We start from the raw sequence: 123,255 nt of genomic DNA, 5'->3' as shown, positions 1-123,255 counted from the left end.
TCGGTGGTGTCTGCAGCAAAAAGAACTGCTTTGGCAGCTCAGAGCCTGCGGGGTTCCTGCCTTACTTGTGTCCTGGTCCTCCCTCCTGTCTGGTGGCCCCCAGCTGCTCTGACACAATATCTGCTCCTTGGAGCCTTCAGTGGAGGTACTTGAGGGGTCAGCAGAGTCTGACAGCTCCTATCTCTTGCGACCAAGTGTGCATCTGTTACGAATCCCAGTGCAGGAGTTCTCCTGGGAAGTCATCTGAAAGGGGAGAGGATGCCTGTGTGTTGGTCACAGGAGAGGGGAGGGAGGTGTACGTTTTAGAAGCTTGTGTTGGTCTTTTGCTAGCCAGTTCTTAGGTTTCGAAGAAAACCAAGACTTTGAATGACACCTAGAATTCTGTGAGGTGAGAGTCCAGGCAGGATCCAACGTGCTTGCGGTGGCTTCTGTTGTGGAGAAGGTACATGACAACATTTATTATTGGGTGGGAGTTTCAAGGGTGGTTTTGTGTCTGCAACTACCACGTTGCTGTAGATGAACAAAGCAGTGGAAGGGGCCGTTACTGCTTATAGAGAAACTATTGTGAAAGCTTGATACTGGTGAGCAGTTGCACTCCCACAGTATAGAGCTGACCGATTGCTGATGTCTTCAGAGACGGTTAAATCCTGGCTATAAACTTGTTGATGCATCAGCTCTGCTACTGATTTAATGACGTGTGACTTTGGACTGTTCAGTGGTAGGGACAGGAGGATTCATGTGCCATCTGCATGTGACTGCCATGCACGTCCCACTCACCTGCTTTCATCCACTACTGTCTGCAAGAAAAAGGTGCTTCTTCTAGGTCAGGCTTAAGTATTGGTGAAGGCTCGGATTCTAAATTTGAAGTTTGACATCAAAACTAGGTTTAATTTTAGCTCCTAATCAGAGTTGAAAGCCTAAATGACTTTCCCTGGTGCTGTGTTTGCTAAATTAAGTATGTCCCGAGTGGCTGCAGGTAAATACTAGGAGTTAATGAAAGGACAGGAGGTCCCAGACCCCACCGGGATCAGCAGCTCGGCTCCCCTACCCGTCCCCCTGGTGCAGCGCGGCCTGCAGAGCCGAGCGAAGCAGCGCAGCCGAAGCGGGGGCTGAGCGGCCAGCGCCAGGGCCGAGTTTCCCTCTCGGGGGCGTTTTCCCCGCCAGCCGGGAGAGGCAGCCGGTGCGGGCGCTCCTCGCTCGGACGGGCGCGTCCGGCCGCGCGCGCCGCCACCGGCCCGGCTCCTCGCGCGGCGACAGTGTCCCTCGCGCGGCGTGGCCCGCCCCCGCCCCGCGCACGTGCCGCCCTCCGGAGGCCGAGGCTCCGGCCGCGGGCCCTCCCCCGGGGCGGGGGTGTAGCCCCGCCCCACCCCACCCCGCCCCGCGCCGCGCCGCCGCGGGCGAGCCCGAGCCGCGCGCCCCCATTGGCCGCGCTGGGCGCGGGGCGGCGGCGCGGATTGGCTGCGGCGCGCGGAGCCGGGCGGACGGCGGCGGCGGGGCCGCGCAGGCAGCGGGCAGCGCGCGCGGGGGCCTGCGGCGGCGCCTGCCCAGCGCAGCGCAGGGAGCGCGGCGGCCGGAGGAGACGTAGCCCCGCACCTCCCGTGAGGTGAGCGGCGGAACCGCGCGGGGCCCGCGGCCGCGGCGCTGGTCCCTCGGGGAGGGGGGGGCCTGCGTGAGCCCCCCCCCGGCGCTCCCCTCTCGGGCATCTGCTCCTGCCCGGCGAGCGGGGCTCCTCGTGGGCCCGGCAGGGCTAGGAGCCCGCAGGCTGCCGGGCCGCGCCAGCCCGGCGGCGCTCCTCTCTCGCTGCCCCCATCCCCGCGGGCGGCGGTGGCCCTCCCCGCCGGGGGAGCCCCACGCCGCCCCGCCGCTCGGCGTGCGGTGGGGTAGGAAGTGCAGGCTGCCCTCGCCCTCGCCCCCCCCCCCCCCCCCCCCCCCCGGTGCCCTTCCCGCGGCAGGTTCTCCCTCCGTCGCTGCCCCCACCCCCGAGGGCACCCCTGCAGTGAGGGGTGACGCTGGGGCTTCCTGGGGGATCCGGCCGTGGCTTCTCTCCCCTCAGCTCCCGCTGGCCTGGCGCGTACGTGTGGGCTGAGCGGCAGAGGTGCCGGGTGCCGAGGGGGGGGGGCTCGTTGCGTTCCTGTCGGCTTTCGGGGTGTCGACATCCTCGGGGAGTCCTTTTTTTGGTCAGACCCGAGCGTGGTTCTGGCCCCCACAAGTGCCAGGGAGGGCGCAGCCGGCAGCCGTTCCCGATGGATTCGGGGAACCATCCTGAACAGGGGGCTTGGTTGTTACCTGTGAGTTTCGCCGCATAAGGAGGCGGCGGCGGTAGTGCTCTGGGCCCCCTGCAGCCGCTCGGTCTCTGTAGGGCTCATGCCCGACGAGCAGGTGGATCCTGGCACAGACCTGCGGAAAGGAAAGGGGAAAAGGAGGGAACGCGAGGCCGCAAAACCCACGAGAAAATGTTTGCATACGGTGGGGAAAACATGGTTGGCTTTGCCTGTATCTCTCCTTGTCTAATTATGTTGCAGCCAGCTGAGGGGAAATCTCTAGTAGTGATGGTTACGGAGGCCTACTGCTGCACTTCCAGCTGAGATTCACCAGTTCTTATCAGTTTCCTGTTCTCCAGCTAATGCTTGTGATGCAAAACCCCAGCCTCTACTTCAGGCTTTGCCTTGAGGTCTCCCTGGCTTGCTTCCCTTCCCTTCCATTTGCACATTAATGTGTGGCTGTTTAGCCAAAGCTTTGCCTAGCTTTGCTTTTGCCTCTGTGGTTCCTCTTCTCTGTTTATAAAATACAGTGAAGGGAATGACATGCAAATAAACTGAACTATTTGGGGAGATTTCCAAGTAATTTTCTAATCAGTAATGAATGTTCAGGCTTACAAAAATTGGATTTTGCCCTGCAGTTCAAAGGCATGGCTTGTGGGTGTGGGCTCTTGAAAGAGTCTTTGCTCCTGTAATTTGAGGCAAGGAATTCAGTAAAGGATGAAAGCCAACGGGTATAAAAGGAGGGTACTAGTAGGGTTACCTTCTGGAAGCTCTACAATAAGGAAATTACCTATTGAATCCTATTACAGTGTGATTATTGTATTATAAATTGAATTGAGGACATTTTTGCAGTTCTTGTTGCACTGTGGTGTTCTTTTTTTTTACTGTAATTGGTCTTTTTGTAGTCGCTGAGTACTGTGAGTGTTGGGCAAATTGTGTTTGGGGTCAATTTGTCTTCTCTGACTGGAGTTACATATGAGACGTGGAGGTCAGTGATTCAAATGCTGGATCACAGCTCACAACACTAAAGCACAGCATATGCAAGGAAGGATAATATCTGGATGTCATAGTGTTTTTCATCCTTAGTGTTTAAAACACTTTACAAATAAGATAAACATTACTGGACTGACTGTACAGGTGGGGAAACTGAAACAGATACAGGGGAAGAAAGCTGTTACTGCAAGTAACCTGCTGGGTAGTCTTTTGGACTCAGCAACAGTGTCCAGGTCTTCTGTGTCTGCGGTCAGCCAGTGCTCTGCCATTACTGGGTTGTGCTTCTTGGACACTCTGGAGTGCAACATGCGGTGACACAGACATCCCCAGGTAACGGAGACTGAGTCTGTAAGTAAAAGCTGTTACTAGACAAGCTGACCACTTGTAAAATGCATGGAGAAATAAATGCAATAGAACTGCTTTCTGCAAAGCCCAGCCCTTTAGTCTTCTGAGGAATAACAGGCTTAGAGGCATACTGTACAGTAAGGTGTCTTGTGCACTCAGATACAAAGTAAACTGAAATCAGTTGATAAAATGGATATTTATGCCCAGGAGGCAGTCAGGAAGCACAGCATGCAAATAAACACCAAGCAAATCAGTAGGTATCCTGCTGGCAGCTGTGCTGTCACTGGAAAAGGAAAATGTCCTGATCTGGATTGTTTCAGAAGCAGAGAGGAATTAAGATGCTCACAGGCCATGCATATATGCATCCAAACCAGTTCTTGCTGCACTTACCAGCAGCATGGAGGTCTCCAGGTGGTTCCTCTTGCCCTCCCTGGTTTGTATGATGCTTGACAGTGAACCTTCAGAACCGTTTGTACAGTGCCTTGTGTACCCCACAGCTGTATTTGTCAGCAGTCAGGCCATAGCTGCCTGTGTGTGCAGGAACAACCGCACAGATCGGAGCCCTGCTGGGTGTGCTGACAAGGCTGACTCCTGCCCCTGGAGTTGTAACTTTGACTGCAGAGTGTTCCTCCTTGTTCCTCCTGGTTTGTCCTCTGACCGTGGGGCCTGAATTAAAGCAGCTCAGGTTGTCTCATGACATACATCTCTACTACTGCTTAACTTCGTACTTTCAGTGATTATAACGTCAGGGTTCACAGAATTAGGAAGATGTCACAGCTGGTCAAAGACAAATTGGATCTGGTTCTTGTCCTTCCCAGCTCTGTTTTACGACTTCTGGGATTGAGAGTCCATTCCAGCAACACTTTTAAAAACTTACATTTTTTTCAAGTACAAATTAGGATTCTCTTCCTGTCTTACCCAAATGTCTGGGAAAAAAGGGCTGTTTAGCGGCAGTCCATGTATGTACTGTATGAACAGTATAGCATTCATTGCTGTATCCCTGTTGTTAAGATACAGCCCTGTTGTAACTTAAAATCTTACTGTGTTGGCTGTATACCAGGAACTTTTACTCAAATGGGGACTCTTTCAACTTGGATGACTTTCATTTGCTCTTGGCTTTGCCTTTGCAAGAGAGAGCAGAGAGAAGAAAGGAATACATCTTGATGGGGTAGTTCTGAGATTTCATGTAAGACATTTCTCCTCTTTATTGTTTTCAAAGACCATTTGATTCCTTCTTGTATGTTGCAAATTGTCAATCTGTGTGCACCATTTTTGTTCAAGCAGGCTTTTCCAGTAGAACCTACTCTTTTACAGTTCTTTGTAAGCTCTTAAGAGATTTTCAGGTTTAATGACACATCTGAATCAAATAGGGAGGTGTCTTGTCCCGTTTGAAAGAGTGAGTAATAGAAAAGAGCTGGGTTCCATCAGAAGGAGAGCAGCTAGTACTGACGTGTAGGAAGCTGTGGAAGTATAGGTAAGTGATGCAAAAATGACATATCAGGAGCACTGCAGCTTAAAGACCATGAATGCACTACACAGGTAATTATCAACGTGGGCCTGTCACTTATGGAAGGATGGATATACTTTAAAACTTAGGTAACAGATTTATCTTCCAGGAGGCTGAAAACACCCTGTTCTTGTTCCAGACTGACCTGTTTTCAGATTCCTTTTCTTTATGAACAGAAGAGGTTGCCTTAGGGGTCAGGGCTGCTACCAACTTAAAGTAGAGAATTGTACCAGCCACTGCTCTGTGGCTCGAAACCCATACATCTCTGTCCCCTCTTTGTTTCTGCATTTTGTGATGTTTTATCAGATCACAGTCCTGTTTCCTGAGATGACGGCTATGGGCCAGGAAAACAGAGACAGTGATGTTTTCTTAGCCATATGGTGTTTGTGCAAAAATAACAGTATTCTGGGGGTTTTCCAAAGCATGCAAAGTGTATAAAACAGAGAATATTGTCCTAAACTCTTTCTGTAGCTTTCTGACTCTCTTCTGAACTGTGGGAATAGAGGTTCTGTACCGCACCCTTGCGTTAGATTGTTTGTCTTTCCTTTTGCAAAATATTTTACTGTTCATTTCCCATCTCTTAATTAGCCAGATACTAGAAATTCAGCAGAAGGATCAGGTAGGAACCTTGGTTATGTGTTGCAGTTTGTGTTTATATGGAAGAAGGTGGTGGTTCCTCTTGCTGTCCAGTGAAGGTATGTCTATTTGCAGCAGAAAGAACATTTTCAGAGAGTGTGTTTTTTTTTCTTTTGAAAAGAAATCCCACCTTTTGCAGCTTGAAGTTTATATTCTTCCATCCTTGTTTGTGGATTTGGAGTATTTTTGTGTTCTGTGCGTGGCGGCAGCTTCTACAGTTGTAAATTCTGTTGAGGAAACGAATGCATGTTGTAGCTCAGGCTGGGTAGTCATTTAATCATTTTACTGCACCAGCCAGCAGCTGATCTCCCTAGCTGCCTTTGTGAAGGTATATTGCGGGCGCTTCTGAAGCTGTACTTCTGAAAGCTTGGCACCTGCAGTGTCAAGGACACAGGTCTGCCCTAGTGATGAACTTACTTTTTAAAAAATTACAAAGCTGCACTGTGCTGGTGGATGTGAGAAAGCGCTAAAACCACTCAACTAAAAGTAGGGCCTTTAGTAAGCAACTGCTGCCAGTATGAAGAAAAGGGCCAGGAACCTGAACTTAGTTATTCAGACTTAAGTGATTCCTCTTTATATTGTCTACTGCAATTATTTTAGTGAATGTCTCTCAGTTTTAGTGCAGGAAAAAAGCATTTGTGTAGACAAGTGCTTATATTGTACTGTATTAAACTCTTATTTTGGCCTTTGGCTGAAAGACAGTGCACTATATAACTCTTTCCGTGGCAAGGTGTAAGGCACTTTAAAAGCAATAAAGCTTCAGACTTGGTGAGCTTCCCGTTTAGATTTTTATGATTTCACTGACATACTTGGCGTTGGCAGGGAGTGGAGCTCTCTAAGATGTGTTTATCTTCTTGTGACTCTTGTGAAACTCAGTAGTTTAAAAATTAAAATCTAGTTCTGATGGTGTTTCTGGGAGCAGTTTAGAGTAATGCAGCGTGCTAAAGAGTTCATGTAAAAAGTCAGTATGTCTAAAGTACACTCTGGGTGACAGGATGAAGTGCCAAACTACTGGTTTAGCTGTACATCTGCAATTCTGAGAGTCAGACAACTTCTAAATGTGTCTCCACCTTTCCTTACCTTGAACACTTAAAGATATTCATTATACCAGATGGAATTTTCCTTGCCATCCCTAAGCAAAGTTTAGTTTTAATTTTACGAGTGCAAATGCATCGCTTTGAAACTGTTGTACCCATATATAATTCTATTTTATGTAGGAATTTTTTAGCAATGTCTTCAAAATGCCTGGAGTTTGAAACTTGGCATAGTTCAAGTCTTTTTTTTTTTTTTTTTTTTTGGAATACATTCCTAGCTACCTATGGGGCAGAAAATTGGATGGATAACAGCAAAGAGACAGAGTAATCACTCTGAGCAATTCTTACGTGGCACCTGCTAAAATACACCAGTAGAATCCAATTTAGCCTTGGCCTGTTTGGAATATGACAACATGCCCTTTCCCAGCCCCTGGCAGGCGTGGGCAGCTGCTGGGAGCCTGTGCACAAGGGCGGTGGTACTGGGAGTGCATCACTGAGATGTGACCTCCCCTAAGCCACAGGAGGAGACTGCTGTGGTGGGAGAAACCTGCACATGCTTGCTTTGGTTTATGGTGCGTTCATATTTTGTGCTGACTCCCCTCTGATACTTCTTGCTGAGTCAGCGAAGAGGTTTGGGTTCAGGTTCCCGTCTCAGAGCCTGCTCTCCGTTCTCTCTGTTCCCCACTGACCGTGCCGCTTTCCCAGTGTTTGTGAGCGTGGATCCTGGCGGCAGGATCGGCGCCTCTTTCTCACGTTTCCTTTCACCTCTTCTGCCATCTGCATGTCGCAAGCACCAGATTTTCTTTCCTGAAGCCTTTTAACCTGCCTGTAGTGTCAGCATGACATACTCTATTTCTACTGCTCTTCCCATATAGCTTTCCAGCCCTTGTGTTTACTGTGTCTCAGATCTGTTTCAAGGACTCTTAGTCCTACCTGCCAGCTCTAAAAACAAATGCTTTTGACTAGAAGACCGTTATAGCTCTGCAGGAGGTATAGCAGAACATACGCTAGCCTGTTGGATGAAAGACCTGCTCGTGCAGAAAGGGAAGCTGGAAGGTGGGCAGGGTAAACTGAAAGAAAAAGTGAGGAGAGGTGCTGTCCAGCCAGTGATGTTAGTGGGCAGCTCATCCTGGGGTACACAGGTTACTTGTGGGTCAGTTGGATGGCCAGAAAGCACTGCAATATATTTGTGGGTGTGGAAGAGTGTTACCAAAGAGCGTGGATTTCCAGCACAAGGTTTTCTTTCTAGTTGTTTGCTGGCATTGGATTTTTTTTGAGGGCTTTTGTTTTTTTCCTCCCCTTATAACTTTGGTTTCGTCACCGATTTCTCACAGAACAAAACAGTGGATGTTGGGAGAAGACATAAATTGGTGATGGTGTTTTCATGATGTCCTGTTTTTGATGTTTGGCTCAATCTTAAAGTGTCCAGCTTCCATCTGTAAGCCTTGTACCAAGCAAAGTGCAAGGCAGCAACCTCTTCATGAAAATCTGTACCCTAGTCATAGAATAGTTTGGGCTGGAAGGGACCTTAAAGGCCATCTAATCCAACCCCCCTGCAGTGAGCAGAGAAATCCTTAGCTGGATCAGGTTGCTCAGAGGCCTATCCAACCTGATCTTGAATGTTCCCAGGGATGGGGCTTCTACCATCTCTCTGGGCAACCTGTGCCAGTGTTTCACCTCCCTCATTGTAAAAAATTTCTTCTTTGTGTCTAGTCTAAATCTACCCTGTTTTAGTTTGAAACCATTACTCCTTGTCCTATTGCAACAGGCCCTGCTAAAAAGATTGTTCCCGTCGTCGTCTTTTAGTGCTTGATGACTTCATGCTAGCTTTCCTGCCTGTAATCTTGGTATTAAATCACCCCTTCCTCTTCCTTCTTCCTACCCAGCAAATGAACAACCCTACAGATTTTTTCCACAAGAGATGTCACCTCTTGCCCTTCCAGCACTTTTCCTTTCTGAATGAAGTAGTGCAAGAATATAGGCTTCCAGAAGCCACTGAGGAAAACAGGGAAAAAAAGTAGTTTGTAGGGAAAGAAAATAATAATAGCCCTCATTTGTATTTGTGTAGCATCAGGCTCAGTCTTGATTAAGGACTTTGAACATCACAACAGCATGCCAATTTTGGCTTCCTCTTTTAGCGAAAGATAGAGTGCGTGGAGGTTCTTGGCAGCATCCAATGACAGTAAACACAACTGAGATGAACTTGTATGTTTCAAATTGGTCTGGCAATAATACAAAAATGTGAATAAGTAACGTAAATAACATAAAAAATAAGTATTTTGAATAAGCTTGTTGTAACTTATTAGCAGTCATATTTTTTGTTTGTGTTATGTTTCCTCCAAATTTGTCTTCCAGGCTTTATTCGTGTTAGATGCCAAATAATGGGAACCAGCCATCTTGTTCTTCTCTGTCACCTCTCTTTCCGCATCTGGCATGAATGACACATTTTTTGCCAGGTGCTTGCTTGATACTTGTGTTGCGATGCACACACAAAAAAAATTAGGACACTGGGAGTAGGATGGAGGGAGTAAGTTTGTATTGAAGCATTTTGAACAGCTCGCTGTTTAAATCTGATGATACAAATTATTGCCTCAGTGGAAATTAGAGAATCTGGCAGGTTAAAAAAGCTGTTTAGAAACCAAACCACTGCTCTGGCATGAAGGGCAGGTTTCAGGCATAAGGTGCTTCCTGGCGACAGACCAGAGCGTGACCCTACCGCACAGTGCTGTGACAGGCCAGAGGCCCTGACTCCTGAATTCTTACCGATGTCATCATTTCGGGTGAGGCACGCTGCTGAGCGTGCTGGCAGCGATGGCCCGCAGGCGGGAGGCAGGAGGGATGTGTCTTACCTCGGTGGACCACACTGCCCATCGACCTCAATGTTCCCTCGTCCCAGCTCCAGTATAAAGCAAACCTTGTTTTTTGCTCACAGCTATTGCTGCAATGCAGCTTCCCAGAGAGGCAAATAGGATTACACAATCAGAATGTACTGGTGGAGGTAGGAAAGCAGAGGATGAGCTTGGCTCAGATGAACTCCACGCTCCTTGTTTGCATGGCAGTTTTACCAGGTAATGGAGTTACGGGGGTGAAAATCTTGAGGTTGTTCCATGGTTTGGGCAGCAAGTACTGTAAGAGGCTGGTGTAACTGCTGTAACGTGATGCTTCTGCCTTGCCTGTTGTAAAAAGCAGCTGAAGAAAAACGTAAAAAGGGCTAGCTTGTGTATTGAGAGAGAGGGAGTAGAGGCAAAGGGAGGTAATGACAAAGCAGTGCTAGGAGCTGGATTCATGATGCTATGGGGCCTTGGACTGGGAAGAACTTCCGTGATCCAAGCAACTATCTGTGCGTTGCCGTAACTACGGCTAACAAACCATGTGCTTTTTTTCTTCCAAATATGAAATCCAAAATGCCAGTTCTTTTAGAAGTGCCTTTTAGCAGTAGCAGGAGATCAGAGACTACTTGCTTAAATTCTTAGAAGTAATCTTTACTTTTCCTTGGCCAAGAAGGTGATTGGAAAATACCTCTTCTAATGCAAAGTGGAAGATTCCTGGTGTTAATTCATAAAAATTGGATTGTGAATGAGTTCAGAGTTTGTTCATTTGCTTCTCTGTAGACTTTGGTGTGGTGGGACTTTGATCAATGTAGTGGGACTGATGATGAACACGGGTGATGTTTCAACAGAGTCAGGCTTCTCTGGTTGGACCTCTTCTTCCTCACACTGCTCACTTGTTTCCTTTCACTGTTGTTCCTCTCTGAGCTGAACTTGTGACTAGACTGGACATTGGGAAGGATTTGGTGATGTCCCTTCTCCAAACTGGGAGTCACTCTGGTGTGGATGGGAGACTGAGCCATACAGGTGACAGGAGACCTAGATGAAAGTGGAGCTCTTCAGAAAAGAGGCTAAGAAGATGCTACTATGTTTGCAACCCAAGGTTGGTTGGGTGACATCATGCATCATTTCTGGATGCAGCACTTGGATAAAGTGTATTTTTTTGCAGAAAATATGTGGGGAAATCATGTTCCAGAGCGATCTGATAAACAATGGGAAACAGCTCACTGGTCCAGTTTTATTGTTCTGAATGGCAAAGGAGGACAAAAAGGGACTATTACATTTGGTCAAAATCCATATGCAGCCTTGCATAACTGATCCTCTTCTCTTCTGGCAGGTAAGCAAGCTTTGCAGGCTTGCAGCCACATTCCTCTCATTTCTTGTGAAACTTCAACTTCTGTTTATCTCTTTGAGCTACTGTCAGTAGTTAGCAGCAAAAAGGGAAAAGGGGCAGCTTGAGATAATACTGACACAGTGCTTCTAAAGGCTAACAAAGCGTGTGATTTAGTAACTTCTATGAAGAATTATCTGATTACTGATAAATCCTGCAGTTACTGATAAATCCATTTGGTGAAACCCTGGTTTTATGAAGGAGAAGAAAAATTTGCCTTTTTTTTTTTTCTGAGCTGCTATTGCAGTGCTCTCTTGGGGTCTCTTGAGAGGGAGAGGTTAAGTACCACTGAAGGAGGATGGAGGACAGCACTCTGAAGGGAAGTGTTCCGCTGTCCCATTGGGCTAGCGCTGCTTACTTTTGTGGGCTATCCTTAGAAAGATAAATATTTCCCTTAACAAATTTTTGTTAAATAAATAAACAAGCTGTTACCCTAACTACTAGCTCCTTGTTCCATACTGACTGTGTTAATCCTGGAGTAACTTAGGGAACTTTAAGCTTCTTAAAATTGCACTGGCAATATACTTACCTTGATGTCTTTTTGGTACGGCAGTCGTTTCTAGCATTTATTAGTACCTTTGTGGCAATATTGTAGTTACTGCCACAAAGAGGCAGGCTTGTCTGTCTGCAAAAAGGGAAGCCAGCTGCTGCCCCATGGCACTGGGCAGCTTACATTACGATGCCTTTCTCTGCCCTTGTTGCAGCATTTTTGTGGTATTTGATAGAAAGTGCAATCTCCTACCTGTCCCATCACACTAAGAATAGTGGTACTGCCAGCTGATTTGTTACTTAATGTTCATTGTTACAGCCTGTATTTGCAAAGTATTTCCTTGGAGCACCTATGGATGTTCTCCATGGGATACTTGTGGAGCTGCAGGACATCCAGTGGCTCTCTTAGTTGCTGGAAATGACTAGAGCTAGCCCAGAGCTGCTCTGAAATGCTTGGGGCAGGAGGTGAAGTGTACGGCACTGACACCGGCTGGTGGTGACATGGATGCTGGCTTTGGGTACTTCTTACAAGGTTTCAAAACATGCTTGGAGTGTGGGTGCAAGTAGAAATTCCAGAAAAGGTTCTCTCCAAAATCCTTAAAACATCAGTTGTTTTCCATTCCTGCCTTTAGCTTGTCTGTAATTCCAGTCCAATGGGCCTTCTCCTTTACAAAATGGAAACAGTGGGTATCTTCTGTGATTCCAGAAGCAGCTTGTTGGGGATAGTGTGACTGAGGAAGATGAAATTGGCCTTGACAGCATCCCAGTATACCTATGAGAAGGTGAAAGAAGTGGATGAAGAAGGTTGTAAACAGGTTTGAGGAGGTGATAAGAGACTGAGCAAGAAGAGACTAAACAAGTGAATACCACAGAGCAGAAATTTGGCAAGAGAACAGTAGATGAAGTGGGAAATACAGTAGGAGCTCCAGCCAATCAGTATGTGAATAGAAGTGAATGGACAGAGCTATTGAGCGAATCATTTTAGCAGCCTTAGTGCATGAACCGGTGGACAGAGAAGAAAGGTTATAAAAGGGAATGCTTTTTCTGCTGCGCCAGCTCGGCCATCTTGGCTTTTGTAACTTAATAAAGGCTGCCTTCTTACATATATTTTTGTCATTGTCGGTCCCTACCGCGACAGCAGCTGTCATAATGTGTCCCCACTTCCAATTTGTGCAGCCCCTCTGAGCATCACAGTTACATGAGAATTCCTTCAACAGTTTCTTGATTCCGGGTCCCTCTTCTCTGACCCCAGCAACTAAGCTGGACTTGCTCAACTCGTAGTAGAAACTTTTATGAAGATTTGCCCAGTACTAGCAGCCTTCCCAAATCTGTCCAACACTTTTTTTGTGATTACCTAAATGTGATATACAGAATCTTCACATTCATGTGATTCATAGCTTGCATGTACCAGACTGAAAAAAAGACTCCCCTTCAGTGAGTCTTCCAGTGACCAGTTTTTCTACCTTGCTTTTAATTCTACAGAGCACTGTGGCTCAGTCACAGCTACAGTGTCGTGAATGGGCCCAGTGAAGTAAAAGGGACCACTTGAGAAATACGTGTCTTGCCGAATCAGATTGGCACTGGTTTCTTTGTCCGTCTGGAGCCCCAAAATAATTTTCAAAACATACTAGGGAATTGAGCCACAGAGTCTATCGATCAGCACTGTGTACGTATCTATGTTCCCTAAACTGTTTAGAAAACTGCCCATCTGCTGTGCTTTTTAACCTGTTGCCTGAGTAAACAGGCAATAATAGGACTTTTGAATAGTAGAAATTCATAGTAATTGTGCTTACTTGTATATGGCTTTCTTTCTCCTACTTCTGAATGTGACGTTTCCATGTTTAATGGGAATTGAAGCGGTTGGCATCTGAAGAACAGAGGGGAGTGATCCCAGTCTCCCTGTGTCAGTGTAAGTTATACCAGGTACTGATTTGTAAGTAGTACAGGTGCAGTTCAGGTGTGCCCTTGCTCACACGCAACCTCTGGCATTTTTAAGCTGAGCATCTGCCCACCAAAGAAGTCCCTGGATGTTAGCGATATTGATTGCGGTGTATTCCACTGTTCATGGGGCTTTTTACTTCTTTCAAAGAAGAAAAACTACCTCTGTATGCTTAGTCCGGTGACTTCTGAGTAGCCACAGGTTGGAAAAGCTGCAGTGTGGTGGGTTTTCTGCAAAGTTAAGCAATCCCAGTCTTTTATTTTCTGTTTTGCCCTTCATGATAATCCTCTTTGTCCAAATAAGATTCTTGACCTTCCGTCTGCAAATCATTTGCTCAGATTTTTATAATTAACTTGGGGCCAACATTTATATAGTCTTATGTTTCTTCCAACTACATTGAAAGATACTTTTTTTTAATGTATTTTAAAGTGAACCTCGTAATTATTGTTACTGTTCACAGTACCTAAAAGTTGATTTGGCACTCCAGTTAGTGCTTTATTCCTTCTCCAAACATGGCATGCCCTTAAGAGGGGTGTGGCTTTTCCTCTTCATACAAGCTTGGGGTCCCGAGACCCTGCTTCTTAGTTTTAGGGCAACTCTGCTTTTTGGAGGAGGACTAGGACTTGGTGCTGAGTATCCTAGTGTGCCTTGCCCTCTGCTTTGTGATACTAATGAGTTTTGTCCCTGTTTCTTGCAGGCGTATATGACGTTTAGCATTTTGACATCTTGTCTCTACCCTAGACCTGCTATTTCTGGATACTGAGTTTTTCTCAAGTACTGTAGCTCTGTGTTGCTTGAAATGCTTTGTTTTTCCTAACAAATTGTAGCAGATGCCTTCTAAAGTGTGCGACAGGGGTTAAGGAGGGCCATAGAGTTGCTTCTGGAGGAATTTGCCCTCATTTGCAGTGAAATCCAGCAGCTGATAACATAGTTAAACCTTCCAATATTTTCCATAAAAACAAAACATCTTTTATACTAACCTTGTGCTTTTACGCGGTCTTGTGGACCAGCCTGGCCAGAATCTGATCCCCATTTTGCCTTGTATCATCATAATACATTTCCAAAGTATGTATGTGGTATTGATACATGGAAATAGATATCTAATGGTGGAAAGAGGTGCTTTTGATTCTGCTAAAGAAGGAGATTATTTCCTAACAGGGAAAGATTGTTCCTTGGAAAACTGCGTATCGGTGCGGATTGTGTACTTACTGTGGGTGGTTGGTGATGTGCTTTCCAATGACAGGCTATTCAGCTAGACCTCGTTACCAGTGTTCCCTTGACTAAATAGAAATCAGAGGGCTCTGAACAAGAAGCCGTGGCTTGCTTGTTGCGATCCACAGTTCTGTGAATTGCACACTTTTAACATGTCTCAAGTAAGCATTTAGCAGTTATAGTTGCTTCAAATCACTGGCATAAGAATGACTGGGACTTCTGCATTCTTTGCCCTGCAACAGGACTTTCATGAGTCATTGTCATCCTCTTCGTGCATCCAGTCTGCCAGGCAAGTTAATTATGGAGCCATATCCACATGGGGCTGCGCTGCGAGCGAAGGGGCCGAAAGCAGCCATACCTAACAGCAGGAACTTATGTCCTGCCTAGGAAGTGACAATTGAGTGTCGAGCCATTTGATGCAAGGGTTAAAACAAAAAAAATCCACTACAAATAAAAGTTACTACTGAATTTCTCTCTGGAGGATGAATTTCCAAGCAGCTGGATACAGCATGGCTTAGCGTGACGGGGCACAATGCTGACTGGAGTCTCTCGATGATGTTGTCATATAATTTGTTAGCACCACTGTAGTGTTTCACAATAAGAACTTTTCATCCAAGGTAATTTTGTTTAATGAGTTTAGCCTCACATCATGTAAGGTAGCACTTAGTAGAGGCACAAGAATTTATTGTACCTTGATCTCCTCAGAGTGTACCCTTAGGAGCTGTAATCCTGTTTATTCACTGAATAAGTGTAGTAATAAATCTCTGATACAAAGCATTACCTTTGAATCCAGTGGTTTATATGTGGTGAGTGTAAATACCTACAACTTTTCTGAGCCCTTCCCCCCTACTTTGAGATGTGTCCCTGCACTAACCATCTATGGTCTGTCTGAATAGGAGGATTGCACTTTCTGCAGTAGATGAGCTAGCTAACAAGTTCAGTTTTAGAGTCAGCAGTTTGTTTTACTGTCCGGCAACCAGTACAGGCCACTCTAAATATGTAATTTACAGTCTGTGTAGGTAATTAATAACAGATTTTAAATTACGAAGAAGGTGAGGTATCAGCTTCAGTCTTTAATTTGGATCAATTCAGCAGCTTGTTACTTAGAAGAAGTGTGGTATCTGTCTCATCAACGACTGCAGTCTGGGCTCCTTTCTTGACCGCTGCCAGTACTCACATGGGATCCCAGGACACGGTCTTACAGCGAAGGAGAAGGGAACCAAAACAGGGTTAGCCACATCTGATCCCCTTCCTTACTGATGTTAATGATGTTTTCATTAGTGATTTGTCTGGATGGTGATCAGTTGTCCATTTCGAGTAGAAAAGCTCTGGAGAACAACATGGTGACTTCAAACCTGCAATGGATATAAATCGGGTGTGTCGATGCTGGCATCACATCTGTTGATATGTCGATTATCTGTGTAAGGTTACTGGTACAGCGGAGAGAGCCTGCAAAGTGCGTTTGGGCAGTCATCGTCACAGCTCCACCCCAGCTGAATAAACACCGCTGCTGCTGCTGCTGCGCCGAGAAGGTGGAAGAAGAAAGCGCTGTGCTGTCACAGCAGCACGAACTGGAGTCACCCCATCGCCGGGGACCTCACCCGCCTCTCGTCTCTCCTGGTCGCTCGCTTCCCGTGCCCGCCCTTCCCTGCGCCCCGGGCCCTCCCTGCCGCGGCAGCTCGGTGCTGGTGCGGGGTCCGGGCAGCCCCGGGGCTCGCCCTGCTGCCCCAGGCCCGGGCGGCGCCCGCCTTTCCCGCCGGGCCGCCCATGGGTGCCGGCGCCTCGGCCACAGCCCCTCGGACAGGCCTCGCTCCCGCCGTGCTCCAGGCAGGGCTTGCCGGGGGTCGCGTCCCGCGGCCGGAGGCGGCGGGGGACGGAGCGTGAAGCGGGTCCTGCAGCGCTGCCTCCTGCGGCGCCTCCCCCCCCCCCCCCGCTCCGCTGCTGTTAGTGCCCTGAGTGCCGAAGCGGGTAAGTCACCATCTCGCTTGTAATAATTACAGATTTCCTCTCTGATTTCCACCCCCCCTCTCCCCGTCGGTTGCCACAGCAACTGTGCTGTGGCTCGGCTGAAGCTCTGTCACAGGGATTTAAATCTGAAGCGGCTCAGCCTTTTCCTGCGCTCTGGCGCATCTCGCCTCTTGCCCCCGGCGCCATGGTAACCTGGCGGTGGCACCCCTGCCTCGGCGGCGGCACCCTGTGCTGCCGCTGCGCCCCGCGCCTCTCCCGCCCCCGGCCGGGTGGGTGCGGGTGCCCCGCTGGCTGCACCGCCCGGGGGAACCGGACCCGGCCGAGGTTGTTTCGTGACCGTTTGTGCGCCTGGGTGTCACCCTCGGGGCGTTTGCCAACCGGAGCCAAACGAAGGGGTTGAAGGACAAAACCTGTTCTTCAGCTTCCACAATTCTTGAAAACTAAGGGGTCATTTCAAACGTTAGTACAGGCTGGCTCAGCATCTCGGGGATTTGTTTTCAGAAACCCGCCGAGAAGGCGTTCAGGTGAACTCGGACTCGCAGGGGCCTGAGCTGATGGCGCTGCACCCACATGCCAGAGGTACTGGAGTAGCACGGGCAGAGCCAGGAATCCCTGTCGGAGGCGAGTCGAGTATTACTGTCCGCCGGGTTGGGCCGAGCAGGGGGTACAGCCTGCAGGAGCTGGTGCATTAACCTTCGTTAACCGGGGCATTCCCCCCAGCTCAGCCGCAGGGTCGCAGCTCAGGGTTCCCTCCGGGCGATGCCTGCCCTCGCTGCCGGCAGCCGTGACCGGCTGCGGGAGGGAGCTCCAGCGGTGGCACTTCTCACCCGCGCAGCCGGCAGCAGCCGGCTCCCAAGGGCAGGAGAGCGGCGTTTCCACCCGCAGGCTGGCTGCCGGGAGCTTTCCTCCGGGTCCTGGGAGTGCCTTTGCCTTGTGCCTGCGGGCGGTGGGGATTAGCACAGGCGCCAGCCGAGCTGCAAGGGCTGCGCTCCCGTGGTTTCTGTGCAGAGCCGAGTGCGGGTCTGTGTATGTGCAGGCATGGGTGATGGTCAGGTCTCCCTCTCATGGGTGTGCATGGTTACCTGTTCCCTGGTTTGTTTGCTGGACCCCTTGTAAAAGAACGCTCCCGCATGTGTCTGCTTTTCTGTGTCCTCAGCTGAGATGGGGGTCACCTTGAGAAAACAGAGCACTCGCTCCTATTTAAGATGTTTCCCTTGGTTTGGTGCAGGCTGCCTCCAAGTGAGCTATTTTACTTTAGTTTATTTTACTTCAGGAAGCAGCAGAAGAAATTGTGCTTTTACAGTACATTTTATTTGATGCTATTTGTCTATCTATTTTCATGACCTCTGAGGAGGCAGTGTAGGATGCTGAGGAATAAAATCTTACAAGGAATATAACTGAGTTTCTTTGAACAATGCTTCACTTGAGGGTATTTTGCAATATTTTGATTTTTCCAAAAATACAGAGTGCTTCTGGAACAACTAATCTGAAGAGCATGACTGTGTCAGCCTGTTGAGAACTGGACTGTTTTGGTGTGGGAAACGTGTGGAAATTAACAGGCATGGTTTGGATATGTTGTTGTCATCTGCATTTAAATAATGGATTCAAAATATGCAGGCTTGAAGAGAGGTTCTTAGGCATAGCTCACTAGTAAAGTTCACTGAAATATCAAAGTGCAGGTTTTTTCAGTGGGAACTGTTAAGGAATGACAAACTGAAAAAAAAAAAAAAAAATTCCAGCTACCATTAGTTTAGCTATGCTTGTTTCTTTCCAACATTTATGTACAGTTAGGCCATCTATGTGGGTATTTGTAGCTGTTGATCTGGAACCCGATTTCTAGCAGATGCTTTTTCGATCCCATTTTTTCTTTTCCCGAGACAATGTATTTCTTTCATAGGGAAGATGTAGGCACAACTCATCTCAGCTTCCAATAGTTCCTGAATCAAAAGTGAACTGCTCAAAAGTTTAGTGGGTCACCTGAATCCTACTGTGCCATAAGCGCAACATTCCCACCTGTTCGTATTCAGTGGATTATGGACCAGAAGTCTCTTCTTGGTCCAATATTTGTTGGAGAGAGAGAAAGCAGAGACAAGGGTAGAAAAACTTAAATAATAATAATAATAATTTATTAAAAAAGTCAAAAAGATGTATTCATATCCAACCACCGAACCCTGCTTAGAGGACATCTAAGGAGGAGAACATGGACACATGAGTGTAACAATACTTCTGACTGTAGTTGAGTTGTAAAACTTGGTGGAAGGACTGAAGATTTGTGTTCTAGCTTCGCTGCTGGTTCAGCTCTGACCAGATTGTTGGTCTCATTAGGCAAGTAGGTGTTGCTATGGCATGATGGATACTGTACAGGACTTCCAAGCTGTAGACATGAGGTTTTTGTCTCGGGCGTTGCATCTTGCTTTGGGCTTTTGCTTCAGTTTTCAGAACAGACTGACTTGATTGGCAGCTGACTGTGGAGTGAGATAAGGTAGCTGTGCAAAAAGCCGGTTTGTTAGGGAAGACTTAGACTGTCATGTGTAATATTTACTGTTTTGGTAAGACTTGAAGGACAAAACCAGATTCCCCATTTCTGTCCTTCTGAACAGTAGTGGGAGTGTTTGATCCTGTTGGTGTCAATAAATAAATAAGCAACCATGAATAACAGACACTTGAGCTTTACTTGTAACTATGACAACTGTGTCCTTGACAACTTGGAGTTTCCAATTACATCCTGTTCTACACGAAGCTGTTAAGGTTATTAGAGGCATAAACAGCAGAAACAACTGTCAGCTTGTGAAGTGGTTTTTTTTAATCCGTTTTGGTGGTAGATACAGGTTTCCGTTTGCAGATGGCTGAAGCTTGTTTTGTTGTCAGTGTTGCTTGGTGGGATATGCCTTGGTGAGCTGTGCTGTCCAAGGAGAAACTCACCATTTATTGGTGAGAGTCACTCTTTGCGCTGACTTTTTTGGCTGCTGCCTGTGAGTTGCTCCACTTAAGTGTTGAGCTTCGAAGTGCTCAGGGGTCTCTTTGTGATGTGTGGGTTGTCCCGTAGACCCAGCAGACCTCTTCTGCAGAGGTCTCAGTCACTGTGGTGATCCTGGATATTGTGGGGTGCTTGTGACCACCTTTGCTTTTGAAGTATGAGGATGTGGCCTTTGGTTGACCAAGCTGAGTGAGAAGCAGCTTGTTTCTCTTGTGCCGTCTCACAAGGATGGTGCTAGGTACTGTTATTCCTCAAGTTGAGGGTTTCCGCTCTATTTTGTGCTGGGTTTGTATAGATGCTGGGTGGAAAATCTAATGCTGGCCTTGTATGAACACTAGATATAAATTTTTCTTGCACCTGCCTCTTGGCAGGGCTTTCCTGTTCCTGTGATGGTTTGAGATAGCCTTAGTCTAGCTATCACTAGAAATTCTTGGTGTTACTCTAACAAACTTCTCTTGCAAATGCTGTCATAAGCTAATTCAAATTTTTTTCAGAACTATATCTTTGAAAAAAACCTGTTGAAGTATAAGGACCTATTGTATTTCATTGTGTGCACTCAGGCTTTAATAACTACATAGTCTATATTGAACTCTTAACTCTGCTTCTGGGGCCAAGTGAATTGCAGTTAAATACATCAACATGCTGGCAGGCTTCTTTATTCGCTTTGTTGTTTACTACATTTAAGTGGCTAAAGCAGTAAGTCAGGATTTCTAATGTCACCCTGCCTCTGTCAATAACAACTCGTTAAATCGTTCAGCTTTTTCTTGCTTTCATCTATTGGATGCGGATGTTCCCTGTCTCCCCAAAGGAGGGTGGGTCGGTACTTGATGCCTGCAGTGCATTTTTGAACAGCGAGTGCTGTATACATTGAATCTTTTCATGTAGATACAATGATGACATTGAGTTGCCCCGTTATTCCTCAAATGTAGACTAAGGTAGGACATGGTTATGTTTAATGGATGACAGACTTGACTGTCTTCCACCTCACCCATATTTACATTTCTTTGTGAAATTGTGGGGATATTGCAAACTCTGGGATCTCCTTGAGCTGTTTTTAGAAGTAAAATACTTGAGCTGTATCACCTAAGTCATGAAAGATGCTTGTGATGAACACTGCAAACCAGGAGACTTGCCCTGTTTAACAAACAGCCTTGGATTTTTATTTTTTTTTTTTAAGATAGGGCCATTCAACTCTGTGTTTTGTGGACCCCGGGCACAGAATGCTATGTGCCAGAAGCTGATGAAAGTCAAAAATGATTAAAAAGGTATTTTCAGGAGTTTATGGGGTACAGAATGTAGGACTGATTAAGATTTTTCTTTTTAACTTGTCACACTGTTGCAGAGTAAGAGATGGTAAGGCTTGGGCAGCGTGAATAAGGCTGGAAAGCTTGTCTCTGTTCAGCTCAGAAGCTGCAGTCCCATCCAGCTCTGGTTTTGGCAGGCTTTTTGTCTTTCCTCTCTTTCAGAACTGCTTACGTCATCTCTGACTTACCATACGGCAGTCACTGCTTATGTGACGGGGTCTGTGACTCCCTCTTCTTAGTGCCCATGTCTTGGCCCCGTTATTCGAAGTCTTTCCAGTTTGCCTCTGATATATTACAGTCTGATTCTCTTCCAGAAAAGCTGTTTGAAGAGCCCTGAGGTGCAGGTATGGGAGCGTTGTGGAGGTTAGAAAAGGAGAAACGAGAGCTGCTGGAAGATAAGCACCACAACAACCTGGACCATTAATGCTTTATCACATTGTGGATCTTTGTAACTATAGTTGGACTCATTATCCTGTGAAGCCAAGGAAATAAATTGAATTCCAAAAGAAAATCAGCTTTACAGTGTGTTCCTACTTCCAGCACGGCTACCTGAGTACTGCCAGGCTTTTCAACATTGTTCTTTTGTTTTAGTCACAGGAACCATAGCTGACTTGGTGTCTGAATTTGCAGTTTCTTCCACTGTTAAAGAACAGATGCAGAAAATGCAGTGGCAAAGCATGCTGAGCTGTGGAGAGCCTTCTTACCGCTTGGAGAAACATCCACCTTGCAAACCATCTATACCAGCTCACCTCCAGGATGCCAGGGCAGGCTGGGGTGTGGAAAGGGTGGTTTTGCTTTCAGGCATAACGGCGGGTGCTGCCTGTGGACTGCCACTGAGGGGGGAAGAATCTGCCACCGTCTGTGGGATGGCAGAGCTTCAGGACCTTGGGCTGCGGCCCCTGCACCTGCCAGCAGACCCTGCACAGCAGCTTGCAAAGCAAATCCAGCCTTGTGCTGTTTTCACATCAAGACAGATCCAAGCAAACAGGAGTAAAAGATAGTTTGAGAGATTTTAAATTTCATAACCATTAACACGTAGCAGGACGCTGCTGTGTATCGTGGAAAAGTCAAGCGAAGGAAAACAGCAAAAAAGGAATGAATTTGCAATTACCTCCTGCTCCCCGAGTACATGTTGTGAAGACTTGTGGAGTAATTGCCATGTGCAGCTTGTGCTGCTGTTTCTAAACCACTTAATTGTTCCTGGTTAAATGGATTTGGAGCAGCTGAGGGACAGATGAATGTGCCCCCATGAATTTAAAACAGGCTTCTGTGTCTTTGGTGTAAGTTGCAAAACAGTGATGCAAATCTGCAGTGCTGAATTCTCTTCTGTGTCTTGCAGTGTCTGTGTTTCGCCTCTTACCTTTGCATCTATCCCGAGGAAGCTTTCGGAGGCAGGTTTTTGCAAGCTGCAAGCTGAAGCACGGCCGTCATGCTGCATTAGCTTCTCTGCTACGAATGAGAATGTTAAACAAACCGGGAGTTTGTAAATTTTCACTCTTATCTGGATCAAGCCTCCCTGAAAGTTGAGATCTCTCTAGGTTTTTTTATTTTTCCAGGAGTTTCCCCTAAGAAACATAATCTTGTTAGCTCACAGAAACAATGCATCCTTCTGTGTTCACAGTAGGCTACTGCTGCTGAATGACTGTTGTCGTTCTTAGTAACTAATTTTGCTTGTCAGAAATAATCACTCAGTACAGAATTTTAAGAGCTGCTGTTTTATAAAAAAATACATCCAGGTTCACAGTGTGCATTTAAAACATACACATAACTTTGTTTCATGTGCTCCATAAACTGCACTGAGCTTCCTCTTTGAAAATAATTTTTCTTGCTAAAAGAATGTGACATTGCCAATGCACATGTTTACGAAATGCAAAATTACTACAAAAATATATGCAAATGTGTTTGCAAATATATCTGCAAAATTAATGTATTGAATTAATGTATTCAGTTCAGAATAGCAGTTTTGTACAGTCATCTGTAACGATGGCCTTCTCCGGCTCAGACAGTTGCTGTTAGAGGGAAGATATTTAGGGACGACTTTTATGAATCTGTCTTTTGGGAAAAGTCTCACTTCTTTGAGGTCTAAGGTAGCTGGCATTTACTGACAAATTTAATGCAAACATTGCCCTTCACATCGCCTTTACAGTCTGAGAGCTGAAATCGGCGGATGTATTTTGCCTAGATTTTGAAGAACATGGAACTGAATGCTGTCGCTCCAGAGCAGCAGTGGTAATGGAGTGTGGCTTTGCTGTGGTTTTGACACGTGTACAAGAGCTAATTTCTGCTGCCTTGCAAACTGCGCTGCTGCTGCTGCTTGCAGTGCTAGAACAAGCTAGGCTGGTGGGAATTGATCAAGAGGTAAAGTATGGAGGCAAAATTCAATTGGTTATGATGATAACAAAATAACATGTGCTTAGACACGTATACCAATCACATCATCTAGTCTCCTGTGAGAATTTGTGTGTGTAATGGAGTTGGAAAAGAAGTTGATTTTAGTTTTACTCACATGTGAGATTACATTATTTGTTCTGACTCTGGACTAGAAAATGGTAAAACATTTTATGTAACAACTGTCAAGGAAAATTAGGGCTAAGCTACTTTATTTTTAAACCTCTTGCAGTAATTTTTTTCCACAAGCATTTCAGAAAGCCAGTACCATTTCCATATATCCTTTTGAGCCTTTTATGAATACTGTATTTTAACCATTAAAGGACTTAAGAGAAACAGTACATGTAGGTAAAAGATAAAATAACATTCTGTGAGCAAAACCATAGGAGTGGTTCACCTAGGGAAGGAAGCGTAGGTACCGCTGAAGGGAAACCTGGACACTGGTGGGTACAGCCATGTAGCGTGACTGAAAGGTGTGTTTGATTTGTAAGTGAAGAGGCGGGGAAGGGGAAGGCAGGTTAGTCAATTTGTAGCAAAACACCCATGGGAGATGACTTGAAGGGGTTGAGAAGAACGCAGCGAGCCTTGGTGGGTCGTTTTAGCCTTCTGACATAGGTACGTTTGCACTGCTCCATTTGTTAGTTCCTGCAACGTTATGTTCATGTAGCCCCTTAACAGGCTCCTGGAGACTTTTAAAAAGCAATACTTTGCAGAGCAAACTTAAGGAGGGAATTGTAGATTGCAGAAGGACAAACCAGATAAATGGCTCTGAGCAGAGGACACCAATCAAGGTGGTTAATCATTGTGAGAGTTGCTGGGCTGTTTCACCCTTTAACAGCTTTTTTTCCACAGTGGTAGTCTCCCTGACTTAGACTTGGATTTGTTTTTTGCTAGAGGATGGTCATGAGATAAGAAATTTATGGTATTGGGATATTTCTTTGTGCGTTGATTATGCAAATTTAGAACTAAACTAAAGAAAGAAGCCGAGAGTGAAAAAATAATGAATTAATTAAATTCATCTTATCTTAAAAGTGAAGTTACTCTATTCTGAAAAAAATTAACTAGTTCCCTCTACACTTCTGAGCCAAAACATTACAAAGCTGATCTAGCTTTTTCCATCGTGCGCACAAATGTTGTGCAAGTGTTTGCTCACCTTGGCAGATTTCAAAATGCCTTGAATTTTAAATTGAACTCAGCTCAAACAAAGTGAAACCAAGTGCTGTGTCAATGATGTGGGAAGGCACAGGGAGTTTTCTTTGTACCTGAGTAATAGGTCCGTGAATTAATAGATCTCTGTAGGCAAGGAGTTTTTTGTTTTATTTTGCTAGTTTTGAAAAAGCTCAAGCATGAAGAAAAGCAAATGATACCTTGCCTAAAGACTATAGAGATTAAACTTCTGATACATTAGTGTTGGGTAAGAGATACTTCTTATCATGGTACAAATAGATCAACTGCTTCCGTGCATCTAGTCATCGGCATCTGTTTGCATATTTTATGGTTGGCATAGAAATGATGCAAGCAGTAAGCTGTGATCTCTTTCTGCTGGAAGATCAGCTCCGTTCTTAGACCTTATTTGTTAAATAGAGTTCTTTCGAGGTTGAGGTTGGAAGGGACCTCTGGAGGTCGTCTGGTCCAACCCTCCGCTCAAGCAGCATCTCCTAAAGCAGGCTGTTCAGGCCCATGTCCAGTTGGGTTTTGAATATCTCCAAGCATGGTGACTCCACACCTTCTCTGGGCGGCCTGTCCAGGGGTTTTCTGTGTTTAGATGGAACTTACTGTAATTTGTTTGTGCCCATTGCCTCTTACCCAGTCACTGGATGCCACTGAGAAGACCCTAGCTCGCTCTTTATTCCCTCCCATTAGGTGTTTATTACACATTGATGAGATGCAACCTGAGCCTTCTTCAGGCTGCGCAATCCCAGCTCTCACAGTCTCTCTTCAGAGAGATGTGATTAATTGGTAGAAACTGTTTTTTCAGATGACTGATTTTCTTTTATTTCCTAATGCTTGTCCTGCTGTCTTTTTGTATTGGGTGAGGCTTAGCTCATAAACTTAGGTTGAATCGAAATAACAGGCTTGAGAGACTGGAAACATTTTTTTAAAACGTTCAACGTAGTCCACATACGTAGAAGAAGCAGAGAAGAAGAGCAAGGGAAAATAGGTATTGATCTTTACCCCCTGGCCCCAGTAAAGCTGGGAGATACAGATTTAGCCTAGAAGTCATTTGCCTCAACAAGACCTAGCATCAGATTTGGGTCTCGGTCCTGAGACTGCTCTGAATGTCAGCATTAATCCATCAAAGCATGCTTTCAGTTTCTTTGGATTGAAATTAGTGAAAGGGGAAGCTGAAATGAATGGCACAGTAATAGAGGCTGCATCCATAGCGACATGAATAAGTGTTAGCTTTTCTTTTTTCCAGAACATCAGCCAGAAAGAAGTCTCTCGAGATTGAATCTTTTTGAGTAAAGAAAAGATAAAATGGCGTCAATGTTGCTTAGTCGACAGCTGACCTGTTGCCTGCAGCAAAACTCCAGACTGCTTCTATTTGGTAAGTGGGTTTTTGTATTTTTGTGGTTTGTATTTGGTCCACTCTAGTGGACAAAATTGCAGTTTGTCCAGTGGTGTTGAATCTTTCAAAACTTGAAGAATATGATGTTCTGTGTCGTAGATAATGATGCGGTTGTAGTGCAGAAGTGGCCCACAAAGGTGCTGTGGGTTTTTTTTATTCTGCAAACAAGAACTCATTTAGTTAATAATTTGCGCTGTAAACATGCTAACTGAAACAAAGCTCTTCAGCCTTTGGAACTCTGCTCTTACTTTCTGATACTACATGGTGCAGAGATGAAACACTCATCCATCGCAGTCGGCCGTTTCTTTGGGTTTGTGTATGTAGCATGGCCCTGCCCATCTTCCCTGGGAAGAGGCTTTGTGGGTCTGACATGAAGAGGTGGCTCTCACTGGGGATGTGTGTTTCTGCCTGGAGCTAGCTCTAGTGTGAAATAAAAACCTACCACGTGGCATCAAACTGCTTTCTCCTAAGTGTATGACAGCAAGTTCTTGCTTGGCCCTGGCTTGTAATTAGCATGTGTATGTGTGTATTAAACCTCCAGTCTCTGTGAAACAGATATAAAAACTAAATTTCCATTGGCTTTGTTGGACAAAGCAGTGTAGAGTCGAAGTTCTACACTGTTTTGTGTGCTGTTATGCTGAATACAGTATGGCCGAATGGCTTTTTTTGTGACTGGGTAAATATTAATGCTTTTGCTCTCCTCCAGCCCTTCTCCTGCGGTGCCACTGTGCTGCTTCTGCCACTGCCAGGCAAACACAGAACCCTTCCATTTGCTCAGAAACTTAAACTTGATTGATTTCCTTTTAAATAATACACTTTGGGGAGCAACTGACCTTTGGCTAAAGAACACAAAGTCTGGTCTTGTAACTATTGGAAAAGTATTAGGTCAGTGTTTCAGGATGCGCTGCTATTTATGGGAGTGACGCACTGATTATCTGTGCTGTGCAAGAGCAGTGATTGTTTGGTCGATAGTGGACAATGGAAAGTGCTTGCAGCAACCAGACCTTTGTTAGTTGTCAGGCCTTTGAGCTAATCTGTCGTCTTACTATTACTTGATACTCCCTGTCCTGTCCCTCCCAGCGTCTTGCACACTTCTATGCTGCTTCCCAACCACAAAGACAAATATATTGCGGTTGTGCAAGATACTTGGGGTCACTGGAGGGCAGATGCACTAACTCACTCTTCCTTTCTCACCATTGCAATGAGGGGGTGTAGATCTTCAATAAGAAAGGAAAGCAACTCCAAGCCTCGTTAATCCACCCTTGCTTTCAGGAAACTTGTAAGTGGAAAAGCCTGCTAAAATGCTGAAACAAAGAATAGAGGTTGTATAACAGACCTGTGGCCTTCAGGACTGAATGCTTTGTGTGTGTGTCCAGAGATTAGAAAAGATGGAGCAAGAGGAGAACCCCTCACCAGAAGGAACTGTATCCTGGCAGTTTTTTAGTCTGCAACATTCCTGGCTGACAGAAATAGGCAGGAGGCTCTGACGCTTGTACCAAAAATCAGAGCTTCAGGCCATTTTTCTGGTGAGCCCCAGCTAAGGCTGCAGTGCCGCTGGTCTGTGCTGCTTTTCGGGAAGTGCTGAGGGCGACATCCAGGAGCTCTCTGCTCCAGAGTGCTCTCTTCAAGGTATTTTTGAACACTCAAGTTCAAAGCTTTACAGGCTGGAAAAGAGGCTTGTACATTACTCCCACAAAAATCCTGCGGTGCCGTTTGGTCTGCTAATTTTTTTTTCTGTGGGCACTGAAATGACAGGGTTTGCAAAGGGGGAGTGGAGGTGGAGAGAAGAGAATAGATTGCCTCTTGGTAGAAGTCTCTATGTCTTTAGGCTGTCATGTTTCAGTTACAAGTGTGTATTAAATGCAATAATCCTCTTCAGCTTGAATCTATGATAAATTTACAGAAAGAGATTTTTTGATCTTTGATTATATTTGATTTTTAAAGCAAATGTGGGAGTTAGCATTGTGCTGCTCCTGAGCGTGAAATAAACTGGTTACTGACAAAAAAGGGGCCTGTGGAAAGGAAGGATGTTGGCAAGTTTGCATTCACTGCAGCAAAGAATTACATGCACATTCGCAGTTGTAAAACATGTGGGAGGAAAGGTAACTAAGCTCTGTGTTAATCAAAATATTTCTAGGAACCTTTCCTCTAGTTGTGCGTGGGGGATATTGTTCTAATTAAGGTGGATTTCAAGCCCTCAATCTTTTAAGGAATACGGGACAAGATGTAAGCATCTGGTTGGAGAATCTTTTTTACTTTACCATTGCTTGTAGTGTTCTCATTAGTAACGCAGTGCTAGCCTGTGGCAAGCTAACTAGAAAGGGAAAATGAAAATCATTTAAGTTGATCAAAATGCAAAAACTAGGTAAAACGTATGGAAGGAACATGAAACTTATATCGTCCCCAAAAACGTGAAGCCTGTCAGTATTTGGAGTCCTTGCACTTTCCTTAAAAATAAGACTAATTCAGGTGTGGTTTTATTTTCATTACGTATTCGATCTACTTGATAGTTTTGTCCTGAAGATAAAGTTCGCTAGAATTTGAAGAGTGGCAGAAGAGTGACAGTAGACTGAGTAGCTGGCCTAATCTTTTTCAACAGACCCCTGCGTAGTGCTGTCAGTATGGCAGCAGGCAGCCACCCCAGGAGAGGTGGCTGATGTTGGAGACATGACGACATACCTCAGCGTTACATCGTACCCGAACTGAGTCCTGCTGCTGCTGTCAGCCCAGTGTGCTGCAAGGTGGTCGTCACTGGTGGCGCTTTGCTTTGTGCCATCTCTGGTTTTATCGGCTGTGCCACTGCAGTAGGAACGCTGTTCCATTTCCATGCTTTGGAGGCAGATGAAGATGCAGTTGGTTGGTAGCTGGTAGGGTAGTACCTTGATTATGAGGACAGGCTGGGGCTCCAGGGGTCTAGGTTGTTCCCTACTGATTGCCCTAAGGGGTTGAATTCCTCTTTGAATCCTGAACTGGAAGGCATGCCAAGAGGTCAGTCTTCTGCCTTAAGGAAGCATCAATTTACATTAGTGCATCTCTGTGCCCTTCTAGGATGCTGACCTGTTCTTAAAGGGCCCCAGCAGTGCGGCTTCTGCAGCCTCCCCAGGCAGTCTGCTGTGTTGCTGAACTGACCTTATCTTTACAACTTTTTTCTAATATTTAACCTAAGTTTCAAAACAGGGAAAAAAAGTCAAATCCTTACTACTTGTCCTGCCCTCAAAAGACCTGGAAGCTGGAATGTTTATTTTTTCTTTGCAGCAGCCTTTTACATGTTTGAAACCTATTACCTCCTCCTCCCAGACCTCATACTTTTTTCTCAACTGGTCTAAATATGGCTTCAGTCTCTCCTCGTAAGTCCAGTTTTTCTCTTCCAGATTCTCTGCACTTTTATTGCAGTGCCCTAAACGGACTAACTCTGGTTGGGGCTGTACCTCACCTATCTCGGTCTGTCTCCTATCTCTCTGCAGAGGATAATCATGTTTTATGTCATGGGTGTGCTGCAGTAAAGTCTGAGAGATTTCATATTAATTATTGACTTGTCCCCATCACAGCTACCAGAAAGAGATTGGAAGGCCATAAGATGCAGTATGTCCTACTTTTGTATCCAGTATTAATCCTTGCTAAAACTCTTTACTTTTTTAATTCAGTTTGTACATTAGGAGCTTCCCTAGGAAATCAGAGAGAACAGCCTGGATATGTGTTAGGGATGTGTGGGCCAAGCAAGTATCAGTACCCTTTTCCGGATAGTAGAGAACATGGACATGAGGTCAGCTTCAGCTGATGCCCTGAGAACTGGCTGTTGATGACTCTGGAGTGCAGCCTCTCCCACTGGACTGAGGAACCTTTACTATTATGTCTGATCAAATGTTCCCACAAAAAGCTGAGATACATAAAAATGTTCATATAAAAACTTGTTGTTGGAAGGAGGCTCTACTACAAGGCGAAGTTTGGACTTCGGTCCTCGGTCGCTTGAGTGAATGTAAGGCCTTTGATGTTCCTATCTCATTTTCTTGTTCTTTCTGTGCCACAGAGGGCACAGAATGCTGGTGGTGTTGTCCCGCCTGGCCGTTCCTCGTGGCTGTTCATCTCTAGAGATGTCCTGATGAGCTCTCATAGCTGTTATTCTGGTCTGTTGTGCTTCAAATGAGGAGGGATGTTATGACTGATTCAGATCACAAGATCTACAAGGAAACCAGCAGTTGGTTGCTCCTGTGTCTCTGCTGAAGAGTTGATTTGAGATTGTACTGCAATGGGGAGGAGGAAACTGTTCTCACCCTTTCTTACGGGAGCTTCCACCTCTGTACAGCCTGTTTGGTTTCGGACTTTTTCTTTGTCTTTGGAGAATCCTGTTCCAATAAAATCCCCAGTGTGTATGTGAGAGTACTGAAATACAGACAATCTCATGTGGAAGAGCTTCTGATCTTACAGTGTAAGCACTCTGTAAATAGCAATCTCAGTTTTCACAATATTATGCAATAGCAATGTTCGTTTTCCAAACATCTCTAGCTAGCCTGGCCTTTTGCCATTCCATTTCAAGATCTGTTAGTAACAGATTCTACTTGCAACACCTAAAAGAGGACTTGAGGGAAATTGCAGTCCTCCTACTTTCGGCTGTCAGGGCCTCCATGCTCTAAAAATTCTGTCTGGAAGGTGGTTTGATAGACACTGTGGAGTGGAAGTTAAAAGCACGGAAGGGAGGTTGCCTTTCTGCGCTTGTACCGGGCAGCAGTGCTATGGCACATGTAATAGGCCTCCCTGGGGAGTGGGGAGCTTTCACTTCACTCTTTCACAGCAAAACACTTTCATTGGAGAGACCTGTGTGTCAGCATTTATTTTCACCTATCTTCTTTTCTTATTTTTAACTTGGGGCGGTTGCTTCCCTTAATTACACTGATGTAATTTCAGAGCCTTCACTGGAGATTCTCCCAGGTAACATCCAGTTATTGTACACTCAGGGACTGTGTTTCTATGGGTGTTATTTTTGGTCAAACGTATCAGAGGTTTAAGCACTCTCTCTCTAGCCCTGTGTTGAACCTAGCTTTTGTTAGCAGAGATCACTACTTAGCACAGAGACCTGCTAATAGTGGTGCCCTTTGTGGCTACCGACCTCACAAACTATTAGAAGGGTGTACTCGTGTTATGTTGCTCTAGCAGTGTGATGCTTTGTCAGAGATTGCTGGGTAGAACACCTGGTGAGCGAAGAGGGTAGCCCAGAGAAGAGCAGTTGGAAAATGAGCTTTTCTGTCTGCTAGCAAATTAGGACATCCTCTTAGATGAAAAGGAAGGATGTGATAATTTGCTGATGTTACTCAAGTGTTTAGAAAGACGTTGTGTGTTGCATAGAGCTTTGAGAAGTCTGCAAGAAGCAAGAAAAGTAGAATTTAATTTACTGTACCCACCCTCTTTAAATGGGCTGGGTAGAAAATTCTCTGCAAATCATTCATCTAACATGCTCTCTGATAATTAGGTTCATTAATAGAACATACATTTGTTTTTTTACTTTTGCCATGATGTGAAGGGACAGCTTTGTTTGCCAGGGAAAAGAGTGTACTGTTCTTGGTCATATTAGCTAAATGTAATTTGAGAGCTTTCCTAATGCTTCTTCAGAGGTGGACACTCTGCAGTAGCCCATTACCTCTACGCGCTTTTAAGATGAGAGCTGGGGTCATGTCATTTGGTGCTGTTCTTAAGTTAAGCTAATATAACACTAGAAACGCTTTGTCTATTGCAGTTTGATCATAGACCTCCACAGAAAGTCAGTGGATTGACTTGGTTCATTGGCTCAAGAGCATAACTTTAAATGAACATGTACGTACTGATTTACATACAAGTCATAGTGTAATATGAGTTTAAGAGCATTAACATAATATTATATTGTTTTTTGAAAAAATTATCTGTAAGGCTGTTTAGGCTAATAGTATGTTTTTGTTGAGCTTCCATCTTTTCTTTTGAATAAATTTTAAAATAAAAAAGCCACACAGCCATCAGGCTGTCTGCATGGCAGAGTTAGGGCAGTACAGGTACACCAGTATCCACAGTGACGGGTTATCTTGTGCATATGTTGTCAGTCCGTCAGTGATGAAGTCACAATAAGCGTACGCACTGTGATTTGTGGGAGAGTTTCAGCTCCTCCATTTGGGGCAATATAGGTCTCATTTGACCTTTGTGGCATTTTCTATACTCTAGATCTTTTATTACAAAGGTAATGCTGTTAGTTTATTGAAGGTCCATCCACCAAGGATTCTTAATCTTTGAAAATATTTTGCTTGAACTGAATAAGAATCTCAGTTTTTGTCTGTCCCATCTTTACTGTGTTTTGGAGAGGCAAAGTGCAGTGTTCAAAACCAAGACCTGACATGCAAACATCTAAAATTGGAGTGGCCTGAGCTATGGGGTGACTTGGGGGGTTTCTCTTGCAGGGTACATTGATATTAAAAAGTCAGACAGGAATAATTTGGGCTAAATTGTGAAGTACATTGAGTACCTTCAGGACAGAAATGCCAGCTGAGCAGAGCACCCTGCAGTTTACTGGGGGATGAAACACTGCAGTGACTGAGCTGATTTACTTGCATTTACTCGCATCATTAGGAGAATGGGATGCTGATACTGGAGGTGGGGGAAAGCAAGAGAGACAGAGCATGGCCTCTGGGCTGAAATCCTCCTCGAGGCAAAACAGAGCAGATATTGATGTGGCCATCAGGCACACAGTGTCCAAGTGCTTGGAAAAGCCTTTGCAGGAGAGCGAGCCGCCTCCCAGAGCTGGGCTCGATGTGCAGGGCCTTGGGCGCCTGGAAGCAAGAGGCACCACTTGTGCCCTGCAGTCCTTCAGGGCCCGGAGGACAAAGCGTTGCAGCGTATCCAGAGCAAGGGATGCCAAAAAGCTGGCGAGTCTCCGTGCAGGGGGTGGCCCTTTCACCAGGGCTCTGACGTCCGTGCCTTTTGAGAGCTGCCTGAGCTCTGAGTTTTCCTGGGAGGCTGTAACGGAACGGGCTGTCGGAAGGGGAGCAGTGCCGTGGCAGCACCTCTCTGTTCAGTGAACTCTGCAGTGTTGAGCCAAGCGGGAGTCCTTAGCTAGTGAGAGCTGCTGGGCTTCCTTCCATTTCGTTTTGACCAGCATTTGGACAGGTCCCTGAGCACTGAGGTAGCGTGAGGCTTTAAATGTCTTCAGCCATGTGGCATCAAGGCAGTTTGTTTTCTTGCTGTTAGGATGCTCGTGGATGAGGAGAGCTCTTTACATGTGAGTGCCGGTGACTTGCACCACCTCTGTGTGCCAGTACAAGTCACAGAGACCAAGCTCTTAGCAGGAGCCAGCCATTTAGACTGTCATTAAAATTTCTGATCAGAGTCTCAATTTACTTGAATAAGAGTAGGGGAAGAAAAAAAATAGTTGAAAGGGGGGAAACATGTTTTTGTGTTCTTGAGGTTTGAGTCGGGTTGTTTATTTTTAACCAACCCTGTGAACAAGTATGCATATCTGATGAGTACTGGAGTGGCCTATTTGGAATAAGTCTGTTGGCCTTGCTAGAAATTGTGTGAGTTTGTGCCGATCATTTATGATATACTCTCAACAAGGTAAAGGCTTCACTAAAAAATAAAAAGTTTGAGGATTAACTGCACTTTGGTTTTAGCTTTTGCTATCAAATGCTATGTTAGTATGTTGAGGTTTTGTTTTTTTGAGGGATTTGTTCTAGCCTGTATTCTTCATCCTCCACTTAAGAGGAAGAAAAAAGCAAACACTTTTCAAAATCCTTTGATCTGATAACACAGGGCATTTAAATTTCATTTATGGCAAGCTGTTCCTTCAAATTCAAACCATAGCATTTGCCTCAGCTAGGAGGTGGAATGACTCTTTGACAAGTGTAAGGTTCAATAAATCAGTATAGCTGCCATTTATACTGGCGTTATTAATGAGAGATACTCTGTGGGCTTCTGAAAACAAGAATATAAAATTAAATTTGTATCAGTGAATCAGCCTAGAAATCACTTGCTTGTAGAGCCTGATGACGTGTAGCATGCTTTAGGAGATAACAAGCAAATGAAGGGAAAGCTGTCACTTGTTTTGCTCATTTTTTAGATGGCTCTGGTTCACAGACTTACTGAAAATGATTGTGATTTGGATAAGCTGCTCCTGAAGCTATTGTTTAAAAGAGCAATGTCTCACAAATTGACCAACGTTACTGCTTTGATAAAAATGATCTTTAAATCAACTCTTCTTCTGGGAAGACTTGACCAATCCTTGCTGTATACGAAAACCTGTCTGTTGATAGACACGATCTGTGCCAGTGTGGATTAGTGCAGCACTGCACAGCAAAGTACTGTTTGGTTTTAATCGCTTATATGCGCCCTTAGCAATATCTAGTTCCACATACCTATGCAAAAGAGACTGTGGCATAAACAGTAGCAAAAAGATGATGATCCACAAAGCAGGGTGACTAGTTTTGGTCTGTGTTACACAGCGTGACTGATGGAAGCAACCTCTTCTTGACTTGTGGTGTCAAACAAGTTAGGACAACAGTAGAATACTCTCCAAATGAATTCCCTGTTGTACAGCTCTGTAAATATGTGTGTTTTCATAGGGGAGACTGTGCGCTTTGCAATATCCACAGCATAACTTTCTTAGAGAAGTAATTAATTTTGTGTTTAGTTTAGAATCCTCATCTGTTAAAATATTTCACAGATTGTCCTTTAGGGGTGTGGAACAGGAAGATGTCATCCACATCTTACAGGTGATGGCCAGAAAATCTTTGACTATTGGTCTCAGTTTCAGAGCCTGGCGGTCAGACATCTTGCATGTTTGCAGGAGTGGTTGTTAACAGAAGAGAAAATCTTTAATCTCTGTCCAAATAAGCACATTTTTATGAGAACTCAGTTAAAAAGAATAAGGAAAGCAGTGTGTCTGCATAAGCTGCTGCTCCAGACGGGAGGGCCCTGGGAGATGGCTGGAGGGGACACGGTGGCACAGGGTCTCTGGCAGCAGTGCATGAGGCAGGGATGGGGAGGAGGATGAGGAGGGCCATGCATGCGGGTTATGGTTCACCTGTCTTAAATTTGCAGCTGTCAAATGATTCCAAGTACGCTGCTGGATTCCCATGTCTGTGCTCTACTGCTCTGCTGACGACCGAAACGTCCTCTATATCCTGCGTCTGTCTCGGTGCTTTCCCCTTCATCGTACCAAATAGCACCCAGAGCCTGAGGGGAGGGAGAGAAGAGGACACCAGAGAAGGAGAAATGTTTGCTGCTGGTTTGCAGTGATCTCCATCGGGGAAGGAGCAGGGTGCAAAATAGGGCTAGTTTAGTCTCTTTTCCTGTTTTGGACTTCATACTGTGCCTACTAAATCTGCAGCTTTATTGCCTATGAATTGTGTAGCTTTTGATCTTTTATATGCAGTAGCTTTTTTTTCTCCCGCGGAGCGGTTGTCATGTGGTCTCCAATTTACATGAATGCTAAACAGAATGACACAAAATGAAGTGGCGTTGCTGTAACGAAACCTATTAATAGCTTTGCGGAGAGGCACTGACGCATCTCAGATATAAGGACTTGGAATTAAAGCTGAGGAGAATAATCATCTTTGCAGACTAAGTTTTCCCAAAATGAGCAGTGAATGTAAGTGCTCAGTTAGAGATGGTTTCAAAGGGCTATGATTTTTCAGATAAAGTTTCTTAAAATCAGGCTTGCTTGAGGCATCTCAACTTGGGCTGACACAAACTGAGGCAAGCACCTCTAAATCACTGTTGGAAATTTTGGCCAAACGGCTGTATTCAAAACACTGCTGATCATATCATAGTATACCTTCCATAAATACTTGTTTTATTTGACAGCTGTTGTTTCCAAACAAAAAAACCTGGCTCTAGTACATTTCTGAAACAAAACTCTGGCAGTGAGAGGTGGTTATGGATGGAAGCACAGAGGGGCTGGCACTGCCTGGGCTTCCCAGCAGCACCCCAGTGCTTTTTGTGGGTGCTGGCCTGCCTCCCCACGCATCTCCCTTTCTGGTCTCCTGCCAGTTGGGATGCATTGTGGTGTGTTAGCATCTGGCAGCGCTGCCCTGGCGCAGTGCGATGCTGGTGAAGGGTAACTTCAAACTGGGCTGCTGCAGAGCTGCTCCGAATGCCCCTGGGCAAGAGCTGGTGTCCCCGGACTTCAGTGGTGAGCGAGGCACCCGAGCTGCAGCTTGGCTCTCCACTGATGAGGAGGAGAGCTGAGTATCTTCATTTTGGGCTGTCCAGATTGCATCAACTTTAAAATGCCTATCACAAACTAAAATAAGTTATGCCTTCATCTTTTGGGTGTTGATCTGGTCCAAGTGTTGATCTGGTCCAAGTGTAATACCCCTAAGTTAAGTGCATTAAGATTACTTTGTTGTTGATGTTGTGCTGGGTAGAGGCTTGCAGGTGTTCCATGACAAAAATGTAATTGCTAAGAACGTTAGTTCAGTTCAACACTTAACCGTGGTGCACAGAGCAAGGTCATAGTCTCTCGCTGGTTGCCTTAGTAGAGCTCTTGAGTCTGTACTTCCCTTGTTGCAAGTGTACAATTCCCGTATTATCCTGTAATCGCCTTAATGGAATATATATGTATTTGGAATAAATGCTTACCAGAACTGTCTCTGTCATATGAAGTATGCCTAAAGCCTGTATTTTGAAACAGTTACTTCAGAAATGGAAGCAGAGCCTGTCATTGATGAAGCACATGAGATTTTTGCCTTTTGGGTTCATTAGGATGTCAAGTTTGTTATGATTCCTCAATTACATACGTGGATAAAGAACAGCAAGGTCAGAGGCAGGATCGGAGGAAAAAATGTGACTGTTTTTGACCCAGATTTCAGAGCTGTGCTGCAAGATGCAAGATTTTGAATTTATTTTGAACACAGCCATTTCTTTTTGAGACAAATCTTTCCCAAACAGTGTTCTTTGAGCAATTGCAGAACATCACCATGTTTTTTACCTGTGGACTCCATCAGACGTTTCCTGTTACTGATAGGAAACAAAACAGTCTCTGCATAGGAGTAGGGAAATTATGGCAAAGACTTGCTCAAGGCATAATGGACAACAGAGATGGAAACAGATGTGCTTTTAGTCCTCTTGTTCTCTACAGTAGGGTTTACCTCTGGTTTTCTAGGATTGCCTTGTAATTTCGCTTGATTTTTCTGGGGTTTGTGTTTGTTTGTTTTTTAAAGCCACCTCACTGGTATTAGTTTTATTTTAACACTTGTCAAAGATGAGGTATTTAGTTCAGACAGTACAATGTAATTGGTCTCATCTGTCAAGTGTTCTCAGTCAGATAAGGTGTGGATATTTATTCTGAGAGGAACGCATAAAAATATGGTCTGTGCTCAGGTTTTCGTTATTTTTTACAGGACACAGATATATCAGTCAAGCTGCAGCTAAAATTGACTTGGATTTTGATTATGATGGACCTCTAATGAAGACAGAAGTTCCTGGACCACGATCTAGAGTAAGTTCCCAAAGTATAGTAGCTTGGGGTTGTTTTCCTCTTTAGCTGTGTTTAACTTGGTAGAAAACAAATTTCTTTCCAAACCTTTAATCTGATATGAATAAACATAATTTCACAACGGTCTATGCCCACTTTTATCAAGATGCTGAGAATGAAAAGCTTCTGAATGAAATGCCCCTCTGCAAGAGAGAGATCTGAATCTCAGCTGCCAACTTCACATATGGAGTAACTGAAAGCAAAAGAACATCAGTTTGATGAAGTATCTCACTGGACTTGGTTACTTGTGCTCCTGCTAAGAGAAAGAAACTTAATTGGCTTTTTATGATGTGAAATAGCTTTGGTTTTGAAATGAAGCAAGAGTTTCAATTTGCTGGGCACTGTTTTACTCTGGCAGAGTCAGTATTCATGTGTGTGGTGGTTAAAAAAAAAAAAGCTGTCTTCCTAGGATCAATGTGGCAGTATCCCTTCTGTGTGCCTCTGGCCTCTCTGATTTCTCTCTTGTTTTCTCAGTTCAGTTGATCAATATAGAAGAGGCAGTTTTCCCTGTTTGGAGATTTACAGTTAAACTGTGTTTGTAGCCCATGTAGCTCTGCATGCCACAGTTAGTACTTTTGACTAATATTTGCAAGATGCACTGTGAAAGTTGATGTGGCAAGTAGAGTTGCCTAGTAAGCACACAGGACTGCAAGTTTTGCCTATGATTTATGTGATCATAAAAAAAGTCCGTTCTTCTTCTGTATTCGGTAACTATATACCTGAGACTTTTTGGTGTTTGTTTTTCTACAGGAATTAATGAAGCAGCTGAATGGCATTCAGGTAATTTGTGAAGTTTTCTGAGTTTGGGGGGTGTTAATACTGTGATTTCATAACTTCCTTTAAAATGCTGGTTTGTGTGTTTAATTCTATATCAAAAAAAAGGTGAAACACTGACTCTGGGTTTCCACACTGAGTATATTCTGTATGGTATACACATGCATTTGAATAAAATGATTTTTTAGTGTATTTTGAAAACTGCAGAAATATTTTGCTAGGATTGGTGATTTTTCTTTAAGCACTGTGTGTTCCTTTTGAGTTGTTCTGAAGTGGCCGGTAAAAACACAGGTATGTTTGAGCTTCAGCGTAAAAGCGTGCCAACCTAAGTGCATGTTGCCTTCCCAAGAAGAGCAATTCCTTAAAGTCTGTGCTTTATTTCTGTAAAAAAAAAAAAAAAGTGCATACTTGCCCTTTTAACAGTCCCTCTTTGTAAAAATGGCTCTACAGTTAATTCCCATGCAATGGATATAATGTGTCTTTGTATCTTATCATTAGATGTGTTTATCAGATTTTGCTGTATAACCGTTTGTTGCACCTTCCTACACACTGGTACTTTCTAAATCATTAATAGTTTATTTTTTCCTTTAAGAATGCAGAAGCTGTACACTTTTTTTGCAATTACGAAGAGAGCCGAGGGAACTACCTAGTAGATGTAGATGGCAATCGCATGCTGGATCTCTACTCTCAGATTTCATCCATTCCAATAGGTAGGAGACAGTTATACAAAACTTTTTGCTTTGTCCTCAAGCTGTCGTTTTCTTAGCTCAGCCACTACCAGAAAAGTTGGTTGATTAACTAAAAAAAAAAGCAAAGCTGACATAACATATGCCTTGTTGCGATCAGGGTACACCTCACTGCTGTGTGTTGTGTAGTGGTGGTTTTGCATAGCTGAAGAAACTACAAATTCAGTACTTACAGCTCACTTGAGGTGCATAGTGGTGCCTGGAAGAAGCGCTAGTACTAATCTTAATTTGAACATGCAAGTTCCATAATTTAGGTTGTCTTTGCTTGGATTTGTGTACTTTGTGATTCTGTAACAGTATATTACTGTTTTAAACAGTAACAAATGTAGCTTAAACATTTTAACATTAAATCATAAGCTTTAGTTAACGTTTGTATCACTAAAGAATTGAAAAAAAGAGTTGGCCATGTGGCCGCAGAGATTCCAGTAGGCTGAAACCAGACAAAACACTGAATGGTGGTGCTGGGTGAAAGCAAAGGTGGCAGGTCACTTGGGCTGAGGGACCAAACAATGGACTTGTCAAGTGCTTGGGAAAGTCAGCTGATTTTTTTTTTGTCATGATGTGTTTCAAGAAGGAAAAGAAGGAAGGCAGAGATGTAGGCCCCAACTGCAAGGAATGTCCGTTTCAGTAGGTGTTCGGTTGGTTTGTTCCTCGGCCATGGTGCCTCTCAGTTGCTTAAAAACTACGTTTCTGCAGAAGCAAAAAGAGCAGAAGTGCTGGGGTAATTTAAAAGGTAGATGTTGTGCTATGTATAGAAACCATGACGACTCAAAATCATCCCTGCAGGCTTCCTTTATTGGGAAACAGATTTTAGTGATGTTCAGGTCATTCCCAAATTTTTGGCATCTAAGACCTTGTGACTGCACTGGGTTTTCAGTTATCCCAACCTTCTTTGCAGTTATTGGCTTTGCTCTTATGCAGCACCTCCATAAATATGTAATCATTGCAGAACTCTTGACTGTTTGTAACTTATTTTCATCAATACAAGTTCTGGATATTCTTTTTCTTTTAGAGCCTGCACCGAGATAACTTTGTTGCTGCTAATGTGGAAATAGGGGCGAGACAAAGGAACACAATGCTCGCGATACTTGTACACAGTGCTCATCTAACTTACATGGGATTGGATTTTAGGTTTCTAGGAAAGGAGGTGCATTTGATGTTCAAGACCTCCCATTCTTCACACAAGAAATGCTGATTTGCAGAAACTAGTGCATGGTCATGTAGTCAAAGGAAAGTCAGTGCATACCCCAAAAGAATGAAATTAAGGTTGTACAGACAGTGCACTGAAGCTTTCTGAGCTTCTAGTGCTTGCTGGTGCAAGCATACCCCTTTTAATACAGTTTTTGTGTATAAAATATTTAAGTATTGGGGGGAAGTATTTTATTAATGGGAAGAAATGGGCAAGGGGTTCTGCAGTTCTCTGGTTGATTGAAACTGGTGACATAGACTCCAGTACCTATAACCGATCCTCAGCGAAGCCATCTAGTTCCTCCCTCATGTGTGGCAGTGCCGCCTTGAGGATAAGCTGGATTTTTTCCTCCTAGAGGACATGTTTCTTAGGTCACAAAGGAACAGTGCTTCGTACTCCTTCTCAGATAATGGCTCTGTGATGTGTCGCAACAAGAAGTAAATGGAAATTTCATACTTATAGGCTGACCTAAATCTAACTGAATGCACAGCATTAATTTTTTAAGTTGTACTGGATGACAAGACTGACTATCTCAAGCTGCAGAGGTTGCTGATAATGTCCCTCTGGGTGACAGAGTTAGGTTCTAGACTGGGACACCAAAGCAAGATCACAAGGTGCTTGCTAGTCATCTCTGTGCTTATCTCTCTGCAAGTAAACCAAATAAAACCTTTTATGAATCTGTCAGGACTCCCCAAGATTTAATAATGATCTGCTACACTAGAATGTATTTATCAGTGGAGGCTGAGAGGTAGTAAGTGCCTGTGTGGAGAGATAAGAATTAAAGTATAAAAAACCTCTAGGCGAAGATGTTCTGGGCTGTTTCTTGCTGAAAAACAAAAATTAAAACAGGTTTTTTACCACATGCTTTTTGGGAGGTTATAGCACAACATACTCCTTTAAACCTGTATCTAATCTGTCTAATAGTGTTAGAAACCCCATGGAGCCAAATGCAAGAGGGGATTCTATTGACGTGTTTACTAGCAAACATCCTGGAACAGCAAATGAAACAATCTGGGTTTCAGTGCTGGGAAGGTCTGTTTTTGTTTGGGGAGATGTAGTTTGATATCATCGACAGCAGCCTGCTGCTCGTTTCAAATGGATTCTTTGGGCTTTCTCAGTCTCCCTATTTCAGCAGCCTCCAGTTTCCCTTTCGCAGACAGGCACATTTGTGAGCCTGGAGGACATGTACTTTCCTGTTGCGTTGATCCAGACACATAGCAAGAGTGATGAAGCAGGTGACCTTCTCTTAAGAGGAGCCAGCTCTGTCACTTCTTATAGGAATGTATTTGAGAGCGGATTCGTAAAGCTACAAAGCCTTCCCTTGGTCATGGCAGTGAAACAAGTGACTGTCTGTTTGCCACCTCTGCCTAGGGCTTTTTGACTTTGTCTGCCGTCATTATGTACTAGTTGTTTAACCATATAGTTCTTCCTGGTGGTGGTTTTATGACTGTGAACCCATGTCCCAGTACAGCGTCTTTTTACATGCAGACCTACTCTTACAGTTGGGCTTTAAGGATTCTCTTTTTTTACTGGGGCCTGTTTGAGGATGCACCAGCAGAATAGGGAGTGTTAGGAGGAAGACTGGGCCACTTGGCCTGAAGTGAAGAGAAAGGGAGAGACATCTTGGGGGGGTAGGAAAGGGTAAGTTATGGGTAATAGAAGCCTTGAATTTCTGTTACATAAGAGAAGATGCAAAGATCTCTGCATTCTTCATGCATCATAGCACCAGCAACAGAACTACATGTTTTCACAGGCAGTATCGGAGTTCATGGTTAAGCTTCCTAAGCAGTAGTAGCTATTTATAACAAACTTCTCTGAGGTTTAGTTTGGAGATGGTACTAGACACACGCTCAAAGGTGCTCTTAGTGGTAGCTACAGCTCCCAGTGACACAGCTTTCAACTGTGTCATTCCCTTTATCCTAACAACAATTCTGCCCTTGACAGCAGATGCAATGCAGATTTAGTTGTCTGTGTCCCAAATAACTGCTTGTATTGTCTTCATAATAATTTTCACAGATTCTTTGCAGCGTGACATGTAGTTAAAACAATCTGGATATTTCCTTGTTTTGAACTACAACACTGAAAAGGGAATGTGTAATTGATTTGTTAACGCAGTAACCTAGTGCTCCATTGCTCAGACAGGATAATCAGGGCTACTGTCATTCAACTAGAATGAGAAGTTCAGAGGCATGATAAGATTTTTATCCAACTTTCTACAAGGGGATATAAAAGATGATGTTAATCTGTGGCTTTGGCATCTCATGCATTAGAAATCAGGCTTAAAATGAAGTTTTCTGGGCTCCTTTGGTGAATTACTTTTTTCTTAGATCAGATAGATACATTGGTTTACCTGTAAGCAAGCAAGTTATCTCATAGAATGTCAATGGGTGTAAATTAAGCACCTTTGTTGTGTTAAACCCAAAGCATCCTTAGTATCTTGATGTTTCTGGGTTAAAAGGACAAACTGTTGCATCTTTCCCAAATACAAGCATGTCAAAGTAAGCTAAACAGGAAGGAAAAAAAAGCTGGCTGTGAGAGAAAGTGAAAAGTGCAGAATCTCTTTAATACAAGACAGCAGTTTATCTAACAGGTTTTGATGGTGGTGCACAGCTGAAGTAAGTCAATCTATGACTGAGGAGGAAAGATTTCCAGACAGGTGTCTTGGAATAACTAATGGGCTGTGGCGGGTTAGAGATTTGGGTGCTGATCAGTCCATGAGTTGTAAGTGTATGGCTCGCTATGTAGCCAGCCTCTTCCTTCTGGTGGGGTCGTTAGTGATCGTGCATGAACATCTGCAGTGTGCAGGGGTGAAATGTGCATCTTCATGCGTGCAAATAAACGTGTATGTATACGTGAAAGCCTAGAGATTGTGGAGGCCAGCACATGCACACCTCAAAACCAAGTTTGGCAGCACCTTGTGCAGAGAGCGCGTTTGGATAGCACGGTAGAGGGTAGTGGTGCTGAACGCCATCCAACTGCAACAGATGTCAAGAAGCGCTGTCAGGCCATTGGCAAAATTCTGCTGGCGTCCCAGGGCTTAGCCCTGCTGGGTCTGCCGTAACGTGCTTGTGGCACGGATCAGCAGCGAGAAACCATCTCCGAGGACAGCACTGCTGCGCTAGCAGGGTCACCTGCGCCCCCCGGCTCTGCCTGCTGAGAGACAAAAAGCCTTTGCTGGTCCGTTGTTAGTATGTTACAATGCACTGAAGTTGCAATTGCTAAATGGGCTTTCTTTGGGAAGTTGATAAATATGTGAATTTTTGCTGTTTCTTACACTCAGCTGCCAAAGGCTGGGGAACTGCATGGAAGAAAAGCATAAAGGCAGGGAATATCTGTTTCTAAGCTGATTTTACAGTGAGGAAAAATCCAATCAGCTGAAAAGCACAGCGAGGGCGGGTGGGGGGAGGAGAAATCTCTGTTATTGTGCTAGGAATAATCAGTCTGGTATTCCAGGAGGGTAAAAATTGCTACGAGACTGGAAGTGTACGCCAGCTACTGTAGAAGGACAGAGCTGCAGGGGGAGCTTCCCGCTGGTTCCGTTTCTGAGGGGCGTGTTGGGTGGTCGGTGCTCAGTGAGAGCCACGGAAGACAAGCAGATCCGAGCTACAGTGAGCGAGAACGGGAAGCAGCCTGCTGCCTGCCTCAGGCAGGAGAAACTGGAGACTCATCTATACCACAGCTAACTGGTGACTGACAGAAACAATGGGGCTGCATGGGCAGAAAGCAATTTCTGCTCTGAATTGAGGAAGAGGAGAGGTTCGTATGTGGTACTGTAGAGAACCAAATACACCTGGGAAACCTAGAAAGCATTTGATGTTGGTCTTGCAGTACTTGAGTGAAGCATCATAGTTTCTACCAGGCCCTGTCAGGCCAGAGGTCCATGTCATGTTCATTTATTTTTGCACTCAATTTTTAACTTTCAGTACTAAAATATGTTTTGCTGTTGTGTCACACAAAATACCACAGTTCCAGAAATATATTTTGTAAAAGAGAGGTTTGTCCTACTTTAAAAGAAGTTCTATTATTGGTAGTTAAAACATACACAAGTTACACAGAAACAGTCAAGTATTAAGTTAAGGTTATTCTCTAGGTTCTGCTTTACTTGGTTTATTGAAACCAGATAGAAATAACTGGTTTTGTTCTTTGTTCTTTTTAATAAGGTTACAGCCACCCCTCTCTGATAAAGCTTCTACAGCAGCCACAGAACTTGGTAAGTGAACTAAAACATTAAGTACTTGAAGGAGTCCTCTCCTTCCTTGTGGCAGTCTTTCTTATTTTTTCTTAAACTAATAATGAATGCTTAATGACTCACTTTAAAATGTGATAGGATCTGCTTTATTTCTCACTAGATGAGAAGAGCTTGGTGGTGTTTAAGATGCCGCCAAAACCTCTGTGAAGCTTTACAAGAAGTCAACATTTGGGCGATGCAAGCACTTGATATGTTTGCAGCCAGTTTTAAATCGTAGTGTTTCCAATTAACCATTTTAGCAGTGTTCTTGAGTGAAGGATTTTGACGCTGAAAGCAAGCAGAAGTCCTTGAGAGAGAATATAGTATTTTGAATATGAAAATGGCCCCCTAAATCTGGAATGCTGAGGGGGGGAAAGCAGGTAGTGGCTGGTTTCCATCTCTTAAGTACTAAGTTGACTACACCGCTGACATATCCTTGAAAAATTCAAATCATTAGACTAGGGCAACACGATTATTTTGAAACAGAGTAACTGCTTCTTAAATAAAGTGTCTTCCTGTTTTCTCTAACAGTGTGCTGATAGTGATTGGAAACCTGGATTAAATGATGGAAATTGTGGAAATGAAGCTGTATTCTATTTCAAGTTTCATTTTGTCACTGCTTGGCCAAAACCAACGAAATCCCTAAACAAAACTATTGTCTGGTGGCAGTTGCTAATTTGTCCACTGGAAAAGTGACGTTAACAGGCTGCCAGCTAGAAGCCTGCAGTAAAAGGAACTGCCTCCCGAGTGCAACACGACTGGTGCAGCCAGACCCCCTCTCTCCCACATACGAGCATCCAAGGTGTTGCTGGTACCCAGTTCTAATTTCTGAATCCTGCGCTAGTTCCGGGGAGAGGGCGGCACTCAACCCACCAGCCTGCGCCCGCGGGATTGCTGGCAGGCTGCAGCTGGGGCACGGGGTAGGCAGGGTGTCAGTTCTGCAGTGCCAAGGGCAGAGAGCTGTGAAGAGCCGGCACTTGTGCAGACCTCGCTGCAGACAGGCGTGGGGTCTGACTGCAGGTGAAGTGCCAGAGTTACTGTGAAAGTGCTTTGAGCAGCACACACTGAGGGAGGGCCCTTGTTTAACGTCAACGGTGGGATCGGTGTTTCCTTGCAGCGATTGTTTGTTGGGTTTGTTTGCAATGCTGCGTGTACCCTCTTTATAGCCAGCTCTAAAGAACAGACGGTGCATCTGTTCAGACCGTAGCAGCTTGATGTTGATGTTCTGTTTTTGTCAGTACTATGTGCCTCATTAACAACAAAAGAAAAATACACTTTTCTGCTTAATGGCAAATGTTGTCAGTTGACTGTGACAGCCCATAATCAAATTCACCACAAATTTATGGTCTCATATCTCTAACTTTATATGAAAACTTACTTCTAAACTGAGGTAAAAAGTCAAGTAAGATTTCTCAAACATACTAAACAAAAACTTCATGTTAATCTGTCAGCAAATCCTTGCTCAGGTTTATTTTTTTTAAGCTTGAGTCTGTTGAAACAAACGTTGTTTTGGAAGTAACACACTTGTACAAGTTACAAAGTCCTACCTATACTCCATTATATCTTGTGTACTATTTGGTTTTCCCTAAGAATTCTGATGAAGTGTTCTTACAGGTGCAGTGTGAGCACTCACACCCCTTGCTGTGGTCCACACATCTGAATAAATGAGTACTTGTATTGAGGAAAAAGATTGAAGAATGCTGATAAATATGCAAGCCTGATTTGTACTGAGAATACAGATGTTTTAGGAGAGGCAGTCTGTCCCCTCTGGAGACCTGTAAAGACTAAGTCATCGAAGCTCAGCCTTTAATTTCAACGATGACTTGTTACAACAAGAAAAAAAACAAACTAATAATAAAAAGGGTAAATAGTGCTGCTTTGCAGTTGGCAAATTTATTGAGCTTGTCCTTTTCTGAGCAAATTTAATTTAAAATGAAAAGTAGCACATTTAGAATCAAATAGGATTAACTGCAAAGACTAAGAGCAATGATGAATCAATTTTAATCCATGACACTTAAATTAATTGCATAAACATGACAAATTAATCTCCATTAGTGGACTGGGAAGACTGAGGGGTTTTTCCAGAGCTGCTCTTCAGAAACACCTGTGTGGGCAGCAGGCTCAGCTTTCCCACCAGCTGCTGCTCACTGGCAGCAAGGTTATCCTTCTCAAAGGTGTGAATAATCCTGATGCGGCCAGTTCATAGGAGCAATGGGACAATTGAAGTTGGAGGGCACCTCAGATGGTCTCTTGCCCAACCTCCTGCTCAAAGAGGGTTGGTTGCTCAGGACTTTATCTGGGGTTTTGAAACCTCCAGGGAGGGAGACTGCACAGCCTCATTGGGCAACCTGGTCCACTGCTTCACTGTTCTCTTGGTGAAAAAGCTTTTTCTTCTACCCAAATCAGTACCTCTCGTGGTTCAATTTTATGCCCATTGCTTCTCCTCTTCCCTTGAAGAGCCTGAAGCCTGGCTCCATCCTCTCGGTAACCTCCACGTAGGTATGGGAAGGCTGCGTTCCTGTAGTCACTTCTGTGATTACCAAGGCTCTTGCAGCAGCACAGATTCAGTTCTGCTGATAGACAGGGGAAAGGAACGGTTGGAGAAAGAATTGTGGGAAGCAGACTGAGCTCAACCAGGTTTCCCGGTAGGCTATGGAATTCCACTGTTAGGAGAGATTGTGTCCATGAAGACTATTTCAGCATGAGTGGCTCCTGGTCCATGTCAGACCTCGGTAAGTAACCAGAAGGGAGAAAGCTGGGAAGCTAGCAGTCGGCTGTTGTAATCACAACAGCGAATGTACCTGTAACTCAGGCTGAGGCACTGAGAAGGGTGACTGCAAACTGAAGGCCCTACAACAGGAAATATTTACCTGCAAATCAGCAAACCTCAGGAAAGCAGTACATGGTTGAAAAGGAATTTCACCAACGTGTCTGGCTCTATCGTGGTCTTTGTTCTTGAGCTTGGTTAAAAGCATGTTGCTGAGCAGCGAGGTGATAACGTGCAGGGTAGCTTCTCGCCGATCTCCTCACTGCACTGCCCGTCACTGTATGTGCCAGAGGAGTCTAGAAGGGAGGCGGCATGCCTGCATGCACAAGTTTTTGTGTCAGGAATCTATTTTATTGCAGCATTGTGCGTTATCTTTCTCAGATAGTAGCCCCTATCCTTAAGTTTACCATTGCCTTGTTCCCCCAAATCCTATTGTAATAGTATCTGGAGGATGTTTATAACCACCGTGTTCTGAAATGGCCTGTTTGAAGCTCAGTAAGGAAGAAAGGGCTGCTATCCTATTTGAATTTAGATTTAGCTACCTAAACTGGAGACAAGTAATTGAGATTTTAATGTGTATTTCCTGTGTATAAGGAAAATTGAGACTGAGCAACTAAAGTGGCGGTACTGAAGAGGAAATGTCCGTATCAGTTACCACAAACCTTTTCTAAGGTGTCCTGCAAGAATAAATATTAAGGATTAGGCAGAAAAACATATCCTAAGACATGAATATTATTCCCTGGTTTTAAAACTCTTTGCGCCATGACTACAGATTTCTGGCTGGTATTTGTAATTAGGATGAAATGTAACTGTCTTGATATCAACGTGATATTTTTGATGTGATCGTAAAACCTAATGATTTCTCTTCCTTTGTCTTTGTAGAGCACTTTTATCAACAGACCTGCCCTAGGGATTTTACCTCCAGAGAACTTTGCAGAAAGACTGAAGGAATCTTTGTTATCAGTAAGTTTGAGATAGCAGTGATGAGTTACCATGTTCTGTGTTTAGCGACACGGGCCTATCAAGGGATGTTATGATGTTAGTAGGGAATATTACAGATCAGCTGTTTGTCCACCTGCCTTCCCACTGTAAGGAATAAGACCGAACCTTTTTCTCCAGCTTGACACCTGAATGGGAGAGGGTGACGTGTCTGCTTTACACAGATACTGCCTCTTGCATTCTGGATTCGAGAACTGATGAGAACAGACATTGTCACTAACTTATGTTCGCTGTGCTTTCATAAGAGGTAGTGGAATAAGTGGTTTCTGTTTGTCTTGGTTTAAATCTGAAGATCTTGGGACTGAAACTGAGTTGAGCTCTCTCAGCCGTAGTTGAAACTGGCTTCCCTCATCCTAGGCATGGTTGGTCTCCTGTTCTAGTGAAGTTTATAGTGAAGTTTATGATGTTAAGGACTGATCAGTATTATCATCACTTTGCACTATACTTGTGCTTAATATTTTGGAGTAATTTTCTGTCTTTGTTGACAGGTGGCTCCCAAGGGCCTGCCACAGGTGATGACCATGTCTTGTGGATCCTGCTCTAATGAAAATGCCTTTAAAGCAATATTTTTGTGGTACAGAGTGAGTAAAATATTAAGGTGTTTTTTGTAGGTTTAGATGTAGAAATGTGTATTTATTAATCATCAGAACTGTTACTGTAAAACAAAGTAAGGCTTGTTGTTGTTCATGATGTTATTTATATTCAGTCTAGTATAAAATCTTCATTAAAAAGCCTTCATCTAAGCTTTCACTTTATATTGACACAACTTTAGGAATTATAAAGAAGTGGAAATAAAGAAAATGCACATTTCAGTCAGTATGTAAGAGCTACAGTCACTGTCTTCATTGGCTCTAATGGGGAATACCAGCATTACTAATTTATGGTTCAGCTGTAAATGCATTGATTACAACTACAGGAAAACTATGTGAGTGTGTGTTTGGGTTTTTTGCAGAACAAGGAGAGGGGCCACAATAATGTCACAAAAGAGGAACTGGAATCTTGCATGATTAACCAGGTAACATTTGTTCTTTACCGCACCTACGCAAAACGTACCATTGGCTTGGGTTTATAAGGGAACACTGGGAGGAAAAATTTGCTTTACTGTCTCAGAAGTGAAATCTTGGTTTTGCAAATTTAGACAATGGTGAAATACAAACTGCTCCCAACAAATATCAAGACCTGCTGCTTCTATTCTTTTGCATCCTTCCCAGTTGTGAATCTTGAGAAGATCTCCTTTTTTTCATAACATATTGCTAGAGGGGCCCATTGAGATCATTAATACATGGAAAAGTTTCAAAGAATAACAGACCTTCTAAATTTTTTTTTTCAGATATTGTGGTTTTATGGCCTAAAACTGATCAAGGTGTTGGTTAAAATTAGACTGACTAAATGTTAACAGCAGGCAGGATGGGGAAATTGAGATGCAGCTGATAAACCTCTGAAGTCCTATTCACCTGCAGCCGAGGTGGTCTTGCTCCTACGTGTCACAAATCTTAACATGCAACAATAGCAGAAAACAGAGTCTTTAATCTCTTCTTTGAGATAAACGTGTTAGAAATGAATAGCCTGCTGGTCCCAGCCTGATCTTTGGAGCATTCACTTCATTCACAGGGGATTAGGGAACTCATTTGGCTCTAAAAATGAGGAGGGCTCTTACGGGGTGGGGTTTTTTTTGGTTGGTTTGTTTGTCTTCAGAATTATTTTTTTAAGTTCTGTGATGTTGCTTACAGCATGGTCAGACAGATGGCTGTGCCAATACAAATAGGAGGATGGCACATGACCTGAAGGAGCAGGAATTTTATAAGATGACCAGACTTCTAAAACTAATGATGGCTTTTTGTCCAAGCTTAGCTATCTAAGCATTAGGATTCCTCTTTGAGCTAATTGTCTCTTTACAGCTGGGGGAGGGGGCAGATTTGAGAGGGCAACACAATGTCACTTTTCAGGGGGATCCTCCAGAATCTAGTTACAAATATCGTAGCCTTGACCCTGTAGCTGAGTGTGGCGTACAAGACTAAAGGTGTAAATGGAGTGTGTAAGTGGTGACAATCCTCTCACTTGCAGGGTGAGAGAGAGGCATAAAGAATGAGAATTTGTATTTTTAGAGGGGGTGGCGGGTTACCCCAAGTGTAACCTTTTATTAAATTGCAGTAGTGTACAGTTTGCATGTCTTTTGTCATGGTTCCTTCTCATTCTTGGTACAGTGAGTCATCAGGAATGCGTGGGGCAGCCCCAGCCTCTCTTTGCAGAGCCCCTGCGGCCCCTGAAGCCACACCTGCCACAGCCACCCCATACACATGTGCTCGTAGCTTGTGCAGAAAGGGGCTGATGGTACCGAATGTTCAGCCTTTGTGTGAGCTCAGGCGTGAAGTCATATTATGATACGGTGTAAATTGCCAAGAATTCATTAGTATTAACGATGTATGTTTAGGAGGCCGGGAAGTTTTTAGGGGATGACAAATTTATTGGTTTCAGTGGGTAAATGTAACAGTTTGCGGTGCCTGATGGCTGAAGAGGAGGCCGGTCAGCACGCTGGGGGAGGCAGCAGCTTGGCTGCAGCCACCCCGCTGTGCTCTGGCTGTGGGTTTGTGTCTGGGGGGCGGCAGGGCCCCCTGCCCGCGGCTCCGTGCGCTGACCACCCGCCTGTCTGCTCTGCTTGCAGCCCCCCGGCTGCCCCGACTACGCCATGCTCTCCTTCATGGGCGGCTTCCACGGGAGGACCATGGGTAAGAAAAGCGCTGCCAGCAACACCTCCTTTTCCTTTCCCTCCTCTCAGCCGCTGCAGTGAGCTGTCATCTCACCGAAGCTTCTGGAAAGTAGATTTTTCCTTAGACAAAAATACCAGTGGAGAAGCTGTAGGTTTATCGAAGGTTTGCCTTGGAAGCCCCACCAGTACTGAATCAGAATGGTTGAGTGACAGTGGGAACTAGTTTTACATTTCTTGAAAATTCCTTTTCAGAAGGTCTCTTGGTTTCCTGTCTATACTAGTAAAAATCTCACTCCTGGGGCAAAATCACCACAACACACAAACAAGATGTCACTCATTTTTATCATTTTATATTGGCTCAATCCCTGTTCTAAACATGTTACCCAAGACTGCTGTAATTCTGAGCTTTCCCAGCAGTTGTCTTTGGACAGGTGAAACCCATCTCGTCTGAGCAACCTGTTCAGATTGACAGAGTTTCTCCTGTTCTTCTGGAACAGTGCATGTAGAAACTGATGCTTAAAAGCTAGAGCAATCCACTTAAGCTTGACTAAATCCAATTACCCAGTATTTCAGAAAATCAAGTAAAAACATAGATCAATTAAGACAACTCTACAGTCCTGGTGTCAGGTAATTTTTCACCTCTTGGTAGCTTTTTTCCCATATTGTTCCTAGTTGGATATTATTCTAATTTTTGCTTTTCTGGGTTTAGGTTGCTTAGCTACAACTCACTCTAAAGCAATTCACAAATTGGACATTCCATCACTGGACTGGCCTATTGCTCCATTTCCAAGGCTAAAGTATCCCCTAGAAGACTTCGTGAAAGAGAATCAACAGGAAGAAGCCCGCTGTTTAGAGGAGGTAAAAAATTCACTGTTGTTTTGATTTTGAAATAATGAATAGTGTTAGTAGGATTAGCTGCTTTTCACTAAAAGAATGTTTTCGGGGATTGGAACAGCATGTGATTAAAACAGCATTCAGTGTTGTTTACAGTCAGAAGTTTGTCCCTGCCTTTCAGAAGAGCAGCCAGCTTACTGTGACTTAGAGGTCTATGTGAATCATACTAAAGCGGAGTTTCACACGCAGGAGAAGTTCATTGTCTCACAGTGGACCTGCCTGCCACATCTTGCAAAGGGGCATGGACTAAGAGAGAGCACAGTGTGTATAATCCTGTGCAAAGAGAACCTGTAACAATATCGCAGGTTTTTCAGCTTTTCTGTGGCAGCCTTCTGGCATGAGCTCCAATCATCTATGAAACGCTGAAGTTCTGTTGCTGAGATTCAGTCTTTCTGGGACAAAATGAGCAAATGTCCTGAAAAGTGAATGTACCGTAAATGCTTGATTTACAGGTGGAAGACCTGATTGTAAAGTACAGAAAAAAGAAGAAGATTGTGGCTGGAATCATTATAGAACCGATACAGTCAGAGGGTGGGGACAATCATGCCTCGGATGACTTCTTCAGAAAGCTACGAGATATTGCCAGAAAGGTAATCAAATATTTCACTGTTCACGCAGGGGTAGCTAAACATGCAAACATTTCTTGGCATCTCCAGAGGCCTTCCCCCCTGCCCCAGGCACTTTGAGAGCTTCACAGGCCTGCCTGGTAGCAGTTGGGGTAGTTACGGACATGTGTTCACCTCCAAGGAACCCCTTGTCTGTCAGCACAGTATTTTCTCTTCCCTTCGATGCATGCCTGGCGGTTGCCTCAGTCCAATACATTTTCTTCTAATGTCTAAGTGAGGGAGAAATTACTCTGATTCATTAACTGTGGATTTCGCAGTAGCGTTCTTTAAATGGTAATGCCAGTTTGTTGAGGGGGTTCAAACAATTTCAGAAGAGGTGGGTTTGGAAAAGAGTAATTTTTTGTTGACATACTTGTTTTTAACTGCAAAAAAACCTGAAACACAAATTGAGTCCGACTGTAGTGCTGATGTTCCAGTGAAACAATGAAAAGGACAGACATCTGGATACTTGGAATGGGACTTTTTACCTCTCTAGAAGCGATGACCCTCAGTAAGATCTACTCAATGCTTTTTTCACCCTGTGCTTACAGAGAATACCATAGGTGACATTTGAAAAAATCTGCCTTGAGTGAAAGCAACTTTTCCCACTGTTAACAGCTGCTCATGCAAGGGTGATGCAGTAAGGTGAAATGAACAGGTTTGCCTTGTCTAAAACGAGATGCTGCCAAAAGCTTTTAATTACAATATTGTGATATAGCTTGATCTCTCTGTTCTAAAGTTTCAACAAAACAGTCCTTCACATAAAAAAAAAAAAACAAACAAACAAACAAAAAACCCACCAAAACCAACCAACCAAACAAACAAAACCCCAGACATTGCCAGATAAAATGAGTAGCTCTTTCAGCGGACTCATCTGAAAAGGCAGCTCTTCCAGGATCATTCTAGGCCCCAAGACTGAACAGATCATGCTGCTGGTGTTGCCTTTGTGCCACAAATGCCTCACTTAGGTTGGAAGAAGAGACTTCTTATTTAAACCAAACAAAACTCCTAGAAATGACATTCTGCTTCCCTCAGGGGCTTTGAAAATGCCACCCAGACTCCTCCTGGATCTTTTCAGGTATCCTCTAGAACTGTTCAAGACTATATAAAAACATGTACTTTGTGAATTTTGGTAGAAAATATGTTTGTAGTGCCTTTCTGAAAAAATAGCTGAATTTTAATTGTGAAATATAATGCACAGTGAGTGCCATTAGTATGGGGGTGGAGGAGGGGAGAATGGGAGCAGTGAAGGGAGAGGAAGGAGGGATGTTGCACGTAGTTGGCTTGTATTTATCTGTTCACTAAGGGAGGTATTTTTGTTTTGAAAGTGAGGGCTCACATTCCCTGCTCTTTGCGCCTGTCTCCGCAGCACGGCTGTGCGTTCTTGGTGGATGAGGTGCAGACGGGAGGTGGCTGCACAGGAAAATTCTGGGCACATGAACACTGGGGCCTGGATGACCCAGCCGATGTGGTAACGTTCAGCAAGAAGATGATGACAGGAGGATTTTTCCACAAAGAGGAGTTCAGGCCAAATGCTGTAAGATTTTCAGTGAAATTTGAACTCTGTGCTGTAGTTGGTGACCCATTCATGAGGAACTGTAATGTCCATGGAAGGGACAAGCTTTCCTTCAGTAATGCAGGTTCAGCTAGATGGAGCTACTGTGTCATAGACAGCTTTGTGCTTGCGCAAAACTTGTTGTCGCTTCTTCACTTCTATTCCAGTTGCTGTCAGTCACAACGATCATAAAGCTGGTGGGAGGGAGGGGAGAACTGGGTTCAGACAAATGAACTTACCTTCAGTACAAAATCCAACACAAACTGATGCCTTTTTCCACAGGGCAGCTTGGTATCTTCAGGGCTTGTATGTCAGCATTGGGGATTCTGCCAGCAAGGTTTCTTCTTCGCATTAATGACGTTTCAGATGTAAAAATAAATTTTAAAAAAAAATCAAGGGGGAGAACATAAAGCTTGAATGTAAAACCCAAATAGATGATGCTGATTTCCCTGACATCTATAGCCATGTTTCAGTGAGGTGTCAGAGCAGCAAGAAGAACGCACTAAATTTGTAGCATCAAGTACTTGCCCTTGGTTTCTGCTCAGCAGGGCAGCTGTATTTTGCACTTACAACAGGAAAAAAAGGGGGGTTGGCGACATTAGTGCCTGCTTTTTCATACACCAGAGGTTTGCATTACCAGGTTGATGGCTTGCTTTTCTTTATTGGAGTGATTTGCCTGTTAACATGTTCCACAACTCTCTTTCCATCCTTTCCCAAGCCCTACCGGATTTTTAATACCTGGCTTGGAGACCCATCCAAGAACCTTATGCTCGCTGAAGTCATTAAGGTTATTAAAAGAGAAGACCTTCTAAACAATGCAACCCACGCCGGGAAAGCACTGCTGACTGGGCTGCTGGATTTACAGGTAAATGTCGGGAAGGATTATAGATAAGGAGAAACCGACTAGTTGGGTAGGATCTGACCTCAGCCAGTTCAAACACCTGGACTGAGGAGGTCCAGCTGGGGACTAGACCGTCATCATAACTTGCTGGTTTAGGTACTTCAGTGCAAGCCTGAGTAACCGTGTTCCAGTTGGAACTGAAGTAAACTTTCTTCTACTGACTCAAGAATGCTGGTTTTATATAGCTTAATCCAAAACAAAGGGTGACCCCCCGCAAGTATCTGAAGGTACGAACTGCAGCGAGTTAAAATTATTTTGCTAGAAGTCTCTGTTACCACAAGCAGGTAGCACTTCATTGTCCCAAAAGTTCTTTATAAAGGAAAGTGCCTTCATGTTTTGTTACAATTCCGTTGGGCTGTTCAAACGAGAAAATTGTAGCCTTCCCTCCCTTGACTAAGGGACGTTCACTCACAGCTTCAGCTAAGGAGCCCCAGACGAGAAGGAAAATCAGACAGGCGTGTAAGAGTAGGCTTGCAGCTGCTCGCCTCCCAAAAGGCATTTTGGGCAGGATAAACCCAAACTACAGTCTCTGCTCTCTCCACGACTAAATGCATAGCAGGCAGGAGAACGCCAGCTGCTACAGTCTTCGTACTTTGGGGGCCAGACTGCCACTAGTACTAGCGCGGAAAGGCTGCTCTGACCGACGGCGAGGACGGTAGTCAGTAGGCAGTGCAGCAGGTAATACCAGCCAGCAGTCCTGGTGCAGCATAAGAATGAGCTGGTTTCTAGCCCCATTCCAGACTGTTTATGCTCGGATTTTCCTGGAGTCCATTTTAGATGTGAGGCACTTTACGCTCGCTTCAAGAGGCTCGAAGGAAGATTTTACGTGACCCAGCTCATTCTCACTTCTGCTCTTACCCGCATGGTGAGGAGAGAACCTGCCTGCTGCTGGGCTCTGCAGGCTGCGGCTCGCGGCTGCCATCAGACAGGGGCGACCAGGCCGTGCGGCTACGTGAGGAATCCAGCCTGGGCAACAGCCTCACGCCGCAGGCGCGGGGGCGGCAGCAGGGTTTCCGTGTGGCAGCGTGCCTGGCGGAGCAGAGCTTGCTGCCAGGTGCCCTCTGTCGCAGCAGCTGCCATGCTGTGCTTCTCTCTGCAGGCTCGTTACCCCCATCTCATCAGCAGAGTGAGAGGAAGAGGAACATTCTGTTCATTTGACACTCCAAACGATGCTACTAGAAACAAGTTAATTACAATAGCCAGAAACAAAGGTAAGAAATGTGTCTGTGGATTAGCTTCAAATGACAAACGGTAGCATAAATGCTCTGAATTTTCCTTTTCTGTACGGTGTATGTGTCTGCAGTATCGGAGGACAGAAGGGAAGTTACAAACAAACCTGTATTTAGACTTCCCTGGAAATACTTGACCAGTCCGTTCCACGGTGTGTACGTTTACCTTTCTCTGTAGGTCTAACGGTACTGGAAGAGATCTGTGTAGAGCATGAGTGTTTGTGACACCACTTCCATATTCCTCTGCAGTGACCTTAGGGACACCTAGGCCCAGACGGCTTCTAGAAACAGATCAGGAAAATGGCAATGTTAATGTCACTGTCACTCGGGAAAACACAGGGAGAAAACCCATTAATTTTACAGAATACTTAATAATGAAATACAATGAGTTGTCTCAAGTGGGCACAGATCTACATCTGCCTCCCTTGTACTACAGAACTCTTACCCAGCTGTGCCAAGCCCAGGTACTGGGAGGGGAACCTCGTGATCTGAAGCCTAACATCCCCTTTATCTGTGTACGGGCCCTGGGTTTGCTGCTGTCAGGCTTTGCTGTTACTCGTATCTCTTCAAAGAAGCAGGCATGATGCATCTAAACTAGTGTGAAACCAAAATTTTAGAGTGTAAAAGACATTGATATTTTTTGTTCTTGGAAACTAAGCCAGCAGGGAGAGAAGGCAAGAGATTTGTTTCATGCCATGCATTTAAAGTACTGCAGGAGGAAGTTCAGCAGCACTGAGCTATCTTAACTTTTTGTAATTAAAAACAAAAAGTAGTTTAAAAACAAAATTGCAAAGAAACCTACTGGGTCTTCCTGTGGCACTGACGTCCTTAACCAGTAGAGTGCTGCAGCTTTGAAGTCTCCAGTGCTGCCTGAGTTCTGCGCTGGATGGAGTGTGCCATTGATGCCGGTTAGTCCCAGCGTTCCCAGTGGGCTGCAGGACAGCTACAGGCACCACAGTGTTCTTTTAAGTTGCTGTGAAGCTTGAGGGCCCTTTGCACCACGGACTCCGTGCTGTGTCCCTGTGTGGTTAGCAGTGGTGGGGGGAGCTTCCGTCGGCCCCACAGTGAGGTGAACCCCATTCGGAGACCTGCGTTTTCTGGGTGTTTGGCGAAGACGGGGGTGACTAGAGGACCTGTTGTGTTCTGTTCTGGTTTAGGTGTTGTGCTGGGAGGCTGTGGTGACAGATCGATCCGTTTTCGTCCGACGCTGATCTTCAAGGATCACCACGCGCACCTCTTCCTGAACATTTTCAGTGACATCTTGGCAAACTTCAAGTAAGAAGCAGCTCCCTTGCACTGAACAGCTGATCATGAAATTAGTTTGCATTAATTCATGTCTTCTCTACTTACCAGATAAGTGTAAAGTCATAACCTAAGGTTTGTGTCCTGTCTGTAACCCTGCCCGAGGCAAGCCGCTCCACGCAGACTGGGCCCGGGCAGAGCCTTGGTACTGGTCACCAGCAGGTACGTGCAGCGGTCCCACGCTGTGCGTTCATAGAAGCTGTGGCCCTCCGTCTTCGGCCTGGGTCCTGTTAATTGCAGAGTCCTCTCCACCTTCACGGCCCTGACTATGTGATTGTCTGCCCGTGACCTGGCACAGCCTGTTTTCAGGTGACCCCGCAGGGTGCTCTGGCGCCCCGGAGCAGCACCAAGCGTGGCCTAACGCGCCAAGCCACCGGCCTGCCACCCAGAGAGCGCCATTCTCTGCTGGCAGCTGGGATCGAGTCTGGGTCTCAAGGAAAGCTCTGCTTTCCACCACTGCCAAGGCCAGTGTTTAACAGAATATTTCCAGCTTCGTTCCCCTGAATCCAGACGCCGTCAGCTGCTCCGTGCCCAGCCTGCACACCCTGCTCAGGGCCGCTCGTGCCCTCAGCCACCTGTGCAGCGCTGTATGTGGCGCTGGGGTACTTGTACTTTTTTTCCTCATCCTGGGTTTTAAAACTTGTGACTTCTCTTGCAATCAGACTTGTACAGAGAAGACTATACCCTGAAGTACGTAATTTGACAAAGCTTAAGAGAATCACATGAAGCACATTATTTCCACCTCTGTCAGCAATCTAGAATGTGTGTTATGGGAAATGGTAAAATAAATCAACAGCCATTAATTTATCTATTACAAGTTCTACGTGAATACTTGAGATATTTTGTAAAACTACAGCAGCATTGCTTGATGTTAGCCATTACCTGCACATTTATAATGCAAAGTAATACTATTTTTGTTCTAATAGTTTATTCTAAGTCCTTGATACTTCAGAGATCTTCTAGAAAGCTGCAGGATCAAAAAGTATCAACAGTTCATTGATCTGTTTCTCTTCAGAGAATTGTTTGGACGTCTCTTTACTACGTACCCTTTGCTGTTTGCTTAAGGCTGACTTGAACTAGGTCTGGTGCCTTTTATTTTCTTGGCTAGCAAGCATCCAGGTTTTGCTTACTAAGTTTAACTTTGCGTTGTGCACCAAAAACAGGGACCACAGTGGACTGTACAGTTGCCCTATCAGGATCTGACCACAGGTTTTAAGTACATGGTAAGAGACAGAACCGTTACAAGATTTACATGTTTAATACAGCTGCCAAACTGTGCAAGGTCTCTTACCTGCTCTGAGAAGTGTTAATCATGGTTTTCCCATTTGATTTTTTGAGTGCTGGTACTGGGAAACTCGAGTACCTCACTTCTGCTAGCTTAAAAATAGTGGGATTTCTGTGAACCTCTCTGCAGAAACCAGAATTCTGGTGCCAGCTGGTCAGAACCTGAGCAGGTTTTTGAAAAGAGGTTGTAGAAGGGAGGGGGGAAGGACTGGTAAACTGGTGTTCAACAAAACCTCATTGTCATCGCTGTCCTCGTCAGCGTGTTATGAGCAAGAGGCAAGTCAAACCAAGAACTGTACTCGACAGCATTTGGGGGACTAGTTTGTTCAACATATCAGTGCAGTAGTTCTAGTAAATGTCTCTAGCAAGTCTTGTACTTTGACAGAAGCAAAGGTCCAGTAATTACCACATCTTCACTTTTATTATGAATACTCTAGGTGTTTTTATAATTTTTACTGACACTCAGTAACTGGATAATTGTGTACAACATGTTGATGAAATCCTGTTAGCGAATACGTAGAAAGCACTGCGCTGAAGCATATAAAGTTACTATTGTTTACAGCATCCTGTGGACAGTGCCAAATGTTTAAACAAATACTCACCCACACTTCATGGTGTAACTAGTAACTGTACACAGATCCATAACAAATGACATCTCATGTGTAATCAATATTCTTAAATAAAATATTTATAATTGGACTTCTCCAGGGCTTTTTATTTTACACCTAACACGTGCCTGAACTGCACCATTAGTGCACATTGAATAGATTCTTATGAAGAATCTATTCTTTGCCTCCAAGAACCAGGTGCACGCACACACTCCCCGGCAGGTTGCTGCCTGGGTGTCTAAGCCAAGGACCGTTCCTCCCTTCCTTTCGGTACCACACCTGTCAGCTGAAGTTTAAAATCATGGAGCCCCCATTAGGGAAAGTACAACACGAATAAATAGGAACTCGGGGTTAGTCCATGCACTCAAATGGCAATTTTACTTCCCTGCGCCTGCCGACCCACCGAGAGACAGAGGTTTCGATGTGCGGGAGGAACAGACAGGGAAGGAACACTCCAGCTTTCCCTGCTGGTGACCGTCAGTTTATTTGCCAGTTTTAAGGGAAGGAACAGCTGGAAGAGCAGCGAAGGAGCTAACTTGCTTCTGCCAATTCAGGGAGTTGTTACATGTTGCAAGTGATCAGGTTTGAGTCTCTCCGGTTTAAATCCTGCTCCTCCTCCCTACTGGGGTTTTGGTTTTAGGACAGGAGGAATCGCCCTAATGCCACAGTCAGACCACTGTCCTTCATAGACACAGGTGCTGAGGTGATCAGCCCTGCAAGGGCAGCAGAATACAAAGGACACGTATTTTCAGCCTTACTTCAACATAGCTTTTAGGTATCTTACCTTTTTTCGTACCATTTGTGGTAAACCCAGATTGGGGGAGTAGGGAGTGGAAAGGGTATTTGGCAACAGAGCTTTTGATGTTAAAATATGCCCAATCAGTAACCACGTGAAGGGATACAGGTGACTTGTTTCCCAGGCCGTACAGCAATCTTCACAGAAAACTGCTTAATTCACATAGTCCAAGATAATTTTGGTAACATCTCCTGACGTTTTTGCAGCTCAAAACAGTTTGGAACACCAGCACTGATTACATGTCATTCCTACATGCAAACCAAACACAAACATGACTCCATACAAAGGACAAGTAGTCCCAAATTCTCAGCTGCCCATCAGGACCTGAACCGAACAAAGGATCGCAGCCTGTCCCTGTCATGTGCAGCATCACAGCAGAGGTACAGTCTGCCCTGGTTCCGAGGGGGAAGCAATTTCTACGAGAGGCTCCTGAAGCGCTGCCCCAGCCCAGCCCAGCCGCCTGGCAAGATGGGCCTTGCTTTGCCCAGTTGCGTTCGCGTCCTGGCAGACCTCTCCAAGAGACCCCACGCCCCTGACGCAGCATTACAGCCCGTCGCACCCCACTCTTCCCAGCAGTGGCGGCCGCAGTAAAGCATGGGCATGTGTCTCTGATGTCCAGCGCCACTTTTCGTACGTAGGTGCAAGACCAGTTTGAATTTCAAGAGGCTTCCCAGTCAGCCTAAAATTCGCTGAAAGAAACAGCGACTTCAAAGCGAGGCTGCTCTGGCAGTCACTGCACTTCGCTTCCAGCGTTCTTCCTGGTTTGCAATGACCCAGAGCCCAGCTGAAACAGTCGGGGGCAGCACCAGCAATTTGCCTCCCACTGCACGCCCCAAGTAGGACAGTTTAGACTGGGAACCGCTGGTGACAGCACACCATGCATGTGCCACCGTGTCTGACACGGAAGAGACACTGCTCACACCTTAAACTGCAAAAAGACATTTATTCTAGTGGATTATTCTTTACCATTTCTACTTTCTACACTGAGTGCACTTACCAGCAGGCTTTGCACAGGAAAATGACAGAAGTATGTCAGTTTGGTAAATGAATTAAACTTCACAGAAGAATAAGCACAAGGAACATGTGACCTGGAAAAATCACTGGAAAGCCGCTGCTGTATCACTCAAGCTCTCCAAATATTTGAGCAAACTTCTGTCTGTCTACAATCTGGCCAAACTTAATCGTAAAATACAAAACATCTGTACTATTGTACCGTTTGAACTGGAGAAGTAGCTCCCCCTTGCTATCTCCAACTTCATCCAAAGTCATCACTGTCTCTGTGGGACAGTAAATGTCATTCCGTCTTCCCCAGAATGTCAAGTGGGCCACTCTGACGGTACGGCCCGTTTCACTTAGGTAGATTAATCCAATAATTCGTCTGAAAAAGTAGCTCATACCATACAACATTGCACCGGCAAAGATCGCGATGTCAGTTGTGTATAAGAGGATATTCTGAGAGACCTGGTCTTGCAGATAGAGGTAGCAGATGGGAGGCAGCATGACCACCGTGGTGGCGGTCTGTACCAGCTTCAGTCGGGACAGGACCCTGCAGTACTTGATCCACGGAAACCTGTAGACCAGCCTGAACTCTTCTGTTTTCTCACCCGCAGCCGTTGGTCGGACCACAGCAGCCGGGGCCGCCTGGCACAGACATGCAGACGGCTCTCGCTGTCTCCCCACAGAGTTACCAACACCGTGAACACACAGTGAGTGCAAACACTCCTGTGTGCCAAGGAAACAGGGCGGGCAAGCATCTTCCTTCTTCCATGGCCTTGTCCAGAGCCCGTTTCGTAGACACGTCCCAAGAGACGGTGCCAGGCAGACTTTAGTCCTAATTCTGCAGAGCCGAGCCTGTAAGGAAATATTCCCACAGGTCATCACTTCAGTCGTCTTTATCACCGAATCACAGTTAGCTCAGGGTCCGTTCCTGAGGCACCTGAAGACTGGAAGCACAAGCCCCAGCTCACTGTAACCTCATACTTAAAACCAGCGCTACGTTAGGACACGGGTATTCGTGCTCGCACCCTCCCTGCGGATCCAGAGGGAAAACACTTCTGGTAACGCCGCCGGCCCCAGTCAGCTCACTGAGCGTCACCTTGCGGCACCCCCGGCCTCTCCCGTTTCGGGCAACTTCAACGGGGAAGCACCAGCACGACGGGCGGCTGCTGAGCGAAGGAGCGGGGGAACCCGGGGCGGCAAGCCCGCGGGATCGGCGACACGTTAAACAACCGCTTCGGTACCAGCTCCAGGGACACGGCAAAAGGGGGCTGAGCGCGGTGAGGGCAGAGAGCGCGGGGTCACCGCAAGGGGCCCCGGGAACGTGCGGGACAACGGGAGGGACGGGCGAAAAGAACGGCACGGACGCAGCGCAGACGTAACACACACGGTGCCGTTCCGCCTGTACGAGGCCGCGTAACGCCGCGGAGAGCGGCGGCCACAGCTCGGACCGCGGGACGCCGCCAGCGAGAGCTCGGGGCCAGCCGCGGGCGGATTAACGCGGCGAGCGAAGACGCCGCTTCCTCCGGCGCCCTCCCGGCTTGCGGCGGCGCCTCCCCGTGCCCGGCCTCTTCCTCCTCCGCCGCCGCCGGCCCCGGCCCAGCACGGCACTCCCGCGGGGCGGCCCGGCCCCCGGCCGCTGCCCGGTCCTCCCCGCTCCCGGCCGCAGCCGCCCGCGCCCAGACGTGCTGCCGGCGCCGCACGGGCGGCACCGCTCGCCCCGCACCCGGCCCCGGGGAAAGACGGGACGGGACGGGAGGGCGGGGACAGCCCCTCCCGGCGGCCCCCCCCCCCCGCGCCGCTCACCACCGCCATGGCTCCGCCGTCCCACAGCGCGGCTGCGCCGCAACGTCCGGCCGCCGCGCGGCACGGCGGGAGGGGGGCGGCACCGCCGGTTCCCGGCGTCCCCCGCGGCGGGAGCGGGCGGCGGTGGTCGCGCTGCCCCGGCCGGGCCGATGGCGCCGCCGCAGCCCGCCGCGCTCTGCCTCTTCGACGTGGACGGCACCCTCACCGCCCCGCGGCAGGCGAGTCCCGCGCGGGCACGGGGATGGGCATGGGGCGCGCCCGCCCGGCTGTGCCCTGCACGGGCGCCGTGAGGCGCGGCTGCCGAGGGCCGGCCCGGGCTGTGGCGGGGAGGGCGGCTGGGCGCCGGGCCGGCACCGGCCCTTGCTCGAGGGCTGGTAGCCGCGGCGGGCGGCGTGCCCGGGCACACCGGGCGCTGCGGCCACTTCGGCCATGCTGAGGGGGCGAGCTCGCCGCGGCGTCTAAGGCCAAAAAAATCCCCTTTTCTCAAAGCCCCGGGCGGTGTCGCTGGCTTTGAGCGGTCACGGCGGGCGGAGCCGCGGGTGTGACGGTGCGAATGCTGACAGACGGACCGGTTTGTTTCGGAACCCAGAAAATCACGGCGGAGATGGCCGCCTTCCTGCAGAAGCTGCGCCAGAAGGTGAAGGTTGGCGTCGTGGGTGGGTCGGATTTTGAGAAGATCAAGGAGCAGCTCGGCGAAGACGGTGAGGGTGGCGGGTGATGCAATCCCTCGCGCTGAAGGGCTCACAAGGAAGTTGGGAAGGTTGGGTGTAGGTTAAACTCTCCGCGTTCTCCCTCCGGGCTTTCGGCTTTTTTTCCCGGCTTTGCTTCATCCGTGAAGCGCAGCGGTTGGGGGGCGTTGAGGAACCGCAGCCTGTGCTCGCGTGTCCCAGTGTCTCGGTTTCTTGCTGCGGGATCGCTCCTGCCGGTGACACCCCGACTCGTGGCAGAGCTCCAGGAGGGCCCCGTCCCGTTGCCGTTTTACCGAGCGCGCCCCTGATGGGTCCGGTGGTGTTAACGGTGGGTCACGAAGCAGAGATGGGCCCTTGCTTTAGTCCTTTGACAGGCGTTTCGTTTTCTGTGTAAAATACTGCCTTTAATGGTCTTTACTGAACTGATGCCACCGATAGCCTGCTGTAGTGCCCAGCTAACTCAGCATTTGTTTGGCGCACAAGTGCTCCCCAGTAAGCCACATCAACTTGCATTGTGCTGAGATTCTCACAACTCTCTGACATCTACTGTAGATTAGTAAGCCTGAGAAAACAACCCTAAACCGGCAGTATTTGATTTCCTCGCTCACCAGGCTGCGTGCCAGGCTTTGGTAATATTTGAGGTGTTCAGTCACTTCCTTACATTTAACGCAAAGAGATGTATTTGCAGGAGAGGAAGAGCCTTTGAGCAAAAATACGGGTAACTTAGCTGAGAGACTTCATGTGATTTGAGGGTTGTGTTAATCTTGGAGGGAAACGAACTGAGTGGCTTTGATCTTGTGCCCGATGTTACGCTGCTGAATCATGCTTTATGAGCTGGGGTTTGCTGTATTTTAACCTATTTAATGTGCAAAACAATTCTGCATTAAACGTACAAGGGAAATTGTAAGTTACTGTCTTTGTGTTTGGTTGTAGTGGTTGAAAAATTTGACTACGTTTTTCCAGAAAACGGTCTTGTAGCATACAAAGATGGGAAGTTCTTGAGCAAGCAGGTAAGGGAAATTTCCGGTATCATGAAAGAGAAATTTTCTGAACAAGACTTTGCTTTGTTGCTACGGTGTGGTCCCCTGTAATCACCTTCCTAACTAAGGCCAAAATCGCTGCTGTTTTCAGCTGTTACTTCTGTATCAGGTGGTTCATGTGGCGCCCTGGTTAATGTAGTGACAGTCTGCACCTTGAGCGCTGTTCTTTGGGGTATTCTCCGAACCAACAGATACTGGAGTCTGGAGTGTCCGGTCAAATAAGAACAGTGAAAATCCTGGATTAGTCTTTCCCTCAGCTTATCCCTAGGACGAGTGCCCTCTGCTCCTGAGGCCCTATGGAATATGGCACTTCGTAGCTGATGTCTGCGGGTCTTGGGGTTCAGAAAGTTTCTTGTAGATCTCTTGTAGCTGCGTGTTAGTGTTAATTCCGAGCGCACGTTCTGGTAAGTTGCACAAGTTGGAAGGTAAGGGCTCTAAGTTAATATGAAGGTACATCTGATTCTAGATACCCTAATCGCCTTCATCGGTTCAACAGATATAATGGAGATTAAAACTTTAAGAGATCTGGCTGAAATTGCTGACTTGAGCAGTGGTTCCCAGTTTACCCCAGTAAGGATCTCCCTTTCTTCACGCTTGGCTACACTAGATGTTAACTGCAACTTTGGCCTGTCTTTGGCCTACACTGTTTCCTTCCGAAGCAGGTACTAGTGAGGAGCACATTAAATGAGAGTTCGGTGTTAGGGTTTAAAAAAAACCAACAGAAAGGAAAATGAGAGCCTTTAGTTAGTTCCACGTGTGCATCAGCTGAGAGTTACTTCTTGAAGGTGTGTTTCTTTGTGGTGTTAACCACACCTGATTATCCAATGTCTGTGTTTTCCATGTGACTTGTTTTAGAATCTCAAATTCTGGACCCTTGGTTGAATGGTATTTATTTTGTTAGAACATTCAGGGTCACCTGGGCGAGGACATACTGCAAGATCTAATCAACTACTGCCTGAGCTACATTGCGAAGATTAAACTCCCAAAGAAGAGGTACGTGCATGCACCCATCTCGGTGTCACCGTGTTCTCCACGTTACAGTGTGAAGCACCAGTGGGTAAAGCTGCTCAGCAAAAAGAAGTGATTGGTGTTTTAGGAAACAGAGCTCGGTCCGTGCATCCGAAGACAAGCTCCCAGCTGGAGTGCAGGCTGATTTGGCATTTTTATTTAGGAGGGAAGAAAGTTCGATTTTGAAGTAGGATAATTTCCTTGACATGTTTGGAATTCAGCAGCATAATGTTTCCCAGAGCTCAGAAGTGTGCAGTGAGATCAGTTCTGTGTGACGTGTGAGGGTGCAGCTGCTCAAGACGTTAACGCGTACCGTGTGTGGGCCTGGCTAGAAACACTGCCGAGATTGCTCGAAATGTTGCTGCTTCACCCCAAAGCTGACAGACTGGCCTGTCAGGGTCCGACAATCGAGCTGACAGGATGCTCCAGTCATCGTCATATTTATAAAGTCAGTAAGGGTGATGTTGAGGTTGCCAGATTCAAATAAAAGCCCAAAAGCCTCCTTGATGCCAGAGGTATTGGTTCCTACATGTTTGGGCTTTTGAGAAGCTGAAGGAGACATCGGATTCCTGTTGTCTTCAGAATTAAAAGAAAGTTCACTGCGATATTCAGTATTTTGAGCAAATTTTTGTCTATTTTCTGTCTTTTTAATCAATTCTTTTTCAGGGGCACTTTTATTGAGTTCCGAAACGGGATGATAAATGTGTCCCCCATTGGAAGGAGCTGCAGCCAGGAAGAGCGAGTTGAGTTCTATGAACTTGATAAAGTGAGTTACAGCTCTTGAAAGCTATCCAACCCTTCTGGAAGAGGCAGTTATGGCCAGGTTATGATTTTTAAAAAGCTTTTCTACTTTGTGCGATTTTTTTCATTTTAATCCTTTCCATGTGGTTTAGCTAACTTCCTGGTTCAAGCTTAGGAAGTATACAGCAGGGGTTTGGTTGCAGGAGTTAACGGGATTGCTTACAGAAGGGGTGGGGTTGGCTCATACTTCTTTTAACCCTGTATCCAGAACATCCCACCTCCACACACAGGGTTCCTGAAGAACCCTGCCATAGGTAAAACCATACGTATTTGGAGTGCTCTTCAGTATACCAGCCTGTGCCCATTCAAATCGATAAAACTCTTCCTTTTCTTGTCAGCTCTTTAAAGCAGAATCTAAAAGCTGAGGTCCAAGTAGTCACCATTTATTTTCCTTTGTATACAGCTCAGTGTGCAAGGCTGAGATGAATCTGAGCCATGGGGTCAGTTTTGCTCCCTGCTGTACCGTAACAACAACTGTTTCTGACCCGATGATGCAAAAACTGAAATCTAACTCCTTGGCAGCAGCCTTTGCCTGTGACTCAGTTAATGGGTGCTGAAAGATACCTAAGCCCAAGGCACCCTGAAAATACCCTTTTTGGCGTATAGGGCATCAGAAGATTAGACCCATTTGGAGACTCTTCCTATGCCTCCGTTTCCCCAGCTCTAAACCTGACTTTTCTGGGCTGTTGAAGCATACTGCCTAAGCTTTTCAGCTAGAAGAGCAAGTATCACAGCATGTGTGTGAAGTTTTGCTCTCATTTTTTACAAGTTGGTAACAGTTTAAAGTGGAAATGCTCTCAGCATGCTTTCAGGAATAATAAAATGTAGCTCTATCACACTAGTCCTGGTACTCAGACCTTTGGATATACTTGGGGTGGGGTTTTGCGGTTTATCTTTTTATTGATGAATTAACACAGCATGTAACTGGTGTTTGGTGATTGTTGTGGGTTTTTTTTGACAGAAGGAACATATAAGAGAGAAATTTGTAGCTGATTTACGAAGAGAATTTGCAGGAAAAGGCCTCACATTTTCTATAGGTATCACATTAAAATAATTTCATTTAAAACATCGTTTAAATTTCACTTAAGTCGTATCCTCTTACGGCCTTGACGTACCCTGTCTCTTTTGCGCAACAGTGACCTCTCGGGGGGCGGTTGCAGGCACTGCATGCAAGACTAAGCCTCTTTTTCCTCTTAGGCTTCAATTTGGTACGTTTTAATTGAAATCCATGAACAAAGAGAACTTCATTGCTTGTCATCAGTTCATTGTCTTTTCATGTCAGGCGTGTGACTGATTCTGCTCATTTTGAAACAGATTAAACACTTCTGATTAGTCAGAGTTGTTTCTGTGGATCGATTTTGATCAGAAGTGCATCAGTGCTGTTCCAGTAGCCCTTGGTTCTTAGTGCTGTGCTGCATTGTGTGGGAGGAAGGAAAGAAAATCCAAAAGCAAGTGCAAGCTTAAAGAAAAAAGTGGAACAAGGGGGAATTCATTTTCTGTTCATTTTTTCTTTTTTTTTTTTTCCCCTCTCCCCCAATATATTACCATATTCTTGCCTTTTATTTTTTAGAATGATAAAAAAGTATGGTTAAAAAAAGTATGGTTGCCATTAGTGCTGTGGAGTGCACTAGGGCAGAAATGAACTGCAGTACAGCTCTCCTAAAGCACGTTGTAAATTCCTTTTTGACACCCGCCTCGACTGGGAAGCACACTTTTATGTATTGGTAAAGCCCAAGGATTTGGAATGGGAGGAGCTGCTGTCCTGTTAGGCTGTGTTAAAAAGGCTGGCCTCCTCCTTTTTCTGTTCTGAAAGCTTTAGAAAGTCTTTTGCAAATGACTTCATGGCTGTACATACACCAATGGCTGCATTCACTCGTGTGCTTTCTTTCTAAAAGTAAAAAGATTAAATGCAATTTTTAAAAATAAAAATCAGTTTGAGAGCATGCTGAGACGCTCATCTTTGTTTAATGAGTACATAATAATCTGTAAATCACACCGGTAATAACTGATACCCTATCCAACACTTTCTGTACTTGTAAGACTTAACTCCAGGGTCTCGTAACATTTCTGTCACTTCTGCAAAGCTCCCTCTATCAACCGTCTTCCCCCAGGTTCGTTTTTCTCACCTCCCCCCCTCAGAAATGTGTTCTGACACTCAAACAAAGTTCACTTGGCTCACGTCTGCCCTAGGAGGCCAGATCAGCTTCGACGTGTTCCCCGACGGCTGGGACAAGCGGTACTGCCTGGGCATCGTGGCCGATGACGGATATGAGACGATTTATTTCTTTGGCGATAAGACCATGCCGGTGAGTAGAGTGGTCTGTACCTACGCTGCAGAGCTGCTGCTTTAACCCCTTGCCTTGTGCCCGACAAGAACTGAAGGCAGAATATGCATCCCTGGCTGTGCAATACTGGTCACACTGGGGGTAGCTGTGAGCATAGACTTTCTTCATCTGTTTCCTAAAGTGGCCACAATGTTCTTGACAGACGTAATAGAGTATGTTTTTAAATTGAAGTTCTGCAATTACGTTAAAAACTGAGGTGACATGGCCACGTGAAACTGATTGTCCTGTTTGGTCGTTGTAGATTGATGCTTCTTGTTGGCTGGCGTTTATTAACCATATTTATTTTCCATTGAATTTAATACTGTTCCTTTGCCAGCCACGCTGCCTGTCTCCATACTGAGGAACTGAAGTTGTACATAATCCCTGTCCCTCGTCCTAGGGCAGAGGTACAGAGCTAAACAGCTCTGCAGGGCCATGCAGAGCCTTTTGGAAATACTGAGCCAAGGCCTGACCAGCGCTAGTGAGGGCAACAGCAAGCCCAAGGACTGGGGTTAAATTAAAGCTGGCTGAATGTGGCCGAGAGACAGTGTCAGGCTGTTGTATAAGAGGCGGCTTAATTTTGTAAGAACGTGCAGTTTTATAACTGTAAAGTTTTGTCAAGGGGGGAAAAAAACCCTTCAATTTAAGCTTGTCTTTTTCTTACAAAACTTGGCCTTTTAAACTTGATAAAGCTATAACGTTCTTTGTAACTTACAGTTTTACAAGAAATTTTTGTAAGACAGACAAGCTTAAATTGAAGGGGTGGGTTTTTTCCCTCTTGACACCAGCTGCAAAAGCAATCGCCCATCCCTCTGGCATAGAGTTTCAGGACAGTTGATTTTTAAACCCTGTAAGGGGCAGTGCAGCATTTTCAGCGTTTGACGTAGCAAGGGTTGGTGCTGACTCACTGGGCAGCAGTGTGGCATCCACCACACACCCCCAAATGAGAGAACTGCTTCCTGTAACACACGAAGCTGCGGCTTTCGGGGTGCTCTGCCCCTGCAGGTGGCAGTGCCTTTCTTCCCCGAGCCAGCTGGGAAAGGATCTCTCATCGCTGCCCTGGGGTCAGAAACCAGTTACAAATGTCACAGCAGACCAGTAGCCAGGCCAAAACACTACTGCAGTAGCGAAGAATCAACAGTCTTAACAACGATTTAACTAACAGGGAAGAAAAACAAGTTGGAAGGAAGATAGTAACGCAAATTAGAAGTATCACGTGCTGGTACCGTGTGCTGTGACAAGCTTTACAGCCTCCTCTGAACCATTTTAACAAACCCCCGCGGGGCTGCCATACAAACCTAAGCCCATGGCTGCGCCTGCACGCCGAGCTCTGGGCTGTCCTTGCCGGTGCTCACGTGCGGGGCAGAAGTTCTGTGCCAGCGGTTTGTTTCAGCACAGCCCTGCTATCAACACGGGGTGCAAAATCTCCCAAGGGGTGGTTTGCAATTTTTTTAGCTTTCTGGAAGACATCCTGGGCATGACTGTGTTATCACAGAGGGGTTTGGGGTGGAAGGGACCTTAAAGCCCATCCAGTTCCAACCCCCCTGCCATGGGCAGGGACACCTCCCACCAGACCAGGTTGCTCCCAGCCCCATCCAGCCTGGCCTTGAGCACTGCCAGGGAGGGGGCAGCCACAGCTTCTCAGGGCAACCTGTGTCAGGGCCTCACCACCCTCACAGGGAAGAATTCCTTAATATCTAACCTAAATCTCCTCTTTTTCAGTTTGAAACCGTTACCCCTCATCCTGTCACTACATGCCCTTGTAAAAAGTCCCTTCTTTCCATAATTTCCTTTGTGTGTCCCTTTTCCACTCCAAGGCCGTGCCTGTATGATAAGTTAAATAAAATTAAACCCTTTTCTGCTCTTTTCCTCTTCTCTTTTCAGGGAGGGAATGACTATGAAATTTTCACAGACTCCAGAACAGAAGGCCACAGCGTCACATCCCCACAGGATACAAGAAGAATCTGTGAAGAGCTATTTTTTAAATAAAAGACTTTTAGAATTCACACTTACTTACCAAACGGTTAGGACAGCTTAATAACTCAAAACACCCTCCTTTCACTGTTTCCATTTTCCATACACAAGTACTTTGTTTTGGTTCATTGTTTTTTTGTTTTGGGTTTTTTTTTTAACTATTATTTTTATTTGTTGGTTTTTCAGTCATCAGTAAACTTCCTTAGCTAATTAATTACATTTTAGGGAGGAAGGGAGCGGGGGGAATAATGTGCCTGAAGTTGACTTGTGGACTTAAAATTGGCCTGCAAAGCTTTATCCCTAGTTTTTATTTTGAAGCTGCTATTTAAGAGAGGAATGTTTCAGAGTTATTTTTTTAAAATACTACCTTGTGCTATAAAGACATGAATTACAAGGCAGCTTGAATTTTCTTGTTTAAAACTGGACGATGAGTAAGAGACAGGTTTCATTTCTTTCTGGGGGTGGGAAGGTAGAACTGAGCCAGAAGTCCCTGACCTCACACATGTTCCATCGAGCCTACCACCACTGGAAAGGCTGGAGCAGCTGGTGCTAAAGTCACTCCTCAGTACGGTTGCGGTGCCAATGCACAGTACAGTTCATGGTACCTACACTTCTTGCATACCATTTTTAAATCTAAAAAATAATTTTAAAAAAATCATAAAAATCAATTAAAAGAACTGGAGCACAGTAGCAAAATGTATTTCTGTCACTAATTACATTTCTGATTTTCCTGATACGACATGAAGGGTAGATGAGATTTTTAGTACTAAGAAAAATGACTTAAACTATGATTCTATTAAAACTCAAGTTGAAGCATGACAATCAGTGTAACTGTTAATATTACTTTTCTCATCTGGCATTAGGAAAGTAATCTTGTGTATGAATGGTTTAGTTTAGTAAAGGAAATAAAATCTCATTTTATCATGAAAAATTACTATTTCAATTTGTCATTTTGGTAAATAAAATACATAAAGCCGACCTGTTGTATGCTGCCTGTCTGTACTAAGAAGTGATTGACTTGACTATTTCTGAGTTTATGTGACACTTGCACAGTAAAAAAAAAAGGGGATAATACAACCTTTGTGTACAAACCAAAATCCCCAAAAGAGCTTACAAAAAGAGGGGGAGCTGTGATGCCTTTGTGCATCAGAACATCTCGTCTCCCAACACTTCCCACACGCCTGCTTCCGCAGGCTAATTCAGCCCCCCCATTTTAAGGGGCTCCGGACCAGCACCCCCTGTAGTGCGGGGAGGCTCTTTAAAGGTGGCCAGGCCTGAACAGCTGCTGCTGCACGTGTGCGTGTGTACGATGGGTCCTATTATTTGGTGACCGTCAAATGACTGTTGGTCCCTGTATTCGCAGGAAGTTACCAGGCGAAACACCCTGGGCAGGACCGGACCCGTGTTTGCCCTCAGTCTCACATACACTCGTCCGTCCGCACGTACCTGCGTACGTCCAGCTCGCAGACGCTCGCTAGTCAGCCTTGCACAGCCATTGCCAATAGCTAAAGTCATCCTGCCCTCGTGCCAGCGGGGCAGAAACAAGTGTTCTGTCTCTCTGAGGGGAAAAAAGATGGAAAACAAAAGCAAAGCAACACACAACGCCCAGTCCCTTGCTTCCGTCTTGCTTTCTCTCGTGCGAGTTTAAACAAACAGGGTAGGCACAATTGTTCTGCCTTCAGTGGGCCCTGCCTGGGTCCCAGCCCCTGAAGCCTGGCTAAAGCTTTGCTGCAACATTTCTGAGTAGTGGCTGCTCTGTCTCAGGAGCCCCTTCTGAAACGTTCTGGCCTTCCTCGCTCAAGCCTCAGTTGAAACCACCAGGCTGTGCTATACCTCCCTGCTCCCCCCTACTATGTTAGTATAAATAATAGCTAATATTAAATACTATACAAATAATGAAAATAAATGTATTTACAGAAGTAGTAGTATATATTATACACTAAATTATTAAGTGACTAGAAAACTTGAATATCATACAGGTGTGCATTTGCAGGCACCTGCATTCTCCTCTGTCTTCAACACCGACCACGCAGAGAGCAGAGTGAAGACAAACGTTAAAGCGTTATCATGGTCACATTTATTGTAAAGGAAGCAGTGTGTGATATTCAAAAGCTGGATAGTGTTAAAACCACCACTACTAAGTCTTATGGTTAATGAAAAGCAAACAAAAACCCAACCACAGGCCGGTTGTTACTATAGTGTCACACAGGTACAGGGAAGGTAAAACAAGCCATCACAGCAGTTACTGACCTCCATACATCTGTGCTCTCCCCAGGTCAGACCTCAGAACACATCATCTGCTGTGAAAGTCTTAAGACATTTCATGATACCAAGTGTCTACTGTTAAAACTGTAACTAGACAACTGAAATTACACTGTTTCACACAACTAACAGAGGAGTATAACGCCTTTTTTCTTTTTATTTCCAAAGTCAATAAAAATCCACTGTGAAAGAACACAATAGAGAAAAAACTTCATTTGAAAAAAAGTTGTGGAAGGCAAATAGGAACAGAACTAATTCAGTTGCACTACAACTATGCGAAATCTTGCAGGCAGAGAAGAGTCAGGGCAAGGGTGACCATATCATGTCCTACCAACAAGTTTTCCAGGGAAACAGCTGCAGAATCTGCTTCACTGAGACAGCTGAGCCTGTTAAGTAACTCGCACAGTATTTTACCCACGGTCACCTGAACAGCACAGAACTTGCTTTTCAGGAGTACAGTTATCCTGCCTGCCCGGTGGAACACCATGGCAGACACGCAGCTATATGCAACCAAGGCGGCAACCTTCAGCTCTGTCCAAATGCAGACACAGTCAGAGGCTATGAAGTATCTGCTGCTCTACAGCTTTCTACCACTTACCTTGAAGCAAATTATGTAAATTTTGGTTTGGTGTTTTCTGTTTGTCTGTTTTAATACTGGCCTACAAAATCTGTTACTAAACAACCAACAAGGCACCTAAGTAAATTCACAAACGATCCAGGCTTTAAAACCACAGCCTTCCCCACCCAGGCAGAGGTGCCACTGCAGGCGGTGCACCCGAAGGGCGCCCAGCCCTGGCTCGCGGAGTGGAACCACCAGATGGAGATTCTCCACCCTGCGGCAGCTGCTCCGGCTGCAATTCCCTCCCGTGAGGAACACCCAAGGCAGCAGCACGCCTGCCCCTCTCTCAAGCCAAGGCACTCGGGCACTGTCACCAGCACTAAGGGTACTCCAAGCCCTACAGAAGAGCGGCTCAGGGAAGCACAGCGCTCACACCCCTCCGGGGCCTCGGAGTCATGCCTCTGCTATGGCCATCTACACCAGAAGAGCTCTCCTGCACGCTGGAAGGGCTCTCCTTCAGCCCTCTCCTGCTTCCCCTGGGCGTTTCCTGGAATCAGTTCACAAGATAAAAGAAAAACCAAACCTCCCCTCCTCCACCAAGTACACAAACTAGGTCTCTTTAAAACACGGGTTTTTGTAAACACATTACGCTAGATTTTTTTCGTTAGCATTTGAATTGCCTATTTTTTTTTTTTTTAAGGCCAGCTGTAAAAATGGTAATTTTGGCCTGCTTCTGCTTTATTGACAACGCAGCATTTCCTCCCACACGATACACAGAATATTCTTAGGACAGGTCCCCTGCAGCCAGTTGTTGAGCAGTGGCCATGCAGGCAGCGGCCACGCTCCCTCTGGGCCACCTCAGGAGCTGACGACGTGCCCTGACCAGGTCTCATGCTTGGTCCCAGGAGCTAGATGGGTGATCACCACCTCCACCGCCTGAAGCTTCTCATTCTTCGGAGGGATGGTGCACATCTTGTAGGTGACCTCGTCGCCTGCCACAGGAACATACTCGCCCTCAATGCTGTGGAGGGGAAGCTTCAGTTAATCATAAATCACAAACACTCTTATTTTGCAGCTTATTTAAATTTTTCTCAGAGTGGTTATCTTAGGTGCCCAAGATACTTCATGTATTTTTATAGAACGCATCATCCACCAAAGCCTGAGGTTGATTTTAGTTGTCTTGCAGCAAGATTCTATGAAAACACTACGAACACCACCACCACGCTAAAAAACCAACCAAAAAAACCCCAAAACCAAACACAAAACCCCCACACTCTAATACACCTTAAAAAAAAAATAATCAGGTGAGCCCAGCCTCGGACAACAGCGCTGTGAACCACGCAACCACCTCTTACCTGCTGGCAGCACTAGAGGGCAGGGCTGACTGACACTGTTCGGCACTTCATTTGGGGAGCCGTTTTTTTGAACTATAGGAAGTTGGTTTGTTTTTTTTTTTCCCCCCTCCTCTCACTTAAGCTTTTGAAGTTTGAAGGGGTTTTTTCCTCATTTTCTTTTTTTAAAGAAGAATTGCATCATGCCAGTCATTGATTTTACCTTTAGGTTACTTCACCGTAACACAGTTTGTCTGTGGTTTTAAAAAAAAAAAAAAAAAAAAAAAAAGCCCAAGTAAGACACAGTATCAAATATTTCAAAATTACTTGCTAGGGCCGGGGGGGGGGGGGGCGGGGGGAAGGAAGTTCTGTGACCCTGACATGTTACACCACAGAAACTCTCCTCCAGCATCCAGCACTTAGAAAGATTTCCAAGAGTCTCTCACTCCCACTTAGCCTGTACCAGCGGGATGACGGATGCTGGAGGACTCACACTGCACATTTGTTCCTGCATGCGAGTCCTTACCTGGAAACAGTGGGAAGTGGCAGAAGGGCCGTCACCTTCTGTTCAGGACGATGAACAGGGAGCTGCGATGGGTAACAGCCCTCCTTGTGTCTGCCACTGCGTGCAAGATCAGAGCTTTTCGATAAAAATCCCAGCATGTGCCAGTGAAGACAGGCAGAGAAGCCTTCCAACCCGCATGACCATGACTCTGACAGCAGAAAGGACGCTGCTCTACCTTTCTGTGAACATACCCACGCAATCCCACACTCAGGTTCCCCTGCTCTGACAGCCCCGGCTCTAGATTCCTTGTTGTTTGAGGGGCTTTTCAGTGTTTCTCAGCCGCATTTGTATTTGTGAACAGATAAACACTAACTATAAACTCTAGTTGATGCCTAATTGGCATGACTTGATGGTGTATTCATATTAGACTGGGGGGAAAGATTTGGGTTCGGGGGGGGCGGGGAAGTCAAAGTCAGAAATTGGCACGCACTGTTAGGTTTGTTATTTACCTTCACTGACAGCATACTCACATCACCCAGGAATTTCACCCCACAAATGTTTCTGTTAATTGCAGGGATCTAAGATTTTAGCAGTGCCCTTCATATCCACTCTCCTCTTGTGACCCATTATTGTTACAGTTTTTCTGTTACAGGAAAGACTGGCAGGACTGATAGGAGGTAAATATACCGGCCCTTACTGCCAGTTGTAACTTTACACCAGATTTTGCTTATTCCTGCAGTTCTGCAAAACTTCTTCAGCTTCATCTCCTGCATTGCCTCTCCCCCACCCTTCACCCTTTAAGGGCTGCCTCAGCTTCTGCTCCCCGCTGACTTGTGCATCGCGACTGCTGCTCGGGGAACTGGTGCCTTAGGCTGTGGCTGAGCAGAAGCAGCAGGGACTCAGAGATGAGACGGGGTAAGCAGGCCTGTACAAGTGAAGCTAAAACCGACCCGTAAATTATAACTTCTCCCATGGGAAATTTGGAAGAAAAGTCATTGTTTGCTAACTGATTGTATCAACATAATATTGAAAACACTCCTGTATCTAAATATGGATCCAAAACCTGCTACGAGGAGTCAAAGGCATTCCCAAGGCCTGTGGCTTGAAACACATGTCCTTCAGACTTTATTTCTCTGGGCTAAACCCTTACTCCAGAGCTGCCTGTGGTGGTGGGAATCAGACCCAAGAGGGCATGTCTTCAGAGCAGTGCCTGGGAAGACTGCAGTAAATCGAGGGCAGAAAAAAACGTGTACAGAAAATTCTTTATCTTAAGCCTCCTTCATCAGACCTGATGGCCCCTTCCTCCCCAGACAGGCTGATCCAACTGACCTTTATTTATTTACTTCCAAAGTCTCCAGGCCTGGAGACTTGTCCTGTCAGCCCAGCGCTGTATCACACTGGACAGACTATGTTCAAGCTCCCACATCTAGACTCTTGCCATGTCTGTCCTCTTCAGTTATTGCCTTCATTTATACCCGATTTCCCCCATTTCTAACAGGTTTAAGATTTTTTCAGGTGTGAAGGGTTTGCACAGCCAATACTCACTGTCCTTTCAGGAGCAGAGATTAGTTTACCTTTTTTACTGCCAAAGAAATTTGCCACCAAATTCTCTGCAGTTCACCCTCACTTTGAGACAGAGGATTGAAAGCAAGGAGGAGAAGTTGCTACTTGTACTGTCTCAGAACCTGGCAAGCGGACATGAATCCCCAAGAGGAGACACAGGAGAGGGTCAAACCACAAGAAAAAACAGTAATGCCATATAAAAAAAGTGACATCATCTCTCTCACTTGAATCTCTTGAATGATCCCTTGTTGCCAAAAAGTCGTTGCTCTTGAGCTAAAACCACATTGCCACGAGCAGTGACTCACAGCACAACCCATGCAGGATGTCAGTCCCACCTGAGCAAGGCAGCACCTTCCAGTAGAAGACAGTACAGCACAGACATTTTACCCACACAAAGGAACACGGGACAAGCAAAACACGGGAAGCAGGAACATCTCCCCGCTCAGATGTAATGAACACAGACAATAAAAGCCAAAGCAGAAAGTCTACACTGACTCAAGTACAGCTGAGCCACTGGAACAAGTTGTAATGAAACATGTTTCTTCATGTGGCCTCGAGCGCCAGGACCAGCTGTGGGCAGTGTTTCAGGGAGCACAGGCAGAGCAGTTACACGGGGCTGGAACCAAAGCAACATCTCCTCCTGCCATGACAGCCACCCGCCCCACAGCCCCAGGTATGGCCTTTGGTTCCAACACAGAGGATGCACAGGCACAGCGAGCACTGAGCTCAATCACAACTTTGCAGGCATCAAATGAAACAGATGCCCAGGAAGGGATCTCATGTTTGGCTGAAAGGTTTCTGTAATGAACAGGAACCTTACATGCTCTTTAGAAGCTCCTGTAAAACAGGATGAGACGCAGTTACTGAAATAAACATTTGAAATCTTCAAAAGATATCAGTAGATACAGTTAACATGAAGGGAAAGTGGGTTCACACCATCTCCTGAAGCACCAAAGATGTGTCAATATGCAAAGGCAGGGCTTTAAGCTCCTGAAAACCAGGGATAAATTAGATATCACTTGAATCTTCAAATTCAAGTGAGGAAGAAGTACAGCTTGAGTGCTAAAAAAGATGAGTGTTTTGTTGGGGTGAGTTTGGTTTAAAATTGAAATATGAATATATACCAGGATGGGTTCTGGTACGAAAGGGGTTGTAGGTGTATGGGTAACCAAAGTGGTCCTGTTTTTCCAAGAAATTAAGAACAAGCGAATCAGTACACACACAGAAACGCTATGCCTGATGTACAGCAAGGTGCAATCAGGGAGAGCAGAAGCAAAGGGACTGGCCCAGACTGGAGGACACTTTCTCAGCTATCACCAAGAGCCACTGCGTCACTCAGCACTTGTCAGGTGACTGTTTGGGGTCCTGTCTACAGCCCTTGGTCTGCACTGGAAAAATAAAACAAACCAAACCAAACCATTTGCTCATTCAAATTTCTTACACTTGAATCCTGAGGTTAATTACTCCTGTTCCTTCTACTAAACAGATCACATTAGCCCCAAAATCCGCACAGCCCTAAGCACTACCCAGACAGGTACACTTTTCTCCACTAGAAAGCACTTCTTACAGGGCTGAGCCTTCTGCTGACAGCATCAGATCCTTTCTTGGTTCCTTTCCTTATCCAGGCTGACACTACAAGTGACTGAAGCTCGTGATAAAACCTCATTCAACCCCAACATGGCTTCTTCTCGCCCCCTAGTTTGTCTTATTTCTTTCCTTGCTTGTTGAGGTGACCTTACCACAAGACCAGGCCTGTCCTTTGCACAGTTGTGCAACAAGGCCCTGGCTACGCAAACACCTTGAATGTAATTTTCTGCTTTTGGGCTTTAAACTTTTCTCCCACAGATCAAATATTCTTTTCTTTCCTGCAGCTTTCTAATTACCAGTTATTCTTGGTGCCTACCGAATATGAGATTATTAATTCATTGTGCCCTCTGCACATGAAAAGCGATAAGACAAAGGCCTTACTTTGCAGCCTTAGTAAACCTGTTTGGGAACAGTGTTCCCAGCACAGTGCCTGCCCACCAAACGTTGCTTCTGGGATAGATGCAGACTTACTCCAGCATTGCTACTGCTACATGATGCTCAGAAGCAAGAACAAACAACATCCAGCTTGCGCAGTACTTCAGGTGGTGTCAAGAAAGAACAACATAATGGCACTTGAAAGGTGATGCGATGGTATGGCACTGGAGACAGAGCCCTATGCAAAGCTGCAGGAAGATCCTCCATCAGGAAGCAATTGCCTGAAGCGCCAAGGGAAAGGAACTGGAAAAGATCAGAGAAAGTAAACAGAGATCTTGGAACAGATTCAGCCTATAACAGCCACTCTATGTACAAAAGTTACCTGGGTAATTTAGTAGAGGAAGTTAAACATGGATTTCTTTGATGTTACATTGAGTGACGTTAAACATTCTTATTTATTGTTATATTGTCATTGCTGTTGAGCCAACAATGTGCCCTTGTGGCCAAGAAGGCCAACGGCATCCTGGGTTGCATTAAGTGTGGCCAGCAGGTCGAGGGAGGTTCTCCTCCCCCTCTGCTCTGCCCTGGTGAGGCCACATCTGGAGTACTGTGTCCAGTTCTGGGCTCCCCAGTTCAAGAGGGACAGGGAACTACTGGAGAGAGTCCAGTGGAGGGTCACAAAGATGATGAGGGGACTGGAGCATGAGGAAAGGCTGAGAGACCTGGGTCTGTTTAGCCTGGAGAAGAGAAGACCAAGAGGGGACCTTATCAATGCTTATAAATATCCAAAGGGCGGGTGTCAAGAGGATGGGGCCAGGCTCTTTTCAGTGGTGCCCAGCGACAGGACAAGGGGCAATTGGCACAAACTGGAGCTCAGGAAGTTCTGCCTGAACGCGAGGAAAAACTTCTTTACTCGGAGGGTGGAAGAACACCAGAACAGGCTGTCCAGGGAAGCTGTGGAATCTCCTTCCCTGGAGATATTCAAAACCCGTCTGGATGCAGTCCTGTGTGACCTGCTGTAGGTGAACCTGCTTTAGCAGGGGAGTTGGACCAGATGATCTCCAGAGGTCCCTTCCAACCCCTACCATTCTGTGATATATTGATTAAATACTAAATATCTAAAATATCTTTTAGATTTGTATCTTTTACTTTTACCCTAACTATATATTAAGTGTTGATCTAGAGGGAGGTGGAGATTTTCACTGGTATTTAAGAGATTGGTATGCATGTTCTATTCAAAATAATGGATATCTGTGTATCCAGGAACTTTAAGACACTTTGACAAAATAAGTTAAAAATAGGAAATGCTTTCCTGATGTTAGTGTCAGAGTGAGACAGAATAGAGTGAGTTTTAGATTATCCAGCAACTCCCATTTCCCCACTCAGCGCCAGTCTGGTATGGTGGAGCATTTTATCGTGCACTATTTTTAGGGAACTGGGAGGTTATTAGGAAATTACCTAAATAAGGAATGTTCTAGTTCTTCCTTCTCACAGCTGCTACTTATATTCCAGGGCTCTAGTTAAACCTCTTGGGACAAAGACTAAGTCACATGGAAACATTTTTGAACGAGAGTTTTCAGTGAATTCAGAGCCTTGCTGGGCAACAAGCCTGCCATGGGTCACACCACATAGCCGCTTCCCACGGATCCATGGGCTGTGTTATCTCAGGGGCTTCTTAAAACCCATTTAACACCTCAACACACCTCCCAGGAAACACATATTTTATTAAACAGCAGGCCATGAGAGAGTAATGAACTGTTACGAGTTACTAATCCTGAATGCCCTCACATGCAGCCCTGGGGTAAGCTGACAGCTCCAGCATTCGTCAGCAAAGCCAGTGATGACCTTATCAAGCCAGCTGGGTGGCAAAGCAGAAGCAGGGCTGCCTCTCATCCACCAGTCACACTTGTAACTGGGGCAGACAAATGTGAAAGAGGACCAAACACTAAAGAATCCCAGCTGTTAATATCCAAGGTCTCTGCATCATTGCAGAGAGATCTTCCCAGGAGCTGTCTTGTGGGGGACAGAAGCTGCACTTCCCTCCCAGTCCAGCGAATGCATCATCCTCTTGCCCAGTACTCTATTGAGAGCTCTAGTCATGGTTTTTGAATCCACTTTCAGGAATAGTTATGGCTCTATATCTACTTTCAGCACCTAGTTCAACACCAGGCAGCACACCATGCACCATGAGGAAGAAACTGGTGCTCCAAGAGGCAGAGCTTTCCAAGGATGCCTACACGGACTCGGTCAGAGGTACAGAAGATGCCTGTTCCTGCAAGCATCCAACTTGGATCCTGTTACAACACCACCTACTGTTTGCATCCGGAAACCAAAGCCCAGGGCTGTTATGTTCTGTGCTCACTAATCACAAAGAACCTCCATCCTCGGTGGCCACAGTCGTTTTCAATGCCCACTGCCTGGCCTGCAGGTAAAGTGCAAGTCTTGGGTTTGACCTATTACAGTTTATACCATTTAGGTGGAGATTCTGGGAAGGTTTTGCTACAATCATGACCTCAGCAAGCTGGCCCTCCTGCATTCACCAGGGCAACGTGCGAGTTTTCTGAGCCAACTGGGGGGGTGTTGGGAACCCTTAGGAAAAGGCTATCCACATTCTATTTATTTCCAAACCCCTCTCAAGTAAGATCTGGTATTCTGCTGCCTCTCCTCCCCATCTCAGATAATCTACTTATTTCAGACACTTCAACAGATGCAGCAAGGCACCAGAAAGGCAGCACATCAGGAAGGAAGCAAGGTAAGTCAGCAAGTGCTATAAGTGTTTTGAAGGAAATCAGAAAGCTCAGATTTGGCTTCCCAGCAGCCTCAGAACAGTCAGTTGCAGCCAGCAGAAACTGTTTTGCTGCTAGTTCACAGAAAAGGCAGGGAGGCCAGAAAGGTTTGTTCCCTCAGATCAGATTGATCTCTTCGTTTGTTTATAATTATCAGTTAATTTTCAACCCATATTGTTACACTGCACCAGAAGAACAGCATCACAGAAGAGCCAGAAGAAGAGATGTGGCACTAGTGCTTTGCATTAGACATAGTGGTCTGGCAGAAAACCAGCAGAAAGAAAGCAGCATAAAAAGATGATCTCTCCATGGACTTGGAAAGCTCAAAGCCAGCTCCTCAATGCAGCCGGGACACAGCTGGGTTCCTCGCTACAGGAAGATGAAGCTGATAGTACAGCTCCAGCATGGCCAGAAACTGAGGTGCAACAGTGGAATGGGACCATATCCCCACCTGGGAGCCCACTGAGAGACCACTTCTGTTCTGTTCAGCATAAGCATAATCTCCTGAGATCATAACACAATGCACTAGCAAAGCACAGCAAACCCCAGGGACCCAAGGGTGCTGTGTGCCAACCTTCCAGTGGAAGTATAGCGTCAATTCCCCAAAGCCATCATTAAGCATGGGGTCAGGAATCCAGCCTGAAGGACAGCTGAAGGCCCCTCTGCAATGCAGCATTTTCCCCTTCAGAGCCAAGTACTAGCAAACTGCAGAAAACCCAAAAGCACTGCACATGCTTTTTCTGTTCCATTAAATCAGCTGCTTTTCCAAAATAAAATCTTTAAAAACACAAGAGTGTGGTCATTCATTCGTCACTGCTCTCTGGTGAACCACCTCTTTGCCTTGCCCTTGCAGCTAGACAGGCTTCAGGCCAAATCCCAATCAAATGCAAAAGCCCAGAGAGCAAACGAGTATCCATCATGTGCCCACTCCCAAATACACTGGGAAAGAACAGAGGGATTCTTACGCAGTGCTCTAAAGCACATAATTTGACCTGCCACTACAGGCACCAGCACCACACCTGCCCCCATCTCCCTTGCCCCCCCTGTGGAAGGCAAGCTGACAGGAATCTGTCTGTGCAGGCAGCCACCCCCAGCAGAAGGCAGGGAACCTCCACAGCCAGCACTGCAGGGATCCCCCATCTGCTCTCCACAAACATGCCACATCCACAGGAAGAGTGGCAAAAGAGTAAAACTGCGCCTCCAGAACCCTTACCTTTCAGTAACAATCAAACCCACTTGTATTTGGGAGAGCTGACTTAGCCCACCGTGAAACAACAGCACAGCAGATCAGATACCAAGAAGGACACTGTTCCCAGCACTGATGCTACAATAACACCATTTGGTGACAGTGGATCATTACATAGGCTGGCAGAAATGAAAGTATTAACAATACATGTCACCATTAAAAAGGCAATTAAGGGCTTTTTAAAAATTTCACTCCAGGCAAATGAACTTGCCTTTGCTTCCAGCCTTCCAGAGACATTATCTGGAATTACCATCTCAACAACTCCTTGATCTCCATGCTTGCCAGCTAGGGTTTTACACTCACTGCTAGCAAGCATGTTTTGCCTTTTGTTCTGGAGAAGGGCAAAGGAAAAAAAAATCATCTCACCACATTCAGTGAGCCATAACACTTTCCTAGTACAACTGTCTACACCAACTTGAGGAGCATTTCCAACACACAGAGAGGAGCAGGACTTGCTGCGGACGCAAGGATGGGCAGCAGGGCTGCAGCAGCTCCCTCGCTGCACCCGGCCGCGCGTCCACGGGCGGGAATGGCCGCTCGGGCCGCTGGACACGAGCTAGCTCTCGTCCGTCCATCTCAAGCGCCGACGGAGCTGCAGTTGTGGCCCAGGGTTTCAGTTGCAGGTGCCTTACCCACCGACCGACCCGCCCAAGTGCCACCAACGTTGCCAGGAAGCTGCCGCCACCTGCGGTGACCGTCACCAGAGCTGCCATCACGCCCTACCTGCTGTGCGAGGACGGCTCAAAAGGCAACGCTACCACCCGCCTCTGCCAGCACCTCCAGAGAACTCCAGGCTGCTCCAGTTAACGGTACAGTTTTGTACCTTTGTACCTAACCAGTTAAAAAGGAGAACTGGCTCCACACAAGTGTTATCAAAACCCAGACCAAGCCTTCTCTGCAGTCTTCAGAGCCACTCGTTAAAACAAAGCCACAAAGACACAAAACACCACTGAAACCTCCATTTCTTTACTGTCTATCTACCAACACCCGCTAAGTCCAACTTCACAGCTTTGCTGCAAGTTTCACTCATAAAACATGCCCACATTCACCTTAAACTCTCGCACAGATAGGGAAGTTTCAAATTTTGCAGATGCCAAGAGAAGAAGCTTTTGAATGCCACATACATTTGACCTTATTTTAGGCTAATGCTCACTTATGGAAATGTCATGCTAAGTGTTATTACCTTACAAAAATAAATGCAAAGCTATGGGAAACAGACATCCCATTTTATGGAAAACATTTTCATTTAAGTGTACCCTTACAGCTCCCCAAAGCTTAGGGAAGACAAAAAATTAATTCCTCAAATTAAATTTTTATGTTTAAAATCATATTAATCTGCAAGATAGGCAGCTAGTCCCAATGCTCAAAACCTTCACTAATCATCACAGCTTAGTGATGAACACAGAGGAACTTGCTGAATCCAAACCACCGTACCATTTTATCCCCATTCCTGAAATCACAGCTTTCAGGCAGAACTGATTCAGCAGAAACAATCCTCTTTCATTTCACAAGTAGATGCCTATACTGCACCGAGACAGTCAACAGATTGATGTCTCTTACATTCAGGTTTAACTGAGTAAAACAGATAGAAAAGAATCGTCTGATCCAGATAAGCAGTATCTCAAAACTCACACTATGCAAACCAGAGTCATTGGAGGCCTCTGAGCCACAGTGATGGTTAGAGAACGCTGCTGCAATAAGCAGTTCTCATTAATAAAGAGTAATGTTTCTAATTCACTGTGAAATAAACCAAAATGAAAGGCATTATTACTTCATCTTTCCAGTGCTGCCTTGCATCAGAATTAAAACAGTGATACCACCACACTCTAGCACTAAAAGATGTTTCTAACAATTCAAATAGGCTTAGAGTAATTAAAGAACGCAATGTGCTGAAACCTTTTGTACTTCAATAACAGCATTTTTTACTAACAGGTTGAGGCAGAAACATTAGCTATTTGTAAATTGAAGTTCTGAGACAATAGCTACATAAGAAACATTTAAAACAGTGGCCCAGTCCTGGTTCAATAGAAAAAAAATCCTGTTGGCTTCAAAGGATCAGAACTGAGCCTAGAAAAGTTGCATAAAGCACATCCTGCAGTCCTACAGAATTCATATGAACTAACTTTGCTAAAATGTTTCTGAAGGAGCAAGAGAAACAGTCTTTGAATACATAAGTGATAGCCTTAAAGAGGAAAGGCACCATTTACCTGTTGAGATGGAAGGAGGAGTGAAAGGCCATATTGAAAGCAAGGGAGGCGTCACTTGAATATCAGAAACAACAAGAGCCCAGTGTGCAATTACTGGAAGAGACGGCCCATGGAGGCAGTTGATCCCCAGCACTCGAATTGTTCGGAGTGCACTAGGCAAAGCATCTTCTCATCTACAGCAAACTGGAGGAAGACTGCAGCGTACTGCAGCTTGGCATACAGAGACAGTTCCCCACCGAGTGACCATTTGATTGAAATGAAACCTGGTCCAGCAGGTGGGGCACTAAGTTGAGACCTGGGAAGCCAGAGCTCAGGCTGAAGGTTATACCCAAGCGGGCCAGAGCCCATCACTCCCCGCCCTCCCCTTCTCATCCTTTATCTGCTCCAGCTTTCCCATGCAGGGGCAGGCTGAGGGCACGGCTGGGTGAGGGCGAGAGCAAGCAGGGAACTGGACATGTGTCAGCAAAACAAAGATGCTGAAAATACATCAAGAAGTGTGGTTGCCCATGAACTTTTACAACCTTGATCACTCGTTCAATAGTGGTTTTAGGACAGATCAAGTGCACGGAAGAAAGGGGCAGGTGGCACACCACATTCAGGGCACAATGACTCAAACACGGCTTATTGATGACTCGTAGTCAAAGCATTTTGAAAGCATACAGGATCGATCAGCATACAGGATCGATCGGCCAACCAGCACAGCCCAAGAGAGGGGACTCCTGTGAGAGGGGGACCTTTAGCCCAGACCACCAAAATCACAGCAGACAAAAAACGCTTTTCATAATGTCATAAAGGATTTCAGTATAGGAGACTTATGGGAGTCTTAAATAGCCAAACAGAAAAACATGACTGCAGTTTCTAAGAATTATAGCTGATTGGAGGGGAATTGAGGGTAGGAGCAGCTGGTGTACCCAGAATCAAGCAGTGGGGTTTGGGACCAGAGAGAAAGATGTGTTGGGCCATAGGATAGGAATTGGGGAACACCTGGAAGATTAGTTCACATTTTGTATAGACAAAGGGCAGCCCCGATCAAAAAGTTATCTCTAGGGTTTTAAAAGGGTTAATTTACATAACTGAAGAAAATTTTACCAAACTAATTGGAAGAGAAAATGTAGAGGAAAAACACAGGACTGAAAATAGATGGTTTTTAAAAAGAATTCATTAGAGGGCTGAGAATTCATGTTTCTGCGAGACGGCTGTTTTAACTAAACCCTGCTGATCAGTAACTGCATAGGTCAGACTAGATGTTCACAGTAAAATTTTTAAATTGTGATATAATAAATGTTATTTAAGTTATTCAGGAAATAAGGAGAAACTGTGCATTGGTACTAGGTGAAAGAAAAAGAAGATATTAAGTAACATTTCCTTGGGTTGAACGCCTAAGTCAGACCACTCAGCCCATCTGCACCCACAAGCCCTAAAATGCTTTGGCTTGCCAGCACCCACCATGCAGTAACATTTCAGCAAACTGGAAGGAGGCCAGCGTGCTCCTCCTCCGAGGACACGTGCTACACACACAAACAGGAAAGACAGCTGAGGCAATGTAACTTTGGTAAGGCTTTTGCTGACTTATCAGTGGATAACCACTCCAAACAATAAGGATTATACAGCTTCAACACTGTACACTGTATGCAGACTGAAAACTGGTGATAGATCTAAAACAAGTTATTGGAGAATAAACATTCAGCAATTGCACTACATGCCCTCAGATACCAGTTTCAGCCTCAACACTGGTCAACATCTCAATCTAGAAACAAACACAAAATTGTCTCTCTAACCTTGCAGATTAGCCAAGCAATAAATCATGAAGTGCAGTCACAGAGCATGACCGGGATCCCTTGGCAGGCAGGGCCTATTCAAGTAAGATGTGCTGCAGTGCAACCCAATCTGAAGGCATATGCCAAGGAACAAGGAATGCAAACCCTGCTGTCGGGGATGCCAGACTGCATCTGGGACTGCACCAAGCTGACGCTGCAAGAATGCCGAGGTCAGAGCAGATAAGCAACTCAGCAAAAGACTAGGGACGAGAGGGCTAATGCAATTACGGGATCACACAGAAAGAGAAACAGAGCAGGAGTCTGGAGGACATTTTTATCTCCATATACTGAAGTAAGTGTACAGTGTTTTGTTTTAAAATCACATTTAAATTCCTCAGCACACTTAGAAAAGAGACTGGAAAGACTGTTCTAGACTGGAGAAAAAAAATTCTCAGTGAGGGACTTGAAAAGCTTAATCTGTTTAGTTTATCAAAAGGTAGATGCAGAGATGATGGTTCTCAGTGCGTTCAAGGCAAAAAAGCAGAGGTACTAATGAACCCTTTAACAGAGAAAGCTTTAGCTATAAATTGCTTGAAACGGAAGCAGTTCAATTCAAGGAAGTAATAAAGTATGACTTTTCTTAACGTTAAAGGTAATTAACCTTTAGTTTAATAATGGTACAAGTAGAGTAAAGTAGAAGTAGTGAATTTTCAGTGTTATTAATCTTTAAATTAAAACTGGATACTGCATAGATGATTTGCTTCAGGTAAATGCAAGTTTCTGGGGCTGGGTGAAACTGCACAGCTTAGAATAAGAGATTTGACAGGATCATCTTCTAGTTTTTAACTCGACAGATTTACAGTAATACAGGAAAAGAACAGCATAATCTATTGCTGTCAGTAACATCTGCATAACTCCTCTATCTGTCCTCTAAGGGTGACAAATTATAAACCATTCTTGTACCTGAAACGTCAAAAGCATTCAGTAATTAAGGCAAACCAAAGCTCCAGCCTTCCTTGGCCACCCAGACAACTTACTCGGAGATGTGTACGAAGATGTCAGGCCCTCCATCTGCAGGGGTAATGAAGCCATGGCCTTTGGAGCGACAGAAGCATTTACAGACACCTTTGTAGACGGGACCCTCTGATGCTCTCACCGTTCTGCAAAAGAAAGCACAAAAAGAGCAGTTCATTGCTGAGCACAGATGATCAAGTCTGATCTCCTCCTCCACTGTCATGGGACCTGCATTCTAAAACAAGAGAGATTTGAAGACAAACCTTTATGATGACTCACTGCCATCAAGAAAAATTACTCGCATGAACTATGACCCATCCTGAAAGGTGCATGATTAAATCCTTTTCTCCATCAAATATGCTGAGTTGACTCAGCAGTTGAATCAGCAGGGATCCAAACTTGCTCAAATACTTCCATTAATGAAGCCAATTGATTTAGACATCTTACAGGGTTTTTTTTACAGAGGAGTTACTAGATCAGGACCTTTTCATGCCCTGACTATCCAGAATGTTGCTTCTGTGTTAGAAAAGGATTTTGGTGCAATTCTTCAAACACAGTAAGTGATTGTGTTGCCATTTGGTTACATGCATCATGGCAATTTTGCCTTCACTTTCCCAAATCCTTAAAGTTTACTGAAGTCTAAGTAAAATAATTTAAAAATGCAGTAACAGCTCTGTTCCTCAAGTCAAACTAACACTAAAGAAATACAGTTGAAAGTGTTAAACGAAGAAGAAATCTCCATTATATCACTTCATTTCCAGCTCTGCAAAGCTTTAGAGGCACCTGACCCCACAAGCGCTTGCTACACAGAAAAGTACTCACTGCCCTAAATAGGCCATTAAAGTTCAATTGCATCTTTCAAGGAGAAAAAGCACTATGGGGGATAAGGTCCCACATTTGCAATGAACCAAAATTAAATTGAATAATAAGCCACTGCCTGTCACATTCATCTTTTCTATACAACTGTGGGGCCAGCGCTCACCTACAGCTCCTCTTTAAAAAGAGTACACTAAAAAAAAAAGTTTATAGAGATATTTTGGTTTTCAGGGCATACAAATACAGCAAGATTCCTACACTAATTAATGAGTAAAGAACTGTGGAAGCCAAACCCCAAATTCTTTAGTTTTGTAAGAACCAGACTAGAATTAACAGCTGAGAAGAATTACAAAGAGTTCATTATTAACACAGCACTGAGGCAAGCTTTTCAAGGGCAATCCCAATTATCAAGTCAATTATGTTCCTTTTAGCAATCTACTTCCATCACAAAGTTTAGGGCATTTGAAGGCTTTTGGAACTGACAACATATAAATTTTTCTTCTGCTGCTGCTGTTCTCTTTTGCCTCATTTTGAATACAGAAATAATAATATGAAGCATCATTGAGATTGATGCTATTTAAATCCGCTTGGATAACCCTTCAAGAGCAAAGCTGGGTAACACTGCAAGAAGCAAGAAGGAAAAAACCTGCCATGTAGATTAAGCAGCACAAAACAGGCTAGCTGTGGGTTTGAGATCTGACTTCCACAGTGTTTCACTCAGCACTGCCAGCCCTCCCTCACACAGAGGTAATTGCAAGACTGGCAGAAGTGCAATGGATTGACCACCACTTCATGTTACACCCTCAGACCCTGATTCAAAGACCACTGAGATTAACAAAGAAGCCCACATTGCCTTCTGCAGGTCAACACCTCACTGGGAGACCCACGAAAGACGGTGGGAATCTTTTGCAATGGCCAAACCTTGCGACACCATCCTCCGCTGGCGTGCTGCAGAGCAGTCCCCTTCGGGTGCGGGGCTCCCAGAAGCCTGCACAGCACCACGGAGCTACAGGACAGCTCAGGGAAAGCCAGCTCTGCGGCAGGATCACCACCTCAAACAACTACAAATAGCAAAAAATCTCATCTCATTTTATGGAACACCTCATATAATCTTAAGAGATCAAAGAGATCAGGGTTCATACCTTGAAAACCAACATATTGAGCAATCTTATGATGGAGATATTAAAGCTGAACAGGAAAAGGAAAGAAGCCGTCTAAAAAGTGTCAGGGTCATGGACCATTTCTAAAATGTCACCTGGCTGGCGGCTGCACAGGTGTCAGGAGTGAAAGAACTAAAACCTCCAGTGAGATCTGGTCCAGTGCTTCAAGGGCAGTGAGAGGAAAGGTCATGCCAAAAGAGGAGGTGAAGCTGATGAAGAAACGCCCACAGGAACCAGTCCTGAGACCCAGTGTCTGAAGCAAAGCAAAGCTTCAGACAAGAAACTGTTTTGGAAAATCTCAGTAAAACTCTGGTCTTAAAGAGCGGAAAAGACTTTGAACATCCTTTATGCAAACAGAGCATTGAAAAACTACAGCCAATTTGGACTAAAAGTCTAGTGGCATCAGAATTTATTGGAGAAGAGGTAACAGTAAAACACCAAAGCACCTTACAGATACAACTGCACACACCCCACCCCGCCCCGACTCCCTTCACCTCGGCAGGACCGGTCATTCTGCCCAAAGGCAATCTTTCAGCTGGGTCTACGAAAAGCAGGTTTCCCAGTACTCACGCTGAAAATGTCCTGGTTCGTCGGGTGGGCAGCGGACTGGGGATGAGGTACCCTCTCATGGGCGATGGGGAGCGATCTCTCACCCTTCGGTTTTCAGGCAGATGGAGAGAACTGGGTGAGGGTGGAGAGGTGGGGGACTGCTGCGAGGTGGAAGAAGCGGGCTCAGAAGACATTCCTGATGCCTGAGAAAAGCCTAGAGAGAAAGAGATCTGACTTAGTCCAAAATGGGAATTATCATAGAAGTCACAAACTCTTCAGCCGATGATTTTGTAAGGATATAACTCACTTCCTGCAGACATACACAGGGGACACAATTGCACCAAAAGCTCCTGCTCTGTGTCAGTGAGTTCACTTTTTTAAGTTTGTTTATTTTTAAATCTCACAGCTTTTGTAAGCTGTGCTAGGAAGCTCCACTGAAAACAGATTACTCCACAACTAACACATATTCATTTCCTCCCAGGGAATGGCTCCTGAAGCAGAGCTCAGCCCCAACCCTGGGTATTGGTGTGCCCCACACAGCTCCCAGACAGGTGGGGTTTGACCACTGACAGCCCAGAGGAGCCTCCTGCATCTGCACACGTTACAAGAAAGGAACACCAGAAGAAGAAATGCTGAAATAAAGGCTACACCTCCACTGCCGGAGGTTAGTTTTGTGGTGCAGTCGCCAATGCTAGTCTTTGCTGCTGCTCAGCTACTACCACAGCTCTGTCAGAGCTTGTAACACCTTCAGCTGCAAGAAGGAAGTCATACGAGTGCTCCTTAATTTACTTCAGACAGAGTCAGAAGGATTATTTACTCTGCCAAAGACAGGAACACGGACAAAGCTGGGAGAGAGTGGCTGACCACAAGGAGGTGACCCCTCCAGTCTGTAGAGACCCAGCAGACCCAGCAGTCCCCTTTGGCAGGTGTGAGTCCACTACAATCTTCCAGGAATTAGGAAGCCAATAGTCCACATTTTCATTCAGACACCCAGCAGCCCAAGTCAGATCTGCTTTTATTCATATCCTACAGCAGGAGGGAGAAGGTCCCTTTCTCAGCACACCATACGCATCTCATCACACAACAAGCAAAGCTCACAGAATCCACGTGGAGAGAAGGACTGAAGAAACAGCAGTACTTCTACACACATGAATGCATGCCTTACAGGTGCAACAGTGACAGAAAGAAAAATCAATCAGCACTGCTCTGTTATTACTGTGCAAGTCCCCATTTGCACTGGAAGGGGAATAAGCTATACAAAAATAACCAATAACCTACCACACTCTTACTCAAGAAAATCTAAAAATATCTGGATATCTGGATGAGTTAGCAAAAAGCGTGGTGATCTGGGTCAAGAAAATATCATGAAGGCAAGAAAAGCCACATTTAAGACCTATAGTTTCATTGAACTGAAATCTCTCATATCCATTACGCACCCTCCTTTTGACACCCACGCTCCCCAGCCCATGAATTATGGAGTGGATCCTTCATATGACATTTGAGAGATGCAGCCTTCTTGTCAATGACAAATTCCCATTATTTCTTCCTGAAACTAAGGACTAAAATTAAAAAAGCCTCTTAAGAATGAAGTCACCAGGGAACAAAGGCTTTTGTGTTTAATTGCTCAGGGTGCTGAGAAGGTAGAAGCGAATAGTCACGTTCCCTCATGTGAGCTTTCCACACTGTTCTCAAGAGCAACAACTCAGCTGAAAACAAAACCACAGCTTTATGCATGGCGTTTCAAACAGAGGTGGCATTTGCCACCCATGACCTAATGCCCTGCTCAACTTCATGGCAGTGTTCAGCTGAGACAGAAATGGCAAAGCCAAAGGGACAGGATTTTCCAAGCTTCCTCTTCCTCCAAAGACACCTGCTGTGCTGGCTGGCATCGAGGAAGCCTCCTTGGATTTCAAAAGACCTCTCCTTTGGGTGCCTTGCTTTCAAGGAACACGTGTTTGACATAGCAGGACTATAACTCAAATAAGTCACAGAAAAAATAAAAGCAAACAATTCAAACCTCATTCTGATAACTCAGCACACATGGTCTGGCGTTTGCACAAGTGAAAACGGAGCTCTCGGAGCCGCACACTTTCTCTCCTAATCTAAACAAACCAGCTCGTCAGGTGACAAGCAAAATACAGAGCTATTCACCCATCCACAGCAATACGTTAGAGCCAATCACAAAGTCCTGCCCATCCACTTCCTCGAACAAGGACAGAGAGCCAGGAGAACTTTCCCTCCTTTCTTTAAAATACAGATGAACCACAAAAATACTTACAAATAAAGAAGGCTAAATGGAGTTCGAAGTGTGCTAATGTATGTTATTGTTCCCATTTATGTTATTTTTGTGCCCTCTGCTCTGTAAACATAAAATAAAACAGTGACGCAGAACACTCAGTGCCATTTCACTTCAGTGCCACTTCAATACACTTTTTGTTCTCTGCCCATGGCCAAAGTAGATGAATGGCCTCGACTCTCATCATTTCTATTGCACAAGCCCTAAACTGTGATTAGGCTGCAGCGAGAGCTGACACACAAATGCACGCAGCTGGAGGCAGACAGGAGCGGCTACGCTCGACTACACCTCCTGCACCAGGCGAGTACAGCTCAGAAGAGGAAGGGATGCAAACAAGCAGCACTAGGAAGCCTGGGGCTACACTAGAGCTCAGCAGCAGTCTATGCTGGCAGGTATGTTGTACCACTGTATGTGCAAGTGCACCAGCACATCCATTTGCCTCTCGGGCTTCTCCATCCATCATAAAAATCAGATGCAATGAAAAGGGTTCGACACTGAATTACCAAGTTTTCCCATGTGCGCTGCATACAATAGGATGACAGCAGCTCCTGTGAACCTCCACTGAGCTTCCTCAGTGCCAAAGATCATCTGAACCTTTTTGAAGACAAAGGTGGAGCTTAGCTATTTCAGTTTGTTCTGGTGTGGCCACTGTCTTGACGTTGTTCATACAGGGACTAACTCATTTCCGTTGGCAGCACTCTTGAAGGAGCAGAAACGCTATCCCCACCACTACGCACAGCCGGAGGCACGCCGAGGCTGGGTGGAACTCATGCAGGAAGCCTACAGCCAACACTCAAACCAAAACCCCATGCCCCCAGCCTTTCTCTTCACACAAGTTTTGCCTTCCAAATGCAGTTACTGACAGCCTTCAAAGGCTTTAGGAAACTCCAACCACATGGCACATTACCCTTATATCTGGCCATATTTCAATATGCATCACGTATCTTTCACCAACGTGATCTTTTTATTTTTTTTTTTTTTTAGACTGTAGGTATGCACCAAACTAAAATATAAATAAATCAAATCACAGAGGCATCGTGGAAACAATAGACTAATTTAACACTTCAAAGTAAAAATATATATTTTTTACCATACTTTTTTCAGAACAATTGGCCAATGTGTACACAAAGAGACCCCAAAATGCCATCTGTAACAGGTGATGTACAAAGCACAGATTGCAATACATGAAAGAGAAATTTCTGAAATTCTCCATAAAATAATACCTAAAAAAACCCCTCTTGAAGTAATTAAGGTTGGGGGTATGTAAGTGCCACCAATGTATCTATACAATCTTAATATTTTTCTATATATCTATACAAACTTTTTCTATTCTTCTATAAGTCTACCCCATACCCCTAAAAATAGCAGTTTTGGAGAAGTTACCCATTCTGACCACCACATAACTACCACGGAAATCTAGTCTCACTTTCAATTAAAGGAAATGCCTAGAAAAAAGTCAAAACGGATAGGGCAGGGTGACAGACTCCAGGAAATCCGTCCATCAATGAACAGTTTCTTTTTCACACAACAGGCATTGCAACACCTCCAGCAGGCACAGAGCTCATCCCCAGGAAACGTTGCTCTGCATGCTTCAGCGCTCCAGCACAGCGAAAAGGCTCTTTCTAGTCTCCTCAGCCTGGAAACGACACTGTCTGGAGGAGCTGATTTCAGAAAGTACCACGATGGCCTATAAACGTGACAGCACCGACCACACATGCCTGGAAAACCAGCCTTTCCTCAAAGAGAGAGCGAGGTTTCTGTACCCCAAGAGCAGCTGCTTTCAGCTGGGTTTTGCTGGAAGACAGCTCTTTCATTTCAGCCTCTAAGAGGAACGTGGACATCTGAAAATTTGTTTTCTGGGCTTTCCTTGGATGTAGAATCAACATCAAGAACTCTTTTTAAGTGACTCACTTTTAAGTGTCCTGGTTTCCAAATTTATTCCACACAGCTGCATGTCTCTCCTCTGAGGAAGCCGTGCAGATAAACACTTGAGCTTTGCCTGCTCTTCTCCTGACAGCTACAAGCTCTTCCTAGCAAGAGCAAAACCATGGCTTGACAGCACATGGTGAGCACTACAGAGACCAGTTCCACTCCAAAGTGCCCTTTCCCAACAGTATGTCCCTTGCTCTCATCTGAGAGTGAAGGCACTGGGACCCTCTGCTACCTGCGTTACCTTGCCCTGATGAAGGGGAGGAACTGGGGGTGCTTAGCTCCTAAGGGGGGCCCCAGTTTTTCTAAAGCAGCTCCCAGCTCCCTGGCACCTCTCCGAGGCACCTGAGCACCCAACTCACCCTGAGCACCAGGCCACAGTACTGCTCCCACCTGCCGTTCCTTTCCAAAGCACTTTCTGGTGCTCAGACCCCAGTGCACGCAAGGATCCCAGTGATCACAGAACACAGGGCATCACAGCACTCCAGCATCACAGAGTTAAGCACTTACAAAACACACACAATTACAAAACACAAAGCTTCCCCTTCCAGCTTAGTTTGCATGACTAACTTTCCACAACTAATACTGTGATTTCAATTAACACCAAAGCTTAAGAGGAGTTGCAACATGCATGTGACATGTCAACACAAAGGACTACGGTATAAACATTATGCTCTTAAGAGGCCGCAGAGGAGTACCCACATACTGTAGTGATTTGGCAGTTAATGGAGACCAGGACATTGCCCAACCATCCCCATCTCCAGTAAAAGCCTAATTATAAGGTAAGGAAAACACGACAAGGAAAATTCCTATTGCTTGTCTGTGCATACAAATTAATTTGGATTAAAACAGGGTTGAGTTTATGCAGCCACAGCTATTTGCAAGCAGTTTTAGCAGTGAACACCTCTTCCCCAAACTCTGCGTCTGTCCTTCTGCTCCTCTAGCGAGCAGTTTGCTGTGTCTGAAAGCAATGCTGCCCGAGCAGCACAAACCAGCCCTGCACAACAGAGACCACAGAAAGGGGGGGGAGTGGAGCTAACTCAGCAGCAGCCTATATAGCATATTGATAAAGAAGAGGACTTCTTACAGCCCTGTGTTCTCCACTGTTCATGTAAGCTGCCAGATGCACATAAAAAATGCCTTTAGGTTAAGGAACAGAGTGGATACTTAGATTAGGTACACGTTTCAACTGTTTTATGGTTATACTGAAGGATATATGGCAATATCCTGTGCCTCATTCTACCAAAAATACAATAGAATCAAGATCCTGTCTTGCTGGAAATCCAGTGTTTGCCGTGATCGATGCTGCACAAACTTCTTGCTCCCAGTTGCACAGAACAGGGTTAGCCAGGGTCCTTTGCTGGTAAGCAAGCACAGGGGGCCGTAACCAGCTGTAGCGTCGGCTGCCACAGGTGACAGTGCTCACTAGGATTTGCCTAAAGGGAGAGCGTGCCCAATAATATGAGGAGGACCATATTTCATCCTACATCTTGTCAAAAAGTATTTCAGTGGAAGCAGAACACAACAGCACCCAGAGGTAAGGTAACTTTCTTAGGACAATGCTGGGCAGCACCCGCCAAGCTGAGAGTGGCACAGAGACCAACACACCTCCCCTCACACTCTCTTCACAGCACAAATCCAAGACTTCAGCCTGCTTACAAAATCTCACTTATCTCTCTTTTGTTTAAAGAGCAGATTAAGAGAGATGGAAAACTCTCCCCAGCTTGTGGCAAGCCTCAACAAGCAACGACAGGTCCCAGGCAAGCATCCTCCTCTAGGAGCTCTGCCCAAACAAGGATGAAAGTGATGGTGATAATTAGCGCTACTAATCAGGCGCAAGTGTTGCCCAGTGATTTAAGTTCCTGTGCACAGATATTATTGGCTAATGTCATCAAGTATTTAAACGGCCCTCACCTGCAATGCTGTTCACTTGGCTTTGGTTATCTCTAGTACAAACCAGAAACAAACCACAAGGCAGGAACAGCAGGAAGAGGGGGCAGTCTCACATGCACCCACCATGCCCGCACAATCACAGCTGCAGGCACAAGGCCATGAGAACAGTATGAGAAGGCCATGGAAACAGCAAGGGCAGAGTGCTGTCACAGTGGCTCTGGGAAACCCTGCCTTAACAGCGGTGGGAAATGTTTGTGGTGCTGCCAAGTCGGCCCATGGCATTGCCAAGGCTAAAGGCCAGGAGGGACAGAGGTGTGCTCTGCACTGCAGCTGCCATCTGCATGGTGTTAGCCTGTCCTGTGCACTGAAACCCACCCTGTGGGGCGAGTCCAGGTATCTCCAGCACCAAGACACACTGGGTAGCGGAGATGTAAACCTCACCCAAAATGGAAGCCTGCAGTAAGTCTAAAGATTGTGCACATGGCTTCATTTCCCTGCTCAAGCAAACCCACAGGTTAGAGCGCCATGCTTGAACTAAGTTTGGCAGACAGACCTGCACATCAGCCCCTGCATCGACTGCCTGCACCCGGGCAGGACACAGCAGCCTCTCACCAACAGACACGGTGGGATCCGGTAGGAGCCACCACGGTGGGAATGAGCTGTGACACCCACCCACGTGCTGCTGGAGCAGCTAACGGCCCAGATCCGAGCCAGTCCAAGGCACAGCAGCAGGCAGATCATGAATCATCACTCCTGGACTAGCAAGAGCTGAGCCAGCATAAGCCTGGGGTGTGACACCCGGCATCTTGCCTTACTTTCAGTCTGCCAAATGCTTTCTGCAGGAACTGCCCATCTACCAACCCGGTTGTGTCTGCGGCAGTGACACTACATTGCAGCAGTGCCCAGCTGCTTGCAAAAACCACTGCCAGCAACACCCACACGGGCAGAACCAGGAGGGAGAAGCACACATGCCAGTTCCCAAAGCCCTGCTCCAAGTGCTCTTTCCCTGGAGCCAAGTACACAACACATCACCTCCAGTAGCAAGCATGGTCTCTCCAGATATAAGTTAGTCTTCACATGTCCTAGACAAGCTGTAATAAAGGGACAGGGAAGTGTGAAGGGAGATCACAAAAGGAACTTTCAGTGAAATGGGGGAACATCAGGATGACTTTACTCAATCTGACGCTGGTAGCCAGGTGTGGTCAGAGTTAAGTAGGTTAGAGTTAAGTAGAAGGTGACTACACAGTGGTGCTTACCCTCAACATCTTTGCAGCATCCTGGATGTACAGTTTACATCAATGCCAAACTAAAGGTTGAGTAGTGGTATTTAATAACCTCCCAAGAGTTTTTTTCAGGCCCTCCTGGAGCTCGTAATTTTTAGCACCCACAGAACCCTGTGGCAAGGAGTCCCACAGATTAACTGTCATGTGGGAAAAAAAAACAAAAACAAAAACAAACAACATTTCCTTTTAGGGGACAGTGAGGAGTGGCCCTTTTTACAGAGAAATTAAGAAAGGACAGCGAGATCAAAAGACAGAGCATATCAAACAGGGTAAGAAAAGGAAAGGGAAAGGTGTAATATGCAAGGGACCAAATAGGAAAGAAGTATTAGCTCAGAGGAGCACATAGGGAAGGGTGCAGGCTCATTCATAAATCAAACCTTAAATTTTCCACCAGAAGTGACAGAAATGGGACAGAGCAAGAGGAGCTACAAGTTTCTTTCTGGTGCTGGTCGCCCCCCCCCCCCCCCCCCCCTTTAAATTCCTAAGTACAAAAGGAAAAAACTATGCCTTTTTAAAAACACATCTTAGTATTTCTAAATCACTCCCCTGATTTGTCACTTGAATGGCTGCTGTTACTCTTTCTTAGACAATAAAACCTGCTAGTATCAAATACTTCTAAAGATTTAGCTGGTCAACAAGGTTGCTGGTTTTGGCCAGAAACCAGATATTATCTGTTCAGTGTTTTATGGTCTCCAGCACAGAACCATTGTACTGATCACTCCAGACTCCTGCTCCCTTCGTCACACCTCCATTAGCCAAAGCTGGGAACTCTGTTCTGGGATAGTAAAGGCAATATTTAATACATGTCGTCCTAGTCTTGCTAAACATGCCAAATCACGGTAAGCTTCCATATTTCCAGATGAAGTACATTATACGACTGAACAAGGAACAAGCAGTCCCTTCCAGCGCTTGCTCTCAAGCTTTGTAACTCAGCTCTTCCTTCAGTGCTTCTGCAAGTCTGAAGCTCTCCCTCTGCCATTACTTCCCTCTGGCACATCCCATGTGAATTTATTCCAGGATTTATCTCATTTTGGCAGAAAATATTTATACTTAAACATTAAAAACATCCCATGTGTCTTGTATCTAAGCATCTTAGGGCTCATCTACAAGGCAAACGGGCTTATACAGTCTCCTACTATTACAAAGAACAGTTATACATATGTAAATCCCTAGGCACTTTTGAGTTCTCCCTTTTTCAGCCTCCTCTCACATCACAAAACTTCAGCCATGATTATGGGTAAGTTTGTTCACGTGCAAATTTGAGCCTGTTAAGGCTGCTGAAATCCCCTGAAATATTTATGTGGCTCAAGTGTTACTCAGAACAATTAGTTCACTGTGTTTCCTCCCTAATCAACATTTTCAATAGGGAAAAATAGTTCACAATACGGAGTTCTATAACCATGGAAATTTATGAGGCATATAAGGATTGGCAAAGGAAAAGATAATCCTCTGAGGATATTTCATCTGCAAGCATGACAGCAAGATGCAGATGGCAGGGTGCAGTCAAAAAGCACTCACAAATAACTTGATCCTCACACCAGCACCGTGAAGCACCCACAGACCCCAGACTCCCTTTTGCCAGGTCTGGCTTTATTTTCTGGCTATCCCAATGCACAGGCCATCTCCCACTCTCACTGCCCAACACCTCCAATGCATATTTTTAAGCATCCTAGTCTAATAACCCAAGTATATTGCAATTATAACTCTCATAGATCAATTAAAAGGTTTGTGATTGAGATATCATCAGGAACCTGAATCAATATCAACTAATGACCAACAGATACACAATTTACTGAAATACTTTAGGACATAGAAACTCCTCTGTATCTGACACAAGAGTGAAGAAAAGTCTCGCTTTCTGTTGAGCCAAAGAAATGCTCTTTATTTCCATTAAAGCCTCCTTCTGTCCTACCCTGTCCCACAGTTTCCTACCTGCATCCTACTTCACAGGCTTCAGCGGCACAACTGCTCCCTACACAAGCAGCTGCACCCACAATAGGTTTTTCTACCACAGCAAAGTTTTAAAACTACATTCTACCTGCATGAAAAGTTAGCAAGTGGCTTCATCATTCCAACAAAGACTGCTTGATGAAATGTATATTCAGCCTGTGCTAACTGACAGATCACTCAAAGGTGTAGAAATGCACATTCCATTAAAATCAAACAAGGGAACATTCTTACACACACACTTAAAGACAAGAGATGGGACAACAGACCTAAATGTTAATGGAGACAGTTCATATATATATATATATATATATATGCTTATAGATTAGTGGCCCATTTAACAATTGCATTTCTGTTTTTCTTCTTGCCTCCACCACATTTCTCAACCCAATTTACAATATATCTCACCATGCTGTACACAAACTTGTAATTGTGATTGAGACCCCCCTCGTTTCCTCAGCTCTAAAGCAAAGATAACAACCTCCTTTGCAGCAGCATGTTGAGGACCAGCTGTGTCTGTACCTTTGGATACAAAACCTTGACTAAGCCACAGAGGATCATCAGGCTGACAACAGCCAGCCCTGGTTCCCTGCTCAAATCCAGAGTGAGTCTCACTCCAGTCTGGATCATACCACTGGGGATGAACAAGAGCTGAAAACAGACTTCTTGCAAACCAGCTTAATAAAGGGAGGTAATGCTCCCCTGCTTTCCTCTGCCAGTGGGCAACTGCACTGTGCCTCTGTCTTGATTGTGGCAAGGCTTCATTACTGCTGAGCCCATCCCAGCAGCTGCCCTGTCCCACAGCAGCAAGCAGAACGCAGTGCACGCACTGCCACGGCTCCTGTCCCAAGACCAAAACACCTCCCTGCAAGAAGCCCCCTTCTGCTGTTGGTGAAAAGGAAACTGAGACAAAGGATCTTCACACCCTGCATTCGTGAACACCGCTCTCAAGCAAAAGTCACGCTTAGGCTCCACTGGGAGGCAAGTGCTTCATCAAAACTACAAAATTAATGGTTAGTTCTTGACTCTCAAGCTGAAATTATCTTAATTTATTTAACCAGACTGTATAGGGCAAGCACTATATAAATACACACATTGCACAAATCTGGTTTTTCTTACATAACCAGCTACTTGCGGAACGGAGAATACATAAGCAAACATACACAACCAAACTACTTGCAAGACAGAAAATGTTGCCACTTTACCTCATGTCTTGTTAGACCTCTCCTCAGCTCAGTCTTGGCAGCACAACTATCCCCACTGCGAGCTGCTTAGACAGATCTGTGCGGTCTACTGCACTGACAAACAGGTAGTCCCTACACCGTGTAATCAAATCTGTGACTGCGGGAACAGCCATACAGCCAAAGCGCACACACGCAACTGACAGCCTCCAGAACTGCTGCAGGGTCAGCAGCCGCTCCAATAAACACCCTGAACCCTTTGGAAACTACACATTATACAAATCCTCCATCACATCCTCATGGATGACAGTTTGGAAAACATCACTGATAATACACTTTGGACTCCTAGGGAAAAAAATTCTTTTTAGTCTCAAAAAAATGGCTTACGATCCCAATAGTCCAGCAAGTCTACTGTAGGCAACGCATCGTTCTTAGCCGACTGATGAGAAAATGGACCTGCAGGGAGTTTGATTGCTTTCCCCAATTACCATGTGTGCACAAACTAGTCTTTCTTGCTCAGCACATCCACTCGCTGCGTTCAGAGCCATTTAAATGGCAAAAGGAGCTGTATTGTGTTTCACTGCCTGCAAAACCGCAGCGCCAGCACAGGCACGTGTGCAAGGCTGGATTTCATGCCTACTTACACGTCAACAAAACTATTTACCACGCTGTGATTTCGAGAGCCACTGCTCCAGTGATGTGCTGGAAGTGTACGGAACAGGACAGAGCTGTCCACAATCACAGATGCTGCTGCTGTTATTTATGTCTACTATGTTATGCTCAAAAGCCAACACAGACCAAAGCAAGGGAACGGGCAACACAAGCTTTTCAGGGAAGATAAAAATCAACTGTTACGGTTGAAAAAAAGCAACGAATCTTGAGGTATGTGTGTTCTTCAGGTATAAAATGAAAAATCAATATAGAAGTACATGTTGGATAGGAAATTGTACTAAGCATTGTATTACAGCAGTCAGTACCCCGAAGAGCTGTACCTACTTCAATTGCAAACACAGAGGGAATGGGACACACAAGCAGAGCAAACACTGCACACAGCAACAGCGGTGAGTGCCTTTATGAAAGATTATTTTGATTCAATTTACCTGTTTGGTCATGTGCTAGTAGTCACACAACCTTAAGAAGATAACATTTTCTAGTTAACATTTTGCTCAGTGGGAGCCGACAGCAGCCTTCCATGTGCACGTAGCCACACGCCAACAGCACACCACGGTAACCAGACCTGCAGGCTAGGGCCAGGGCTCCGGCACCAAGCCTGGGGGAAGGACCAAGAAAATGGCCAAACCTAGGAAACAGTATGTACTGCGGGCAGGGTGTGGGCACTGACAGCCAGCTGGCTGGCGGTCTTGACAGGGACGGATGAAATCCAAGAGCAAGCTGGGCTTCTGCCTGCCACACCCCCAGAGCGCAGGGCGAGCAGCCCAGCTGGGAATCAGCCCCGTGCACACACCACAGGACACGCCAAGGATGGAAACGTATCTTCAACACACCCTCTCGTACAGGGATCTCTGGGCAAGCGTTTTCATATATTCAAGATTCACAGCTGAACACTCCAAGCTGGGACACACAGTCTCTCCTGCCAAAAGCAGGCTGCAGTCACGCTTGTAGCCAGGAGGAAAGGGCTACTGGGGTGGTCTTTCCTACAGCAGCCCCCTGCACACAGCACTGGGGTACAGTCCTTCCCACAACGGCTCAACACCATGCTCAAAGGGCCTTTACAAGAGTGACATGAAGCTGGAACAGAGTCACAACAAAGACAGATTTGAGATCAGCGAGAAAACGAAGGCAGGGAAATGTCTAAAAGTGCCTTTGTTATTTTTATCTAGAGTAATGCTTTGCATGAAACCTGGTGTTACACATCTAAGAAACCTCAGGTATGCTCACACGCCTGCCTGCCTCAGGAGCAAGCTGTAAGTCCAAAAAAAGTCATGTCGTGGCACTGGGAAACCAGGTGCATGCACATCTGGTGGGTTCACCCTGGTCTTGGTGGCCAGGAGATCCCAGGCTGCACAGCTCCACATTGGTGGTGTACCAGAGAGTTCATCCTCAGGATCTGTGCCAGGGAAGAGGCAGCACTGCAGCCTAGCCACATTAAAATGTGTAAGAACAAATTTGATTAGGTTCCCATTTATATCAGCCTCAAGTGTCCAGCAAAAACACTTTTCTCCCCACAGGGCTGTGATAAATGCCAATACAGCTCTGCACTACCTTTGTTTCTTAATTTATGTCTCTGGGAGGATTTTCAGGAGAGGTTTGTCTACATGAAAAGCCTGAGGGATGGAACAGTGGAAAAAGTCAGTGTGTGAAAAATGACAGTGCAGGCAGCAGTATGATTGACACGGTGACCCTGGGATGCTACCAGCAGTGCCTTGTGCAGCAGATCTGCCAGATTCAGCCCGGCCTGGGTCCAGCAGTGAGTTTCTTTCCTGAAGCCCCTGCTACTGTGGGTAAAAGACACTGCAATGCATCTCATGTCCCCAGGGAGAAAGACCTTTCTTGCCTAAATCTGGTACTGGGGAAAAGTAAAACAAAAATTTTAAAAAATAATGTATCAGAAGACAGTGATGCTGCACAGATATAGATAAAGATACATTTTCTCCTCTAGAATCTGTATCTAAACATCCTTGAGAATAATTTTTAGGACTCTGCCAGAGTTCCTGGGATAGGGAAAAGCAGCCTTGCTGCACGGAAACAAAGTGCATGTTTATTCAGAAACTGAGACTTGTGTGAGATCACTTTTCAGACACGCTCACCATAAAGCAGAAAGTGAATACAACACCATAAAGCAGAAAGTGAATACAAGTATTCACTCTATTTACTCTCTCCCCTACCAGTGAAATGAAAAACCCACCACGTGAAATACTTTAAGAACTCCTCCTACCAGTCTCCGTCACAAACAGGCTCTATGAAAAGACTATCAACACATTTCATAATTCCCATTGCTAGATTTTCTCTAAATATTGAAGGAAATAAGAGTCACAATCTACACAGATGAGTAAATTCTGCCTTTCCTGGCTGCTGTCAGCAGAGCTCCTGGTCTGGGCATGCCACTGCTGAGCTGGGTAAAAAAATACAAATCATTTATTTACACGTCAGTAACAGCTCTAAATTTTGTAAACAGGAAATTCTTTTGCTTTTTGGCAGTTTCATTTACCCTTTTAAGTAATCATCAAAAAGTTGCAACAGCGACCGTGGTTTACTTTAATCAAGTAACTGACATAACTGAAAACAAGCAAATGCCATGACCAGCCTTCTGAAACCGTATTAGGAAGAGAAATCCACCAAACAATAATCACCAAGAAGGCAGGAGCTCACAAAACAATATAGTCCATATCGCTAGAGTGCCTTGGACAACCTGACTGGCTGCACAATGTAAACAAGCCAAACATTAAACGAGTACTAACAAAAAAAGAAAATTCCTCCCCAACTGGACAGACAAGGTTCCATGTTTGTTTCCTGGACAGAGACTATTCTTTGTTGGAACAGACTCTTAAATAGCAAGCGGCAAAGAATTTGAAAGCTTGGGAAAAGCAGTGCTCCTGGAAAAGTTAAGATGCAGAGTTGGGCCTGAAGGAAAGCACCATGACTCCCCACAGCAGAGCTGCCACACCACCATCCCTCCCACCCTGCCCAAAACCAGAACTGGGAAGGCAAAGTGAACATCAGATGCTGGGTTGGCTACAAACCTCCTTACTTCTCATCCCAACAGGCAACTGTGTAATCAGCCTCTTGGAAGCAGAGGTTCACACTCCCATTCTCAGAAGTACTTTTCTTACTGTCAGTCACCTAAAAGCTGCAATTGCAGCAGGCAGCTGGGTCTCCACACCAACTGGCAGCCTGTCCTCCACCATGGGACAATACACCACTGCTGAGGTGACATGCAGCATGCTACACGCAGCAGAGCAAGTCAGGGAGCCATTGCTACAGGCTCCTACAGCACAGCGTGGGAGCACTCGCCACGCTCCGCCAGTGTCTCATGGCTGCAGCACCATAACCGCTCGATCCAGCTTGGCTTCCCACCCCAGCTTCACAGCAGTCCCCAGCGCATAAGCTCACCAGCTCCCACTCAGAGTAGCACCAACACATACTTGGCTTTCCTTCTTGGGATCAGCCTTAGCTCTTAACGCTCTGCCACTTCTGAAGTCATATGCTGCTCATGAGGCATGGCAAAGGACCAGTGTGGTTGAATATTCAAGAGAAACTATCAGGTCAAGGTTCTCTGTTTTCCTTCGTCCCACGCAAAGCAGTCTGCGATCAGATCAGGCACAGAGCCATCAGGGTAAGGAATACGGCTGTGCAAGGCAGCACACACAGGCTTACTTGTTTTTTCCAGAAAACTGTAACAGACGCCCTCCCTGCAGCGCTGCTCTCGGGATTTACCTGCAGGTTATTTCCTTTCCTCTGTGCCTTTATCCCTCCACCATCTGATCACCTTTCAAAGGGAGGCTGCAGCTCAACCCCAAGTTTACCTTCCCAGACCTGTTGCTAGGTGACATGTGTGGTCACAGGCCACCATGCAGAATTACTGCCCAAACAGCCCCACAAGAACCCAAAGGCCAAATTCACATTTGCTGGCCTTGAAGTACTCTAGGATTTAAACATCAGTTGAGACCATCACCCTATTCTCCAGCTCCTCCCTGGAGAAATGTAGAATTCAAGGCAAGTGCTAGGTTAACCTGCGGAGCCTAACGCTCACGCCATGGATAATGGGTAAAAATTTAATGTTCCTTTCCTTTAGACTGCTATTCAGTTTCCAAATTCCATTAATAATGTAGCAACCTCTTAATGCGAGTGTCATTACCCTCAAGATACTCAATCGTTATTTTAAACAGATTTCTTAGGTTACTTCATTATTTATCCATATTTTAAATCGATCCAATGAAAAAAGCAGCTGTGCAACAGCCTCAAACCAACAGCAAACAAAGCACCAGCAGACCTCTGAAACCAAGTCACCAAGACAGCAGCATTGGAGGAACCACACAAATGAAATCTGACTGAACTGAAGCGGGAGGGGGTTTCCAGGCTGTTGAGGCCCTGCCCATTAGCACGGTCAGGCTCCCAGGGCAGAACCCACGCCCCATTTACCCGTAAGCCCTACAGCCAAGCCTGAGAAGATGCAACTTGACTCACACAGTATTTTACAGCCTCCCTGAGGGAAAGCAAACAACAGAAGCACCACTTTAATGTACTCCACATACCCCAAAAATGACAGGAACAAAAGCTAAATGTGTGTCTTTCTGCACCACACAGAGATACAGAAAGCATCAGTTCGGTTCCTCTCCCAGATGCACCTCACAGCTGCCACTGAGGCGGGGATGGTGCTCTAAGATGCCACCCCATGACAGAGTGGTTCCCACCTCTGCATCTTCTGTTCCTTAATGGCTTTTTTTCTTAGCAACTAGCTGAGGGGAAAAAAGCAAAATCTTCCTCCAAAGTGATCTTGTTCGTGCCTGTTTACAAAAACTAAGAGGCAGCTGTTTATTCTCAGAAAGGGGAGACTGTGCAAGAAGCAACACTGCACCAGGGAGAGTTCAATGCCATGTACGCAGCACTGCCTTTGTCAGCTGCACAGCCACCTTGCACCGCCTCGTGCAGTGCTCTTCCCGGCAGCGTGGGTGATATCACACAGGCTATACCCACACACATGTCATGAGAAAGGAGAACAGGCACAAAGCACCTGAAACTGCTACCTAGCTGGCGGAGGTCTGCTCAAGGGAACAAAATTACAGAACTGAAAGAGCACAAAGCAGCGCAAGGCTACAGCTGCTTCACCCAGGCTCTGAGTTCTCCCCTGCAGGCCCTCGAGACCATTCGGGCAGGCAGCGATGAAGGGAAATGAGCAGAGATGCGAGCGGGAGGCAGAGGAAGTGAAGGTTACTGCCCTGTCCAGGGGGCTGCCTCCGACACGAAGAAAAGACGTTAGACTGAGACAGAAGGAAGCAAAACAACTGTCTCTACCCTGCCCTGAAAGAAGAGAGAAAGCAGTTAGTCAGACGAATGCTCTCCATTTTTCGTTTTTTCTGAACTACACTGGGCAGTGACACATCGTGCAAACCCAAACCCCACTCTGCATCGCTCTTCCTCTACACAGTGTTTCAGCTGTTTCTTTTTGTTTGGTTCGCCACATCAACCTGTTGCAAAAAGCAGGATTTGAGTTTTGGGGTTTTTTAAACTGGTGTGCAGAAAAAAACCTCAAACGTACCACTTCATTCTTTTTTTCCTCCTCCAAGATCACCACCCCTCTGCTGTGCAGAGTGCTGTTCCCAGCCCCACTGCCTGCCGGGCCCCAGGAGAAGGCAGCTCCCAGCCCCAGGGAAGGGATGTGATCCTCACTTGCACCAACTCGCTCCCCTCCCCTGCTCCAAGGCACAAGTTGATGGGGTTTTCACTTTTCAAACTCAATTCATCTCCTTAGTCCCTGTCAGAAACCCTCCAGATGAGGGGCAGATTAACCAGCAGCTCTCACCACCAACATCCAGAATATTTATCAACATAAGACTTGAACAGTTACAATCTCATTAAATTTTGCTACTGATGATCCTCCACAGTCGTCTTCCAAGTTTCAAGCAGTTACTATAAATCCCTGCCAAGTCTACCCCATGGGCAGTGATCCAAAAATGGTTTCTGATAGAAACTTGTGACAAAAATAGATGAAAAGGTGAAATTGGTAACAGCTTTCACCCTGAAGCCATCCTAGCCACAAACAGCAGGTCCCAACTGCTTCTTCACCCCACAGCCTACCCAAGGTGAAATGGAAGCAGGGGAAGGATTTCTTCTGCCTCTGCCAGGCTTAGCACCAAGAACAACCTCACCATTCCCTGATGATCCTATCACCTAGAAACAAGCCCCACACCACATTTCACACGAAGAACCACATTTTGTGTAGTGCAATACCAACATGGTCTGGCAGGTTGCTGTAAGGGAGCTTTACTAGCAGTACCTACGTTGACATTCATGGCATGCTTAATTCCTCAAGTGTATATAAAGACTGGATTCACGGGAAGTGTACCACTACCCAAAAGTACAGCCATAACAGAAACTAGAAGCCAGTGTTACCTGGCCTTATCCGGCTAGTTTCAAATTTCTTGTATCCAAATATTTCTGTGCTTACATGCATGCAAGTAAAGGAGGGGATAACGCTGGTCAAAATATTTACAATCACAGGTTTACAATCACGGTGTTTACAATGACAGTGACAGAAGCTCTACAGCTACATTCATGGGACTTGCTATTTTCCATTATTAATAATCAACATAAGGGAACACAATGTGTTTGTCAAATACAATATAATAATCAGAGGGTGAAGGTTAAGAACAGCAGTCAAAAACCCTTTCTCAACTTCACAAAAAATAATGATCAGGAGGGTCACGTGAAAGCAGCCTTTAAAATTTCTCAGACTCTTCAAGAAATCAAACCTGGCACCACAGCAGGTTTTGCAAACATTTCTCAGAAGTAGCTCTGCAGTTCCAGCAAAAACAGTGTCAGAAAAGAACTTCAAATCCTCTCCCTAAAAGCCAAATTCAGAGGCACAGATGCAAAAATTAAGCTCAGAGGCTTCTCTACAAGGGCAAGAAATGGCATGCATGCACACACATATCCAACATGCGAAAAGAACACGGAGTAAGGATGGCTTTTCCTAGATTTAATGAACGGAGGCGCTAACCGTAACGGCGAACCTTTCACGCCACAGCAACAGACTCTCTCGCAAAACTCTGTCACAAGTTTTGAAGTATCCCTCTAAGCAACCAGCGCCGTTGGACCTTTTTCTTCCTACTGGGAGAAAGCTCTTATTTAGCATGCTCTGTCCTTCTTGTGATTTATAAAAGAATTCTGAGTGTAACAACGACACATCCCGAGCTCCTAAGTACAAAAAAAAAAAAAAAAACCCAAAACCCAATCCAAAACAAATCACAAATAAGCGTTAAAAAAAAAAAAAAAAAAAAAAAAAAAAAAAAAAAAAAAAAGAAAGAAAAAAAGAAAGCAAACTAGCCCTAATATCTTAAGTGAAATAAGCCCAGTAAAACGGCGGAGAGCAGAGCGGTGGATGAAGCACCTCCCGGCAGGCACACCCGACCGGCTCCCCCCGCCGGTGTCCCAGCCCCCAGGGGCTGCCCGAGCCCGCCGCGCCGCGCTCCCGCCGCAAGGACCTTCCCAGCCTCGCCCCCCGGTTCCGCTCGGCAAAAGCCCCAGGCAGCACCGAGCGCAGCACCGAGCGCGGCCCCGCTCACCTCGGGCAGGACGGGCTGGGCTGGGCGGCGCGGCGGCCGCGGCGGGCCGGGCTGGCGGGCGGCGCTGCCCCTGCCGCTCCGCGCCCCGCGCTATAAGGCGGGTGGGACGGTCCGGCCGCCCCGCCCCGCCCCGCCCCGCTCCGCTCCGCCCCGCCAGCCCCGGCCGCCCCGCCAGCCCCGCTCCGCTCCGCCCCGCCCCGCCCCGCCCCGCTCCGCCCCGCTCCGCTCCGCCCCGCCAGCCCCGGCCGCCCCGCCAGCCCCGCTCCGCCCCGCCAGCCCCGGCCGCCCCGCCAGCCCCGCTCCGCTCCGCCCCGCCCCGCCAGCCCCGCTCCGCTCCGCCAGCCGCGCTCCGCCCCGCCAGCCGCGCTCCGTCCCGCCCCGCCCCGCCAGCCCCGGCCGCCCCGCTCCGCTCCGCCCCGCCCCGCCAGCCCCGCTCCGCTCCGCCCCGCCCCGCCAGCCCCGCCCCGTTCCGCCCCGCCAGCCCCGGCCGCCCCGCCAGCCGCGCTCCGCCCCGCCAGCCCCGCTCCGCCCCGCCCCGCCCCGCCAGCCCCGGCCGCCCCGCTCCGGCCACCGCCCTCCCGGATGGCCCCGGCCCCCTGCCCCCGCCGGGGAGCGCTCCCCGCGGCCGGGCGGAGCGGGGCTGCTCGGGAAGCGAAGCCGCCAGTTGGCCCCGGCAGAGGCGTTTTGCTGACTTGAGAGCTTTGCTTTTCTGTGGTTGATCTTATTGCCCCTCGCCGGGCAGTTCCCCCGGCGGAGGGCACGCACGCAGTGCACCCCGCCCCACACGGGGGCTTTTCCCCGGTAACAGCCACGGAGACCAGCGCGCTCGGCCCCGACCCCCTTTGTCAAAATGTAAGATTATGATAGTGAAGTGAAAATGGTGTCCAAGGAGGGATGATACAGCCAGAGAGCGCAGGAAAACCAGTTGGAAGTTACAGAGAATAATCGTGGTAAATTTTCCCCAATGTTGCAATCAGGAAGGATGAAGAACCGGGCTGTGGTGCAAGCTGATGAGAAAGCCCACGCATGGGCTCCGTAGCAGCATCAGTTGCATGGGTTTGGCATCCCCTACATGACTCAGAGCTGCCACAACAGGGCCTGAAGGGGAAGCTGCAGCAGGACAACTAATCACAGAACCACAGAATCATCCCGGTTGGAAAAGACCTTTGAGATTATCGAGTCCAATCATCAACCCTATTCTACCAATCACACCCCTAAACCGTATCTCCAAGCAGCACATCTAAATGACCTTTAAACACATTAAGGGACGGTGACTCAACCACCTCCCTGGGCAGCCTGTTCCAATGCCTGACAACCCTTTCAGAGAAAAAAATGTTTCCTGACGTCAAGCCTCAACCTACCCTGGTGCAGTGATAGAGACAAACTCTCAGTCAGTCGTCATGGGCTTTACTAGGAGCGCAAGAATCACTGAAATACATTAGGGCAGGGACAGCCGTCTTCATCCAGTATCCAGTCACCAAAGTTTTAGCAACGCCTTCATTTGTGCACAATTTTCTGAGCTGGTAATAAATCATAGTATTTTAGAACATGGTTTTTAAAAGATAGCTTAGGCACTGAATTTTTTCTTGTTCTTTTCCACTTATAGGTATCAGACAAAGCACGTCCTCATATCATTACAAAGGTAAGATTTACAGGAGATGGAAGTACATGCTCTTTTAGCCAACAACAATCACACCAGAAACAGCAGTGTGCAACTTCTGGTAAAACTGCCACAAAACAAATTTTAGCAGGTCTTTTTTTTGTGAGGAAAAATAAGCAGAAGGCCTATCTGAGACAGGTGATCTAGAACAGGTCACACAATATGAAGCAACCAGCTTCCTATGTCAACCACATGGTCATCTTCTAAAGTATCTTACCTCTCTGTCCACTTCTGCGCAAGATCTTATGCCTTCGTAAGATACATAGTAACAGGACTGATGACTTCTCGTGCTTAAAACATTAGTTCCATTCCTGGAAATCTGTTCTCTTTTGCTTTGTGTGGCAAAATTGACTGATTTTTTTCGGGGCGGAGGAGGATGAAGGGAAAGCACTGCATAAGTAAGCACTGTTCAGAGCAACCTCCCCAGTCAAAAGGTCTGGGATTGCAGCGCTGCTTTCCTCAGAAGTTCAGTACTCGTGAGCCATCCCTCTTCCCTTCCCCTCTCCCCCTCCTCTTCCCAAACAGAAATGCACAGCCTATGGGAGATACGTGACAACGTGTGTCCACAGTCATGAGGCTGGTTTTCAACACTAGATTGTGGGCTTGTGGCACCCTTCACGCGAGTGTGCGTGCGCATGTCCCCAGCTATCACAGTTAGGAAATGTGATTTTTCCTGCTGCTTTCTTCACCAGCTGCTGGAGACCAGAGAGGTTCCAGCTTCCCCATAAACTCCCAAGTTTCCTCCCTCCCCTTCTCCTTTCCCTCAGTACAATTACTAACAACCGGTTAATCATCTTCAGCACACGTGCCTACCTTGCTCTCTGTCCCAGCGTGCGGTGGCTGGCAGCAGGGCAGCGTCAGCTCCTTCCCAGGACACAGGCGGGGCTGGGAACCCTCCCCAGGGCCACTGCTGCTGGGCTGGGCCAGCACGGGACACCTCACAGTGAGGGCAGGAGCTGGTCCAGAGCTGCAGGGCTCTCCTGCCTCTCTCCTTTCCTGCTGGCTGGTCCCCTGCTTACTCAGACACAGCTCTGAGCTGTTGGAGGGACGGAGCACCCCCCTCAGCAGTCCTGACAGGGAAAAAACAGAAGGATTTCTTGATAGCGTAGCATCATTATACCACTTTTCATTCATTTAAAGTATTCAAAGTGCAATTACTTACACAATTTGAGTCAAGGAAATGAGTGTGTAGGGGGAGAATGTATCAGCCTATGTGATTCATTAGTAATGGTGGATGATAGACGTCCCTGCACAGCAGCAAGGATGAGGTGGCTTGAACAGCTCTTAAATAATTAGATGGGTGCTGGTATGTGACACAGGGCTAATGCTGCCCACCTCCATTAGAGAGGCATGAATTAGTCTAGGACAGCTCACGCATTGCAAAGGCAATCCTGATTTCCAGTTCTGGTTTCTGGACTGTTTTTTGGAACTATTTAATCTAAAAGATGTGGTTGGCACAAGCACAAAGAGTGTAGGCTGGACATGAATGAATTGTGCCTGGAAATTAGAAGCAGGCTCTTAATGATTACAGCAATCAGATTGTAGCAGAGAATAATAGGAGGAAAAATACCCTTAACTCCTTCCATATGTGGCATATAAGTATGCTTCAGCTCAGAGCGCTCCATTGCGCTGTGCGTTCTCACGTCCAGTCGCAATGCTAACTGGAAATGGAGCAATGCAACACCAATGACCCAACCCAAAAGCGTGTGACCGACCTTTCACTTAAAGCTGTTTACTGTACAACGGGATACAGTCATTCTATTTTATAAGATCAATTTTTTCATACCAGGTATTTGACAAGATATTGTGTGCTCTCACTATCTTAATCATCTGTAATTTTGAATCATGCTTCAGATGAGTTCTGTTCAGTTTGCAAAGAGTAGGAATTGAGGACATGCTTGCTGTTCTCAGATAAATAATAGCAGCAAGACCAGGGGAAAAAACGGTCATAAAGAAACAAATCTGCCTCTGTGATTAGGGCTTAGAATTCAGTTAATGCTAATTACAGATACAAATAACCTTGCAATAATTTGCAGAGATTTGAAATAATGAAAACAAAGTCCCAAATTGCCATATAGTCATCAATAACAGAGTGTAGCAAAAGTAGCACTAAGACACCCTTCTCAACAAGAACTCAGTCAAACATCTGTCCACCTTTTCCTCAGGGGGAGGATTTAGCCCCCATACTTAGTTATCAAATCCAGAGCATTCTTAACAGCAGGGTGAGAACCGAGCTCCAGAGCCTCACAGCCAAACTTGGGACACTATGTCATGGACAAGGAGTAAGTCAGCTCCAGGTTGCAATCAACTCCCGTTTTGCACTCTTGGAGGTGTACCAAAACCCTACGGAACAGGGATTGCTTAACTCTTATTTGGCCAGGTGGCTGTTTCACTTGGCTAGGGAAACAGTGAGAGCTGGCATGAGCTGGCCTTTAGCATGCTTATCTTCTTATGTTCATACTTCTTTTTCCTAATCTAAACCAGTTCCGGGTTCTTCCTCCCATGATTTGCATGTAGGTGAAATTTAGTTATCTTTATTAGGAAGCAAGGGACTTCATACCAGTGCAGGAGTCATCAGTGGACAGCTTCACAGGAGGCATAATCCATCTAGTTGCTGCAGATCATTTTTTCTCTTGGCTAACACGTCTTCAGGTTCCACTCCTTCTAAAGAAAGATTATGTTTATCGTTAGTAGAGGAATCTTTTAATGCATGAAATCAGACCGTAGCTACACAGCTACAAATATTTCAGGGTCAATCAGGTTGTCTGTCCATTGGTCCTGAGGCCGTCATCTAATATTCAGTGCTCAATGTCAGATTGCTTCAGTCAAAAGCATACGGTTTTTTACTTCAGCAAAAATAGTGTATATGGATTGCGCTGAAGTAGGAACACAGAAAAGCTGAGCTTTTCATCAAGGCAAGCTCTGGGAAATTGTGGTGTTTTAAGACCAATATGTCTTGTCTTCTCTGTGTTTTTCCTTCACATACAATAGGCATCCTTAAAAGAACCAAACTCCATTCTAGTAGGCAAACAAGGCCCTAAACAAGAATCTAGTAGGAAAACAAGGCCTTAGAAAAGAACTGTTTACTCTGCCATTTGCTTTTTATTTTGTAAATACTATCTGTCAGAAATAAAATATTCTCCCCTGCTCCCTCTTCAGTTAGCATCTTCTATCCCTTTCGCCTGTTGTTCATATTTACTCCTGATCATTATCACAAGTTGCCCCACTGGCCACTCTGCTTGCCCAGCTGCTCTGTGGAGACTCATATCCTCAACCTGCCTTAGCCTCTCCTCCCCCTGAAAGCTTCACCTGTATTTTCAGTTGATGCCCTAGCAGACTCAGCATTGCATTCACGATCAGGCCTGTTTGCTATGAACTTGCTGTAAGAAGTCAAGAAACCAGCTTGATTTCTGTCCTGTACAGGGTCCACACATGAGCTTGTGCCAAGTTGTGCATTATGCATGCTGGAGGGTCAGGTCAGGAACTGACAGGCAAAGGGCGTTAACATTTGAAGACAAGGTGCAGCATTCCAGCTGAAGTTTCCTTTCTGAGGTACAGTGTAGTCAGGAGAAGTTAAGCTCCAAGAGCATGCAGGGCACAAAGCAAGCGTTAAGCACTGAACAGTCGTTATCCTTCTGAGTATACAAACTGCAGCATGTCACTAGAGACACTAACATGCTCACTAGGATAGAGCATTGAATTAGGAAAATACTTTTTGGAATACAAAATATAAAAGCATTTGCTCAGGAAACATTACTACGGCCTTTTTACAGATTTCTAATTTTAAACTGGAACAGAGGTCAAACTGACTCATATTTTACTAGTTCTGACAGATATCACGATCAAAAGATGGCTGCTGTTAACCGGTCAGACTACTAAGCCAGTCTTTGACAAATGTAGCACATGTATCATGTTGTGTTATCTGCAGTTATTTAAATACATTTGTTTTTACCACACACTGGATGATAATATTCATAATTCACAATGATGATAACGATCACTTAATTCATAATGATGACATGCTGATAGTTAATTATAGCAAAAAAAGCAAAATGGAAGCTATGCTCTGTCCAAATGAACACATAGCAAAATCTTTACCGTGAAAAAGAGCCTACAAAACAATCCTGTCACACAAGTGGGTTGGGTGTTTCTATGATAGATGGCAACTGCCTGGAGGAAAACCACAAACACCAAGTGTGTAGGCAGCAGCATCAGCTGAACGTATGACAGCTGCAGCTGTTAGGAGCTGAAATACAAAGGCTGGCGATTTTCATGGACAGCCTATAGTAAGATGTTTCTTATTCCCTCACTATCTGGCCATCTTCAGAATATGCCCCATTTTCCTCTTTTCCCAGTTCCTCTATTCTGTTTAGATCCCAAACTGCACACAGAGGTCATGTCTGTGCTTAAACTTCACATCCTGCAAAGAGCTCTGTTCATTATCAGTGGATTGTTTGTGATAGCTGTGATTAAACTAGTATAGATATCTTTATACCAGTGTGATAGCTGTGATAAAACTGGTATAAGTATCTTTACATCCCTAGGGCTGAGATTACTATCGCTTTTGGAAAAAGACTGGCTCTTACTAACAGTATGCATTGACTGGACAGCTAGATTCTTCCAAAACTCTTGTAAATGCCACATTCTGCACAGCAAGAAAAAACTGTCAACAACTGGATTTTTTTTCTTGAAAAAAGGATTAGACAAATCCCCATGGTGCTAGAACTATTAACCGAAAGAAAACAGAGATGGAAAAGAATACAATGGAGAGAGATCAGTGCGAGACTCTAATGTCCTAGCATCTAGAGGACTCCCTGTACTTCTGTATCCAGAGTAGCAGAAACTGCATTCAGTCCATGTAACAAGGTATTGTTTCCTGTGTTTGTGATCAATGGGTTAGAATACTTGTGTTTGTTTCATTTTGGGCAGTGATCCCATTAGCATTTTCACTCCCACATCAGGGAGAGAAAAACACATTCTCCCAGCTACATTTCTTAATGTATGATTACTTGTTCCAATCTACAAGACATGATTAAAGGCACACTCCTTGTCTGCATCTCTGTCCTCATTTTCTCTTAAAAACCACTGGATATAAAATCTCACGTACACATTACCACAAGTCTTCTGAAATCTAACAATGGTAAGTTAGATCTGATGAAACAAGGGTGTTTTCACAGGCTAGCAAGCCTGCCACTCTTGAAAGCTTGCCAAGTTTAAATATTTAATGATCACACATGGCACTCATCCTCCTAATCAACTCTTTTTTTTAGACTCAAGTCTGAAGAGTCTCAGAAAGTGCAATCAGGCAGTGCTGGAGACCTGTAGAAGCTTCTCATACCAAACAGTAAATAGCTATACTTGCTAGGAAATGAATAGGGGAGGCACAATTCTCTGTCCTGTTCCATTAGAGGCACATCGAAGCCATAAAAGGGGTAGATTGCCTTGAAATAAATCAGCATTTATAAAGACTTTTCTTTATATCCTTCATGTTAGTGGAATTTTTTACTTAGAACTAAATGGAAACTTTTACAAAGCTGAAATAGGCAAAATTCTTTCTTGGAAGGCAGTGGACAGGTATAAGTTCAACAGATGGAGAAGAACATCTCAGAGATGCGTGCTTACAGACCTGGCATGTACAAACCATGCAGCGAGTGCCTGTAAAAGCAGGCATGTGTTTTGGGTTGGGCCAGGTTACATCGTTTGTTTTAGAACTACATGGAGTATGCATGAGCTGGTGTAATGTAAGAAATGTAAGTGACAGAAGGTCAGAAAAGTGTGTCTGAAGTCACCTTTTGAAAAGAACCCAGGCACTTTCAGCCAAATGCTCCTCCTTCTGACTGGGATTCCTAACCCTCCCTCCCTTCAGAACCCAAATATTTACCACATTCCTTTCTGAAAAAAAATAGCTGGAGGAGGGTTGGTGCTTTTCCTCTTATTTAGTAGCTGTAGGAACAGGACACACAAGGTGAACATGGGAACCTCCAACTAAGGTGATTCCCAGGAGAGACAAGATCCTTCTTCAGTGTCTCTCAACTAGTATCTGTTGGCCCAAATAGACTGTACAAGTCATCTGAGTACTGGACTCTCCCCTCATCAATAGACAACACTGTAATTCCTTCACAACTGGATTAGTAAAAACGGGATTATTCTTAGCAAAAAGAACTGCATGAACAAAGAGCTCCAAGACTGAAGACCACATAGATCCACAGGAGATATACATGCCAGATGTAGGCTCAAATCAATTCAGCCAGAAGAATGGACTAAACCCCACTTTTCCCGTATCTTTGGTGAAGTGTTCAGTTTTATGACGTCTTTTATGGCAGAGAATAGTTCCTAGGAAATTATTTCGCTCTAACTGAAGCCAATAATAAAATTTCTATTGCCTCCCAATGAGATCCAAGCAAGGCTCATAATGCATTCAGCAGCTAGAGAAAAAATTTGTGAGGATGGCAACGATAACAGATAATAGTGCTCTCTACACTTGCATTTCTCTTATGGGCCCCATGGATATACGTTTAACCGTGATAGCTCATTAGCACAGCTCTCCTTTGGGCCCAGAGTTTTATACTATGCATTTGACACTTGGATCATGATGCAAATGCTCATGTCTAAACAATAGAAGGGATTTATTCTGTGACAACTTAAAGGGCATTAGAAATTGGTTTGAAAGAGATTCAGCAAGAACTCTGGTTTGCAGGAAGACAGGAATGATGTATGCAAAGATAAAAAGTTCTCCTTACAGAGCAACAGGATTGAACTGGCTTATTACACCCATCCAATAAACAGTGGTGCTGTTGGTTTTTTAGCTTCAGCTTGTCCTTATGAAAGAAGCTTGTTTACGCTTTCCACAATATTCACAGGTTCTTTTTACTGCACTTTGTATTTCTCTACTGCGCAACAGAATAAAGACTAGGAAAAAAATGTAGTTGTGCTTTATTTCAAAGTGCTGTACAATAAAGACTATTGTACAGTCCTTTGGGTTAAGTCCAGGATAGTGACAACTGATGTCATCTTCTTGCAAGGAGGTGAATAGGGTGAGATGATAAAGGTGAACATGCTTAAACGTGATTGATTGTACAGTTCTCAGAGTGCTTTCATAGATGCCTGACAAGAAAGTAGATATTAGTTTATTGTTCTTGTATAACTGCATACTTCTCCATTTAAACTGCTGCTGCATCACCTTGGAGGAAATTCTTCCAATCATTGTAGAAAGAGGGTCCCAATACAGCAAACCATTTAAGCTTGTAAGTCAATATTTAGTTGAACACAAGGGAGTACTGCACTGCACAGGTACTGCACTGAGTGGGTACAGATGTGCTCCCTTTCTGTATTTTGTATCAGCAGAAATATTCACATAAGGTACAGGAAAATGTAAACAATGATGCAAAGAATTCAATGTACTTCCTGAAAGTCTGCGTACAAGGTACGACCAAACGCTGACAAAGAACTTGACAATTAGAAAACTGAATAAAAAGCATTCATCTAATTTTGAATCTTCATCAGCAGATCAAATATTGGAAAAATTGCTTTAAAATGGGGAGGGTGGTGTCAAGGACAAGTCAAACTTCTGTACAGATTTGAAGGAGAAAGGGAGTAAATGTTACATTAAGTAAACAAGCAAACAGGATGTAAAATTTTCAGGCAGTGCCATCTCCGTTAGATGAATGCCTATTGGGACTGCCTCATAGCCATTACTGGGGGAAGGATCTAGAACAACTGTGAGGGTCCTATAGGTCATCCAGGAATATAATCAGTTACTTGAGTTGGTGCCTGCTAAGGTCAGCACTTAAAAAGTTTCACCGCGTTAGTGCGACCTTGTTTCTGCAGAAGCCATTATAGCACCAATGAGCTACCGCAATATTTTGCAGCAGAGTGGGCTGGTTACAGTTATTCTCAGCTCTGATTAGCCAGAAAGGCCCTTGTGATGATGTTAAACGTACCACACTTCCCAACAATGACTGTGATCTCATCACCAAGAGGAAATACTTTCCAACCCTTTTGTTTCCAAGAGATAAAGCAAACAGGAAATACTCAGCTACCTTGCTCCCAGTCCTTTCCCATCATTTCACTGCTTCTTGGCTGTGTCTGTTTTGGGAGAGAACTGTTTAAGAAAATTGCTTCTTCAAAAGTTCAGGTTTTGCTTATGCAGGCAGCTTGAGCCTTCAGTATCTCACTGGCTTCTCCCTCCACCTACCCTCATGGTGAGGTAAAGGGCAGGAGCAAAAGGAGGACTAAAACAGGAATGTTGACAACATCAGTTTCTTCCAGATATCGCCTTTCCTTCCTTTTAAATAAGGGCTATTATTCACAGCACAGAGAAATGGTTCACGCATAGTCTCTCTGTAGTGGGAACTGGCCATGCAGGAGCTGTCACCACAGTATTTTTTTTTTACTCTTTAAACAGACAATTCTAGATGTCTGATTCCATTAGTTATTTGAGGAGAGTAATCCACGGCTCTGTATTTTTGAAAAAAACATGAAGAATTTCATGCAGTCCAACAATTTCCTGTGGTTTTTAGAAAATTTTGAGCCATTAATGCAACATTTTAGAAAAAAGATTAATTCCTGTTTTCATGATAAATATAAGGATAGAAGGATTTTGTGTTTGTATCACACTAGTGTATGAAACGGGAAAAGAAAAGAATGGGAGCATAAGAAAGATCTTTGCACAGAGATGGCAGCCTAAAAATGGTCATGGTTTCTGCTTATGACGAGCTTCAGGGACCTGGAAACTGTGGTGCAGAAATGTCACATCTTTGTTGTTTTCTTAGGGAATATTGCATTTTTTTTTAATGCAACATCATGACAGCTGACAAGGAAAAGGCCAAGATAAAGGTGCTCTGATCAGGGAATTTTCTGTACTTACTCTTCTTCCACTAGTCACATTTAGTCAGTGGGAAAAAAAAAAACAAAACAACACAACAGTGGGAAAGTATAAGAAATTCCCAGATGCATTGTGTGAATCAAATGATATTTTTAAAAGGAAGTCAATTTAACACTTCCTACTAGTTCATCAGGTCAGTTTCCTCTCTCATTTTACTGCCACAGAGCTGTCTTCAGCTGTTTTATTCCTTTCTATTAATCTCTAAATATATTTTGACTCTGGAAAGATTTGGCAGTAAGTCTATAGATAGCCACTCATCTACGATAATGTTCAAGAACAATAACCCCATCGGCATACATACTCAGTTTTATATGTATTAATGATGAAGACAGCTTTGAGGAGTATTTTACATCCTTAAGCCTCTTGAAAACAGAGAAAATACACATGAAGCAGAAACACTTACCAGCTCTGATTTTTTTAGAATGACCCTGTATCCAGTTCAAGTACGGATTAAGATGATCCTAGGACTTCCTCCAGTTTCAGATGAATTAAACAGGAGTGTTCTCACCAGGAGAATCAACATCACACATGGTAAGCACCAAAGAAAGAAGAGGGCTTCTGTTCTTCTCTAGGCTTTCTCTGTGTATCAGAGGTGTATCCAGGTGACAACAGTAATGCAGTATTCCTCTTTGACTCTTTCTAAAACTTTCTCCTGTCGACAGTAGTCTTGTGTTTTTCCATCAATCCACCACCCGCAGGCTCAAATTCCAGACTAGAATTTGCTGTGTGAAGAATACTTTTATTAATCATATAAATCTTTGTATGTCGTGCAATACTTAGCCCAGACACATAGATGTTTCAGTGGGCATTACAGAAATAAAATCTTAAGTCTGACACAGAAAGAAGTGCTCACTGAAGTCATTACAGTGAGCAATGAGGTGATTCCCCTCTCTGATGTTAAATCTTCTGCAATTCCACTGATGTTATCATTCAACAGTCTCTGGCGATAGCACCACAACAACAGGTTTACACAGCTTAGTTTAATTATCATTATTAGTTTGTGAATGTCTTAAATTCTGCATCATAGCATAGATGCTTTATGCCAAAGACAATGTTCCAGTTGGTGCAATCTATATTTTTGAATTCAGTTCATGTTTTGTTTCGAGCTGCTTCAAAGTGAAATTGTTTTCAATTTTTCACTTTGGCCATGCAATTGAAAAAACGGCCCTTCAGCCTTACCACTCTGTTGCCAAGCACCAAACAGCTCAGTGATGACTTACAGTCTCAGTTATTCTTTTGAAGAAATTGGCCAGTCTCAGATCTCACTCTTGTTTGAAGTTATTCACCATCTATTCATGTCAAAAAGAAAAAAAAAAACAACAGATGTTAATTACATTTTCAAGTTCACAATGATTTACTCGGGTGCTTTCCTTACAAAGGAAAATTCACTGACAAAACTGACTTGCAAATAAAGATATTTAAACTTGACAGCATCTAGATACCCCAGCAACCCCTGTTCTTTAAAACCAGGAATCAACAGAAACATTGCATGGTCATGGGTTGCAGCATTCACTCTCCTCGTTTTCCTTAATTTGGTAAAGATATTCAGTCTGTATCCCAGCTTTTCAGACTATCATGTGGGAGAACTCAGAAGGAAGATCTCTCAGCTTAATTAGCAGAAGGGTTTGAATCGTCCACTCACAACTTGTTATCTGAGGACCAGCTGCGCTGAACATACGAGACACCCTCTCCTCGTGTCCCAGGCCAGACTGATGCAGTTTTTCCACATTCTCAAACTACACACATTTCTCTGCTCTTTAAGGACTGTGCGGTCTCTCGAGCAGGAGATCTGGGGGCAGCCAGCTGTTTGGCACAGTAAAAGAATCAGTGTGTTTTCTGTGGAGCAAAAGGAGAGCAAGAGAGCACACAGGAGTAATGTCCCCGTGACAAGGCAGCTTCACAGCTTGATGTTTCCTCTCTCTCCTTTTCTCTTTTTAATTGACTACATGGCTATTTTTCCCATAAAGCCTGAAAAACACTCTTGCACTGGAGCAACCTTGGTATTATTTTTGGGCTTCTCATGTTGCTATGTAAGCCTAATCTATAGCAGTGTTCTTCAGTCTGTAGTCTGCAGAGATACCGTGGACTACTTCTTAATTTTGCATATTGGAATACGGAATATTTGGGATACTGTGGACTATTTCATAAGGTAACACAGAACAGTAAGATATTGACAGTTAGTGCAAATTCACTGTCCCTAGGCCAAGAGCTCAGTGATCTCCCAGTCACGAGAACTGGGAAGCCGCCAGGCCAGGATGTCTCCACTTCTGCGGAGGCTGTGCACTATTGTCAGGCCTTTTGTAGTCAGCATCACTGTAACAGATAAACATTTACTCTGAAACTATCACAGACCATGTTCTGCCTTCTAAAAGATTTAAAAGCTCACTAGCAGATAGTGAATTTTGTTTAAACAACACGCCCATGTCGTGGCTCTGTTCTTCACTGAGAAACTGCTCATATTGGTTTTCCCTCAAGGGCCCCAATTACAGTAAACACAATTAAGGCTAAACACATTATCTACTGTGTATCATCATTAGAAATTGCCTTTTGCTTTTAGCTTTGTCTTTGGGCATAGTATGTGCTAGACACAAAGCCATCCCTCAGTGATTAGGATGCTGCAGCTCTACACCTCAAAACCCTTTTTAAACTGAAGTGGTGGACAGGATTCAATGCCGCAGACTCTAAATCACAGTACGACAATACTCCAAAAGATTTTAAATCCTGTTCCAAATTTAAGCCAGAAAGTCTGGTCTGCTACCAGCTGGCACACCAAGATGGCTCAGAATGGGGACAGGACAGTGGTACAGGGTTCCCAGCAATGTAGAAACCCATCTTTACATTTTCCTTCTGCATTTCATAGTGCGTGACTTTGTCAGGATTGTGTGTGTAAAAGGCCTCAATCAACATTTCCTGGCTTTGTCCTGAAAGTGGCTTTTGCTCTCAGAGGATGCCAGCAGGACAGGGTACTGGTAAACTATCCTTCCACATTAACTGGGAAGGATACAATTTTTCATACTTGTGTATGTGTTTGGGTACGTGCTGGTATAGTTTTCACTACTTCCTCTGCAAAACACATGTTGCAGAGATGGACACATGCTATGAACACACCTTCTTCCAACAGATCTTGTTACAGTCTTTCCTTATGAGAGAATGAGAACGAGGATCCAAAATCCGAACTCTCCAGCTGGATCACTTAGGTGTCTCCTCCCTCACAGAAGCACCTTCCCAAACCATAAAAAGGGAGATCTGATAGTAGGTTGTTTGGATCTGTAAAGCTACTCTCCATTTTCTCAGTCTCTCTTTCTCTCTTCCTGCCCTTTCTCAGTCCCTCTTTCTCTCGACACTCCGCTTTGCCCTAGCAAAGCCCCACACCGTGCCCCAGTGCAAGAACACTGTGTAAGAGCAGAGCAGCGAGCTGACGAGATCAGGCAGAATGTGGCTGATCAGCCCACGCAAAAGCATTGACAAGGTAACATCTGGGTCTTTCTCTGCTGTCAGTCATCTAATTTGGGTTTTGTTGATTCTGCTGATTAATGCTGTTACAACAATCCAGAGACAGGTTGCAAGGGCAGATGGGAAAGCGTCACAGCTGACAGATGGAAAAAAAAAAAAAAAAAGTATTTCTGAGCTTCTCAATGCAGGGGCCTGTCTGAGTGCTACAGGAAACTATTA

The 123,255-nt window shown here is 45.3% G+C and overlaps 4 protein-coding genes across 7 annotated transcripts; 2 read left to right on the top strand and 2 right to left on the bottom strand.

Moving 5' to 3' along the window:
• The first annotated feature begins 25,749 nt into the window (after positions 1–25,749).
• ABAT (4-aminobutyrate aminotransferase) lies at positions 25,750–57,201 on the top strand. Of its 4 annotated transcripts, XM_009949724.2 has the most exons (15): positions 25,750–25,819; positions 37,195–37,292; positions 38,079–38,108; positions 38,695–38,812; positions 44,198–44,247; positions 47,915–47,995; positions 48,520–48,612; positions 48,984–49,046; positions 50,694–50,757; positions 51,448–51,596; positions 52,085–52,222; positions 53,607–53,774; positions 54,511–54,657; positions 55,793–55,904; positions 57,080–57,201. In XM_009949724.2, exons 1-15 carry the CDS (start codon positions 25,750–25,752, stop codon positions 57,199–57,201), a joined length of 1,503 nt encoding a protein of 500 aa, XP_009948026.1. The 4 variants fall into 4 exon arrangements, with proteins under 4 accessions (XP_009948026.1, XP_086329390.1, XP_086329391.1 ...); XM_086473264.1 differs by lacking the exon at positions 25,750–25,819 and having other exon boundaries at positions 37,245–37,292; positions 52,124–52,222; XM_086473265.1 differs by lacking the exons at positions 25,750–25,819; positions 48,520–48,612 and having other exon boundaries at positions 37,245–37,292.
• A 3,634-nt stretch (positions 57,202–60,835) lies between these two features.
• TMEM186 (transmembrane protein 186) lies at positions 60,836–62,735 on the bottom strand. The gene is made up of 2 exons (XM_086473216.1): positions 62,715–62,735; positions 60,836–61,763 (listed from the first exon to the last, which is right to left on the bottom strand). The coding sequence occupies exons 1-2, from the start codon at positions 62,721–62,723 to the stop codon at positions 61,032–61,034; spliced, it is 741 nt and encodes a 246-aa protein (XP_086329342.1). The 5' UTR covers positions 62,724–62,735; the 3' UTR covers positions 60,836–61,031.
• Positions 62,736–62,863: 128 nt separating this feature from the next.
• Positions 62,864–70,582, top strand: PMM2 (phosphomannomutase 2). The gene is made up of 8 exons (XM_086472914.1): positions 62,864–62,932; positions 63,304–63,415; positions 64,337–64,413; positions 65,345–65,436; positions 66,118–66,217; positions 67,214–67,289; positions 68,443–68,558; positions 70,461–70,582. The coding sequence occupies exons 1-8, from the start codon at positions 62,864–62,866 to the stop codon at positions 70,563–70,565; spliced, it is 747 nt and encodes a 248-aa protein (XP_086329040.1). The 3' UTR covers positions 70,566–70,582.
• Positions 70,583–73,969: 3,387 nt separating this feature from the next.
• On the bottom strand, positions 73,970–109,068 carry CARHSP1 (calcium regulated heat stable protein 1). The gene is made up of 4 exons (XM_086473100.1): positions 109,040–109,068; positions 90,289–90,481; positions 87,766–87,888; positions 73,970–74,392 (listed from the first exon to the last, which is right to left on the bottom strand). Exons 2-4 carry the CDS (start codon positions 90,459–90,461, stop codon positions 74,230–74,232), a joined length of 459 nt encoding a protein of 152 aa, XP_086329226.1. The 5' UTR covers positions 90,462–90,481; positions 109,040–109,068; the 3' UTR covers positions 73,970–74,229.
• Positions 109,069–123,255: the final 14,187 nt, after the last annotated feature.

Source organism: Leptosomus discolor, chromosome 14, assembly GCF_034619465.1.
Source record: "Leptosomus discolor isolate bLepDis1 chromosome 14, bLepDis1.hap2, whole genome shotgun sequence".
Classification (NCBI taxonomy): domain Eukaryota; kingdom Metazoa; phylum Chordata; class Aves; order Leptosomiformes; family Leptosomidae; genus Leptosomus; species Leptosomus discolor.
Note: the sequence above shows the minus strand (reverse complement) of the source record. Positions and strands in the feature narration are given on the sequence as shown.

What these genes read in the sequence shown, in the direction of transcription:
- CARHSP1 (XM_086473100.1), bottom strand. Translation starts at nt 90,461, where the DNA reads ATGTCTTCTGAGCCCGCTTCTTCCACCTCGCAGCAGTCCCCCACCTCT. An exon ending in CGAACCAGGACATTTTCAGC is followed by an intron (nt 87,889 to 90,288) that starts GTGAGTACTGGG and finishes TTTCTTTTGCAG; the next exon opens with AACGGTGAGAGCATCAGAGG. An exon ending in ATCTTCGTACACATCTCCGA is followed by an intron (nt 74,393 to 87,765) that starts GTAAGTTGTCTG and finishes TCCCCTCCACAG; the next exon opens with CATTGAGGGCGAGTATGTTC.
- PMM2 (XM_086472914.1), top strand. Translation starts at nt 62,864, where the DNA reads ATGGCGCCGCCGCAGCCCGCCGCGCTCTGCCTCTTCGACGTGGACGGC. An exon ending in GGAGCAGCTCGGCGAAGACG is followed by an intron (nt 63,416 to 64,336) that starts GTGAGGGTGGCG and finishes GTTTGGTTGTAG; the next exon opens with TGGTTGAAAAATTTGACTAC. An exon ending in ATTAAACTCCCAAAGAAGAG is followed by an intron (nt 65,437 to 66,117) that starts GTACGTGCATGC and finishes ATTCTTTTTCAG; the next exon opens with GGGCACTTTTATTGAGTTCC.
- ABAT (XM_009949724.2), top strand. Translation starts at nt 25,750, where the DNA reads ATGGCGTCAATGTTGCTTAGTCGACAGCTGACCTGTTGCCTGCAGCAA. An exon ending in GATTTCATCCATTCCAATAG is followed by an intron (nt 38,813 to 44,197) that starts GTAGGAGACAGT and finishes CTTTTTAATAAG; the next exon opens with GTTACAGCCACCCCTCTCTG. An exon ending in AAGCCCGCTGTTTAGAGGAG is followed by an intron (nt 51,597 to 52,084) that starts GTAAAAAATTCA and finishes CTTGATTTACAG; the next exon opens with GTGGAAGACCTGATTGTAAA.